At 43.9% G+C, this 144,179-nt stretch overlaps 2 protein-coding genes across 2 annotated transcripts; one reads left to right on the plus strand and one right to left on the minus strand.

Annotated features, from left to right (window-relative positions):
* Positions 1–3,588: 3,588 nt before the first annotated feature.
* Positions 3,589–4,263, minus strand: ASCL1 (achaete-scute family bHLH transcription factor 1). The gene has a single exon (XM_060165903.1). The coding sequence runs from the start codon at positions 4,261–4,263 to the stop codon at positions 3,589–3,591; it is 675 nt and encodes a 224-aa protein (XP_060021886.1).
* A 25,199-nt stretch (positions 4,264–29,462) lies between these two features.
* PAH (phenylalanine hydroxylase) lies at positions 29,463–98,678 on the plus strand. The gene is made up of 13 exons (XM_060164807.1): positions 29,463–29,522; positions 36,905–37,012; positions 50,827–51,010; positions 66,439–66,527; positions 79,653–79,720; positions 84,725–84,921; positions 87,101–87,236; positions 88,297–88,366; positions 91,896–91,952; positions 94,295–94,390; positions 94,918–95,051; positions 96,454–96,569; positions 98,635–98,678. Exons 1-13 carry the CDS (start codon positions 29,463–29,465, stop codon positions 98,676–98,678), a joined length of 1,359 nt encoding a protein of 452 aa, XP_060020790.1.
* The last annotated feature ends 45,501 nt before the right edge of the window (positions 98,679–144,179 follow it).

Here is a 144,179-nt window from a genome sequence, read left to right on the forward strand (position 1 = left end):
TGTCCCAGTAGCTCCAGCACAGCCTCTGATAATACTCGCATTCAACAGTTTTGCGGCCAGCGGCGGGTCTATTTTTTTCTCTCCGGCACTCCCCGCTCCTCCTGGTCCATTTCAGGCGGCTCCAGTCTGAATTCGGCGGTCTCCAGGCCATTTATTTTGAATAGGTAAGATTTCTCAGTCAATAACGTCAAGGCAGTTTTCTTCCCCAGCACCCTCCTCCCCCCAGAAAAGAAAGCGGGAGTTGGGGCTAAGACGGGGGAGAGGCCGCGACTGCTAGCCGCTGGGGTCTACGTTTTGTATTTCGCTGACAGCCCAGGGCCGCTCCAAAGCCCGCCGCGCAGCCAATGGGCTGCGGTGATTTATGGAGCTGACTAATGCTGGCTGAATGCGGCCTGTCAGAGCGCCCTGAATGGCTTCCCTTCGCCGCACAAGCCCCGGCTTTGTGTTGCTAAGCGATTAGAGCAGATGTAATGAGATTTTGCCCTTTCCTAGCTTCGGCAAAATTGTGTGTGTGTTTGTGAATTTTTAGAGTTTGCCTCCGCATTGTGGCAAACAACGGCTAACTTTGCCCCGAGTTTAACGAGACTGGATATCTCCCATTCAGAAGTGAGTAAAAGAACACCTGTCTTCACAAGGAGAAGGGGGGAAACATCCCCTTTGTGGGGACTGAAACATTATCCTAATGCTATATTCATAGCCATAAATGACTTGCTACACTTTCTTTGCGTACCTTATCTGGAAACTTGCAAAGGAGCTAAATTAAAAGAATAAGAAACGCATGGCGGGGGTGGGTGGGGGGAGAGGGGGACCCAGCTCTGGTCCTCCAAATGAGAAGATAAAAAATAAAGCAGGCATCACAAAAGCATCACTTCCCTCAAGTAAGCTCTAAATTGGCCCACTGCTGGCAGAAAGTCCGATTATTTATGGCGATGAGGAATTTACTGATTTTTTTTTCGCCTTAATTACGCTCATCTCTTTGAAAGGGACTGAAGCCTCAATGTGCATTCTATAGAGGGTCATTTAGCAAAATGACATCAGACGCTGTGGCGTGCTCCGCGCATCGCGGCTTTAAAAAATGATTATTCTGTGCCACTAAATGGTATAGATGTACCAACACAGACTAGATTTTTAACTCTGGAAGACGTGCTGGCTCCCTGCTCTTTGTTGGGTTTTGTAAGATGCATTTTGCGCTCGGCTTTCCGCTTGGCTGGAGACACGCTAACTGAATCTGCAAGTAATGCAAGCGGCGAGCGCGGAGCCGGCGAGAGGCGGAGTAGGATTCTGATCACGTCCTTGCTAACTGACAAGAAGCAAGCCAGCCAAAAACCCACCAATTTCTTTTTGAATCTTGGTAATTGGGTACTTTTACACGCAGCTCACGCCATTCGGATAGAGTCACAAGCTTAGATAGGCCAGTGTCTCAAAGCGACCACACATTTCTAAGGCTTTTATTTAAATCTAACTCCGGTAAGAAATTTACATCATACGTGCCCTTTACTTAAAACCAATATGGAAAGTGTGTGCTGTGGGGAAGAGGAGTGGAAAATGCATGCCTGGCAGTGAAGGAAGAACACACCTACCACTGGGAGTGTGGACAGGGCTACCTCCCCCAAGCCCAGCCTCAGACACCACCATCCTTTCTCTCACCCCTAGTGTTCGTTATCTCATCCAGCCCTTCCACAGTTTCACGATGAGAAACTCGGAATGGGGGTAAGGGTTAGAAACTGGGCTGAGGACCCTCTCTTTCCAGTTCACTTTTGGAGGTATTTTTTCAGTGTAAAGTCATGTTATCAAAAGGTGATGTAGCCATTAATCACCACCCATTCTCTAGGTGTCTGTGTACATTTGCAACATGAACGTGGAGAAAAACCATATACGTGTGTGTATATATATATATATATATGTACATTCATCATAGAATCATCTTGGATAGGACTGGTCACAGCACTTATCTTTGTCATTTCTGCCACTTAGCTTGTTTCTTCCCACCTTCTTCTCCCCCGCTCTTTCCCTTTGGCATTTTCATAATAACTTGGGCAGGGGCAGTAGCGTCAAAGAAGACTCAGAGGCAGCTGATTATTTTCATTTGTAAAAAAAGAAAAAGTTTTATTATGAAACTAGTTTGTATAAAACAGGGTTATACATGGGTTTTTTTTTGTAAGTTTGTAATAAAACAGTAAGAAAAAAAAAAAAAGGCAGTGATAGAAATTTCCCAAAAGGCAACCCATCAAAACCAACTGGCTGCCACTTTGCGTTTGGACAGTAGCTGCATAAACTTTGTTCTTCTTGAACAGTATTTAATAACATCATTAATACATTAACAAAGTTTCTATAAAGTAAGACACATTGGTGCTGAAGTACATCTGGTGGCCTTTTGATCTCACCTATGAGGACAGTTCTTTACAAAACCACATAGGGAAAATGGCAGTTGTAAGGTGAACTACACATCTAAAATATGCAGAGGTAATAGCATTACATGTTAAAGTATCAAGATATACACATTTTAAACCATTTGTACAAAACTCTATAAATTTTTCTCTCTCTCTTATGTACAAAAATATCTTAATATATCCCCAAACTGGTTAGGATAGATACAAATAGATTTTTCTTATAATAAAAAAAATTCACAAAAGATTGGAAGCATTCTATGATGAAAAAAGTAGAAAAATGGTGTGAGGGAGTGGAGCTTGGGGAGGGACCCCCCCCCCTCCTGCAGAGGATTGGGGTTTCAAAGAGCATACTTTCACTGCAGACAAATGTCCACAGCTTATCGGGATGGAGGATACAGAGACGAAAGACACCAACCCATTTCTAGAGGGCTAAGAACTGCGCTTTCGGAGGGGGCGGGGAGGTCAGCTCTGCCTGTTAGTGGTGGGTGGGAGTTTCTACAGGGCGTGTGCTGCTCCCTTCCGCCAGGAGCCCGCTGTTTTTGCACACAAGCTGCATTTTGTGCATTGACTCGGGTCCTAGTCACTCTTTCTATCCCCGTGAATGACTGGAGTGCACAGATACTGTTCTGAGCGCATTCCTGTTTTGCGAGAGCCTTGCTTCTCAGGCACGCGGCGCTTAGTTGGCGTAGGGGTTGGTTGCCTGGATTTGTTTGTTTTCTTCTTATTCTCTTCTTCTTCTTCTTTCTTCCTTTTTCTCCCTTTCAACATCGCTGACGAGAAAGCACGAAAGATGCAGGTTGCGCGGTGGCCCTGTAGCATAAAAACGGGAGAGGTTAGTGTGCACTTGGAGGCCAGTAGTGGGAGCAAAAGGAGGTTTGGAGAGAGATCTGTCAGGTAGAGCGCCTCTTTTGACAGGTCTTAGTACTCTGTTCCACGCCTCAGCTCTACTCTCCAGTTTTGGAGACCTGGACAAAGCCACTCTCAGAAGCCAAGGCTGAAACTAACATACCAGGATTTGAAATCGACGGACTTTAACAAAGTCCTTTAAATCAACCCCCCTCCCTCATCTCCGTGGAGACAGTCCCCCTCCTACAGAAGAAAAAGGATGCATGCAAGAAAATCTCCCCCGTTCCCTCCATACTGCAACCTACCTGCTTCCGAAGTCCATTCGCACCAGGGCCTGAGCAGGCCGAGCCCCTCAGAACCAGTTGGTGAAGTCGAGCAGTTCTTGCTCCTCGGGGCTGAGAGGGTCGTAGGAGCCCTCGTCCGACGAGTAGGATGAGACCGGCGACCCGGCCATGGAGTTCATGTCGTTGGAGTAGTTGGGGGAGATGGTGGGCGACAGGACGCCCGCCTGGAAGGCGGCGCTCACCGCGTCGTGCTCGTCCAGCAGCTGCTGCAGCGCGCGGATGTACTCGACGGCGGAGCGCAGCGTCTCCACCTTGCTCATCTTCTTGTTGGCCGCGCCGTTGGGGACGTGCTCCCGAAGGGTGGCGAAGCCCAGGTTGACCAGCTTGACGCGGTTGCGCTCGCGCTCGTTGCGGCGCGCCACGGCGGCCGGCTGCTGCTGCGGCAGGCTGTAGCCGAAGCCGCTGAAGTTGAGCCGGCGTTTGCAGCGCATCAGTTCGGGCGAGGACGAGCGCTGTCGCTTGACTTGCTTGGGCGCTGACTTGTGACCGCCCCCTGAGGGCTGGCCGTCGGCCGCGGGGCTCAGCTGAGGCGCCTGCGGCTGCGGCGGCGGCTGCTGCTGCGCGCTCTGCGCCGCCGCTGCCGCCGCAGCCGCCGCCGCGGCCGTGGCAAAGAAGCAGGCTGCGGGCGGCAGGAAGGGCTGCGGGCCTGCGCCGCCGCTCTCCATCTTGGCAGAGCTCTCCATGCGCAGCGGCCGGCGAGGAGTCGCGGGATCGGAGCGATCCGGGGACGCGAGGTGCGGGGCGCGCGCTGCGGGGACACAGACAGGACCGGGGGGCCACGAACAGAGAGGGAGAGAAGGGGAGAGATGAAGAGGGAGCCCGGGGAGAAGTTACAAAAATACAAAATCCCCGGGAGACTTCTTAGGGTGGGAGCAAGGAAGGTGCAACTGCTTCTCCTCCTCCCCCCTCCCCTCCTCCCTTCGCAGGTTGGCTTCGGGAGCCTCGCGTGGCGCTCGCGTGTGAGGCTGCCGCTAGCGCCTTCTTGTTTAAAAAAAAAAAAAAAAAACCAGCAGAAGAAGCAAAAGTCGGTGGTGAGCGCGCTCTGCTGAGTCTTCTGTTCCTCTCCCCTTAGGGCTGCGCTCTCTTGCGCCGGGTCTCGGTCTCTCCAGCCGCGGCTCGGGCTGTTTGTATTATTTTGTTAACCCCCTTTCTTTCTTATTTCCTTCTTTCACTCGCCCTCCTTGGCCGGCTCCCCGTCGCTGCGCCTTCCACGTTCCCTGGCCAGAAGTGAGAGAGTGCTGGGCGGCTGGAGTGCGGCCGCCTTTTCAATGGGACACCCAGCCCCACGCGCAGCCCTGGCCCCGCCTCGCCCCCCACTCCCCGCTGCTGCAGCGAGCGGCTGCAGCCCCCCCCGCCCCCTCCTCTTACCTCCTCTTCCCACCCCCTCCCTAAACTCCCCCTCCTCCCCTCCCCTCCCCCCGCCCGTCCCCCGAGCCCGTTCCTTGCAAACTCTCCATTCAGCCGGGTTTGTTGTTGCAGTGCGTGCGCCTGGCGCGTGCCGGACTCCCGGCTGAATAAACAGGCGGCGCGCTCAGGGCGGGCGGCAGCCGGGGGTGGTTCTAGAAGGGGGGGTGGGGAGGGGGAGGGCAGCGTCGCCGACGGGCCAATAGCTCTGGAAATTGGGGGTGTATGGGTGGAAAGGTTTGGGGTGAAGTGTCCCGGGATTCTCCTGAGAACTTGGGGAAAATCACAGGGAAGGGTTTGGGCAGAAAATGTGACACGGGGCGGTGTGGAAGTTGGGGGCAGTGAGGCTCCATTTTTTCCTGTTTTCTTCTCCTACCCCACTGTCACTCTCTTGGGGGTTTTCGATGCTCTTGGGAGCGGAAGGAAATTTGCTACTGAAGTTCAGAGAGATGGGGAGGACTCCGTGGGACTGTTAAAGTACTGTTAAGACTTAGGTTCTGGTCCCAGTGCATCCTCTCACTAGCTCCGTGACCTTTAGTAAGTGACATCCACTCTGAGCCTCAGTTTGCTCGTCTGTAACAACAGAAGGTTGGATTAGATGGTCTCTAACGTCCCATCCAGTTGTGAAATCTAGGATATGCCCCCTACAACTGAACAAGTGTGGAGGAGGCCAAGAAGAAGGGAGGTGATCGCTTTGAGGGGTGGTGGTAACCAGAGCTGTAGGGAGACAGGTGTGTATGGCCGGGATACTCTTCCAGGATGACCTAGCTGCCTGTAGCATCACCGCCGCGCCCCATCCCCCCACAAAAAAAAGATTATTTCCGGACCGGCTAAGGGGGTGTATAAAGAGAGGAGCTCTTTGGGGTATTCCCAGGGTGGATCTGAGAAAGGAGATGGGGGGAGGTGATGGAGCTTGGGGGTGGGGGCGGAGCAGCTTCGCTGGTTGTTCGGCGCCGCTGCAGGCATCTCGGCGGCCTTGGCTCAGCCTCCATCCCGCCCCAGGCGTGTGCCCGGCGGGCCGGTGGCAGGCGACTGGGAGCCGAGCCCGGCCGGGCCGCGTGCTGGCGCCGCGAGGGAGGAGGAGGCGCTTGCAGCCGTCGCTCGGCCGCTTGGACGGCGCCCACCCAGGCGCCCTTCCTGGGCCCTCGGCCCTGGCCCTCTCTGGCCAGAGCCTGGTCCAGCTTCGGGGCTCCTTGGGACGCGGCGCTGCGGAGAAAGCGGACGGAGCAAACGGAGCAAACTACCGCTCTGGTGGACGGAGAAGAAGGAGACGGGGGCGCGTCTCAGGTGGCGTCTACACAGCCGGGAAAAAGCAGAGTGTCACCATCTGGTTGATTTGTCCACTAGGAATAGGCAGTTTGGGTTAGAGACCTGGGTACAGGGTTGCTCGTTTTGACTTATCCCAATAATTGCTTCCCATTGAACTTCCCTTTGTGGAGATGGGTCTCTCTCTAAAAGATCGTGTGGGTGACCGGGGAACCGCCTCTGGTATGGGCGAGTGCTGTCGGAACAATAGTGGTGGTGAGGGCAGTGGTGTCGGGGTCCCGAGGTGAATCACATCTCAGCCTCAGTTTCTCCTTTTAAAACAGATGTGTTTAGGAAGCATAGGACTGAATGGGGCCAACAGAGATCAGTTCTGTAAACTTCCCACCCACACGGCCCCCTCCCCTACAGTAGCCTATGGCCTGCTGACCCCAAAGGACCGGGGTGAACTCCGTGGGATTTACACCTCTGGCCTCTCCCCCCGCCCCTCCCCCACCCCAGGAAAGGAGATGAGAGGGCTCCAGGTTACATGTGTCTCCTCTTCCAGGAAGTATAGGAGGCCATGAAGCCTAAACAGAGTCGCATTACCCGCTTTTCAACAGGAGGAAGCCTCAGACCACCTGGCAGGATACCGCTATCAGGCACATTCCGCAACCCGTTTGCCCCAGCTGTGCGCCCCGGGTGCGGGCCGCTAGGAGGCATCCACCCTCCTGAGCAGAATAGGGGCTGGGGTGGGGGGAGCGGGGCGTGCGTGGCGTACGGGGCGGGCCGTCAATATCAACGCATCTAAAGGGCACTATCTTTCACATTAAGCTGTATCCCTTCCAATTCAGACTCTATCCTTCCACACTTTACAAAGGCCCATAATCCTGGCTCTACCACCATTTCGCGTTGTAACCTTAAACAACCGCTAAGGCCCTCGGTTTCCCCATCTGTGCTAGAGCGGCGTCCGCCAGCTCATTTCGAACCGTATCTGCGAGCGGGGGAAATTTGCTGATGGCCGGAACGTGTTCTCAGTATCCTTCTAGGATGCGGGCTCCACGGGTGCACAGAGATGCTCCTTATCAGGGACTTCAAGGCCAGAGCCTACTCCCAGCCACACACACACACACACACACACACACACACACACACACACACACACACACACACACACACACACACACACACACACACACACACACACACACACACACACACACACACACACACACACAGACGCGCGCCATGTAATGGGCGTTCAAAGAGAAGGGCCAACTAGTGAAGCCGCGCATTGTAGCGGCCCTACGCTTTGGCCTCCGCCCAGGAGAAAAGACAGCGGGCGCTGGGATCCTTCCGGCCAAAGCCACGGAACATTTGTCCTTATTCTTCCCGCCCCAGCCCCGAGCCAAAATCCCGTCCTCACCCTCCCCACTCCCACATCCTCAGCCTATTTCCTTACATGCTTTGCAGAACCTCCAGGAACCCAGGCTTTCTCTTCCTCCCACTCAACACAAAGAGTGCTCCCAGCCAGACGCTGTCCTCTCCACCTTCTCCAACCCTAAGGTAGAGCAGTCTAGAATCTTTTCTTAGGGGCTTAGCCTCGGCCCTTGGGGACTGTGCACTATCAAGGGTAGGGTTTTTGGGGGGGGTTTTTTTTTTGTTGTTTGTTTGTTTGTTTGTTTTGTGGTACGCGGGCCTCTCACTGCTGTGGCCTCTCCCATTGCGGAGCACAGGCTCCAGACGCGCAGGCTCAGCGGCCATGGCTCACGGGCCCAGCCGCTCCGCGGCATGTGGGATCTTCCCGGACCGGGGCACGAACCCGCGTCCCCTGCATCGGCAGGCGGACTCTCAACCACTGCGCCACCAGGGAAGCCCTCAGGGGTAGTTTAACATGTTCTTCCACTGAAATTGGCGTTCTGGTTGTTACACCAATTTGGAGCAAAGGACTGAGGCTCAAGGGCCAATTAGAATCCTGCCTCTGATTCTGTGACCTACATTTGACCTCCCCAACACACACTCACACACCTAAGAGAGCTGCCACATACTCTCCCAGGCCCAGGGAACTCCGGACCTTATACTAAGGGATAAAGCAGAGGCTAATTCGGTATCCAGGCTCTGTTACTTCAGAGCTGGGAGTTTGAGCAAAGAGCCGACACTCTGAGTTTCGGTTTCCTCATCCTTACATGCCCATGGTTATAGCACCTACCTCCAATGGTTGTGAGATTTCAAAGAGATGTACGTGGAGCTCTCAGAACTAGGTCAAATGGAAAGGGATTAACAGGAATGGCCTTTTCCAAAACGAGGAGGAAGGCCCTGCTCACACAACCCACCCAGGAAGGGTTTTGTGGGAAGAGGACGCCTGGCTGTCAGCTTCCTGGAACCGCACTGTGCTAATTGCTCCAGCCATTGGAGATCAAATGCCACCCTGTCCCACCGTCCTTTTTGGAATTACTGGGTAATTCCTGTCCTTTTTGAGGAATGGTGGTGATGCTTGCTGGCAAACCGGGGTGATAGAGATAGAAACCAAGTGTTTGTTTGTTTCTTTTAAACACAAACAGTAACAAGTCAGATGGAATACAGACAAGCTTCATGGCTGGCAGAGGGAAAGGGCTTCAGCAGAGCCAGTGGCCCTGCCCTCCAGCTGTCTGTGGCTCCTTTGACACCCAGTGGGCCTGACTCTGAGCAAATTTCCAGGCTTTTCTTGACCAGGACACTCAAGGTCCCATTTATCTAGAAGTGGAGGCAGAAGAAAACAACTCACAAAAGGAGGGTTCCATGCTTTCATTCATACATGGAGTAGTGGCACTCCCTTCGCTTATCTGTCAAGGCCTGCAGGAGAATTAAATCTTTTGTTTTTTGTGAATTCATTTTGCAAATTCTTCCACACGTATCAGGGGTTACCATTCTTGTGATGGGGAGGCAGGACACTCACCCTCTTTGGTGTGTATTACCCATAATATAGATATCCCAGAAAAATGGGGAGGTTCCTCTTTCTCCTCCAGTACAATAAAGGCCTCAGTTTCTGCACCTTCAGACCCCTCTTCTATGTTAGGGGATCCTGAAGCTGGACCATACCTTAGATTAAAACTACATTCAACACCAGGATCTACGTGGGAGATGACTTTCCTAGTGATGCTTAGCAGTCGGCTGCCGGGGAGACCTGCGGTGCTGAGGCCCCGAATCTCCCGCCACTTTCTTTCCACCCGAAGCTGAAGGCCAGGCCACCTTTGCTCACAGGCTACCCTCAGGCTCCGTAACTGTGCACCTTCTCTCTGCGGAAAGGAGATAGGCCTCCTTTCTAAAAGTGCCTTTGGTGCTTTTTCTCTGGAGGGAGGGGAGTTCATACTGAAAGTGAAACTAGGTTTCCCATTGAATGAATCATTTAATACAATTATATTTATAGTGGATCCTGAATAAAAGGCAAAGGGAGGACGAAGATGAACGCAGGCCTCAGAGCCTTGATTTGAACAGGAGATTTTTGCTGCAGCCTTCAATGTTGGTGAGTGTTAAGCCCCATAAACCCGGGGTTCTTTGAGAAAAGTGCGCGTGCAAGGAATTCAGAGCAGACACCCACCTCCAGTAGCTGTAACACAGGGCCTCTGTCCTGGGATGTATGCAGCTCCGAGCCTGTGCTTGACACTGTCTTACCCAGGGGAGATGAGAAGTTCATTACTGTGAGGTCTGCTGTCTCCAATACACCCTTCCCAAGGTAAGTTCGGAAGCGGCGCTGCCCAGCCTGGGTTGAGTCTGACCAGCCTGGGATGGGCTGTTGCAGTCGGGGGCAGAAGTACACAGACCAGAGACCTGGCTGAGCTGCTTGGTCACAGCCGCCAGGCCTGCACCTGCATTAAGGAATCCATGCTCCAAACCAATCTGTTTGCTTTTTCCATACGCCTTACAAAGGGGGGGAAAAAACTGGAAAAAAAAAAAAGCACAAACTATTATTTTCTCGTGGCTTTTTGGTGAAGGAGGGGAGGTCGGGAGGGGGAGGGGGTAATTTGCAGCCAACCTCACAAATCCTTTTGAAGTTCTTCAAATAAGGAGAAATAACGCTGCTAAGTCTTTATTTTTTCTAAAGCCCCATTTACATTATGATTAAATACCTTCCTCGGATAAGCATAAAGAAAGTCGTTAATCTATATAGCTCTCCAAAGAATCAATACATTCGAAACTTTTGTAGGATTTGTTACACCCTATTTTGTTACAGTAGACCAGCTCCTCTCTGTCTAGGCACATGGCTCTCCTTCCCTCCCCCCCTGCTTCCCCACCTCCTCCAAGAAAGGAAATAAAGTAAAGGTCTTTCACGGTAAACAAAACCAGCTGATTCTTCACAGAGAACCCATGAATAGCTGGAGAAGAAAAAAAAAACTTACAATAAATGGTGCATTTTTTCTCTGCTGGGTATAGTATTCAAGGATCAGGGCAGTATTCAAACAGAGGTCCATTTTTTGCTCAGCAAGAGAGTTTAGAAAAGGAGCGTGGGGTCCATTCAGCGCTTTCCCCCCTTCACAATCGCCGGGTTCTATGAAACCTATCTTCCATGCCTTGTCGGAGTGTTTCTGGGGACCAATTAGTGCTTTGTTGCACGGCTTCTTTGCTGAATCTTTGAGCAGCAAGAAAAAGCGCTCTCGACTCTCCCCTTATTTTGACCATTTCAGTCATTACTCAGTGTAATAATTAATATGACAACTGGACGCTCCAGTTTGTATAGAAACACCTCAGCTACAGGAGCGAGCGTGCAGTGGGTGGTAACGAGCCCTCACATCAGCCGGGGAAGCCACACACACAAAAAAGGAATGAATGGCCAGAGAGAAAGAGAAGGAATAAAGATAAAATAGTTGGCAGAACGCAGAGGAACATAAAACAGATGAGAACGGAGAGACGGAGGGGGAAGGGGGGACAATTAGAAAGGGAGGGGGGAAAAAACACCCGATGGAGGTTAACTTATTTTGAAACTGTTTTCTGAATAGGACCCTGGACGTGAGTGGGCCGGCTGTCAGCCCAGCGCATTCCCCAGCCCCCACCCCCGCCCACCCGCGACTTTCTGAACTCTCTTGGAACTCGGTGGGGAGGAGGGTTGGAAGGAGGACTCCTGCAGCCTTTGGGCTGTCCCCTAAGTCCTTCTAAAGAGTGCACCCAACACACCACCCAGCTCCTAGTTTGCCTTCCAGTTTTGCAAAAATCCTGTTCCCCGTCGCTCCAGCTTCGGGTGGCAATAGAGAAGATTGGGCGCGAGTGTAGACGAGAGTTGAGTGCTGCATCAGCTCCCCGCGGGTGAGTTTTGGGGAGAGGGCACTTCTGATACACCCCAACAACTCTGCAAAGCTGTCTCGTGGAGCAGCGCCCCGCGGGGCCCTGGCGGGGAGGGTCTTTCCCGGTAGCGCACAGCCAGACTGCGCGCTGCGCCCCGGGTCCCCGCAAGTGCGCCCCGGGGTGGCGATGCGCCCCGGGCTGGCGACCCGCTCCGTGACGGCATGATAAATAATTAGAGGGTTTAAGCGCGTTAGCCACAGCTCATGCTAATGAGCCAGATAAAGGCTCAGTGTAACCCGAAGTGACAGTTTGCATATAGCAGGGAAGAAAAAAAATCCGTTTATTTTTTCCGTATCTTGATTGCTTCTTCTCAAATGCAGGCGTCCCCAACCCCCTATTCATTCCCCTGATTCCCTCTCCTCACAGCCCCCCACCTCCTGCCACACACACAACACGCACAGTCCACCCCCCTTTTGACCCTTCCTCTGTCACCCAGGCCCTGCCCGGCCGCCTGGTGACATCGCAAAATACCCGGGTGTCCCTATCTGACCAGCCGGGAAAGTTCACTCCCAGCGCGCCCTGGCCAGTCTCAGCCCCCAAGCGGAGATGGTTCGTGTGCCTTTCTTTACAAAATATGGAAGGCACCAAGGCTCGCATGCTGAGGGAAGGACTTTGGGGCTGAGGGTCAGAGGCCTCTGAGAGCTCCGGGGGCCCAGCAGGCCCTTGGGCGCCCTCTGCGCTCACCGGGGCGGGCGAGGGGCGCTGCCTGCTGGGGAGAGGAACGCAGGCGCCGCCCGGGGCCCTAGAGCTGGAGCTCCTGAAACGCTCCTGCCGCCTCCTGAAAACAGGGGCAGTTTGCCGAAGTGACTGAGGTCAGTCGTGTGTCCCCATTGTGTGGCCACGTGTCCTGTGTCCATCATCACCTCCCCAAAGTCCGAGCTCAGCCCGACTCCTTGCGGCGCGGCCGGGGAATGCTCTGGCCTATAAATCAGCCAGCGGCTGAGAGCTGTCTGCACCTCGCTGCAGACCTTGACGCTGGCCCCAGCCGGCCAAGGGGAAAGTTTGCTCGCACCAGGTTAGCAAGAAAGAGGCCGCTGCCAGGGCCCAGCGTCTACTTGGGCAACTGTGGGCCCCCAAAGTGGGACAGTTGAACTCTTTCCTCCCCGCTCCCCCTTCCCTAGACCTAGCATTTGCAGAGTCTTTTGGGGTAGGAGGTGGAGGGAGAGGAAGAGGGTAATTTCTGATACATGGTTATTCGTTGTCGTGAAACCTTAAATAAACAGCAACAAAAACAGAATTAAATGAGTTAATATTTGTAAAACGCTGAGAACCGTGCTGGGCACCGAGTGAACACTGTATATGCATTTCTCAATTAAATATAAGCATACTGAAATACATCACAGGAGGTATGTGCTATTCATCTCAGATGTTAGAAAATATTGCTTGGATCCCCAAATGATCAAGGTTGACATGCTCACTGATTCGTCAAATAACTATTGAATATAATCAGAGATAAATAAGACAATCTGCCTTCAGTCAGCTTCTAGTTTAGTAGACAGAAAAGGAGGAGTATAAGACAAGAAGGTCCATTAAAACACAGTTTAAAAACAATGGAGAGCCCTCTGCCCTCTCCCCTCATGCTCTGTTAGTGTGTACTCTCACCCTCCCTCATCCTCCAGGTTACCCCCAAGTAAATACACGATCTAGGTAAAAAGCGGACTTGTTGATGCAAACACGTCCAACCCCTCTTCCCCCACCAGACGGTCACCCCCAGCTTCTCCTGTATGACAATAATTCATGAGCAGACACTAATAAAGTAAACACACACACGCACACACCCGTTAACACCTGTAGTATCAAGTGCAGTGAAAAGGCTAGCCACTTGAAGTCAGACAGACTCCAGGTTCTGGAACTTTCTATCTCTGTGCCCTTGGGCAAATGGCTTACTCTCTCCTAGACAATTCTCCGTCTAAAAAATAAGGGGACTGAGTAAAATGCTTCCCCTTCAGCTCTGACTACACAGACAATACAGGCACGACCACATGACCCTCTATTGGCAACAGCTTCCCTCTTTGAGCAGACAAACATCTTTTGCTGATCTTTACTGCAAGGACCTTCAGAAGGCACATGACCTCATACTGCTTCATGATGGAGACCAGTCCTTGCTAGTGCCAGGAACATGGTTCCTAGGGGCCAGAGGCTGCATTATGGGGTCAGCATAACTTCAGCCCTGGGGGCCAGAGTAAGAGATGGGCCATTGGCTCATCAGGATTCACATGCAAAGAGAAGAAACTCACCACTCTGGCTAAAGGCGGCTTTGCTTGGGTCACAGGATTCCCTTTGACTTCCTGAGCAGTTTTTGGTTTGGGATTTGGCGGCCATGGAAGCTCGAAGTCCTCCTAGGTGGGTTGTATGAGTCTCCCGCCACCTGCCGGTTATTTCTTGAACTGCAGTGAGGACTGCGTGAAACTCTTGTAATTCCATTCATTGCAAGTTGATTTTACTAGTTCTATCCCATACAATTCAGTTCAAGCACAGAGCACCGTGCTGTCTGTATCACGTCCACACAATACCTACATTAGAAATACATGACGTGCTGTTAAGGTTCAGATTATGAAGCTTCATCCCAGACCCACCAAGTCATAATCTGGCCAGTTGGCCTTTATAACAAGCTATGGAGTAGTCCTTTTGTACACTGAAGATGGAGAACTAGTACTCTAGAGGCATTTCAGGTGATAAGACACAGTCTCCATTATTCAGAGCTATGAAGAATTAATCTCTTCTGATAAAGAAGTTACACTAGTCTCATGAATATACTTTCTTTGGGTTAAGGGGTGTCCTGCTGACTTCTGAAGGGGGTGGAGAGGATTGGTAAGTTATTAAGGGATGATCTTTGATGCTGGCCCCGAAGAATTGGCAAAAATTTGCAGTGGGAAGAAAAGGGCCGTTGGAACAACCTACCGAGCACAGAGCCTCTCGTTTCCTCGACTTTTGAGACTCCAACAAACTTAACCTCCATTCCTCTTTGGCTATGCTGTTTCAAGGCTATATCTTGGGTGTTGTCTGCACTCAGAGAAGCTCCACCTTGGAAATCTTAACTTTCCATCGATTCCTTCTCATCCTCATGCTTTATTATCAAGTATATTCCTAACAAGGAAAGAAATTCAGGTCTTTTTTTAAATTGGGGGGTTGGGGGAGTTGCCCAAGCATATGATATTTCCCCCAGCTTTATTGAAGTATAACTAATTGACAAATTAAAATTGCATACATTTAAGGTGTACAGCTTGATGTTTTGCTGTTCATGTCGCCACAATCAAGTTAATTAACATACTTATCACCTCACATAATTACCATTTTCTTTTTCTTCTTTTCACTGTGTGTGTGTGTGTGTGTGTGCGTGTGCACGCGCATGTGGTGAGCACACATAAGGTCCACCTGCTTAGTAAATTCCACGTATACGATACAGTATTGTTAACTATAGTCACTTTGTTGTGCATTAGATCCCCGGAAAGGAAACTGTTTTGACCAGGGGCTGAAGAAAACTGGGCACTTAGACCACACTCTCAAGGCTTCTGACCTCGAACCTTAAGACTCAGTGACCCAGGGCAGTGAACAGTAGGAGTGTTCCTGAAACACTTCTTACAGGTAGACAAGCAGCGAGAGCTATCCATGAAAATGACTGCAGATGACATAAATGCATCCACTAAATGCAAACTATTCAATAAATGTAACTTCATCTTAACTTCTTCTTAGCTTGATCTCAATGATGTCTGGGCCACTCTGCATGAAAAGTATGATGAAGAGGACATCAGAGTGGAAAGAGACGGCAGTCTTACCTGATTGTGGTTTAACTCTCTTTGGAAAATTTTACAGAAATATATGTCTATATATGAACCATTGCTAGAGTCCCTCCAGGAGCCATGAAGGAGTCTATGTACGTGCAGGACCCTAATGCTTTAGCTTCATAAGCTCCATAATAAATCTGCCTCCAGTGCCTGTGAGTAAATGGTAGACATATATTGAATGACTGAATGAATGATTGAATGGCTGAAGTTAAGCAACAAGAGCATGGAATTTGGACTCAAGATAGCCTGTGTGACTTTGGACAAATCACTTAATTTTTTCCTCATTTTCAAAATGGAAAGAATAATTTGTATCTTACAGATAATGTATGTGAAAATACTCTCTAAATCAAAAAGTAAAATACAAAATAGAAAAATTGCTTTTAGAAACACCACACATAAAGGAAGGTCTAGGTTCTCCACCTTTAACTTAATATCCCAATGAGTTTCAGTTCCACAGGCATCTTTTCAATGGTTAGCCTGGAGAGCCCAACTCAATGGATCTCTTTGGTCTGTCAAGAGCAAACATGGAGCCATCTCTGAGAATGGCACTCTCTCCATCGACTCAGCAGCCTAGGAATCATCTTTGACTTGTTTTTCACCCTCACCCACCATATCTAAATGGATACCTTCTAAGTCCTTATCAAATGCATCCTACTTTCTTCGTCTCTACCATCAGTACCATTCTAGTCCAAGGAACCATGGCCATTTCTCACCAGGACAAATGTAATCACGTCTTAACTGCTCTTGCCCTGCCCCCAACCCCACCTCCACTCTCCACACTTCAGCCAGAGTGATCTCGTGATAATGCAAATCTCAGAGAAACACCGTCTCATTACATACTTCAATGGCTTTGCAACTCTTTCAGCCTAAAGATTAAAAAAAAAAAAAATCTTAAAATGGTCTACAAGACTCTGCATGGTCTGGCTTTCTCTAGCTCTCCAGCTGCATCTTCAACCACGTTCTCCACTGTTTCCACCACATACTTTTGCATATGCTGCTCCTTCTGCCTGGAACTTTCCAGACAGTTCCAGGTTCCTCCCTTCCTCTTTCATCTAGGTATGTTCTACTTCATATTCTGAGATCAAGAAAACCTCCTGGGGAAAGGCTCTTTCAGTATCATGTACATCTCCTTCATGTCCTCTGTTACAGCTGTAAATTTGAATTTATTCCTGTAATTTTATTAAGGTCCACATCCTAAAAAGAACACAAACTCAGGGAGGCAGTTACATCCTTGAATCTAAAACAGTGCCAGTATTGCAGCAAAAGCTTAACATATATTTTTAGGTTGTATGGATGAATCTCACTCACTTCTAGTCCCCCCAGTGTCTCCTCAACCTTAGAGTTCAGCCAGCTTCCCCCTGGTGAGACAGATGCAGAAGAATTAGAAAAAGAATCTATGTCTAAGATCATGCATGTGTTTTACCAAGAAACTGAGCATCCCATCGGTCTGGTAGGCTGTGGGCCTCAGTAGATGTGTTTCCCAAATTTATCACTCAATGAGTAATGACTGCAGCCACCAAGACCCTAGCTTTCAAATGGTCAAACCTACCAAGGCTCTACAGGGAAGAGGGGTCTCTGAGTGGACAGGGGTGTTTATACCACCCTCACCTTCCACAGAGAGCTCTTCTGTCGCTCAAGAGTAAACAGGAAATGATGACGAGTATTTTTCTCAAGACTAACATCACCACCCCAGGTCTTTTGCCTCCTCTCCTACAAGACCACAATATCTCAGATTCCTCATCCATACAACGGGAATATTCAAAATCTCTCTCACTGGCTTATACAATAGAATGAATTAAGTAAGACAACCTTTGCAATATGCCTGATACTGAATAAATATTTAAATGCAGAATAAATATTTGTCCCTTTCTCTTTCCAGAGAGGATGAGATGGAAAGAATAAAGCTGAAGGATAGCTCATTTACGTCTAATTAGAAATCCAACATGGCTTTGGGCAAGTTTTCTAGGCAAGCTACCTTCTTTCTTTGCAAATTTCCTTCCTCATAGACATTTAAATGGAAGAGATAACAACAAAGACAACAAAAAAACCCCTCTCCCAATCCCACAGTCTAAAGAAAACGCCTCTTTCTCATTCTTTTTTGTTGTTTTTGTATTCTTCCTGGCATATTTACACAATGGGGAATACAAAACTATATATTTGACTTTTATTTGTCATGGGTTGAATTGTGTGCATTTTAAGTATGATAAATGTTTATGATTTAAAAAATAACTTGTATGGCTACTATGTGAATGAAGTGTAATTTAATTATTCCCCTGTTGATGAAGTTTTCACTCCCCCCCCAAAGTTTTCTGACCTGAACATTTTTGTACATATTTTTCTACATTTCTGATTAAACTAATATGAATTGTGTACTTAGTATTATGCACCAGACACCATGCTTAGTCCTGGAATTTAGAAAGACTAAGATTTGGTCTCTAGTCTGAGAGTTCTTAATCTAGAAGGAGGAGACAGACAGTGAAAACAAGACAACGAGAGAATTTATGTGTTTAGTTACAGAAGAAAAGTCAAGATGCTATCTGAGTCAAGAAGGGGTGATGGCTCCCACCTGGAGGAAGTGCTTTTTGGAAGAGGCAGTACTTGCGTTGACCAGCTGAGCACCAGCCCTTACCAAGCCCCACTATTGCGGCAGCTTCCCCTGGCTTTGACCTTGGATTTTTCTTAAACCGAATCTTACCCTTATCTGCTTGGATTTGATGCCATAGCTCTACTGACCAGTAGCTGAGCCCGCTCTGCCCCAACGTGTCTTCCATCCCTGACTGATATTGTTGTCCTGCCTCTGAGGCATCTGACTTCGATCCAGTCCTACTTGTGGCTTTGCTGCTGTCACTATTGTTGGTGGGATGGTGGTAAATGTTTAACAACCCACTGACTTCACCCCTGACTTGTAGTGTTTGCTGATTTCCATGGAGTAAACATTCCCACTTTGGCAGATTTCAAGCTATCAATGTACGTATGATGTTGAGAAGAGAGGTGTGGTAGCATATTATTATGTAGTATTTCTACCGTCCAGATAAAATGGGCGTAAATAACCTTAAGAGCATGGATGATAAAATTGAGTAAAGTAATTATGAAATAATTAAATCTTGAGGATTTATAACCTTTGTCTTAAATGCAATTTATTTAATTTTAAGTTTATATAATTTAGTTTATAATCAGGGACGTGTTTAGCAACAGGCTCACAGAACTGAAGAACCAGCTCTCTCACAACTACATGAGCTGGCTTTAGTACCCCACTGGCTATAAATACATGAACTGGTCCTGCCCACCTCTCCAGACTCAGCTCTTCCCTCTCTCCCCTCCCCTCTCTACTTCAGCCACAACTGGCCTCTGTCTGTTCCTCAAAATATTCCCCTGTTCATTGTATTAGAGATTTTGTGCAGATGTTTCCTCCAGTGGGACCCTTCTCCCCTCATATCTTTGCATCTGGAGTGGCGCTGTCTCATAATTCAGTTCTCATTTCAAATATTACCTTGTTGAATAGGTCTTCCTTGTGCATCCGGCTTAAATCAGCCTCTTCAAAACAGTTTATCTCTTTTATAATACCTCTTTTTAAGACTTGATCTCTTCTTGGCCATATCAGTAGTGAGTGTATCTTGTTTTTTTTTGTTGTTGTTGTTCTTTTCCTGTTTACTGGTCATGTCCCCTAATAGAATGTGAAATCAATGAGAGCATGGAATGTCCTGCTCATCACTGTCTAGAACAGTGACCAACACATAGAATATACTCAACAAATATTTATTTAATGAATGAGTGTATGAATGACAACACAGTGACTTCAATCTGATCGCCAAGAAGGATGCTAAAGTAATGGCTCCAGAGTCTTAAGATTTTATATATGTACCTTTAATAAATTTGATCAAGTGCATTTGGTTTACCAACTGATTTTATTATACCCCAAGGAAATGTCTAAGTTCTGCTAAGAATTCCTAGAATAGCCTGCCTTAATTTTTATTTTGATGAAAACCTCTTCATACATTAATTGTTAGTTTGTGTGGGCATTGACTGATAGCAATCTTCAGATTTCTGGGTTGTCTGTGTGGGAAAAGTTAGACTAAAAAGAAGCAGACCATAGAAGTGAGGTTCTGAAGAAGCTCACAGCCAGCTGCCTGTGCAGGGTGCAGGGTGGAAGGGTAGGAATCCTAAATTTTTCCAGCGAGACATTGCATTGTTCTTTAAATTCTGATAAGGAAAGAGTAGTGCTTGGACAGATAAATCCATCTTAAAGAACATCCCCACATCTCTTCTATTGCTGGAAGTAGATTCAGTTGTGAGTGGCAGAAATTTCAAAATTATACATGGGTATAAACAAAGTAGAAATAGAAGTTAATTTTTCTCTTATGTCAATGTCTAAGTCAGCAGTCCAAGGCTGCTGGAGTGATGGTCCATGGTGTCAAGAACCAGGCTCCTTCTATCTTGATCCTTCTCTATTTTTGCTCTGAAAATCATGGCCCCCATTCCCACTTTTACCTCATAATCCAATATGGCTCCTCGAACTCCAGTCAGCATTTCTACATTCTGACCCGCAAAAAGGAGAAAAGAGAAGGAGAAGGGCAGCTTCCTTTAGGAACAATTCTTAGATGTTGCACAGACCACTTCTCTTTGCATTTCCTTGGTCAAATGTTAGACCTGTAATTACATCTAGCTGCAAGGAAGCCTGGGAAATGCTTTTATTTTGGGAGGCCTTGGGGCTGGCTAGCTAACATTCAGAGCTTCTATTTCCTGAGAGAGAAGGAAAGAAAATGGGGCAGCTCGCCACATATGCCACATCTTTGTTTCTTCTGCATCAAGTGGGTTGAGCAGTTCCCAAATATCAGTGTAACTACTAGGCCATGCCAAACTTCCAGAAATTGGCCAGTAAGGAAACAACAAGCCCAAATGAATTTAGGCAGTAAATTGCTCGGAGCAAAACAGGCAACATGTTTCAGGGTTACACTGGCTCCCCTTGTCCCTCAAGTCCATGGGTGTCAAAGCAGAGTGAATCTGGGCGGGTGCTGAGCACACACTGGATCTGTATCACAGCTGAGGAATACTGAGCTTAGGAAACTCTGGTCTTATTTAAGGGTTGATGGCAACTTTCCCATCCTCCTCTCCAAAGAGAGGCATTCTCTTTACCCTGGAACAACAAAAATCTTCTCTGGGGAGGGGAGAAAGATTTTATTATGATAGAATTTCTTCAGGGATGGAGAGGTTCTCTATCTATCTATTATGCTGATCAGGAAACAAATCTGCCCTTTGACCCAGAGGGAGATACTATCTCCCACTTCCAAGGCTGTTTGCTGTGCAAATACCCTTGGAAAGGTAGTCCAAGACATGCAGAAATGCTGGGGAAATTACCTCCCAACATTCTCCTTTTCTAAATTCTACATAAATGCATGGCCCTAGTTACACACTTAAAGGAACATCTGAATTTGTTTGAGACCCATAGGCTCTGCTACTACTCTAATGGTATGTTAAATGTCATGGTTTTGTGGTTGTTGTTTTGGAGTCTGAGACTCTTACAGGACACTCTAAGAGATGGTGAGGCCCATTTTGCAACCTTCAACTCATCACTCACTTTAAGGATTTATAAGAGGAGTCTAAGAGACCAACACAAACGATCGGAATAGAGAATTTTATTAGAGAGAGATTTGTTAGTGTGCTGTGAAATTTTTTCTTCCCATTGATAAGTGTGCTGTCACATTTCTCCTTTCTTTCCAGACATCTTTCCTCTTCATCTTATACCAAGTTAGGGTGGTTAAAAAGAACGTAACAGAGAGCTTGGCCTTTGTTCTCTGGAATTTGGGGGATGTAGGGACTATGCCTAACTCATGTATAAAGGCAAGAAGCTCTCTAGCTTATTTGAATATTGAACATGGATGGATGGCCACAGTGAGAGCAAGCTAGATTCCACCATTGACAGGACGAAGGTATGTTTTACTTGAACTAGGCTGCATGGTGAGATGACCCCAAAGAGACAATTTATTGTGGGCTGAACCTCTCTAAGTCAGAAGCTATCACCCAGACCACAGAGCCATGTTTAAAGTCCCCCAATGGGAAATCTTCATGCTAAACACAAAACTCCCCATTAAAGAAATGATCATAATTTGGACATCTTTTGTGTGTGTGCCAAGAACAACAATACCAGATTATAACTATAGATGCTTCCATGGAGAACAGGTATCATCCACAGTGCAGTGTAACTGGGGCTGGGGGCAGGGTTTTGGGATAAAGCCCAAGCCTCTGTGCTGCCTGATGATTTAAAATGTAAAGGGCAGGGGTATAACTCAAGGTATAAATAGTTCACAGAAAAGTAAATAGAAACCATGCTCAAAAGAAAAGATATTTTAATTAAAACCATAATGAGTTTCTTTTTCCTCCAGATTGTCAAGGATTTTAAAATTTGTTAAGTGCAGAAGAGGCCTCATGGCTGGCCTAAAGGCCACATGTCTGGGTATCTAACATTTGTTCTGCTCCCACAGCAATAAATTCATAAACATTCTTGGCTTACGCAGTTCATGTTAGCGTGAAGAGATTGATAAGTGGGAAGTTGGTTCTAGATTTTGTGCTGTAGCGTCTTCATAAGCTTATGCAATGTATGGATGAGGTTAATGAGTTCTGTTTTTTTTTTCTCTTTTTAAAAGTTTTTATTATGGAAATTGACAAAAAATACAATAAAAGTGAGATAATAAAATAATTACCTATCACCTAGCTTCAGTAATTATCAATATTTTGTCATTCAATGAGTTCTGTTTGATCCAGGCAAGGCTCTGTCCAGACGTGTTTTAGTCTCATGGTCATCAGGTTGGTGTGAAGGCGAGTGCCAAGCTTCCATGAGGTCTGATATGTCTCTCATTCACTCAGATATTACCATCCACGTGTGTGTACTCACTTGTGAGGGCTATAGCCCTGCTTCTCCCTAGATAATGTTGATAACCTTTTTGCTGTGAATTCTGACTCAGCTGATTTGTTTGATCTACTCAAGTGATGTCTGGTCTTTCTGTGTATCTGAACCTACTTGTCAAGATTTGTCAATACTGAGGTAAGCAACCTCATATTAGGTTGGAAAATTATAGGAAATAGACACTCTCACATTTTTCTGGTAGCATATAAATTGGTAGAACCCATATGGATTGGGAAACTACACATAATGATTTGCCTGGGATAGTTCCAATTTATATCTGCTGTGTCAGTGTAATTATCACTAGCACTCCTTTCACTATCAAAAAATTCCAGTTTGGATGATAAATTATATGGTTACCCTCTGGAGGATAATTAATAATTTTTAATATCTATTGAAATGATAAATGTCCCACTCCTTTGACCCAGAAATTCTACCTAGAGTCTTTTTTTCATACAGACATATTCTAACTTATGTGTAAAATGATACATATACAAAGTTATTCATCACAGCATTATTTGTAATGGCAAAAGATTGGAAACTACAATAATGTTCATTAACAGAGTACCAATTAAATTATGATAATTCATAGAAAGAAGTACAATGGAGCGATTAAAAAAGAATGAGGAAGGTATACGTAGTAAACAGGTGATTTCAAGACATATTATTAAGTTAAAAGTTCAAAATGACAAGATATCATGTATATTGTGGTACTATTTGAAAGGAGGAGAAAGAATACATGTACACACACAAATACAAACACATATCTGCTTAAAAGTCTCTGGAAGAAAATAATAACATTGGCTGTCTTTGGGGAAGAGAATCAGGTGCCTGAAGGATATGGGAGTGTGACAGAATTTTCACTATTTATGCTTTTACTTTTGGATTTTTGATCCACAGGAGTGTTTAACTCTTCAAACACAAATAATGAAATTAAAAATCATACCTCAATGGAAAAAATAAATAACAGAGATAACCAGTATCTTAGTCAGTTTTGGTCTGCTATAATAAATATACCATACATAGACTGGGTGGATAAAACAGCAAATTTTTTTTTTCCTTACTGTTTTGGAGGCTGGGAAGTCCAAGATCAAGCTGCCGGCAGATCTACTGTTTGGTGAGAGCCCCCTTCCTTGTTTCCAGATAGGCATCTTCTCATTATATTACACATAGTGAAGAACAGAGAGAGAAGAAACAAACTCTCTCATGTCTTTTCTTATAAGGGCACTAATCCCACTCATGAGGGCTCTACCTTTATGACCTAATTATCTCCCAAAGTCTTCAGTTCCAAATACCACCACATTGAGGATTAAGCTTCAACATATAAATTTTGGGGGGACACAAATATTTCAGGTCATAACAATCAGCAAAGAAAAACAAATAGGATAACTTCTTAATCATAAGAAGAAAATTTGATCTATTCTTCTATAGAAAGGTTCAAAAGGAAGAAATGAAATAAAAAGTGCAGGAAATAGAAAATATGAAATAAAATAGCAGAAGTAGGTCCTACCATAAAAGTTGTTATAATAAATGTAAATGGGTTAAACTTTCTAATAAAAAGATGGAATTATCAGATTAGATTAAAACACAAGATATGTATGTATACATACATACTTATAATCTATGTGTAAACGTTTGAATGTATGGTTTGTGTTCTACATCATTTTTGTCTGATTTATTAACTTCTGAAATGAGTATGTTAAAATATCTATATCTATCTCTCTACCTATATCCGAGAAATAAAGAATACCTATTCTTTGCTAGCATGCCCAAACATTTACAAAACTTGACCACATGTGCTTGGCCACCAAGAAAGCTTCAATAAACTCCAAAAAATCACAATCATAAAGACTGGGCTCTTTAACCATGATGTAATTCAGTTAAAAATTAAGAAATGAAAGTTAAAAATATCTCAAGTACCTTGAATTAAATAGTAGATTACTAATAACCCTTGGATTATTGAGAAAATTATATTCAAAATTTAGAACCAAACAATCGTAAAATACACTGACTGTATCAAATTAATGAGACACAGCCAAAGCAGTACTTAGAAACATTTCATTTTAAATGCATTTATCAGGAAAAAAAGAAGAAAAAAACAAATAAGTGTTCAACTCAAGAAGTTGGGAAAAGAACAACAAAACAAGCTCAAACAAAGGCATAATAAAGAAAAGTGGGGAGAAACAATGAAATAAATGACAACACAAAAAATAAAGAGGAGCAGTCTTATGTAATGCTGACTCACATTGGACAAATATCTGGCAGGATAAGAGAAGATTCAAATAAACAAAATACAAAATGAAACAGGAAAAATAAAGGTAGACACAATAGAACTTCACAAAATAAGAAAAGAATGTTTTGAACAATAATATGTTAGTTTTGTTGAGACCCTGACAGACTGAATTAATTTCTGAAAAAAATATAAAATGAGAAGAAACAGAAAACATAAACATGCCAATAATAGTTAAATAAGTTGAACTATAGTCCATTACTTTTCCTGCCTCCCAAACTTTCAGGTCCAGTATATTTACAAGAGGTCCTACCCTACCAAATCTTCATGAAACAAATAATTTCTATCTTATAGGTTGTTCCAGAAATTATAAAAACAGGGAAAGTTGTACAACTCCTCGTGTAGGGCTACAGTAATCTTGATGTCAAAATAGGGTGATGATGGTACAAGTAATAAAATTGCAGTTTCATTTCACTAATAAACAGAGACGGGAAAATCTCACATAAAACATAAGATAACCATATCTAATAGTGTAATAAAAATTAATATATCATAATTAAGGAAGGTTTATCCTAGTTTGTAAGAAGAGTTTAACATCTAAAAAAATCTACCAATGTGATTCATCACATTAATAGACTAAAAGGAATACGTCACATAATTTTCTCAGCAGATGTAGAAAAAGCATTTGCTAAATTCATTGCTTTATGATAAAAATAAGGCTCAGCACACAGGGGGCAGAGAGGGGTTCATAAACCTGATGATAGTTATAACATCAAAAACATACATTTAGCATAATATTGATGGAGAAACTTTGGCTGCATTCATAACAAATTGGGACCTAGCACGTATGTCTACTCTTGACTGCTCCTGTTTAACACAAGTGTCCCTAGATTAGCCAATACATTCAGAGTTAAAGCAATTAATGTCTCAGCTGAAATATGGAAGAATAAGTGTGCATTAATAGACAAATAAACTTTGGGAAAAAATACAGTCAAGAAGGGACACTTGACAACCAGATATTAAGATATACTACCAAACCATATTGTAATAATAAATGCAGTATGATATGGGCGCAAGAGGAGACATAATGCAATAAACCAATGGAATAAAATTAAGCTTTAGAGAAAGACTCAGGTATAAATGGCAATTTCATCTCAACTCAGAAAATTCTGACCTAAAAATTGGGGAAAAGTATTTGCCCATGTTATTAAAAAACTGACTCATGATATGGAGGGAGAAGAAAAAACAACTGGGTGATTACCATATCCCCTATACAAGAGATACAGAAAGATTAAAGATCTGACTGTGAAAGAGAAAACTCTAAGGATGACAGAAGAAAGAAGAGAATATCTTAGCAACTTAGGGATGAGGAAGGACTTCTTAAAAAGACCCCAATAGCACAAACCACAACATTATTTTAAGATGGATTTTTATTACATCTGAATTATATTTTTTCTCAAGGAAAGACATCAGCTGACAGTTAACTGAGAGTGATAGATTGGGAGATGGTATCTTTGTGACTTGAGAAAGGCACGAGGGTAATATCTAGACCATACAAATTATTCCTGCAAATCAAGACAAAAACCAGGAAACCCAACAGAAAAATAGGCAAAGTATTTGATAATGAACTATTGAAAGTATGGGAAATCTTATGTGGCATGGTGTAGAAAGAGGTACTCAAACTCATTCGTTAGAGGAGGGATGCAAATTAAAAACAGCAAGAACATACCTTTTCTCACTGAGTAGACTGGCAAAGAATCAGACACTTGGAAAAAGCCAAATACTGAGGATACCCAGCAACAGGAACTCTTTTGCCCTACTTGTGGGAGTGTGGACTAGTACAAGCTGTTCAAAGGGGCAGTCTGGCAGTACTTTGTGAAATTAAGAACGCACGTTCCCCCTGATTCAGGACCCTACCCTTCTATCCCAGAAAAATTCTCACACAGGTATATAAGCGGACAAGGATGAGGTTGCTTACTGCAGTATTGTTTGGGGTGGTGGAAAATTAGAGATAGCCTAGGTGTCCATCACTGGGGAATGGAGAAATCAAATGTGGTGGATACACACGGTGGAATACTCTACTCCAGTTAAAAGTACAAAGAACCAGTACATTCAGCAGCATGGCTACATCCTAAGAACATAGCTGAAAGAAAAAAGTTAGAAACCATGCAATCTATAGTACATGTATATACCATAGTAAATCTATACTACGACATCACTCATATCCATGAAAAATACGTACACACTCCAATATTTCCCTGCATTTAACAAATCCATGGCTAAATATTAAAACATGTTAAGGATGTGGCCTCTGGGGTAAGGGAATGGGAGTGGGGAATGAAGATAAAAGAGAATGAATAAATAAAACAAGAGAGGGGCCTTGGAAGCTTTGATTTTTGGCCATGAACTCAGAGGTTATGATTAACTTACTTCTCTACCTGTGAGGTTAAATGAAAAGCGATTGATAACATGCAGTGATTGGGAAATCTTCAACTTCCAAATCAATGAAGGTCAGCCCTAAGTTTACCGGGTACACAACTGCACATCTTGCGACATGGTGCCCACCCCTTTCTGGCCATTCACAATATCTCAGTGGTCTATAGGCTGAATTCTTGAATGTTCCTTCTACATCAATTTTCTTAGGACTCAGCACTGCCCTTTTTCATACAGCAACACATTATATTCCATCCCAATTAAAATGATAGTTTGAAAATCATCTACAAAATTCATGTCACCATCAATCTCATCTTAAGTGAGTTTTTATCTTATTTCATGGATACGGTTTTCCTTTTTGCCAGAATAATTTTTAAAAGAAGCTATTAAGTGATTTTCTCTGAAGTAGCAGACAACTAGTTGCGCTCTCCTCCCAACACAGATCCGGGGCATTTTTATGTGAGAGGAAATTAAGAATTCCATTTTTAGTAGGTGTGAAAAGAAAAGAGAAGTATGCTATTATTTTGTTGTCCTGAAAGTCAGTGTTGGTCTTATTTTAAAAAGGGAAGGAAGAGTATTTATGAGCCAGTCTCTTGGAATTGGGTGAAATGTAGTTTGACTTTGAACTACTTATCTAAACTTTCTGTGTCTCAGTTTCCTTATTTATAAAGTGGGGGTGCACGGTTCAAGTTTATGAGGGAAGAAATGAAATCATGCACGGGGAGAGCTTGGCAGTGTCTAACATACAATGTGCATGTAAGTAAGTAGCTGTTACTGCTGTTTTCATTCATTGCATGCCTGTTATATGGCAATACAACAGGCGCTGTCACATTCATTGCTCTCCTTAGTATGCCAGCAACATCAAGGGATGACGTGATGTTTGCAAGGCAATCCTAGGGTGCAGTAAAACTCTTCATTTCATGTCTACCACACTAGAAAACCACTGGAGTCAGATAAAGGATACCGATTCTCCTGAGGGTGGAAGTCAAGGTCTTGCCCTTCCATGTTCAAAAACACTGATCTTCCAACTTACCGTAGAGAATATTAATCACACACCCAAGGACTTCTTTTGGACAGAAATTACACTTAACGTATATCTGTCTTCTTAGCAGTCAGTAGAAAGCCTGGCACATCATACAGGCTCAAAGAATCCTAAACAGCAACCCTTAAAGCCCCATTTTAAAGACAAAGAAACTGAGGCATGGACTTGACCAAAGTTAATCAGTGGTGGAATCAGGAGTTCATCTGTTTGTTTTGAATCCTGAATCTGAGATTTTTTTTCTCTTTTGGAAGGTGCTTGGTCATTCCGTCAAAGGATTATGGGAGGGGAGGGGGCGGATTTCTAGCAACCTCTATTATTGGCTTGTTTTCTCTTAGCCCATTGCCCTCTCCTGGCTAAATATTAGGCAGGCACTCAAGGTCTTGATGCCCTTGATTTTTTCACATCCTTTCTGAACTTCTGACTCTGCGGTGCTCTTTTATACTTTGTTTTGCCTGGTGGCAATGAATGCCTCGTCTCAGTTCCTGGGTCTGAAAAAACGGAGGTGAATGACATTTTCCTGCCTACTAGCCCATCTCCCTATTTTATTTTCTTCAGAAGGCTTAGCTCTGCCTAAACTTATTTATTTGTTTGTTTTCTGTCTCCCTCCCAGAATGGCAGCACGGGTGTGGGCAGGAGGCAGGGTCCTCCACTTAAGTCACTGCTGTATCCCCAGTACCACCTGGCATGCAACAGAGGGGTCCGCAGTAAGCATTTGTTGTTGCATACTTTTAAGCAATAACTTCTAGTTATGGAGTGTTTAACTATATGGCATGAACTGTACTAAGTGTTAAATGCATCACCTCATTCTTTCTCTTATCCACATTCTTAAAACATCCTGGCAAGACTGAGCTTGCGTCCTCTTCTGGGTGCTCCCAGCAGTGATGTAAACAGCTCCGGGACACATGGCTGCATTTCAACCCAGGTCGTTTATCTTATTATTCTCTTTGCTCCTTAGCCACTCTGCCCAGCGTTCACAACATCACCTATATGTGATGTTCTGAAGTCAGAGCACAAAAAAGGCAGTTTCCTTAGTGGTAACATAGAAAGGAATCCCCCCTCCCCCATCTCAGTTAAGATCTTGGCTCTGTTTCTTATAAAGGTTATCATCCGGCTGTCACAGGTTTACACCAATCGCAGAGAACCCGTGCCCAGGCTTCTGAGAGTCCCAGAAGTGCCAAACCTGTCTAATCGCCAGGGCACATTTGGCCCTGCGTTCTCTTGTTGGCCTTCCTCCATCCAAGGCGGGCAAGCCAAGTCCGTACTCCCGTCACCAGCCACACCCTCCCCGGCCCGCTCCCCCTGCCCCTCCCCTCCGAGCGGTCCAGGCGGGGGTGACCCGGAGCTCGCCGCGTCAGGACAACGCCCACCGGGGGCGTGACTGTGGCGGGTAAGCGCGGCAGGCGACACCTTGGAATCTCTCCTCCCTAACGCCAGGTTAAAAACCTCAGCACCACGTGCTGTTTGCACTGTTTGCAAACCCGCCTGCGACTGAAGCCCCAGAGCTCCGGAGACCGCACGCGCTGGGAGCTAGCATGTCAGCCGTGGTCCTGCAGAACGGAGGCTCGGTCAGGAAACTCAGCGACTTTGGACAGGTGAGCCAGGGCGGGCCTTGGCTGCGCAGGGAGGGGAGTTTGGCCCCCGGTGGAAAGAGGTCTGAGGAGTGTTGGGTTTTCCTACTCCCATGAGCTCACCAGGAAGGCTGAATTCATTTGAAGATGATGAAAATGTCTAGGAAGTTGACAGATAACACGTGCTCAACAAATGTTTCCCAGTGAGAGGACATCTGTCCTGTGTGGCTTTCAGGGAAAGAGCACGGCTTGAGGAGTCAGGGAGCTGGCTTCCGGAGCTGCCACCAACTAGTCGCCTGTCTTTGGACAAATCACTGCCTGTATCTTCTGTAAACTGGTCCTTGACGATCTGGAGTGGCAGTTGGGGTCCATGCAGATCTGCTCTTCTTTGATGTTTATAACTGTTCTCAGCCAGGTATCAAAATGGCAAAATTATGAGAAATTGTAGCTTTTTTTCACCTTTGGGAGAAAATGGGGTATGAAGACGTCTCACACTTACTCAGACCTGAGGAAGAAGAAAATTAAAAAGAGGGGAAAATGCACAAGAGTTAGCCTTGGACTTGGAATGTAAGAGAGCCCTAAATGTGGCAGGGATAATGTCCAGGGTGTATTCCGTTCGCTAGAACTTTTGCCTTTCCCTTGAGGTGAACAACTGCAGAATACACTCTTTAATCGACTGATCACACTCCCAGATTCTGGGGTTCAGACTTAAAGCCCAGCACTGGGAGATAACGTGGGTCTAAGGCATCTGTCAACTGTAGGATTAGTGAGAACAATCTAGAGAACAGGGAGCCTGGACAGCAGAGGATGATTGATGTTTTAGTATAACTAGAGACTGCAGAACTTTGGACTAACTTTTTTTGAGTCCTGAAAGAAAGACTTCCTTTGAAAATGGTACGTAGGGCTTGGGAGACAGAACTTCGTGTTGAAGAGGGAAGGCATGGGCGTCAGATCCCAGAACAGATGCCAGCTTTGCCATCGTTTAGCTTCTGTGCTGCTGGCCGTGGGGCCCCCGTGACTATGGCGGGAGGTTAGGGGCAGCGATCTGGTTAGGGAGCTCTGGGGACTAAAGTTTTATTTGTAGAGCACTTAGAAGATGGAGAACCACAAATTGTCACTGTCGATGACTGGGGGTAAAGAGGAGGGTTTAGAGAGTGCTCTGTAACACCCGTGTGTTGAAAGCAAGGGATTTAACTTTGCAGATCCTCAGATCTATTCATATGAAACATTGGAATAAAAATATGCACATTATAGAGTTAGTATGAGAATCAAGTGAAATAATGTCTATAAAGGTCTTAGCACACTTCCTGGAGCATAGGAAAATGCCAGGGGTGTCTAGCCAGAAATGATTTGTTTGTTCAACAAAATGCATCAGAACGTTGGCAGGAGGAACACACACTGAGTCAAGCACAGTGGCTGGTGGAGCTTTGCAGTGGTAAGATGCCAGACCTGGAGTTAGGAGTTGTGGGCTCTCATGTTTGGTTTACTGAAGCTATGTACTGGGAAGTCACCTAATCGGGCTGGAGAGGCTCAGTCTGGTATCTGTAAAATTGGGGGGGGGGTGCGGATTTTGAACTAGAATAGTCTTCAGGACTCCTTCCAGCTCGGACAATCTGCAAAAAAGACACATTTATGAACAGAACACACTAGATGTAATCCTGACATAAGGCTGGTCTCCACCTGCGAGCACAACAATCCTGCGAAAGATGTTCAGCTCATTCATCCACTCAACAAAGACTTACTGAGCACCTACTCTGAGCCAGGCACAGTAGAACCTCTGCCCTGATGAAAATTACATTCTTGTGGAGGAGACAGACAGTAAAAAAAAATTCACCAAATGAACATATACTTTCATGTAGAGATAAGTGCTGTAAAGAACATAGAACAGGGTGATGGATTAAAAGATTAAGGGAACTTAGAAATCACAGCTCTGAGTGGCACAAAGCCAGGGTTCAAAACCAGATGTGACTCCAACACCCTGTGCACTCCTCCACCACACTGCTTCCTCCTGTAGATAAATTCTGGAATACAGAGGCAGAGTATGTCCAAGGCAGGATGTCTGCATCTTGTTTTTGGGTGTCTTACACTGTAGATGTGTGTATGTATAATCACACATGTGAATACACACCTCCTCCCATGACCCCAAAAAGCACTACAATTGAAAGTCAGTGCTGCTGGAATATCCTTGCTGCAGATTAATTGCTGGTAATTGTGAAAACTGCTCTTTTCCAAAGATAACAGAATGTATTTATTAGACACACCCAAAGAGAATGTATTTCTGTTAAGGGTATTGCTCGGTGATCAAAATCCTTTCCTTCTTGGTTGCTAGTAAAGTTTTTTCTCCCTGCCCTCTCCCTTCTTTTCTAGTTTCGGAGCTACTTTTCTCTACCTTTATGCGTCCTGAGTGTACATGTCTTTCTAAGTCAACTCATATGTCTATTGGAAACAAATAAAGTATAGATTATGAGCCATTATAAACACGTTCTGGAAGAGGTTTGTCCAAGATCTCATGCTGATCTGCATAACAATGCTGGAATCGGAATCCACTCAAGGCCACACCATTTCACAAAATTCCATGGGCTTCCTTTCCCTCAAGCTTTGAAAAGGGGAGCTATTGTCCCAGTTGGATCACTGGGGGGTGGATTAAGGATTTTGGAGTTGTTGGACCTGGGTTCACATGCAGACTCTGCCGCTCGTTAGCTGAGTGTCCTTGGACAAGCCACTTAATCTCGCTGAGTGTATTCCTTCATTTTCAAAATAACAGCACCCATCTCATGGGGCGATTGTGAGGACTGAATAAGCTATTATATGTAAACTGTTTTTTCTGCCAGTGCTAGTTTCTACCAATGGTGATGTTTATTAACTGTAAAAAGTACCAGATATGGCTCTGGGCACATGGTGGGTACTCAGTCGTGGCCGGCTCTACCTTCAATATTAATAACAATAAAGAGTAGAGCCTTACGGTAAATGTGAATTTGCAGACACAGATGAGAAAAGTCATAATTAAAAAAAATAGGCTATATATTTATCAGTGGTTTCAAAATCTTGCATGGTTAAGAGTCCTCTGCGATGCTTTTGAAAATGCAGATTCTAAGATCCTACACCAAATATTCTGATTTGGTAGGTTTGGGTGGGACCCAGGAATCTGCATTCAAACAAGGAATCACGAGGTAATTTTGGAGTGGAGACCCAAGGAACACCCACTTAGAAACCCTGATCTAGAAAGTATATGGGGAGAATGACGAAAGTGATAGGGGACAGATGTGGGTAAGGTATAGGCTGTTAGGAGTGGTATTGAGTAAACTTCTGGTGTTTGGACCAGAGTACAGCCCTTACTATGCAAGAAACAGAGCCTTTAATGTGGACATTGTGTCTATAGCAGAGGGAATTCTATAGAATGAATGACATTTAGGAGCCTGAGTTCTTTTTTTGTTAATTAATTAATTTTATTGAAGTATAGTTGATTCACAATGCTGTGCTAGTTCCTGCCGCACAGCAAAGTGATTCAGCCATACATATACATATATGTTCTTTCCCATTATGGTTTATTACAGGATACTGAATATAGTTCCCTGTGCTACACAGTAAGACATTGTTTATCCATCCCATATATAATAGTTTGCATCTTCCAATCCCAAACTCTCAATCCATCCCTCCCCCACCCCCCTCTCCCCCTTGGCAACCACAAGTCTGTTCTCTATGTCTGTGAGTCTATTTCTATTTCTTGGAAGTTCATTTATGTCATATTTTAGATTCCACATATAAGTGATATCGTATGGTATTTGTCTTTTTCTGTCTGACTTACTTCACTTAGTATGATAATCTCTAGATCCATCCATGTTGCTGCAAATGGCATTATTTCATTCTTTTCATGGCTGTGTAGTATTCCATTGTATATATGTATACCACATCTTTTTTTTTTCTCCCTCATAACACTTCTTTTTTATTTCACTTTTTATTTTACATGGGAGTATAGTTGATTAACAATGTTGTGTTAGTTTCAGGTGTACAACAAAGTGATTCAGTTATACATATACAAGTATCTATTCTTTTTCAAATTCTTTTCCTAATTAGGTTGTTACAGAGTATTGAGCAGAGTTCCCTGTGCTATACTGTAGGTCCTTGCTGGTTATCCATTTTAAATACAGCAGTGTGTACACGTCAATCCCAAACTCCCTAGCTATCCCTTCCCCTCACCCTTCTCCCACTGGCAACCATAAGTTCATTCTCTAAGTCTGTGAGTCTGAAATAAGTTCTTTTTTTTTTAGATTCCACATATAAGTGATATCATATGATATTTCTCTTTCTCTGTCTGAATTTCTTCACTTAATATGACACTCTCTAGCTCCCATCCATGTTGCTGCAAATGGCATTATTTCATTCTTTTTAATGGCTGAGTAGTATTCCATTGTATATATGTACCACATCTTCTTATCCATTCATCTGTTGATGCACATTTAGGTTGTTTCCATGTCTTGGCTATTGTGAATAGTGCTGCTGTGAACATTGGCATGCATGTATCTTTTCGAATTAGAGTTTTGTCTGGATATATGCCCAGGAGTGGGACTGCTGGATCATATGGTAATTCTATTTTTAATTTTTTGAGGAAACTCCATACTGTTTTCCATAGCAGGAGCCTGAGTTCTTAATCTGCCACCCACTGCCTGTGTGATGATCTCAGGTGGCCCATAGTCTCCCCATCTGAAAAATGAGAGTGTGGAACTAGACGAACTCTTAAGACAAGTCCACCTCTTTGAGTCAATTATCAAGTCCCATGTGGGTATCAGAGGCCAAATGGAACAAACAGATCAAGGAGGGATTGTTCACCTTGGCTGACGAGTACGTAGGTTTTCTGAGAGAAGTGAGACCCAAGAGGGCTTTTGAGGAAGGATGATGTATTTGGAAGGGGGAGAGGGAGGGATGCAGTGCATTTACTCTGATGAGGAGTTGAAAGGGCAAGGAGGAACCAGTTTTCTGGAGGGGAGGTTCCTGTGGGTGAAGCTCAGGAGGTGGGGTACTAAGGGGACTTTTGAATATCACAAAGAGGTCTTGTATCCTGTTGGCCACGGGGAGCCCCTAAAGAATACTGAGTAGAATAAGGACGCGAGCAAAATTCTGCTAGCAGGGCTCAATCACTGCAGATCACTAAAAGCTGGGTGATTGTGGTGGCAGTGGGAACCAAAGAAGGACCTGACCCCGAGAATTATTTCTGGAGAAGGTCAGACTGGACTTGGTGATTGGCTGGACACACACAGGAGTGGGAAAGTGGTGGATGACAGAGTTTCAAGCATGGTGCGTTCATGTCTGAATGGCCCCAGTCATAGGTGACACCATTGAGGTGTGTCAGAAATAGGCTCCCTTTCTTGGAGGCCAACAGGAGAGGAGAATGTTGCCAAGTGAATTAGAAATGGAAATCTTTTGTCATTTCAAGGAAACTGGAAAGAACTGAGGGCTCAGTGTCATCTCCTAGGAAGAAGACTGACATCAGAGACTGCTCTGCGTGTCTCTGGCAGGGTTTACTAGAGACGGAAGGTAGAGCAGAGCCTGCAGGAAGCTGTGATTCATGGACAGCATGCTGGGATCCAGTGGCATGGGTTCCACTGCTAACCGTGCAACTCTGGACAAGTTACTTAACTTCTCTAAACCTTCATTTTGTCATCAATAAAAGGGGCACTTGGAAAGTAGTAAAACCTACTTTCTAGATTGTTATCAAAATTAAATGAGATAGGACTTCCCTGGTGGCGCAGTGGTTGAGAGTCCGCCTGCCGATGCAGGGGACACGGGTTCGTGCCCCGGTCTGGGAGGATCCCACATGCCGCAGAGCGGCTGGGCCCGTGAGCCATGGCCGCTGAGCCTGCACGTCCGGAGCCTGTGCTCCACAACGGGAGAGGCCACAGCAGTAAGAGGCCCGCGTACCGCAAAAAAAAAAAAAAAAAAATTAAATGAGATAACCCAAATCAAGTGCTTTTTATAATATCTGGGACATTATAGGGGCTTTTAATGTACGGTAGATTAAAATAATTTTTAGAAAGATAATATCATGGTCCATATAAGGATATATAGCAGTTCAGTTTTGCAATTCATTTAAGGCTTCCTCTAATCACACTTGCTGATAATTCTGGTTCTTCCCCTGCACCTCTGTTTCAGGTGAGGTTCTGGGAGAATCTGAATTAAAAGAATTTCATCCTGAGGGTCATCCGTGTTCATACAGGGCTTATGATGCCAAGTCACTGAGACCCTGCCCAGCACAGCCTTCTCATGGAGATGATGTAACAGCCATTCCACTAATTTCATTAACTTGCTTACAAGAGAGTAACTGTTCTGCATGGGTTGTTTTTCTTTCCCCCAGTTTTAGGTATATGCTGTTTATTTGAAAGCACACATGGAACTCTATGTATTATTGTAAAACTTAATTTAACACTTAACTTTAAAATTTTAAAAGATTTTGGCAAACCCTTTCTGGAATGGTAACCCTAGTCCCACCTTAATTTGCTGTCACATGCACGTAGAAAGTTGCTAGATCCTTGACATTCTTTGCCGTTTTAAGGCCTCCATCTTCCAATAAGTTATATATGTGCTCTTATGTACTTAGTGACTCTTTTTCAACAATTGGTGTCCTAGACCCCAGCATCTGGGAACAAGTTTAATGTTCCCATGACATCTTTGCCAAAGGCCAAGAAATCATTCGTGGGTATTCTTAATATTTCCATCATTTTTACATATTTCTCTTAATATTATATTTAAACTATTTTATCTTTTTCATCATCTGAATACTGTTTTGACAGGGCTTGTCATGACTACAGATTAGCCTGCTTTCACACGTGAGGAAGTTAAGAAGCCTAAGCTATCCCAAAGTGTTCTGGTTGGTAAATGGAAGAGAGAGGATTCCAACCCATGTCTTTGGACTCAAAAGCCTGTGTGTGTTCTATTTTTAGTATTTTCCACCCTGTATTTCTCAATGTTTTCCTGGGACAATTATTGTACCATATTATACCACCTCTAAGATCTTTTTTAATTTATCTCGTATGTGTATGTATATTTGAACTTCTGATGAATGGGGCATCCTCTCATTCATCTTTGTTTCTCTCAGAGCCCTAATTTTACCTAGCACTTGGTAGTTGCTCATTAAAAAGGCAGTGAATCTATAGTGTAACTGGTGACATTTGTGAATAATTAGAGCTTTCTAAAGTTGAAGTCTGATCTAAGAGCACCACTGAACATTTTACTTCCCTTGATTTACTTCTTTTCCGCCACACATATACTTCTGTAGAGAATATATGTAGCCCATTGCATTCCAAAACTTAACCAGAAGAGGAAGTTCATGCTCGCCTCTTCCTTGGAGGCTTCACAGGAATGAATTGCTGAGCTGTGAAAAACATTTTACCCAAATGCATTTAATCCTGTAGGAAACAAGCTACATTGAAGACAACTCCAATCAAAACAGTGCCATATCACTGATCTTCTCACTCAAAGAAGAAGTTGGTGCGCTGGCCAAAGTCTTACGTTTATTTGAGGTAAGTGTTTTATTCATTTCCGCCTTGAATAATGGCATAGCAGACTTCTGTGTTATCTTCTAGTTTGATGTAGCGAAAAGGACATAGGATCTGGAATTGGAAGACTTGATTCTCAGCTTAGGCTCATACGTGACCCAACTGTGTGAACTTAGTTAAGTCTTTCATCCTCTCTGAGCTAAGGCTTCTCCATTTCATAATTAGGATCATTCACAATCACTGGCTGCGCACCAGGAAGCCAGTGTTGGACTCACTCTTCTTTCATCAAACTTTCCTTGAATTAATTACAGTCAAGCCTTCATGTTTGTGAGTCCTACATCCCTTGGATTCAACCAAAATTTCGATCTGGGTTTGGCTGAATCCGCAGGTATGCAGCCCATTGGTAGGGAGGGCAGACTGTATTCATTGTACCATGATTACCATCTTCTATAAGGGTCTTGAGCATCCGAGGATTTTGGTACCCATGGGGTCCTGGAACTGTTTCTGCATGGATACAGAAGGACACCTGTGCTATCCTCTCAGTGTTCCCGAAGCACTCTTTAACTTTTAACTGCAGCACTTATTTGCCTTGTGAAATGTATTCTGTTTGACCCCAGGATAGTTTCTTCAGGCAAGGAGCCTTGTGTGAGTCATCTTTGTGTCAGACTCAGTTTTTTTTTGTTTTTCTTTTAACATCTTTATTAGAGTATAATTGCTTTACAGTGTTGTGTTAGTTTCTGCTGTATAACAAAGTGAATCAGATATATGCATAGGTATATCCCCATATCCCCTCCCTCTAGAGCCTCCCTCCCACCTTCCTTATCCCCCCCACCAGGTGGTCGCAAAGCACTGAGCTGATCTCTCTGTGCCATGCGGCTGCTTCCCACTAGCTATCTATTTTACATTTGGTAGTGTATATATGTCCATGCCACTCTCTCACTTCATCCCAGCTTACCCTTCCCCCTCCCCGTGTCCTCAAGTCCATTCTCTACGTCTGTGTCTTTATTCCTGTCCTGCCCCTAGGTTCATCAGAACCTTTTCTCTCTTTTTTTAGATTCCATATGTGTTAGCATACGGTATTTGTTTTTCTCTTTCTGACTTACTTCACTCTGTATGACAGACTCTAGGTCCATCCACCTCACTACAAATAACTCAGTTTCATTTCTTTTTACGGCTGAGTAACATTCCGTTGTGTATATGTGCCACATCTTCTTTATCCATTCATCTGTTGATGGACACTTAGGTTGCTTCCACGTCCTGACTATTGTAAATAGTGCTGAAATGAACATTGTGGTACATGACTCTTTTTGAATTATGGTTTTCTCAGGGTATATGCCCAGTAGTGGGATTGCTGGCAGACTCAGTTTCAATATACATATTAAATGTTCAATTAAGAGTGAAATTTAATTTAAATATGAGCAAAGGAAATTAGACTTTTCAAAAACACTTTCAGGGGCTTCCATGGTGGCTCAGTGGTTAAGAATCCACCCGCCAATGCAGGGGACATGGGTTCGAGCCCTGGTCTGGGAAGATGCCACATGCCGCAGAGCAGCTAAAGCCATGTGCCACAACTGCTGAGCCTGCGCTCTAGAGCCCACGAGCCACAACTACTGAAGCCCGCACACCTAGAGCCCGTGCTCCGCAGCAAGAGAAGCCACCGCAATGAGAAGTCCGCGCACCACAACGAAGAGTAGCCCCTGCTCGCCACAACTAGAGAAAGCCTGTGTGCAGCAATAAAGATCCAATGCAGCCAAAATTAATTTTAACAAGAAGGTCTTTAAAAACAAACAAACAAAAAACAACACTTTTGCCCTGGATTTTAAGAAGGAATATTTTTGAAGCAAGTAATTTTTTACCCCTAGTACTTTAATTAAATTCTACCTGGTGACTGCATACATAAATAGATGGAGAAGAGACCAATCTCCCAGGCAGAGGAATGCCAAATAATTTAAGTAGATCCTCTGGAGTCAGAGAAGGAGAGCATAGCTCCCCACTCCTTAGGTCTGGGCCATAGAGAGTGACTTGATGAAATGGCCTTTTACCTCTGTGGCCTTCCTCCCCCAAACCCATAACCCCAGTCTAACCATGAGGAAAACATCAGGCAAACTCCAGTTAAGGGACAGAATACAAAATACTTGACCAGTACTCTTCAAAACTGTCGAGGTCATCAAAAACAAGAAGTGTCTGAGAAGTTGTCACAGTGAAAAGGAACCTAAAGGGATATGACAGCTAAACATAATGTAGTCTCCTGAGTGGGATTGTAGAGCAGAAAAAGGACATGAGATATAAACTGAAGAAATTCCAATAAAGTATGGTCTTTCGTTTATGATAAGGTATCAACGTTGGTTCATTAATTGTAACACTTGTTCCATACTAATACAAGACATTAATATTCGGGGAAACCGGATATAGAGTATATGGGAATTCTCTGTACTATCCTCTCAATTTTTTCTGTAAATATAAAATTGATCTAAAAAATAGTCTATAAGAAATTAAACTTGGATATCCAAAAGGAGGAAGAAAACGTCTGCCTGAATGAGAGCAAGAAATGAGTGTACAAAAGAGAGAGAGAGTGCTGTCTGAATGACAAGCTGGTTGTAAGAAAGAATATATCCGTAAAACATAGGAATGTCACATTCTAGTCTTTGTGTTATACGGTTCATCAGCATTTTCCTCTTAAGAGGTCAGGCCGTAGTCAGGGTTAATAAATTAAGTAATAGTAAATTAACAGGATGCTTTCAACCTAATAAATAAGCCACAAGTAACTAAATTATGAGGATGAATGCACCCAAGGAGCATGGACTGTATGTGGGATGGTTGAATCCCAGAGTTCATTGACCTTGACCGGTTGTTTAACATGTGCGCCTTTGTTTATTCATCTATAAAGTAGGGCTAATGAACCATACCTCCCTGGGGCCATGAGGTTTTATGCGCTATGTGAGATGCATGGTATGACTGAGCCCACAGATGATGCTCATACGATATCTATTCCTTTACTCTTTTCACGTGTGTTCTATGAAACCTATCAGAAATCTTTGAGAACATGTGAAGAGGAGAAAGATGACTAGAGACAGTCAAAAGCCTTGATTTAAAAACATTTTTCCCAAAAAAGTAAAAAAAAAACACCCCCAAACTTAGAATGAATTACTTAGTATATTTTGTGAACATTTATAGCAAATGGCAATGACCAAGAGTCAGGGCAGCGCCATTAAAGAAAAGCAGAGTAACTTAGTAGAACCAAGGGATTATGGTGGCCACAGTGTGTTTGTGTACTCATGTCTTTCATGGTATCTGAACGAGATGGAGAAGTAAGCGTTAGATAAAATTACAGACAAACCCTTTAAACTGTGTAGTTGACACTAAACTTCTAGACCATATAAAATGAAATCAAAGGTAATAAATGGCAAAAAAAAGAAAGAAAAAGAAACAGGAAAAATCTAAACTACACTTTTGGACAGTGTTTTCTAAGCAATATTCTGTTGAATGCCACAAGTTAGTAGATGTTTTACTAGAGAGTTACAAGGGTAAATATGGCTGAAAAATTCTGCGTCTAGATTTTGGAGAGCCATCATGCCTGTGAAAATATTAAAGACCATGGAATGCCCTGCAGAGTGGAAACCTTTTCAATGCTATCTTACTCAGAATTTCCCAGACATTTTTGGTCATGGAACCTTGTTCAAGAAAGACCTATTACCATTTTGCAGGCACTAGTGTTCCACTGAACTTATGCTATTTTAGAGTTAGGTGCTCCAGACTATCAGTTATAACCTAGGTTTGGGACCCTGAGGAGTAGAACAGCATTGGGATTAGGACTATGTTGTCTGGAACAAAACTGTTTCGGTTGAAAAACCAGTTGTGCCACCTGTGAGCCGGGTCACCTTAGGAAAGTTATTTATCCTCCTGGTGGCTTAGTTTCCTCATTTTTCAAATGAAGGTAATAATAAGCTTGCTTTATAGGGCTGTTGTGAAAATTAAATGAATTCATGCATGCAAAGTACTTATTAAAGTATCTGGCACATAGTAAGAGCTCAATAAATGTTTGCTCTCATTATTTCTATGCACCCTAATTTTGGAGAGTCATGGAGCATCAGAGACTCTTAAATTCTTAGCTCTATGAGAAATAGTTAAAGGATTAACGGGGGCTTCCCTGGTGGCGCAGTGGTTGAGAGTCCGCCTGCCGATGCAGGGGACACGGGTTCATGCCCCGGTCCGGGAAGATCCCACGTGCCGCGGAGCGGCTGGGCCCGTGAGCCATGGCCGCTGAGCCTGCGCGTCCGGAGCCTGTGCTCCACAACGGGAGAGGCCACAACAGTGAGAGGCCCGCGTACCGCAAAAAAAAAAAAAAAAAAAAGGATTAATGGGACTTCCCTGGTTGTCCAGTGGGTAAGACGCCGCACTCCCAATGCAGGGGGCCCAAGTTTGATCCCTGGTCAGGGAACGAGATCCTGCATGCATGCCGCAACTAAGAAGCCCGCATGCCTCAGGTAAGACCTGGTGCAGCCAAAATAAATAAATAATAAATAAATTATTTAATTAATAATTTTTTTTAAAAAAAGAATTAAGTTTAATTGGCTTGAAGAGGGAAGATGGGGTGAGGAAACAATAGGTTCATTCAAATATTTGAAGGGCCATTGTAGAAGAAGAATATTAGTTATTTTTTATTACTTCAGTGGCAAAGCTTAGAAATTATAGGAAGCATATTTCAAATCACCTGAAGGAAACATCTCTACTATAGAAGGGTGCTGGAAGCCATTGATTTCAAGCATTATTACTATCAAAACAGCTAAAAAAAGGCAGGGCAGAATCAAAGCAAAAATTATGGTCTAAGTAAACTTACCTTTCCTTAATAAAGACAGAAGATAAAAATCTATTCCAAGGATTCCCTGGTTGTCTAGTGGTTAGGATATTGGGCTTTCACTGCCTTGGCCCCGGTTCAATCCCTGGTGGGGGAACTGAGATCCCACAAGCTACACAGCATGGCCAAGATAAAAAAAAAATACATTCCAGCTCCTCCAAGATTGGCAATGGAGGAGAGACATTCCATATGGGAGAATCACCTGCTCCCTGTGAGTCCCTTGCTAAGTACTCCTGCAGTCACCTCCATGCTTAATGAGCACTGCTGTCTTTTCCTTAGATGATTAACACCAAAGTCATCATCCCATTGAGGGATGATGTTGCCTGCCATTGGGCTTGTGGTCTACTAGACTTCAGCTAGTAGCAACATCAGAATGCAACACAATAGGCTTGATTATTATAATGAACATACAGATGTATAGTGTTTACATGTATTGGGTGGGTGGTAGGGACAGTGAAGCAGATGGTTTAGTGAATTGGGGCCAAACGATGAGAAACATACCCAACCCTCTATCTGCCAACCCACAAACATCCCACTGTCCTCAGCAGATTCATCTCTCAATTCTCTGCATTTTCCGTACCTCTCTATATTTTTAGCCTCTACGTGCTCACATCCCGCGCCTTCTTAGAACAGGAGTCTCCTGAGAGCCTTTACTGCGAGTGGCTTAGTGATGGGCTATAAAATTAGAAGCAGCCTCCTGGGGGAAGTTGCAAAGAAGAGGTCTCCCTTCCTCTGCCAGCACTCCGCTAATCGTTTTACCGTGAATTCACCAGGGGAGGGAACAAGCAAACAGGCAGATATACAGAGATCTAAAGTATCAGTACATGGGTGTGTTCAGTTGTCATCATTTAATTGATGGAGACACACAGGTCCAGACTAAGCAAGCTGCCCAAGACTAGACACTTAGAGGTAAAAACTGCTTCCAAGTTCACCTTCCATTTTTGTGGTAGATTGGTCTTGTGAAAACAAATCTATATATTTGTTTATAGTCTAAATGTGACATATCCAGTCTATGTTTGTCGCATTCACTTTCTATGTGTGACCTCTGCCCAGATGACCCACGCCTTCCCCTCATCTGATTAGTCAATGAGCTCTTATTTTCTCATTTATGCATTCAATTAACGTACTTTGAATATCGGCTGGGTTTGTTTGTTTATTTGTTTGTTTTTATTGGAGTATACCTGCTTTACAATGTTGTGTTTCCACTGTACAGCAAAGTGAATCAGCTATGCATATACATATAATCCCCTCTTTTTTGGATTTCCTTCCCACTTAGGTCAGCACAGAGCATCGAGTAGAGTTCCCTGTGCTATACAGTAGGTTCTCATTAGTTATCTCTTTTATACATAGTATCAATAGTATATATATGTCAGTCCCAATCTCCCAATTCATCCTACCCCTGTTTCCCCCCTGGGTGGCCATACATTTGTTCTCAACATCCGTGTCTCTATCTCTGCTTTGCAAATAAGATCATCGATACCATTTTTCTAGGTTCCACACATATGCGTAAATATACAGTATTTGTCTTCCTCTTTCTGACTTACTTCACTCTGTATGACAGTCTCTAGGTATCGGCTGTTGTCAGACCGTATATTGGTGCTGAGGAGACTGCGAAGAGCCAGGCAGTCAGTCTCTACCCCTTTAGAACGTGGAGGAGCTCAAGTTTCCATGAGCTTTCTTAACCCAGGCTTAGGGCAAAATTGGCCAGGGGAGGTTTCTTGCAGATACAATGTTTAAGCTGAAACCTAGAGGGTTGGCTACGGGAGAGGAAGGGGGGACGTACATTCCAGAATGAAGAAACAGATGAGTTGAGAGAATAAACAAGTGGCCAGGTCACAGAATCCTCAAATCCCCTTACCATCTACCAACCTCAGTGTTCCTGGAGATAGAGGTGGGATCGCAGAGGGGACATTCGGTCAGGTACAAGATGTTTATTACTCTAAAGTTTGGACTTTAAGGTCCTGCTTGTGACCCCTGCGTCTGGTGAGCAGGACAGAATCAAGAGTGAATCACAAGGGTTGCTTTTGCCCCTTTGGCCTTAAGTCCAGAGCAGTTATGGCAGTAAAATGTTTACAGGGAACATTCCATCTTTAATCAAAATAAGAAGAGCCTTGAGTTCCACTGGGGGGAAGAAAGTTTTTATAACCCAGATGACTTTTTCATCTTATTTAACCCCCCAAATATAGATAATGATATAAAGAACGCCCATGTAACTCACTCCCTGCTTAAGAAATACATCATTACAGAAATGACTACAGTCCCTGGGTATCTCTTCCCCATGCACGTCCCTCCTCAGAGGTAGCTGTTAATCTGAATTTGACACATACTATTCCCATGCATCTTTTTTTTTTTTTTTTTTTTCCGGTACGCGGGCCTCTCACTGTTGTGGCCCCTCCCGTTGTGGAGCACAGGCCCTGGACGCGCTGGCTCAGCGGCCATGGCTTACGGGCCCAGCCACTCAGCGGCATGCGGGATCTTCCCGGACCGGGGCACGAACCCGTGTCCCCTGCATCGGCAGGCGGACTCTTGACCACTGTGCCACCAGGGAAGCCCCCCATGCATCTTTTTCGACTTTGTGATACAGAGATATCCATTAAGATATACGGCATGGTTTGGCAAGTTTTGTTTTATTTTTTTGAGGTATAGTTGATTTACAATGTGTTAATTTCTGGTGTACAGCAAAGTGATTCATTTATATATATAAAAAAATATACAAATGAATAAAAATATATATATATTTCTTATTCTTTTCCATTATGGTTTATCACAGGATATTGTATATAGTTCCCTGTGCTATACAGTAGGACCTTGTTGTTTATCCTGCAAGCTTTTAATCTTCATAAAATTGGAATCATATTGTAACCATCCCTCTGCAGTTTTCTTTTTGGGGAGAAGGTGGGGAACATTGTTTTGATATTTGCACATATATTCTTGCTCATTTTCCCATATCTTCCATCGTGTGACCGTATTTCCTGTTGGTGGACATATAGCCTCCTCCCATTATTTGTCCATGCAAATGATGCTACCCTAAACATTTTGTGTAGGTTTGATGATCTAGCTACTGAATAGAAGAATCTCAAATGGAAAACTGACACTGTTTTCAGCTGCTGACCTGTTCAAAGCTGGGCATATTTGAGAAACAGCAACACAGAGCTGACTTTCTAAACTTTCATCATGAGGTTAGATCCCACGCCATGGAAATGTAGACAGAGTGCTGTGGTCCATTGATGGTACATGACTTGTGATTGCACATCAGTAGCCTGGACTGAAACAGGCCACGGGGCCATTTTGATTTTCTCCCTCCAGTGGCAAGAAAAGGGAGAAAGGGGAACTTGGGACAAGAAAGCTCGTTTCTCTAAAGCCTTGAAAAGAGCCTGGATTAAGCTGCTAGCCCGGCTCTTCCCCAGGAAGGGGTTCCCTCCGAGTTGGACACAATCCCGACCACATGGAAGGGAGGGTGGGGGAAGAAATAACCTAACAAAGAGGGACAAGACTGAGGGAAGAAAAGACCAAGAGATTACAACAGAGACCCTTCCAGGAGAAGCAAGAGTGGGATCCCAAAAGATGGTCTCCAGGGCGTGAATCCTTCTGAAAGTTCAGCTGGAACCTGCCCAAGAACTCTCCTCCACGGTAGAGTGGGAGATGATCTTGAGCTCCCTCTAGAATTTAATTGTGCTTCTTCTGCTTTCCTGTTCAGCCCAGTGGGTTTAATTTTCAGACTCCTGGTCAGCTAGGGCTGTTGCTGGCCCTCTCGTGAGCAGAGATCAGTAAAAATATACAGGAAGCCCTGCCTGTACTTCCGTGAGACTTATCTTTGTAGTTATCATTTCTCACCCCAAATGCTGACGTAGTCCCCACACTGTTTCTGCCTTTGTCCCACAACAGTCCGTTCTTCTTCTTCTTCTTCTTCTTTTTTTTTTTTTTTGACTGTGCCATGCGGCTTCTGGGATCTTAGTTCTCTGACCAGGGATCGAACCCATGACCCCTGCAGTGGAAGCGCAGAGTCCTAACCACTGGACCGCCAGGGAAGTCCCCAGTCTATTCTTAAAATAGCTGCCAGACTGCTCCTTTGAAAACATGAGTCAAAGGATGTCTCTCTCTCTCTGCCCTATTACCTCTCATAGTTTCTTAATATCACTCCAAGTGAAAATTAAAGTTAAGATAACGGCCGATAGGTCATTCTTGGTTACTCCTCTGCCTCATGTCCTATTGCCTCCTGCCCCGTGCTCACTCTGCCCCTGTCACGCTGGCCTCGTTGATGGTCCTCAGTCATATTGCACAATGTCTGACCCCAGGACCGTTGCACCTGCTGTTCCCTCATGTCCTACTCCCTCATTGACCTCAGGTCTATGCTTACATGTCACCTGTTTATTGTTTGAGGACTTCCTGACCCCATTGTTTAAATGGCACTTGCATTGAACCCCTGGAATATTCTGTCCCTCTTTCCTGTTTATTTCTGTCTGTTCCATCTGAAGGCAGTATATTTTATTTATTTATCATAGTCATTGTTTGTCTCTTCCTTCAAGAATGTAAGCTCCAGGAGGGTGGGGATTTTTCCTGCTTTTTTGTTTTTGTTTTGTTTGTTTTTCTTTTTCTTTGTTTTTGCCACGCCATGCGTCATGTGGGATCTTAGTTCCCCGACCAGGGATCGAACTCTCACCCCCTGCATTGGGAGCATGGAGTCTTAACCACTGGGCCACCAGGGAAGTCCCCAGGTTTTTCCGGGTTTGTTCGCTGTTGTAGCCCAGCACCTAGGACAGTGTTTGGCACAAGGAAGGTGTTGGATCGGCTGAGTTATGAAAGCCTTCTGTCCGTTTGCTTGAGACCAATGACGTGGGACATCGTTTGTGACTGTCTTTGATGTTGCCCCCAGAAAGCTCTGAAACAGGCCAGGACATAATTTCATTTGCACTTATGCCAAGGCAACAGCATGTAGGGGGTCCAAGAAGCTCCCCCTTTCCAGTCTAGTCTCATCTAACAATATGCTCAGCACTTCCTTCTCCTTTCTAAAACATGCTCTCAAGGAAAAAGCTGAGAAAAGTTTAAGGTAAAGCAAATATGAAAGGGTAAAATGACTCATCAGCTTAATGTGTTTCAATTCCCAGGGAAATGTGTCTCTACACCAGGTTGAGAAAGGTAGTGTATAATGAGTTCTTACTGAGTATCTGTGAGCGAAGCCACAATTGTGCTAGGTACTTTCCCTCTTTTTAATTCTTATTAAGCTGCCAGGTAATATTATGATTTTTATTTTAAACACAGACAAACAAAAGTTGAGAATGGCCAACTAGAGTATCCAAAGGTAGTGAGTAGCAGAACAGAATTTGAACTCAGATTAGTTCCAAAGCTCACATGCTTTTCGCTGTACCATTCTTCTTTCCTCGAGGAATGAAACGGAGGAGGAGAGGAAGGGGCCCTAAGCTGGAGGTCAAGAAAAGGTCCAGAAGCATGAATCTGTTTTCCACAATTCATCATATTCATTCTGTGTATCTATAGCTTTATCCACTTGTGACGAATCCCCTTTTAGAAAGATTTCCTCTTGGATGGGAGCAGAAGCGGGTTTCTGGTCAATCCTTGTTCAAATAGACTGTTCATTCCACTTTGCTTTTCTCTGGTCCCCACACTGTCTGTTCAAGAGTCCTGAGTAATCAAGTTGTTGCTCAGCCATCTTGTACACAGAAATTAAGTACTGGACAAATTGTGAAATTGTCTTTGGAATGTCTAACTCTAAACCTTTCTTGCCTCTGCTAAGATGTCCACGTGTATTAACACAAAGAATTCTTTCTTTATCCCTCCCCCAAGATGTGGTGAGTGTGTAGGGGTCAATTTTTAACCTGCATAGAGCTCTTGTTTAAAAATAAAAATTCATTTACTAAAAGGGAACTAAGATCATAATCAGGTTTGGAGGTTAGTTTCTAAATCCTCTCTTAGCAACCAAAGTTATTGGTATCTATCTAAGGATCCACACTGCTAAACTGGAAAAACTCCACTAAGGAAATTGCATGCCAAGCTAGAGAGTTAATTGTTAACAAATTGATTCAAATGGGAAAGAAGTCGTTTAAAAAATTTGGCTGGATATTCTTAGCCAGAAATTTCACTCACATTTAAAAGATATAATTTAATTTTCATTATATGCGTAATATTATAAGACATTTGGCAAATAACTAGAAGATACACATAATCTCGTCATAACTCATCATGATGCATTTCATTCTAGCCTTTTTTTCCTTGACCTGGGCATAATTTTTTAAAACATATTTTAATGATCACATATCTATATCCATCGTATTTTCCCAAGTGGCTGTCATTATAACCATTTAAGAGACAAAGTTAAATTTTCATTATAAAAGTAATAAATGTTGTTTTTAGAAAAGTTGAACTGTGATAAAAAAGAAAATAGAAAGGAGACAAAAATCACCCCTAGGCCCATCATCTAGAGACTATCACTCATATCTTGGAGTGCTTACTGGCGCTGTATTTTATGCATGTTGTTGTCGGTTCCTTTCTAATAGTTGCATAATCTCCACTGAATGATTACACTGCAGTCCACCTAACCATTCCCCTATTATGGGAATTTAGTCAGCTTACAAATTTAGGTAAAAGTTTTTCCCCATAAGTTAGGTCTCCACAATTATAAAGACTGAGTCACGGGGCACACATTGTCTTATGGCTATCCCCAAAGTGCGAGTCTTCTCTCCGGAAGTGCTGTCACATCGGGAGCGGTGGGGTATGGGTGGGGAACATTATCAGCCTGTAGTCTGCCTGCCAGCCTTTTTTTCACTCTGCATCCTTTCTCACCTCCTACGCCACCCGCCCTCCCACACTGTCTCGCAGATAACCATGCCGAAGGTGTGTGCACTCCTGGCTCTTGGCTTTGCTGTTTTCTCTGCTCTACACAAGGCAGAAATTGGTTATCTCTTCGTTTGAAGTTTCAACTTAGGTAAATAGCGGGCGGAGCGTAACCATTCTCTATCATCATGAGCCAAGAAGGATGACACTGCTCTTGGCTGCGTTTAGGAAGTCACCTCTGTTTGCATAAAAAGCTTTGGAGCAACCGCTATCTCTCTGGCCTTCTCTCCTCCACATACTCTCTCTCTAGTCGGGACGCCCACATTGGGTTACCTGGTCAGGGGGTGTGTTCTCTGCAGCTGGTGCCCATAAATAATAGCTCCATCATGTACCCCTGAAAATCATGAGGAAGAAAGAGCAGGAAGGGTGCCTGCGTAGGAATGCTTTTTACTGTGTTTACTATACCCAGAGGTTTCATTTGTGGGGGGGGGTTTGGCATAATAGCAATAACAATGATAAAAGCTGATATTTGAGGGATGCTCACCGTTACCTCTGGCAGGAAAGGCTGTGTGGTTAGAAGACCAATGTCTGAGATTAGAGGAAAAGGGCCTCCCTCTCCAGCCACTTTTAACAAAGCATCTTTATCTCTGATTTCATTTTTTTACATGTTCCTTAACCTCTTCAGAGGTTTGTTGGGAAGGTCACAGAAAATAATTCTAAACTGTAAAGTGATATTCAAATGCAAAAAGGTATCGTTATTGTAATTACCCCTGTGCTCTTCAACCATATGCCACTAACCATCAAGAAAAAAGATACGCTTCTTGAACTACAAGGTCGATGAATTTCATTTCTTTGAAATTATAGAGTTATTCAAGTTAAACATTTTTTTCTGGGTACATTTTATCCATTTCAATGTTTGGGCCAACCCCCCCTTTTTTTTATTTTAATAAAGTAAAGAGGCTTCGTTTTCTTCACAAAGAACCGTACTGTCAATGAAATCAGACTTTTGAATAAGTAGCAGATGAGTACCACACATTCAAATTTGAGGACCAATTTAAGTAAATAGTTCTTCTTAAATGACAAACCCCATAATAACTAAAGTACCACCAGCTAAAGACATTGACGTTGAGACATTTTATTAAGTGAGCATTATTTTTGTGCCATTTAATGAATGCCTGTACATGAGCCTTCCCTTCTCAATGAGGCCTCGTGTGTCCGCTCTATTAAATACTGTAATCTCCCTCATTCCATCCCAGGACTGCCCGTTCCCTTCATCCTGCTCTGCTTGGTATTTTTTCCTTAGCCTTTATCATTATAATCATTATAAAATAATACACAAATCGGTTATCTTTTATGTTTGTTGTTTGTCTCTTCACAACTTGAATGGAAGCTTTATAAAGGAAAATATCTTTGTCTGTTTTGTCCACTGATATATCCCAACCACCTTGCAGAGTGATCAGTACCTAGTAGGTACTACATACACCTTTGTGGCATAACTTGAATGAAAAGTAATTATATAAGAATATGAATGATATTATACTGGATAATTTTAACTGAGCATTTACTAAGTACCTGGCAAGGTGCTTGTATCATCTCATCCAATGTTTCCAACAAATTTATGAAGCGGGTACCATAGTACCACCAAATTACAGGTGGAGAAACTGACGGTTAGAAATGTGAAAGTACATTTTATAAGGTCTCGTAGCCAATATAATTAAGAACTTTGATTTAAACCCAAGAAGCCTGACTCCTGTGGACTCTATTCAAGCAGAACAATGTTGCTTGTATTTATTGATTTATTTATTGAGGTACTATTACTGAGATTCTGTGAGATGTCATTCAGGAAAGGAGGTTTTCCTGTGTAAATATTTTTGGCAACCACTGACCCAATGAAATCTTACGTTTGCAACTCTAAGCCCTGAGCAGATTTCCACGTGATTAAATTCTGTGGCATTTGAACTGTCTCCCCCACCTCTTGTGATTAGTTATTTGGTTTTGCAGAAGAAAAGGTAAACAACTTTTGCAGTGTTGAAGACTTTCTTCTATTCTTATATTTAAAAAACAAAAGACAAAAAAAAAGAACTACTCTTCCTCATCTCTTCTCCTTTCATTGTGTTTTGCTCTGGTTTTGAGTGTTTGGTCTGTGTCAATTCCAGTGACTGCCCCCTTCACATACTCCCTTACACCTGTTTTCTAGGAGAATGATATAAACCTGACCCACATTGAATCAAGACCTTCACGTTTAAAGAAAGATGAGTATGAATTTTTCACCTATCTGGATAAACGCAGCATGCCCGCTCTGGCAAACATCATCAGAATCTTGAGGCATGAAATTGGGGCCACTGTGCACGAGCTTTCCCGGGATAAGAAGAAAGACACAGGTAAGAGACAGCAATGTTGCAACACAGATGACCCTACATTCTCATCATAAAATAATGGCAAAAATAATCTCTACTGGGCTTGCCTGGTGGCGCAGTGGTTGAGAGTCCGCCTGCCGATGCAGGGGACACGGGTTCGTGCCCCGGTCCGGGAAGATCCCACATGCTGCGGAGCGGCTGGGCCCGTGAGCCGTGGCCGCTGAGCCTGCGCGTCTGGAACCTGTGCTCCGCAACGGGAGAGGCCACAACAGTGAGAGGCCCGCGTACTGCAATAATAATAATAATAATAATAATCTCTACCCTGGAAGACCAGGATTAAGTGAGAGGATATAGGTTAGGGACTCAGACGAGTACCTGGCATATTTAGACATTTAATAAATGTTCTTTTCCCCCTTCCTCAAGATACCTGTTTCTTATATTAGTTGTCTTCTGCTGCAATTTTCATATATTTTTCATTCGTGGATTATTTTGCTGTCAATTTCGTAATTTCTAGAGGTAGGATGATTAGGGTATCCAGGGTGCTTTCTATATAAAGATAATTTCGAGACAAATTCTTTAGTTACCTCCATTTCATCTCATAGCCTCTCCCCAAGTCCTTCTCATGACATGTCAATTCTGGAGCTGGAACTCCTTGGCTCTGTTCTTAGGTCTTTCACTGTCTCTCTGTCTCTTCCACTAGATTACAAGCTCCTGGTGGGCAGGGAGAGTCTCTTACCTATGTTAATATCCTCAGAGTTTAGTACAGTGCTTAATACACAGCTCTCAGCAAATGCTTGTGAGTGATGGCTAAAGAGAGCAGTTGTCATGACTTGTTCTGCCCCCTTATTTACTTACTGAAATTGCTACTGAGTCCAGACTTGTTCTGCTCGGGTCATGTCAGGCCAATAAATCAGGAGACCAGTTGTTAGGGCAAGGAGTAACGACTTTATTCAGAAAGCCCTCAGACTGAGATGATAGCAGACTAGTGTCTCAAAGAACCATCTTACCTTATCAAAGAATTCAGGGCTTCTTTGAAACTAAAAAGGCGAAAGAGTTTGTTTGTTGCAAACTTCTTGGTGCCAGAATCCTTTGTTCTTGCAGGTGTCCACATAGGTCAGGTCATGATATTCCTATAAACCTCCAACAAAACAAATACTATTCTCTGTTCTGCAACTAGTTATCCCTGTATGCGTGAACTCTTAAAGGTCAGAGCCCTGAGAATAGGCTATCCTGTATATTTCAGGCTATAGGCAACATTCTTTTACAAAACGTGCAAAGCCATCATGACTAAGCACAAGCAACAGAGTACAAAGGTTAAAGTAAAAGAAACAGCTCTAATATGGAGTCAGATTTGTTCTTCCCTATGACAAAATGTAATTGATGTGCCCTGGAGGGGAGTAGGGCGGTAGAGCGAAGGAATTAGGAGTATGGGCTTGGGGTTGGACAGGCTTCAGTTCAAGTCCTACTTTTTCCACTTATTTGTTTGTTGCAAACTTCTTGGTGCCGGAATCCTTTGTTCTTGCAGGTGTCCACATAGGTCAGGTCATGATATTCCTATAAACCTCCAACAAAACAAATACTATTCTCTGTTCTGCAACTAGTTGACAAGTTGACAAGTCTCTTTAACTGCTCTGACCTCAGTTTTTCATAGGGCTTTTGTGAGGACTAAATGAGATCTTCCATAGTCTGTGCTTAGAACAGTGCCCAGCTGGATAAATGAGAGTATGTGATGTTGTTAAATTGGTGAGCCATGCTAATACATTATTATTAACTAAAGGCTATACATTAGGGATCATGCTTTGTATTGTGTAGTTCTGTTGGTTTTGGTAAATGCATAATGTCATGTATCCACCATTACACCTCATGCAGAATGGCTGCAATGCCCGAAAAGTGCCCTGTTCTCCCCCTGTTCATCCCTCCCTCCTTATCCCCTCCCCCTGGCAACCACTCATCTTTTTGTCTCCATGATTTTGACTTTTCCAGAATGTCATGCATTATGAATATGGAATCATAGAGAATATATCCTTTTTAGGCTGTTTTATTTTTACATTTAGCAAGGTTCCTCCATGCCTTTTTGTGACTCGATAGCTCATTCTTTGTAATTACCGAATAATGTTCCATTGTATAGATGTACCACATCTTGTTTATCCATGGGTAAGGCTGTTAAACATTCATGTGCAGGTTTTTCTGTGGATGTAAGTTTCCGACTCATTTAAGTAAATACTTAGAAGTGTGATTGCTGAGATGAACTACTTTTTTCCCATATAATCAAAAACTTTTTTCTACTGTAAAATCAAAAGCTTTTTTTTTGCCCAAACATTGATGACTAGCTCAAGAGGATTTCAGGCTCTGTACCTGAAAATAGTATGTTAATAGGCAGAGATGCTTTACAATGAGACAAGACCCACCTCTTCGCATAGGCCACTGAAACATTTTCCAAAAGACACCTCCGAGGCCATCCTAGGAGACCTCCTCTCTTCCTGCTCGTGTCCTCCTGTGGCTGTAACCAAGACAAGGAAGTCCATCCTGGGCTTCTGCCTTGGCCAAGGATGCACAGCGATGCACAGGGTCTCTGGTCACTGGGGGCGCGTACTTGGAATTCCTCCTCAGAATAACCCTATCTGCCTTCCTTCCTCTTCCACCTCCCAAGTGAGCTGCTGCCCTGATGACAACGACTTCTCTTGCTTTTCCGGCCACCTGCTCCCAACAGGGGCCACAGGCCCTCAGGGCAAAGGGCCTGCTGAATCGTGGGTCAGGCTCTGCCTCTGCTCAGAGCAGGTAGAGGCCAGGCCAGCTGGGGCCCTGGGGTAGGAAATCAAAGCATCTGACAGGCAGGCAGGCAGCCCCCTGGGGAGGCAGGGGATGCACAGAGATCAGCTGAAGGGCTGGCAGCCTGAACGGGAGGCTCAGAAATAGGATGTGGAGGAACAGTTAGGAGCGCAGACTCCGGAACCAGGATACACACTTGGTGTGACTTTGGGCAAATTACTGATCACCACAGTCTATCACTGTATCAGATGGGAGTACGAGTCTCTGCCTCACAGGATTAATGAAATAACACCAGTGGAGCATTGAGAACAGCACTGAGCATGTTTAAGGGCTTAACAGAAGTTCTCTATTCTTAGCATTATCATCCTTGTTATTATAAATTATGACCTGAGCATGGGAGCCATGAAAAGCCAGCCTGTACACAGCTACGTTTTCGGAGATTCTGGGAACTAGAAAATAACCTCACAGGTCAGGCGGCCCAACAGACTCCTTAATTTTTCATCATAAAACGTGGAGGCCGTGACTTGCCTTAAGGCACAGAGTGAATTCTGTGCAGCTGTGGGCAAGCGGATGTCTAACACTGCTCTGTACCTGGCACCGTGCTTGGAGCTGGAAGGAGAGAGAGTCAGCACGGCCCGTCCCTCGTGAGCTCATAGGCTGGCGAGGATGACAGGACAGCCAGGTGAATACAGAAGAGGGGCGGGTGCTGTGATGGAGACACGGCTGGTGGAATTGGGCCTCTTCTCCACTTTGGACTCTGAGGACCCAGCAAGTGTGAAAGTGAAGAAGCCAACGTTCTGACACAGAGGCACCACGTCATCAGTGTTGGGCTCGTCAGAGGTGGAACGTGGCACAGGTTTGATTCCCTGGTGGGGCTCAAAGTGGCAGGGCGTTGATGTTTAACGTTGGATTGATACTTCACCTAGTGAGGAAAAAACTGCTCAGACTGACCCTTTAAAACAACACGTGTTTCTCGACCCTTATTGCTTTGGATGGTTGTGCACTCTGTCCCATATTGGCTGCCACTCCCTGACACGGTTTCCTGACCTTCATGTCCACGTAACGGACCGGCTGATCTCCATGCAGTGATGCTGAAACAGCCCAGTTTTGCACCTGCTGAGAGACACGGGCCCTTTGGGTGTCTGGGGTAGTTTTTGTGAACTGGAATCTGGGCCCAGAAACAGACCTTTTTAGGGGAAACAACCATCCCTTTGCAGAGTTGTTCTTTCCGTCCAACTCCGCGGGAGGATGATTAGAAGAAGAAAGGCATCATCATAGATCCGAACCTTTGATTCTTTCACTTGACAAAATGCCCTTTCTATTGAGGGGCTCAGATCTCAGGGGCGAGTCTGACAGCAGGTTGAAGGGGAGAGATCTGAACCCCTCAAATCAATTAGGCTAAACCACTTTCCATTCTAGTTTTCAAACCGTTCAAAAGGCCGTGTGGGCGCTAGAAAATGAAAGTTTTCAGTTTCTTAATTGCTAAAGTTCCCCACCCAAAACAGCTTAAGGGAAGGCTAATTACGGTGACATGTTAAAGAAACCCCAACCTTCTAAAATGCCTCCTAGAGAAGCTGATGGGAGTTTAATAGGATTTTAATCCAGAGAGTCTTTTGAATACTTGAGGTCTATTCTCCGGCTACCCTCTCTCCTGATGACCTCAAATCCTTCTTCAACCCAACATGAAAGAGCATTAATATCTTCCATCGATCAATCTACTAATCCTTTTACATTTCCCTTTGAGTCTTCTGCATGACATTACATTGAGCGGGGGGAATGGAAAATTCCTACATGGAGGCAGATTGCAGCCAGGAGCAGCAGATGGACAAAATGACTTGGCTAGACAGAGGTGTAGGATCATCACCTTTTGAGAAATTTATCCGTTTGGCGTTATTTTCCAAGAGCAGTTGGCCATTGAGTAGATTTCGTTCATGCTGTGGTGGTGATTGTAAGGGTCTTGCTGTGGCAACAAAGGGAGTCCAGACTGCCAGGACAACTGTGATTTTCTGTGGGGAGTAGAAAGGCTATTTATTTATTTATTCATCTCTCTATCTACTACCTATATCTAGCCTAGGGGCCTTTATGATTTTATTTGTCTTCTTATTTGGATTAATTCCTGAAGCAATGATTTAAGTGGAGAAGACAAAGATTTAATTGTGAGACGACAAAGTAACATCATTATATTTATTCCTTCCCTCATATATGCCCCTCTCCCCTCCCAGCCCTCTTGAGTGTTTCCCTTTTCTGCTTCAACATTGCTGCCGTGAAAGGCAGTGCCACGATAAGGCTGCAGTTTCAGATCCATCGTGGGAGGAGGAAGGATAGGGTTCCTCGGAGGAGTCTGCAAAGCCCCTGGGATTTTGGGCAAAATGGTACATGTGCACCTGCGTGCATATTTTTTAGGAGAGAAGATTTTCAATAGGGTCATTGTTCCCAAAGAGTTGAGACCCTGTAGAGAGAAGCTGCTTAGGGCAGGAGGGGGTCCAGATGGTCGGGGGTTTTCCCCATTTCCGTCACCTGTGCCTGCTTTTCCTCTCTCTCTCCCTCTGCTCCTCTGTTCTGTTTCCATCATCTTTCCTTTGTCCCCCTCCTCACTTCCAAACCTCCTCCCATGCGTTTCATTCAGCCCCAAGTGTGCCTCAGGGCTGTAGATGTTCATGGCCCTGGGCCTGCAGGAGACCGAGGGTCGGCATGTTTGCAAAGACACGCAGGAATGATTGACAGCCTTTTCCAGCCTACCGGGCTGCTTCCAGCCTGCGTTGATGCTGCCGCAAGTCCTCTGGCAGCTGAGGATGGGACTTTCGTTTCCACTCTGCTTCATCGGGACAGGCAGACTCGCAGCTGAGAGGATAAGCCCAGTGAGGGGAAGGTGGCATCAGCCCTGCAACTGGAAGCCGGTCCAGGGCTTGCTGCTTCGCAATCTGTCAGAGGCAGCTCTGTTCGCTGGCAAGGGAAGATCCCGAGTAAATGCTGTGTTTGTAGCCAGTCTGTTTGCCAGGTCGCCTGGCTTCAAGCTGAGGAAGATCATAAGGTTGTAAGCAGGCTTTCATTCTAACAGGAATTCCTTATTTGCATGCCAAATCCAAACGATTTTCCCCTTCGGTTGTCTCATGGAAGCTTTGCCACAGTCAACTCAGATAGCTAGGGCAACAGATAACATGATTCTCATTCTCAACATTAGGAAGTGAGACAGTGGTACACTTGCACCGTGGTGTGGATTTTGGAGTCTTCACTTTTCCAGTTCAGTTCCAGGGCTGTAGCTGTTTTGGTCAAGTTACTCGCCCTCTGTAGGCCTAGCTTTTCTCGTCTGTAAAATGAAGATATCTGTGTACCAGTGCGGCTGTGGGGATTCTGTGATACACTTTGCACAATGTGCCTGGCATGAAGGATCCATGCAAAATGGCCAGTAAACTTGTCCCTGAGTCTTTTCTAAGGATACCCGGGAATCTTACGGTTGAGGCAAAGCCAGAATCCCCAAACTCCCGATCTTTGGTAAAGAAAGGCCACCATGGTGTGCTTTTTGGATTGTGAAAATTACAAAGAATTAGACTGAGAACTCCTTTTCTGTCTGTGACAGGTGTGTTCCCTCGACTGAAGGGGTAATACAGGAATATGAAATGATTTTAACTGAATGTCAAGTTGCCATTCATGCTGGATTGAGGGAGTATCATAGCAAGTCAAAAAGAGCAATTAGTTTAGAGTCGAGAGGCAGGATTTGAATTCCTGTTCTGTACACTGCCAGCTAGGTTTGAATCCCATCTGACTCCCTAGCAGCTGGGAGACCTCTTTACCTCTCCTTCCTCATCTGTGAATAGACCTAAGACCCACTTGGCCACTTTCTGGGGCTCATGGGGTCTTCGTGCAAGACACTCTGCGTGTTAGGGTGTTTGATGGATTGAGTTGAACTTGCTTGAGTCGAACAGGCCCTTGATATTGTTCCTTCTTAAGCCTCAATAAGGGGGGAGCTTTATGATCTATAACCTCAGCCTAATGTCAGACTATTTGCCACCACCAGATCCATCGGGTGGACACACTGACCAGGCTAATAACACAGAGGGAGTTGGTGGCAGTCACCCCCTCACTGGGGCCAGCCTCACCTCGCAGCCAGGGAGATAACTTCCTCTTTGGGATGATGTGAGGGGCCCCGGGAATGGTATCTCATTCCCGAAGCTGACTTCCTGTGAACATGGTTTGGACATTATCCACTTGGCTGTGTGTTATATCGGAAACAGCCCTGGTCTAGGAAACAGCTTCACATTCAGATTTCCTGCTTTTTCCCTCCCTCCTTCCCTTTGCCCCCCTCCCTTTTTTCCTTCTCTTCTTCCTTACCACCCTGACAACATCCGTTACCAAAAGCAGTAACCTCTTTCTTGTTTTCATCCTCTTTGAAATATTTGTAGCCTTTGACCCTGTCTTCCCCCTGGAATTCTCTTTTTCCTTAGCATTTTATGAATTACGTGGCTCTTACTTATTAAAATCCTGACGATTGGGGTTTTCTTCCTTTTTCTCTTACTATTCCTTCTCAAAAACCAGAGTCTGCTTTACCACCTTCTTCTCTTTCATTCCCATTTATGCCCTAATTCGGTTGATCATTCATTCATGCAACGCATATTTATCGAGCGTCCATTCAGTGGCAGCCACACGGAGGGATGCAGTACGGAAAACAGCACACGTGGTGCCTTGACTCACATGTCTTATGGTGTAGGAGGTAGTTGCTGTTTGGCCATGTCTATGCAGGGACAGGGAAGTGGGCGTGTGTCAGGAGCACCTAGGAGATACACTGAAGTCATTCTTGGGCATGGTGGGGAGAGGGGGAGCAGGGCCAACGAGGGGCTCCTGGAGGGGGACAGACATATGGAAAAGGCTTTAGATGCATTCTGTTTGATCCAATGGAGGTTGTCTGTAACTCCAGCTGTAAGTAGCCAGTAGTCAGATCTCAGGGCAACGTGAGCGCTCAGAAAACAGAATTCAGTATTTGGGAATATGGTGGACAACCTGCCAATAGGCACGTTTATAAGATAAGTGACATCTTAAAAAGGCTATGAGGAGGATAGCTCCAGGTTAGCTTGGTGATTGGAATAAATGCCCTTTTCTTTATTCATTATTTCCCTTGTATCTTTCACTCATTCCATCCATTTATTCATTTCCACTCCATTTCACTCTTTACTTCCTGCTAGGTTCCTTTTATTCATCTGGTTCTCATTCTCATTTTGACATGTGGACGGAGAGATCAAAGGCTTTGCCTGGGCTGTCAGTGATAAAAGTGGGCCCTGCCCTACCACGCCTCGGCTCCATCCAGGAGGCAGGGACCAGCTTGGCTCCCTCGGCCAGCGTTTGGGTCACCTGTTCTCGCCAAGACCTTCCTGAAGGGCGTTCCCTCTTCAAAAAAGAAAATAGAAACTCCTTAAAAGAGAAAACTAACCCCCTCAGACGTCTTCATCTGTTGTGATCAGCACAGCAAAGGCTTCTCTGCCCAGCTGGAGGCCATCGGAGGCTTCGGAGGGGACATCCAGGAGCCTGGGAAGAAGGGGTGCAAAACACCCTTCTATTCTGGGCCTAGGAAGCCGAGGATTTATGGCTCTCCCTGAGACAGCCTGGAGACAGAAGTCTGGGGCAAGCCTGGGTGCCTTGTTGGCGACACCCTGGGGCTGGTGGAGGGAGGGGGTTAGATAGGACCCAGGCTGCACCTTGAACTGCTATAAATCTAATGGGCCAGTTCTGACCCGCTGGCCGGGAAGCAGGCTCCAGCCAGGCCTGGGGGCTGCGGAAGGCTTTTGCTCCGGAGCACCCCTGAGCCAGCCGCCCCTCGGCGCCCAGGCTGAGCAGTTGACCCCGACTTAATGAGACCACGATGTGGGTGTCCAGGGCCAGCTCTCCCTCGGGCTGCTTCCCTTGGAGTCAAATCAATATTTATTAATGATCCGCACCCCGCCCCCACCCCGGATGTTTCTTTCCTCACAGAGGGCCTCTGTTGCACCAGCCTGCCCAAGCCATTCATTAACTGCGGAGCCCCGCAGCCCGCCAGCCCGTGGAGGGGCTCACAGGGGCCAGCCCACCGCGGATGTATTTGCAAAGGTCATTAATGAGCTAATCTGATTTAACTTTTCAAAACAGAGGCCTGGGTCGCTGGGGTCAGTCTGGATTCCCGGCTTTGTGAGTGAGACTGGGTGGGAGGGGAAGGGCCTGTGAGTGTCACTGAAGAAGAGAAAGGAAATGTGAAGGTGTCTTTGAGGAACCAAGGACTTAAGTGTTAAATAGTTACCTCCCCTAAAGCCAGGGGGGCTTGGGATGGAAGGTGGTGAGGACCCGAGGATGTCCTAGGGATTTTCTTCAAGCCCCTCTAAATTCCTGTGTTAGTTTGTCATCTCCTTCCCCTCAAACAGAAATCTAAAGTCAAGGGCCGCTCACCTGCACCTTATTCTAAACCAGCCTAGCACAGCTCAGCGCACAAGTTCAGCGCACAAGCTACAGAGTTCGGATTCCCGCCCAGCCGGTGCTGTGATCTTGAACAAGTCGTTTCATCTCTCTGAGCCTCAGTTTGCTCATCAGTAAAGCGGAAATAATCGTGTCCACCCCCCTAGGGTTACTCTGAGAATTGAAACAGACAATGGAAGTAAATCGCTTAGCGCAGCATCTGATGTATGGGAAGCTCACAAAAAATGTAACTTTAAAGGAAAAATAGGTAACTGTGACTTTGGGGCTGGGGAAATTAGAAGAGCCCAGGTGTCGAGGATGGAGACACAGGTATGAGCCCTGCCCCTGCCACCAGTGGCCTGCGGAACCTTACTTAACCAGACAAGTGTCCCTGGGACTCTTTTTTGAGAGGTTCAAGTGTAATGATGACACAGGTCTACCTACTGGGTGTCAGTGGCTTCTCATCCTAACCGAAGAGTAGGTGAGCGCGTGGCTGCCGCGCCTGTTTCACGGATGAGAAGCCAGAAACTCAGAAATCAAGGAACTTTCTCTGTGGGAGGGATGGGTAGGAAAGCTGAAACTTGAACGCAGACCTACCGGCTTCCAGTCAGTTCTCTGCAGTCTCCTGCCTTTAGCACTTGCCGTCCGCACCCTGTTTTGCTTCCCAGCTGTGCTCAGCTGGGCCTCTTCCCCAGGCAGTGAGCCACGGCAGGACCTTGGTCCCCCCTGACCCCCCAACACCCAGAACTTGCCTCTCCTGGGTCTCATTTCCTTAAGCCCTGCTCGTCCCTGCTCCCCAGGCTGACAGCTGGTGAACTACTTCTCTTAATCGTCAAGCCCAGCCTAGGTCCTCTTTTCTACTGCAGAGGCTGTACCCAACGGCGGCCTCCGGGAGACAACACCTTAACCTCACATGAGGTCTGGGGAGGGGATGGGGGAACCGATTCAAAGGTAGGACTGGGCTGCTGCCTGGAGAAAGTGTGTAGCAGGCCCATCCCCCCTTATTACCTGGCTTTCTCTAATGATAATAATGATCATGATAGTGATAATAATACCAAATACTCATAATGTGAGTATCTGTGCCAAGCACTGTCCTAGTCCTAGCTCATTTAATCCTCACACACTCGGAAGTACATACTCTTATTATAGCCGTTTTACAGATAGGAACCTGGGGAACAAAGGGGTTAAGTAATTTGCACAAAGTCTCAATGTCTCAAAGTAGCCCAGGTGAGATTTGGACCCAGGCAGTCTGGCTCCAGAGTCTGTGTGACTATAGCCACAAAGCTTTGCCACTTCTCTAGCCTGCTCTGTGCTGGGCCTTTTCTGGATGATCATGGGGCCCAGAAGCCACTGAAGGCCCCTGGACTTGGATGAGCACCCCATGGCCTCGCAGTGCCCCCTCCCCTGGGGGTCCCTGACAGTCTCCCTGACTAGGTCCTGGGGCTTGCTAAGCTGCTTCGACCTTTGCCTTCTCTTTGTCAAGACTTGAATCCTTTGAGTCTTTGCAGCCCTCTCAAGTTCTCTGATATTATTTTCCACCAAGAGGTCTGAACCAAGCCATGTGGCCCAACTACAAAGTGTTTTCCCTTTGGAGGAGAGAAGAAAAAAAAAAAAAGGTCAGCCAAAGCTGAAAATATGCTGCTCTGCTGCCCTCTGGCGTTCAGTTGGGAGCCGGCCAGCTTGGTTCACCCAGCTGTGAACCAAGGCGGGGACAACAAGGCTTCTCTCCGGAGTAGAGCCCTGTTTCTTGGGTGAGAGAAAGGGAAATGGTGGGGGCCATGCATTCTGGATGCTGAAGAATGCAGTGGCTCTACTTCCAGAAACAAGCGAGGCCGACACATTAATTGACTGGAAGTATCAATATATTTTCATGTGTCCCCTGGCCAGCCTCAGCCCTCCATAGTTGGAATATGAAACCCAAAAGGGACTGCAGCTGCTAGTGAATCCCCCAGCTCGAATTTTATACAGGGGGAAACTGAGGCCCAAAATCAGGAATCCTGGTAACATCAGAGCCAGATTGAAAAGGAGCTTGTAACTCCAGTCTCCCTTCTTTCCTCCTCTTCCCCTCCTCCTTTTCCTTCTTCATCATCATCATTAAACTTTTTCCCATCCTAATTGTAAACACCGATTGAGCACTTACTGTGTGGGCCGGTCGCTCTGCTAAGATGTGTCTCATTTCCTATAGCATTTAATGCATGCAATGATGGCAATAATAGGGAATGACAGTTTTAATCCATTTTGTGGCTAAAGAAACTAAGGCTCTGAGCGATAAAATGCGCACTCAGTTACACAACAGAGTAAGTGGTTGACTTCCTGGCCTTGCGGAAAGACTTTCTACTCTGCTCCCTGCACTATATTAATGGCAGAGTAAAAAGAAAAAAAAAAATCCCTGGAGCTTGCAGCTGAATAATACTAGTACAGACGTACCTCTTCTGTTGTGCTTTGCTTTACTGTGCTTAACAGATTCTGTGTTTCTTACAAATGGAAGGTTTGTGGCCGCCCTGTGTCAAGCAAGTCTATTGGTGCTATTTTCCCAACAGCATTGGCTCACTTCCTGCCTCTGCGTCCCAATTTGGTAACTCACACAATAGTTCAAACTTTTTCATGATTATATTTGTTATGGTGTTCGGAGATCAGTGATCTCTGCTATCACTGCTACGACTCACTGAAGGCTCAGATGATGCTTAGCATTTTTTAGCAATAACGTATTTTTTATTTAAGGTATGTACATTGTTTTTTCATACATAATACTGTTGTACACTTAATAGACTACAGTATAATGTAAACATAACTCTTATATGTACTGGGAAACCACAAAATTCGCGTGACTCACTTTATGGTGCTATTCTCTTTACTGCGGTGATCTGGAACCGAACCCACAATATTTCCAACGTGAGTCTGTATTTACTATGTACCAGACACTGTTCTCAACAAATCACACATATTAACTCTTTTAAACTTATGTTGTTTCTATAAAGTATACTTTATTATCCCCACTTTACTTATGGGAAGACTGAGGCACAAAGAGGAATAATCTGTCCTGGATGCCACAGAGGGTAAATATAGAGACAGCATTCAAGCCTAGGCTGTGTGGCTCTGTTATCCAGGCCCTTAACCATGACCAGTCTGTGTCTCCCTGAGGCAAATAGGGAACCAGATCTGGGACAGATCTAGGAACAGGCTCTGGCTATCACAGTCCCCTTGAGCCATGGCAAGGTCGTGTCATGCCTCTAGGACCCTCACCCTGGGGTCTGGAACCACAGGATGTTATATAAAATAGTATCCCCATCTCCTTGCACTGCTTTGTTCTTCTTCAGGAACTTCCCGGCATTGTTATATATTTAAATTTGTTTATCGTTTATTCCTTGTCACCCTCACTAGAATATAAGCACCACAGGCATGAAGACTGCACTGTATTCACCTCTCAACGTCCAGTGCCTGGTAGTAGGGGATGCTCAGTACATAATCATGGAAACGCCTTTGGCAGGGCTAACGGCCACCCCCCCCCAAGTCAGAAAGGGGTGCAGCAGGAAAGGGCTGGGGGCAGCTCTTATTGCCAGAATTATGGATAATTTTTAGGCAAAAGAGAGACTATGAACGAGTGGGGATGGGCTGCCTTGGAAGTGAGGTAACAGGGCGACAACATGCTAGAGAACCAGGAAGGGTCTTGGAGGAAATCCCGAGTCCTGGCTGACTGCAATAGGATGTCCTTCCTCAAGCCCTTCCAAACTCGGGTAAGGAATAGACCCCATTTTCAGTGCTGACAACAGAGGTCCATTGTGCAAAGGAAGGCACTGGATTCAAGGAGAAAGAGAAGCTTGAGGAGAATTCAGGTGACAAAGTGGGAAGTCAGGTCCCATGCTAAGTGAGCAGAACATGGTGTTGAGTCATCCCAGACTCCAAACTCTAGCCTTTGGGACCGCAGAGGTCCGTGAAGAGACTTACCCTCCCTGTTCCTCAGTTTCCTCTTCTGTAAAATGGGGATACTAATAACTCCTACCTCATGGGCCTGTTAGGAGAATTGGGTGAGGTACGGTATGTAAAGTGTTTAGGACAGTGCCTGGCACGCAGCAAGAGCTATATAAACATTAGCTGGAATTACTACGTCTGTTCCCATTATTACTATCATAGGGAGCTCACCTTGAGAAGTGGGCTGGTTTTAGGGGCGTGGAAGCCTTCAGGTGGGAAACTGTAAAGACAATCAGGGCGTCAGGCTCCCGCCCTCACAACCACTGTGCGCCCCACCCCCATACCTGGCAGGACAGATTTTGCGATCCAGAGCTGAGACCACAGAGTCATCCAAGCCCGAGTTCCAATCCTGAATCCACTGTTTCCTAGCAGTGTGTGTATTTGGGTTTGTCACTTAACCTCTCTGTATCTCAGTTTTCTCATTTATAATATGGGGAGACCAGCAGTACCCACCAATAGTACAAATACTAAGTAAAGTATTTAGAATGATACTCAGTGTTAGTTTTTATTACTAACATAGGAATTAGAAAGCTTAGCATCTCAGATCTATGGAAACGAGGCTCTAAATGGACCGTCATTACTGCTATTCAGATAAGCATCTTCTTTTGGTGGAATGCAGCTGATTCCCGTCTGATGCCATGGAAGACAGTTCCCCACTCTGGCCACTAGATGGCACGCATGTTCTTTCCTGCCCCACCCGAGCAGGGCCAGAATCAGAAATAACGTGCAAGAGAAGGAAAGCTACCTTTTTGTGGGCCACTCGGCTGCACCCTTTGCCGGCATTCTCATTTACATCCCGCAACAATCCCCAGATTAAAGGAGATATTTCACCAAAAATGCTAAGCATAGAGGCTGGCACGTGGTAAGGTCTCAAAAAATGTTTGGGATGCTTTCTATTGCTGTTGCTGCCATTCTCCTTTTCACGGAGTTGGGACTGAGACATAGAGAAGATGAATAGGCAGCTGGGGCCTAGATTCTAAGCCAGACCTAACTGGCTGTAGGTTCAGCATCTTTTCCCCTAAACTTTCCTCCCTCCTTTCCCTCCATGCACCTAGAACTACAGTGCACTCCTGCCTGGTTCCTGACTGCTTGGAACTTACAGTTCAAAATGTCCTCGTCTGTTCATTCTTAGGATGACTCCACTCCCAGTGTGTCTTCTTTCTTGAAGGCCACATACATTTAGGAGCTACCACCTGCGCTTCGCCCTGGGGTCCCTCTGCAGGACCCAGTCACTGTGGGTCACACAACGCAGACCCCATCTTCTCTCCCACTATGCTGCTGCTTCAGAACAAGCCCACAGATTTTTAGGTGCTGCAAGCCATCGTCAAACTGCCGGACTGCATTCATTCTATGTCACCAGTGGCTTTCAAATTGGCTTTGGCATCAAACGGTTTTGCTGGGGTCCCTGGGGGCCCTTTTGGGAGGGAGACTCATGATAGGAAGATGGGGTCAAGAGAAGAGAGCTCACAGGCTCATCTGTGCTTACAGTAGAACAGCTCTGTTTTACCTAATTTATATTCCGGAATATGCCTGAAACACATATTACATGAAATATTCTGCTGCTACAGTAAACCTTCAAAAACCACTCCACTATGCCACGATAGGTGGAAAGGAGACGAATTTTGAGATAATTCAGAGAAAATTTCCAGGAAAGAGAGTATGTTTAGGAATGTGTTTTCAAATTAGTTTCCAAGGTGCTAAGTGAAATAAATCAGACAGAAAAAAAAAGTTAAATACCGCATGGCATCACATCTAGGTGGAATCTTCAAAAAGAAAAAAGGTAAACTCATAGAAACAGAGAGTAGATAACTGGTTGCCAGGGGCTTAAGGGTCGGGAAATAGGGAGAGGTTGGTCAAAGGGTACAAACTTTCAGCTATAAGATGACTAAGGTCTGAGGATCTAAGGTAAAACATAATGACTATAGTCGATAACACTATTGCATCAATGAAATTTGCAAAGAGAGTAGAATCCTCCCCCCACAAAAGATAAATATATGAGGTGATGCATGTGAATGGGGAGAATCCTCTCACCATGTATATGTCTATCAAATCCCCATGGTGTATGCTTAAAATACCTTCAATTTTTGTTGATTATACTTCAGTAAAGTTGAATAAGCAAATAAGTAAATAAAATTAGTTTCCAAGGAAAATAAGATTTGACTTTCGGGGGTTATCTGGGACCCCACTTGCCACCACCGTGGACTTTCATTGGAGCTGGTCCCAAGCTTCTGATGTCGGTGAGGCCTTTGGCCGTGTCCTGCCAATCTGCTGCTCAGGACTTTGCCCTTTCTGTGTTGCAGTGCCCTGGTTCCCAAGAACCATTCAAGAGCTCGACAGATTTGCCAATCAGATTCTCAGCTATGGAGCGGAACTGGATGCAGACCACCCCGTGAGTCCATGGCCCCTCTGATGAGATTCTGTTAGTACCTCCCCTGCCGCACCAGACGCCCCGCCCTTCCTTTGGAGCCATGTGTCTTTGTTTGCTTGTACCACAAACATTTATTGAGTGCCTACTTAGACATCTTCAGCAACATCGTTGTCATGGTTACTATTGTTGAAGCAAATACAGATCATTATCTACATCCAGAAACTATTGTTTATGTATCATATATGTATGTAAGTGATGTGTACACACACACACACACACACAAGCACACACACATATGTAAATTATCTTTATTTCTGACTTGGTCCAACTCCAGAGGTTTAAATCAAGCGTTCGGGAAACACTGAACTACTAACAACTCTGCCAGGTACAGTGGAGCTGTAGGGAGTGGTGACACTGGAAGTGGATTTCAAAGCCTGAGAACAAGATGCTAGTCCAATAAGGAACTGGGAGGCTTTAGGAGCTGAGGGTACAGCATATGCAAAGGCTCAGCGTTCTGAAAGTATCCGGAATATTTGGGGAATGGCTGGCTGGCGTGTTAGGTGTGAGCGTTTGAGAGTGTCAGATTATGAGCCTGGGCAGTGGGTTGTGGTCAGAATTTAAAAGATCTGATGTATCTGACAGAGAACTCGGACTGTGTCCCGTGTCCTTTAATATTTCTAAGGGAAGGACCGGGGTCAGGGATCTTAATCATTCCCCTTTTCTAGGGCGGAGGGTTCCAGGGAGGAGCAGCCCGTGGGTGAGAAATGCCACCATCATGTTGATGGTCTTTTATTCTCTGCCCAGGCAAATGGTCCCTCAATCTTTAAATGACGTGGAAGCTGTTTTCCTTCACAAAAGCGATGGTTACTGTAACTTACTGGGAGCCTCTGCATTTCATCAGGACTCTGTTTTCTTCTTCCATTTATGTGGTCTTTACAGTTGAGCAGGTTGTGAACTTGCTCTTCACAAGGGCTCTTTTCAGTAAGCAAAACAGACGTTCCCATTTTACAGACAGATTCATTAAGGCCCAACATGAGTAAATAACTTTTCTAAGGTCCCATGCTGAACTTTGGATTCTTTGACTCTTACCTCAGTGCTCACGGTGCCTGAGGACAAACGTCTAGCCAGCGACAGAAATTCAGGCCTCTTCACAGAGACAAAGAGCAAGCTATTTCGGGGGTAGGCTGGCCTCTTAAAATATGAACAGTTGTTGTTCCAATTCAAATCTTAAACCCCTTAGCGTGGACTCGAAAATACAGAAAAGCATGAGGAAGGGAATGAAGACCATCCATAATCTCTTCTTTTATCTTATTTATTTTTTATTTCTCTTTTTTCTCTTGGTACTATTCTGCATTTTTTTACACTGAGAAGGTGTTTTATAAACAGAAGCAAAGGTGAATTCCCCCCCTGCTCCTAGGCTTCAGAACAGAAAAAACAAAAATCACCTATTACACTGTCCAAAAATAATCGATATTTTATTTATTTAGACAGACATGAACATATACGTGTTAAATGCAGTGCCACACTTACTAACCAGCCCCCAACAGCGAGCTCGTAGGAGGTTTTCAGTCTTTCACTGTTACGATGATTTGGCAGTGAATCTTCCTGCCTGTGTGTGTGAACTCCCAGAGCTTCTTTGATTCTTACTTGTGAAGTTACTTAATCTAAGGATAGAAATTGGATTTCAGGCTCCCCACCTTTATTTAATTAATTAATTAATTTATTTATTTATTATTGGAGTATAATTGCTTTACAATGGTGTCTTAGTTTCTGCTTTATAACAAAGTGAATCAGTTATACATATACATATGTTCCCATATCGCTTCCCTCTTGTGTCTCCCTCCCTCCCACCCTCCCTATCCCACCCCTCTAGGTGGTCACAAAGCACAGAGCTGATCTCCCTGTGCTATGCGGTGGCTTCCCACTAGCTATCTATTTTACGTTTGGTAGCGTATATATGTCCATGCCACTCTCTCTCTTTGTCACAGCTTACCCTTCCGCCTCCTCGTGTCCTCAAGTCCATTCTCTAGTAGGTCTGTGTCTTTATTCCCGTCTTACCCCTAGGTTCTTCATGACATTTTTTTTCCCTTAAATTCCATATATATGTGTTAGCATACGGTATTTGTCTTTCTCTTTCTGACTTACTTCACTCTGTATGACAGACTCTAGGTCTATCCACCTTATTACAAATAGCTCAATTTCGTTTCTTTTTATGGCTGAGTAATATTCCATTGTATACATGTGCCACATCTTCTTTATCCATTCATCCGATGATGGACACTTAGGTTGTTTCCATCTCCGGGCTATTGTAAATAGAGCTGCAATGAACATTTTGGTACATGACTCTTTTTGAATTATGGTTTTCTCAGGGTATATGCCCAGTAGTGGGATTGCTGGGTCATATGGTAGTTCTATTTGTAGTTTTTTAAGGAACCTCCATACTGTTCTCCACAGTGGCTGTATCAATTTACATTCCCACCAACAGTGCAAGAGGGTTCCCTTTTCTCCACACCCTCTCCAGCATTTATTGTTTGTAGATTTTTTGATGATGGCCATTCTGACTGGTGTGAGATGATATCTCATTGTAGTTTTGATTTGCATTTCTCTAATAATTAATGATGTTGAGCATTCTTCCATGTGTTTGTTGGCAGTCTGCCTATCTTCGTTGGAGAAATGTCTATTTAGGTCTTCTGCCCATTTTTGGATTGGGTTGTTTGTTTTTTTGATATCGAGCTGCATGAGCTGCTTGTAAATTTTGGAGATAAACCCTTTGTCAGTTGCTTCATTTGCAAATATTTTCTCCCATTCTGAGGGCTGTCTTTTGGTCTTGTTTATGGTTTCCTTTGCTGTTCAAAAGCTTTGAAGTGTCATTAGGTCCCATTTGTTTATTTTTGTTTTTATTTCCATTTCTCTAGGAGGTGGGTCAAAAAGGATCTGGCTGTGATTTATGTCATAGAGTGTTCTGCCTATGTTTTCCTCTAAGAGTTTGATAGTTTCCTCTCCTGCAAAAACTAGAGGTAAAGTCGGAACATTTGGATGCCGGTCCCATCTTCCTGGGTAGGATGCAACCCAGTCCCATGGGGCCCTGGGGATGGCCAGTGTCGTACAAGGAGAAGCTTTACATCCCCTTTGATGAGTCAGTGTCGGGCCGTTCTGCCCTGGGAGCAAAGCATCTCCAAAAATACTGTTTCTAAGAAAAGCTGGCCACCCTTGACCCCGTACCTGGTATGGGCCCTGTCGGGTGTTTTCTCCTCTTCCCCAGCTGCCTCCTCCTTCCCTGTCTCATGTCCCATCTGTTGGTCACGTGCCTGGCTCACAGGGAACAGTGGGGGAAGAGGCCAGTCCTCAGATATGGCCTGTTCCCTCTCTTTATCCTCATGTCTCCTCAGAGGCAGTCGGGGCTGGACTTAAAACTCCCCTGGAATTCATTGTCTTTACAGATCCAGCCCATGTCTTTGGGTCCCTGGCCTCTCCATGTCATGCATTTTATCATAAAACTATAATTTATCAGGTACACAGTCCCCCTGACGAGGAGGCCAGGCTCTCTCTGTTCCTTCCTGTGGCTTCTCATCAGATCCCGGGAACTCACGGGCCAATGTCAAGAGTAAACCCTCCAGGGTGCTTCCCTGCAGCCTCTGGGCCTCACAGGGCTTGGCCCCGCCGTGAGGAGTGGCTGGGGTGTCCTCCCCGAAAGAACCCTCCGTTCCTTGTGTTCCCCTGGTGTTCAGGATGACCTCCCCCTGACCCCCTGCCCTGGCAGCGTGCACTGACATTGGACCCAGCAACTCACTTCAGGGCCTCCAAAACAGCCACTTGGGGAAACGAGACCAAGGAAGATTATTCCTGAAAGGCAGGGTAAAGGGCATTTGCCTTTCAGCTTGCTCGTGAAGCGGGACCGTGAAATGGGGTAGCTGACCTTCTTTCTTCTGCCAGCAGTCTCCCGCCTTCTCTCCTTCCCTTCTTCCTTCCACAAACATTTATTAAGCGAATGACATTCACAGCTAGCATTTCTTACACGTGGACTGTATGTCAGGCACTGTGCTAAATGTTTTACCCACATTTTCAAAATTTAAATGTTATAACCATCCTGGGAGGATTGTATTTTCTCATTTTCAGAGGAGAAATCTCAGATGAAGAGGGCTGTGTGGTCTCACGTGTATGTGAACTGTGTCCCAAGCCGCGTAGAGGAAAGGGGGTGGAAATGATTCATAAGACATGGTTCCTGCCCTCCAGGGGCCTTCAGTCTCGGGGTAGAGCAGGGAGGGGTGCCCACTCTTCCCAAGGGATGCCGGAGGGGACTGGGATACAGCTTGGCAGGCGGAATTCAAGTGGGTCTGTGGGATTCCCATTTCTAAAACGGACTCTCCTTTCTCTGACCATCTCCCAGCCTCTGTGCTCCTGTTCCTGTCATTTCCTTTCTCTGGGACACTTTCCTTATCCTCTCACTTCTTTCCCTGCTGGCAAACCTCTCTTCATCTTTTAAGGCCCAACTCATATATCTAGGTTTCCGTAAAGCCTTCCCCCTACTTCTTTCCCCAGGCCAAGCTTTTCACACTGATGCTGCAGAAATGTGTGCACTGTGTTTTATACTTTGAACACAGAGCATCAGATCAAAATAAATTCACTACCTCATAGGACTTCTACAAGGGTCATGAGCATGATTCTCAAATTGTAGTCTTTAAAAAGAAATTCATGATCAAAGGGAGAAAGGCTGTATCCTAGAACCTCATTTTAAGCATTTACAAGTCCCATTATCTCATTAGAGGCTTTGGAAAATCCTGTAAAAATGACACCCATTCAACCAATGCCCCTTAAGTTTATTTACCCATGGAACCCCTTTTTCATGGAATACTATGCAATATTATCTTAAATGGTAAGTGTTCCATGGAACACAGCTTGGGTGATATTTGGTTAAATCATAACACACAAAGTACATGATTAAACACCAGGTTTAATGAGTCAGACAGCATACAGTATCCGTTCTAAGTTCACTATCAGTTCTAACGTTCAGTCCAGTTGGGGGACTGGCATGGTTAGGGAGGACTTTGGGAAAGAGGGAGATCTGAGGTGAGCCCTCTAGTAACAAGGTCAATAGGGCCAACTGTTTATCAAACAACCCCCAAATCTCTATGGATTAACCCAATAAAAGTTCATTTCCAGTGTTGGTCAATAGGGAAATTGCTTCATGCAGTCTTGACAGAGACCAAGTCTCCTTCCATCTAATGGCAGAACTCTCATCCGGGTCCTGGAAGCTGTCTCCATTCTCCCAGGCATGGGAGAAGAAAGTAAAAATTATGCCTGGGAGGTTTTTATGATCCAGGTGACTCACTTAGCTTCACTCGAATTCCACCGACTGCAGCTCAGTCACAGGGCTGCTACTTCCTGCAAAGGAGGCTGGGAACAGTGGTTTAGCAATGTTCTCTGAAAGTAAGGGGTCTCAGATCTTGGGGAGCACAAGGAACCTCTGCCACACAGACCCAAACCCCAGAGCTCCCTCCTCCAGTTTCCCTGGCACCTGCTGAAGATCTGCACAAGGGGAGGCTTTCTGGTGGAGAAAATACTAGCTAATACAACTGCTTTTCTGGGTCTCTTTCTACTTCTTGATCTAAATCTCTCAAACTGCTTTTCAATCTTTCAAGGCATGGATATTGATTTTCCCTACTCTCCAGAAAGAGCCTCGCTCATCCCCAAGAGCAGGTCTTTCCAGTACGTCTCTCCTTCCCTCTTCCTTTGCCCATCCATCCTTCTCCACCCGAGAGCCCTGTTAAAGTCTGTTCTAAGGATTAGTCAGCTAGCTGAGTCATCAAAGACTTCCTTTAAAAAAAAATTATTTATTTATTTGGCTGCGCTTAGTCTTAGCTGTGGCACAAGGGCTCTTAGTTGAGGCATGCATGCGGGATCTAGTTCCCTGACCAGGTATTGAACCCAGGCCCCCTGCATTGGGAGCATGGAGTCTTAACCGCTGGACCAGTGGGGAAGTCCCTCATCAAAGACTTCTTGCACTTCTACTAAGCTGGTCTGTCAAAAGCATAATTTTTAAAGAGATACAGGTAGATAGTGAACATCTGTCTAAAATCCATTGACCTGGTTAGTAAGGGAAACAAGATGACAAGGATGGTGCAAAGGAAGATACAAGAGACCAAAGCATGTATATGGTCATTGAAAAGTAGGACGCCAGAATGAGACTGAAAAGGTGAATACACATGATTAATGTCCTATAAAACAATAAGCCATCACCATGAGTGTTTTCTATTGGAAAGAAGTCATTTGCAACTTGATCACAAAATAAATGTTTTGCAACTTACCAATCTTCTATAAGTCAACATCTAACTTTGAAGAGTTTGGGCCTTACTAAGTAGTCAATTGCACATCAAACAAATATACCTGCCCCTAGAGCATACAGTGAGCCTGTTAGCCAGTGATCTAATAGGACTTTGAAAAGGCACACAGTAATTTTTTTTGCCTAAGTTTTGCGTAATTTTTCTTAACAGCTCCTACTCAGGAGTATGCTAAGTACGCTTTGCCCTGAAAATCCAGTGATAAGTAAGATAAACAGATTCCTGAGTTTAGTAATTATTAACAAATATAATGATTGAAAGGAGAAACACTCAGTTTGCCGAGGGAACTTATTGTAGAGGGAAACTAATAAACTTCAGGACAATCAAGGTAGGTTCCTAAAAGCTGAAACCAAGTTGGAAAGACCAAGTAGTAGCTTGTTAGTCTGAGAGAGTGTGAAAGAGTGTTCCAATCAGAGGGAACAGCATGTGTGAAGGCCTTAACATGGGAGAAAGCATAGTGTGTTCAAAGAATTCAAATAAGACTGATTTGGATAAATTTGGAGACGTAGTATACAGGCAATTGTAGTTGGAAACATAGGCAGGGCCAGATCACGTACAACCTTGTGCACAATGTTAAGGATTTTGGACTTTATCCTAAAAGTGGTAAGAAGCCAATGAAAGTTTGTAGAGCAGAGAGAGACCCTACCAGGTTGGTATGTTGTAAGTCTCCTTGGGCTGAAGTGAGGGAGGGGGTTATGAGGAACAGACAAAGAAAGGCCACTTGGAAAGTATTTGTAGTAGTCCAGGAGAGAAATGATGGGGGCCTGAATCAAAGTGTAGCAGTGAGGGCTTCCCTGGTGGCGCAGTGGTTGAGAGTCCACCTGCCGATGCAAGGGACACGGGTTCATGCCCCGGTCCGGGAAGATCCCACATGCCGCGGAGCGGCTGGGCCTGTGAGCCATGGTCACTGAGCCTGCGCGTCCGGAGACTGTGCTCTGCAACGGGAGAGGCTGCGAAGGTGAGAGGCCTGCGTGCCGCAAAAAAAATAAAAATTAAAAAAAAAAGTGTAGCAGTGAGATTAAAGTAAAAAGGATAAACTCAAGATATTTGAAAGGAAAAATGGACAAAAATTATCAAATGTGAAGAGGAGAGAGGTAAAACAATTCCCAGATTACTGACTTGGGAAGTCAGGTATCAGAATCTTTTCCAGGACAGTCTTCTTGGCCTTATTGGTGGTGACCATGGCCAGCCATGCAGAGTGGGCAAGAGGAGGGGTTGTGGTCAGCGCCGTCCTTGTCTATTGACTTGCAAGTCTTTGGTGAGTGTCTATGGCGTGGCGATGGCAGGTACTTAAAAAATACGACTTAGAACTTCTTGTCTCCTGTGTACCATCCTTCCTCCAGTTGGTGTGGGACTGATAGAATGCAGAAAGACTCTCACTATTGCCCTAGATGCAAAATAAATCGCAAGGTAAGAATTCGGCAGATGCTCTTTTAAAAGCCCAGGGATGGGTGACGGGACTGAGTGAGCCATTCCAGAGTACATCCTTTTCATATTCTGAGCCAGACTTCTCAGCTTGTGGATTTCCCACCATTGTGCACAAATGCATCATTTTTTCACTGTCTCCTTTGTACTCGGAATTTTACTTGATACCCTGCTTACATTACCTAATCTAATCCACCCGACACTGCGAGGTAACTACCGTTACTAGTTTCATTTTACTGATGAAGAAACTAGGGCTCTGAGAGGTGAACTAACCATCAGGCCACGCTCCTAGGGATTGAATGAGCGAGTAATCCAACCCAGCGTGTTCAACTTCAGTAGTCTAAAGATGGCATTTCTGAGGTTTAATCTCCGCCATGATATCAAGAAATGATAAAGATCTCAGTCTAGAAGAATACTCACTCGGAAGACTTTTCCATATGGTTACTGTCTCCCCAAAATCCCCGCTGAAGCAAAAGCACAGACTTCGACACCACAAGTAACACAAATGCTGAGATTAAGGAAAGTGATTGCATGTGGACCGCAGGTGATGTTACCACTTCGCACCCTGTAGAATTCTCTCCCCTTTCTCCCATCCATTTCTCCTCTCTTCCCCCTCCCCCTCCCCACTCCTTCACCAGCAATATATTTTCCTGTCAAAACATACTTGGTTACATGCAGTGCGACCAAAATTGCTGCTATTAGCTTAATTGAGACAGGATGATTAGTCATCACCAACTGTAGCTTAATTCAGAGTGTATTCCACATGTCTGCGGAGGCCCGTGGTCACCTGGCAGCCCAGAGGATGCAAGACCCAGTCCCTGAGAGATGGACCCCAGACTTTCGCTGCTAACTGAGAGAGCAAAAGTCTGTGCCGCCTAGTTGGCAGGGTCCTTTCACAGGCTGATAATGAACTTCTTAGAAACTTGAGCTGGCAAAGGACCATGGTTAGAAACCTTCCCATATAGAAAATCTTTGTATTATATTATATTTGGATGTGTTGATGTAGCTCAATGTATGAATCTGCTGTCACCTCCCATAATAATCTGAGATGGATTTTTAATATTATTTTACTTTTCTTCTAATTATAAAAGGAGTAGGGATAAATTAGGAGGTTGGGATTAACATCTACACACTACTATATATTGAATAGATAACCAACAAGGACCTACTGGGTAGCACAGGGAACTATAATCAATACTTTGTCATAACCTATAAGGGAAAAGACTGAAAAAGTTATATATGTATATGTATGTATAACAACCACTGTGCTGTATACCTGAAACTAACATGATATTATAAATCAATTATACTTCAAATAAATAAATAAATAAAGTGAAACAAAATAAACTCAAACTGTAAAAAGGAAAAAAAAATCCACACTCACAGTAGAAAAATTCAAAAGCCTAAACAGTACAGAAGAATAAAACAGTTCCCATTTTCATACCTTTTGTTGGATTTGGTTGTATTTATTCCATCATTTCATTTTTATGCTATTTATATAATCCCTCTGACACAGTTGATACCTACTGGATATATAATTTTATATTAAGCTTTTTTTTTTCACTGATGGAAAAGTCTTTAAACTGCCTAGACAAAGTACTTTGAAGATTAAGATAAATGGGAAGAGAAATTGCAATGGGCATCCCATTCTGGAGACAGTATAATGAAGTGGAAATCCACTGGGTAAGGGAATTCTTCACTTGTCTCCCTGGTTACCCATCTCAGCCCTCAAACCTCAACTTTCCACCTGGCTAGGACCAGAAAACCCAAGTGGAGGTACAGGTTCTGCAGTTTAGGGACCCTGGGCAATTGGCTCTACGGGCTTCACTTTCTTCATGTCTAGATCAAAATACAAATACAGATATTCTCCAAGGCACCTCACAAGCGCAAAAGTCTATGCTTTGTACTTAGGGGCTAGAGAAGGCCATGACTGTTAAATAAGACTTGTAGGTGAGGATGACTGTAAAGGTCAAGCATTAATGATTGACAAACATTAACGTTATATTCTGAGTCCTAAGTATGGAGATGTGTTCTTCATTTAGCCCAGTAGACAGGTTCCTAAAAGGGTGTGTTAGAGCTGCTTGGAAATCAAAGGACAGTGCCCAATCTTCTTACTATATCATCCCACAGCAACTTACCTTCACCCAGTAGAACTGGGCCCAGCACAGTTTTAAGTTTTCAGATCCCTAAGCTTTTCTGTTTATTCAAAACCATTCAGTGCTTAAGAGAAAACACTATAGTTATACTTTGTAATGACCATGTCCTGGAATCTTTTCTAAATTGAATAATCACTTAATTTATCTGGGATTTAGTTTTAGAACAAAAAAACGAAACAGTATGGTAATTTTACTTTACTTTTCCAGTGTGAAACGTTTAGATTTCTCTGTTTCTCAAAATATATCCTGGGAAATAAAATAGGGAACTCCTTTCTTCCCTCCCTCCCTCCCTTTGTTTATCCCTCCCTCCCCCTTATGCTTTTCTTCCTTTCCTCTTTCAGCAAGTGTTTGTAGTTCTTTCTGTATGACAGACTCTATGCCATGGATTGTCAGGTGAAATTACATTATATACATGAACCCCTGGGTTTTTGGAATTATTGGTAGAGCTGGATTTTAAAAAAACAAAAAAATAACCAACCAACCAATCAAACAAACAAAAAAAACAATATCTGAAAGTCAGGGAGTAGTTATGCTTTAAAAAAAGTCTTTACATATTACTCTCCGCGACATTAGCCTTTGTTTTTGATTCACTAATGTCTTGGTTTGGAGGGATGGTGGGACAGAGAAATTTCAAGCTAAAGTGATGGACGGCATGGTTTATTGGTAAATGCTTGGAGGGAACAAAGCAAATTTCTCCAGTGGTGACACCAGTGTCTTGTCTTACTAAAACTCAGATCACAATCAATTTTGGGGGGAAAATGACCTTTTTTCTAGCTTTATTGAAATATAATTGACACAACATCGTGTAAGCTTGATGCTGATTTAATACATGTATATATTGTGAAATGATTACCATAATAAGGTCAGTTAACAACTCTATCACTTCTCATAATTACCATTTTTTTCCTGTGGTGAAAACATTTAAGATTTACTCTCTTAGCAATTTTCAAGTATATAAAACACTATTGTTAACTATAATTGTCGTGCTGTACATTAGATCCAGAACTTATTCATCTTGTAACTGGAGGTTTGACCCCTTAACCAACATCTCCCTGTTTATCCCACTCTCCATCCTCTGGCAACCACCAGTCTACTCTCTGTCTATGAATTTGGCTTTTTTGGATTCCACATATAAGTGAGATCATACAGTATTTGTCTTTCTCTGTCTGACTTATTTCACTTAGTAAAATGTCCTCAAGTTCCATCCGTGTTGTCAGAAGGTTTCCCTTCTTTTTTATGGATGAATAATATCCCATTATTTGTATATACCACGTTTTCTTTATCCATTTATCTGTCAGTGAACACTTAGGTTGTTTATTATGTCTTGACTATTTGAATGAGGCTTCAATAACATAGAGGTGCAGACATCTCTCCGAGGAAGTGATTTTATTTCCTTTGGATATATACCTAGAAGTGATATTGCCGGAACATATGGTAGTTCTATTTTCAATTTTTTGAGGAACCTCCGTATTGTTTCCCAAAGTAGCTGTACCAGTTTACATACCCACCAATAGTGCACAAAGGTTTCCTTTTCTCCACATTCTTGCCAACACTTATCTCTCGTCTTTTTGATAATAGGTATTCTAACAAGTATGAGATGATAGCTCATTGTGATTTTGATTTGCAATTTACTGATGATTAGTGATGTTGAGCATCTCTTCATGTACCTGTTGGCCATTTGTATGTCTCCTCTGCCAATTTCTAAATCAGATTATTTGATTTTTTTTCTATTGAGTTGTATGAGTTCCTTATATACTTTGGATATTAACTCCTTATCTGATGTATGGTTTGCAAATATTTTCTTCCATTTTATAGGTTGCCTTTTCATTTTGTTAGTTGTTTCTTTTGTTGTGCAGAAACTTTTTTGTTTGATGTAGTCCCACTTATTTACTTTTGTTTTTGTTGCTTGTGCTTTTGGTGTCATATCCAAAAATTCATTCCCTAGACCAATGTCAAGGAGCAATCTAGAGAAAGAAGAACAAAGCTGGAGGAATCACATGTCCTGATTTCAAACTATATTACAAAGCTATAGTAATCAAAACAGCATGGTACTGGCATAAAAGCAGACAGACTAATAGAACAGGATCAAGAGCCTAGATATGAACTCATGCACATACAGTCAACTAATATTTGACAAGGGAGCCAAGAATACTCAATGGGGAAAAGAATAGTCTCTTCAGTAAATGATGTTGGGAAAACTGGATATTAACATGCAAAAGAATGAAATTAGACCCCTATCTTACACCACTCACAAAAAATGAATTTGAAATGCATTAAAGACTTAAATGTAAGACCTGAAACAATAAAACTCTAAGAAGAAAATATAAGGAAAATGTCCTTTTAACCAATTGGGATCATGTCCATCTCAGGGATGTGACCTCCCCCCACACCCCCAACACTGAAAGACACACTTGGCCTCTTTTCACTCAGAAGTGTGGTGCTTGCAAATTGCTGAGGAAAGGCTGCCTGCAGCTCAGCCTCAGAGGAGAAATTATTATCATCCTTTCTATGTACTGAGGCAGAATCTCAGTGAGTTGAGCCCCTGCCAAGTTGTAAAGGTTGACATTTACTGAAGTGAAGTGAAAAGAGCAAGAACTGGGTGATTCAAATCCTGGCTTCAACTTCACCGGACTGCACTTCTCTGAGCCAGTGTGTATTCTGGAAAGAAAGGGATAACCATACTGGTCTACCTTACACATTTGTTGTGAGAGTTATAAATAAAATAAGTTCGTAGCACGCGTAGACTAGTACATAATAGACACTCAATAAATGGCATTTTTTTCTAAATTGCAATAGCAGTAAGCATGTACTTGTTTGTCTCTCAAGAAGTCAGGAGGCAATGCTAGACACATGCCATTGGTCAGGAATTTAGCAGCTATTGTATATCTTCTTCATAGACACTCATCCTAATAACTCTGCCGAGTTTAGCAAGTTTACAAGTTAGAATGCTGTAGATCAGATATCTTTAAAACCTGGACACTGTTTGCACTTTGGAATCCCAAGGCAGAGGCTCACACTGAGTTGAAAGCATTGCTAGTAATGCGTCACTCACGATATTTAGTGGGAGAACTTACCCTCAGTTTAACTGAGACTTTATTTTCAGAGTATAATCAGGGGAAGGAGAGATGCACTCTCAGAGCTCAAGGACCCCCACTCAAAACATGCATAGATATGCCAGGTCTCTCCCACGAAAGCCTGGAGAAATCAAGTATCTCCTTTCTTCCTAGGGCTTTAAAGATCCTGTGTACCGAGCAAGACGGAAGGAATTTGCTGACATTGCCTACAACTATCGACAGTAAGTCTGCTCTTCAGGGTGGGAGGTGGAGCAGGGGGTGGGGGGCGTGCCGGCCTCTCCCTCGCCCAAAGGGAAACTACCGGTGTAGAGAATCTCCCCTGTGTGTGTATGTATATGTGTGTGTGTGTGTGTGTGTGTGTGTTTAAACCCTCCCTTGAATAACACACATTTTAAAAAATGGACCGCAACACAAAACAAAATTACCCTCTGTGCCAGGGCCCAGCTCTCTCCCAGGCTTTGTTGTGTAATTACGCAGGGATGTCTGAAGTAATTATAAAAGGCCTCAGTCCTGAGTAAAATAGCCTCTGGTATTCTCCACATTGAACGGGAAGCTGGCAAAAGAGAATCTTTTACATTCAAGAGGGAGTTGGCTGCTTTACTGAAATAGTGAAGCATTGGAGGTTTCAGGAGAGCCAAGCCTCAGGGTTCGACTTTCATCTGATCTGACCCAGATGTGAAGGGCAATTTTAGGATGAGTTTATTTTTTTCTATCTGGGGTTCTGTGCTCCTCCTCTACCAGATTTCAGTCAAAGGAAAATGCAAATGTCAAATATGTTATTTGGGAAGAGAACCACATTGCTATTTTGAGTCCTCAGAAACTATAGAAACGCTCCCATGAGAAACTCAGTGTTTTGGGACCTGAGCTCCCTTCCTGAGTTAAGAGTGTGAGAAAAGACATGCCCAAGAAGAAAGGAACAGGTTGTTCAGAACACTGAGGTGATGGTATTTTAGCAGCTTTGCTAGAATATGAGGGAGATAAAGGAGATGCTAGGGCTCTGTATACTGAATAAAAGCCTACCTTCCAAAGGGAAAGACTTCCAGAGAAAATGAGAAAATTCCTTTCTCTGAATGAGTCCTGGTAGTAGAAAGATCCAGAACAGTGCAGGCCTTGTTCATATCTAGACCCAGCTGGGCCTTGGCTTGTGGCAAGCAGGAATCACAGAACATGGTACCTCTCTCCCCTGTCCCCACCGTGACCCCAGCATGGACAGGTAGACACCATCAAATCAGGTACAGACAAGAGTCCTTCTTGAGATAGTCAGTAATAATAGGTCATATTTACCATCTCCTTGCTATGTCTGGGGCTTTGCTAAATGCTTAGTTTACATTATTTCATTTAGTTTTAATAATAACTCCCCATTTTTCAGGTGGGAAAACTAAAGCTTAAAAAAGATTAAGTAACTTGCCAAAGTTATAGAACTAGTAGGTGGCATAGTCTGGTTTTGAACGCAGGCTTGTTTAACTGCAAAGTTGTTCTCAACCACTTCCCTGAGTGTCTGGGGATCTCTGAGTCAGGAGACTACACTTCTCCACATAATCCAGGAGCTGCTTATGAGATACATTCACTCCTTCTTGGCTGTTGGGATTTGAAGGGAAAACCTCAAATCCACCTCCTTTCCATAAAAATGTTACACCTGATGAAGAAGTATGGAATTGGTTGAATGCCTTATGATTCTGGATGGTCATCGGATAAGTTAAACTGGTTTTTGAAAACTATTCATAGATGGCTGGTACTCAGAGGAATACCAGAGATCTTCCAGTCAATTTTCTACCTTGTATAGATGAATCCCAAATGGTTAAGTGATGTACTCAAGGTCATATATCTCATTAGGGACTGAACTTGTCCTCCAATTCAAAGCCTATTTCCAGCCTCATCTCAGCATCTCTTTTGAACTTTTGATGCTATTTACTACCCCTTCCTTCTTTGCAATTGTCTTTTATCTCGGTATCTGGTACAATCGATTCTCATTCTTTCAAGATTACTCGCTTAAATTTATTTGAGACCCCCAAACTCGGGGCACTTTCACACTCATTCCCAGACATGCACAGAGCAGGGAAAAATGTGAGTCCCCTGCCACATTTGTTGAATTTTTGTTCTTTTTGTCGGTAATTTTGCTGTTTAAAATGGCGCTCCAGCGTAGTGCTGAAGTGCTGGCTAGTGTTCCTAAGTACAGGACGGTTCTGACGTGCTTAATGGGGAGAATGTGTTAGATACGCTTCCTTCAGGCCTGAGATGTTGTAGTACTGTTGGCTGTGAGTTCAGTGTGAATCTATCAACAAATACGTTAACCAAGGTGTCTTTAACCAGAAGCACACACAAGACAAGGGATTATCAGTTGTGTTCTGCATTTCCCGCAGGAGCTATGGTTCAGTACTCACTCAGAGTTCATGGTGACTTTATGGAACAGAACTGCCGCCAATAAGGAGAATCAGCTCTACTCTGCTCTCTGCTGGTTTCCCTCCTTCCTCTTTGAGGCTTCTTCTCAGTCTCCTCTGGCCTCCTCCTCCCACCCCAGAAACTGTCATGCCTTTCAGGACTCAGCTTTGACCCTCTTCCTTGGGCTCTGCCACCCTCCATGCCAACAGCCCCGCATTCTGGTCTCTAGCGCCTTCCCAGTCATCCTACCACATGGGGCTCAAACTCCTGCCCCTTGAGTCCTAGAATCACAGGATCAGTTGATACAATGTGTTTACTGTGTTTGAGGACCCATGCCAAGAGCAAGACAAACAGACTCTGTGTCTTCTGGGGGATCATTGAGAAAGACAGACAATAACAAAAAGAACAATAAATGCAATAGGTATGACTAAAGTCAAAACGCAAGTGTCATGAGGCCACATAATTAGGAACTTTAATGTAGACCAGGGGAATTGGTTAGAGGAAGTGATATTTAGACTGAGAATTGAAGATTGAGTAGGAGTTTATCAGCTGAAGAGAACGAGGATAGTGGATGAGAGGGCAGGTCTGGTTAGAAACAGGGCTTTTGTTTTATTAGTAGATGTATCAGTATATATTTAGGGCCAGAGCTGAATTACTGGAGACAGTAAGGAAAATTAAAATTTTATGTAAGAATACGCTAAATGGACTATAGGGATTTATATCTTTCAGCTGCAAGTCAACTCAAACAAAAAGGAGGCTTTTCTTGGCTCCTATAAGTGAAAAGTTTAAGGGAAGTAGTTGAGGCACAGGTGGGTCTGGGACTCAGCGTCTCATTCTCTCTCCCTTCCCCTGACTCTGGTGTCCTCTGTAGTGTCCTTGCTCAGAGGCACTGGCCTCATGTCTCTTGGAGGTGGACCCCAGCACTGCCAGGCTGACACCACAACCCAACCAGAGATTCTGTCTCTTTTCAACACAATCAACAAAAGTTCTCTCATTGAGTCTCATTGGCTCTCATCAGGACATGGGCCCATCTCTCAGCCAGTCACTGTGGCCAGGGAAATGACACACTCTAATTGACTGGGCCTGGTCACATGCCCACCTCTGAAGGTAGGAGTGGTGGAGTCTCCTCTTACCTGAACCTGCAGACTGAGATGGGAGAAGGGTGCTTTACTGGAAGAATGGGAATGGATATTGAACCCCTGGCACGGTAAATGTCAACCAGAGGGACAGCTCGGTGCCTAGGACGTTACTAACTCTTGAAAATTTGTTGCAGAAATAGCAGATACCTTTCTTTCTAAATGAGAATCCATTATCATGATAATTACCAACTATCCAATGGTATTATTGTCAGCACCAGTGTTACGTACTTTATACATAACATTTCTTTTTAATTTAAAATTTTTTTTTATTTTTTACATCTTTATTGTATACATAGCATTTCAGTTAACTCTCTTCCATACCCTCCAAAGAGTTAGTTGGCATTAGCCCACCTAATGGCTATGCAGACTAGGCTCAAAGAGGTTTACTAAATTGCTTGAGGCCATTCAGCTAGGCAATGGCGGAGCGAAGCAGTGAACCCATCTCTGTCAGTTTCCGAAGCCTTTTCTTTCCCTGCATCGGCGCTTAGCCCCGAAACAATGGGGCATCCATAGGCAGGGGCTTTCCTGATGTTCTTTTCAGTCCCTACGCCATTACAGAACCCTCTGGGCTTGTCTTGCTTTCGATACTGAAGCAACAGTCTGTCTTTTTCCCCTAATCCCTGCCCATGTTTCCGTGGAACATAATGATGACTTTGCTTTAATGTCCTTGGAAGAGCGACAGCTCTGCAAGGGCAGGAGGGACCTAGTTTGGAGCCTGAAGATGATCCATAATTCTAAGGTAAACAGTCTCGCCTTGTCCCAGACACCGTGTACCCTGTTAGGAAACAGGCCTGTAGCCCAGAGAACAGTCACGGGTCTTTGAAGTCAGGCTTTGTTTGGTTTTCATTTGTTTTCGCTGTTCAGAACACAGCTCACTCTTAGATGGTTTTCGAAAGGACCTATCGAACTAATGACTCTCAAATTATAGTGTGTCACCTGGGAGCTTATTGGAATCCAGATGCCCGGGCCCTCCCCTTCCCCACAGGTTCCGGATCTGAGGGGCAGGTCCAACATACATACTTTAATAAGCTCCCCGTACTTTTGTTATGTCATAGCGGAAGATGCTAGGTAAGCAGATCTTGCATCTAACATGCATTTAAGTACCTTTATAACTTCCTAGGGGCAGAAATATCAAATCCAGCAAGTACATGCCCATTAAACAAGGGATCTCAAACTCATGGTACACATATTAAATCCACTTTAGCCAACAGGTAGAATTGCTTTAGTTTGCTTGAACTTGGATGCCTTTGTTTAGAAAGAGGATGTATTCTTCACTTGACTCAGCCCCCGCCCTCCTATTATCTATACCTGCTACTTCACACATTTATATTACAGGCTCCTATTATCTATATCTGCTACTTCACACATTTATATTACAGGCTCCCGAAGGTAAGTGAATTTCCATACTGGGTAAAGAATATGAGATAGGAGAGCAGAAAAGCCACGTGGTTTCCCAAAGTGAGAGGAAATCCTTGGTGCAGTGGATGAGGTGAGAGCTTGTATCCTTGCTTAACCAAGTCACATGAATGTTTGCTATATCAAGAACTGGAATTTTCCTCTTTCAAATCACTTATGAAATATGAAATCCGCTGTGGTCGGGGGCGGCAGCTCACAGACTCTGAACCTGTCTCCCTCTGCTACGGCTCCTTCATCCTCTACTCTTGCACCTGCCATGCAGCAGACAAATATTTCATGTCTGTATCCTAGTGGGCAGCCCATCCCTCGAGTGGAATACACGGAGGAAGAAAAGAAAACATGGGGGATAGTGTTCAGGACCCTGAAGTCCTTGTACAAAACCCATGCTTGCTACGAGCACAACCACATTTTCCCACTTCTGGAAAAGTACTGTGGCTTCCGCGAAGATAACATCCCCCAGCTCGAAGAGGTTTCTCAGTTTCTGCAGAGTAAGTCCACATCAGGGTCAAAAGGTCGGTGTGGGGAGGATGGGGAGGGGAAGAAAAGTAAATGGAGGTGAGTGTGTTCATGCTGATGCAGGCAGGTTGCTTGTCCCAGGAAAACCGGGATTGCACAGGCTCCGGATGCGCAGGCTCAGCGGCCATGGCTCACGGGCCCAGCCGCTCTGCAGCACGTGGGATCTTCCCGGACCGGGGCACGAACCCATGTCCCCTGCATCGGCAGGTGGACTCTCAACCACTGCACCACCAGGGAAGCCCTCTGAAAGGATTTTTTAACACTCAAAGCCCAAGGTGCCTCGTCTGGGTTCTTCCTGCAGCTCCTGCTACTTTAACGAGCTGGCTGCAGTGTGCGTTTGTGTAAGAAAATGAGATTTGTGCCGAGATACCTGAGCTCTAGGTCTATGCATCTGGTATCTGGAAACTTGCTTTGATCCTCTCTAGTTGGGAGAAACTACCTCAGTTTAGTCATCTGTCAAATGGAGACTGTCAGCCTTTTAGCCTTTCTCCTAGGGAAATTGTGAGAATGAAATAAGATCTTGAATGTGAAAGCATAGTGTTACCTAGTGTTACGGCAGGTGCTCATTGAATTTGGGCTTCGTTGGAATCTGAGTAACTCAGTGGGTAAATTCGTGATCGGGTTGACCTGCCCATCATTTCCAGGGGAGATAAGTGTTCTCCTTTCTGCCAGGTGGTGTTGACTCAGCAAAATCAAAATAAACAGACAAAACATATTAAATGCCTATTATGTGCCAGGTAAAATGAGGGAAAGTGGGGATACAGATCACAGGGTTATAGAAAGAGTTTTCCGTGCCTCTGAACTATGCAGAGATGCTATGGCCAGCTCTGGGGCAAAAAGCCAGGGAAGCTACGTGGCAGGGAGGGAAGTGGTAACTAGGATAGATTGGGAGAGGGGGCGGCTAGAGGACCTTTTGAATCCCTTCCATTTAGAGTCTTTACTTCTCAGATAAAGAGAGGAGCAGGGGCCCAAGCAGAATGAACTTCAGCCTGAGGGTCTAAGGCACGTAATCGGAGGGACAAAGGGGTCTTAAAGACATTCTTTGACTAATTACACACGTTGCTATGGCCAATAACAAGAAGAATACAGCAGTAATACTAGCAGCTGGGAAGATATAGAGTAGCAATTAAGGAAACAGACTCTGAAGCCAGACTGCCGGTAGCTGTGACCTTGGGCAGGAGCCTTAACCTCTGTATGCCTCAGCTTCCCCATCTATAAAGTGGAAATAATAAAAGCATCTACCTCCTAGAGTTAGGATGAGGATTAATTCGTATATCTAAAGTGCTTAGAACTGTGTCTGACATGTGGTAGGTATTATATAGTGTTAGCTATTATTACCATGATCACTGTCATTACTATTCTCCTTCCAGGTTTGGAACAAATTGAGAGACAGATATAGGAACCAGAGAGATGGGTGATCAAAATGTCAGCTGTATTACTGATAGAAGCTACTTAGAGAATGTGGTATAGAGGTGCAGGCAAAATGGATTTCCTAATATTTCACCCCTGGATTAGGTAAACTTACTCGCCAATTCATTGGTGCAGTGTGTAGTCCATTGCCTGGCCAAGAGCAGACCAGAATGAGCTCCTGTGTGGATCGTGAAGAGAGAAAGGGCAGAGAGGGTTACATTGAGAATATTCATTTCCTCCTCTCAAATCCTTCAATCAGAGAAGTCACTGTTCCTCATGGGGTGTCCTGTGTGAAGCACATATAGAAAAGCTAGAAGTGTTCCTTTCATATTCTTCCATCTTGGGAAGTAGAGTGGGAATTCCCCACTCTGGAAACATGAGAAGTAGGGAATAAGCATTCCACCCTAACAAACAATAATGAAAGCTAAATTTATTGGATGTTTCCAATGTGCTAGGCTCTAAGTATTTTATATTTATTAGCTCTTCTGATTCTCAGACTAACCCTAAGAAGTATCTACCCCCATTTTGCAGATGAGAAAACTGAGGCTCAGAGAAGTGAAACTCCTTGACTCAAATCACCCAGCTAGAAAGTACTGGGGTATAGATTTGAAGCCAAGTCTGCTTGGCATCGACACCCATGCTCCTGGACAGTTGAGTGTACTGGTTCCCTCCCTAAAGGTCTTCAGGCCCTTTTGGCTCCCTGTGATGGGCTTTCAGTTTTCTTTCTCCTTTGCTTCCCAGCTTGTACTGGCTTCCGCCTCCGACCTGTGGCTGGCCTGCTTTCCTCTCGGGATTTCTTGGGTGGCCTGGCCTTTCGAGTCTTCCACTGCACTCAGTACATCAGACATGGGTCCAAGCCCATGTATACGCCTGAACCGTGAGTATCGTCCTTCTGCTATCGGTGGCCAGCCACAGTGAGTGCCATCTCTCCCCGCTCCAGGTACACTGTGGGCTAGTCCGTGGGACCAGTTGCCTGGATGACGACAGTACGACAAGGGAAACTCATCTCTTCTGGGGATTTTCTCTGTCCGAATAGATTGTACTGATTGGAGATTTAGGTATCTTGTGACTCAAAGGTTCAGATCTCCTCCGAATGAGAGAATGAGAGCTCACATTCAAATTCCAAAGAGACGGTAGAAGTCAGAGCTGTGGAGTGCCCAAGGGGAACAGGAACAAGTGACGGCCAGGCTGTCTCAACACCTCCTCATTCCTGAACCACACCTAGATGATTCTAGTCTCTCTTTGCCTAGATTGTGTCTTGGCTGGAGGTAGTGAATGACTGGCCACCATGCTTTGAGCCATCTTCTTAGTCAAATAGAACTTAAGCAATTGATATGAAAAGTCAGCAGGATGCCCCAAATGATCTTTCCCAGCCTGCAAAGTTCATTACTATAAACCAGAAAAGACCTGTTCCTAATAAACCTGGTGCCGAAAGTGCTAAATAAATGTTAAGTTTTCTTCTCTGACCAACGGCTGCCCTCTCCAGAATAAGAGAGGACTCTATTATTTTTATTACTATTATTATTTAGTTCCCATGAGGAATAACTAACTGAGCATATTGTATCTGCCCAGGGATGTCAACACCAACGAGAAGACTTGGGATGGGAAGTGGTTGTGATCCGCAGCTCGCGCAGGCGTATGGGAGGATGCTCACAGGAATATTGCCTCTTTTGTTCTGCATCCCACTGGGCGTACACTGAAGACCCCCTGGCTGCCGTGCCCTGCCCTGTCCCTTACTTTTCTTTCCCCTTCGCCCTTTTCTCTTGTACCTTGTCTCAACTGATAGCAAGCTTTACACACCACTTATTCTTCGGAATGAGTTTGTAAGACTGAATGAGTTGCTTCCTTTCTTCCACCCATTCCTCACATAGAAAGACTGAGTCTGTTATGGCTTATAACCCTCCTCCCCTCCAAGCTCTGTGCTTTCTGTTTTTCAGTGACATCTGCCATGAGCTGTTGGGACATGTACCCTTGTTTTCAGATCGCAGCTTTGCCCAGTTTTCGCAGGTGAGGAACTGATCTCTCTAGCCTTCTACTTACAGGGGTGAGACCTGGACTGCTCAAGATAAATTGAATCCATGCAGGGGCCTTCATGTCCTCTGCAAGGGTAGAAACCAGGTACAGTTCTGTGATCCCATCACAGATGGGTATGTGGTCCCATGGAGCTGGCCAATTGCCAATCCCAGGGACCACAGCATGGAATTGGTGACTCAGTCATCCTCTGAATTGTGTGTTATTGACTTAGCTAATCTCACTTGTCCTACCAGGTGTAGTTTAAGAGCCTTTTCATCCGTGAAAACCTCCCTGATCCCTGTACAGAAGTAACCTTACCATCTTCCAAGTTCTCCGGGCATTTTTTTCCCGTCCTCTTTAGGGCCTTTGCCACTTTCTACCCTGTCAGGCAGTCAGTTTTGTATATGCTTTCATTAAGTAAGATGCCATTTGACAAGGATCCAATGCCCATAGCCTGACTCATAGCTGACAAAAAACAAAGAGCCAGTTGCCTCGTCACCATCATCAAAGCAGCAGGCTAGGCTTTGATTCATCTAGCGCAGTGGTGAGTAGGCCCGAAAATGCGTTTTGGATGAGTGAAAGGATCCCAGTAAGTCTCTCCTGGCACCAAGAGGCGGCCCCAAACCATGACTGGGTAACTGCGATCATGGGAGAGTTGAACGGTGCTGCTGGGGGGCACGTTGCCAGCCCACCCTGTGCCTGGGTCACAGAGACGTGGATCAATAAAAGCCCTCCCTGACAGTTTTCTTCCTCACAAGGAAGAATAAGGATCAAACGGAATGACCCATGAGCAAGGGCTGGGCCACGTGTGTGTGAATTTCACAAGCATTTCCCCTCAGTAGAAAGGAATAACCATTTGCACTCTTGAATGAAGAGGCTGCCACTGAGTAGCTGAAACAAACTAACAAACAGCAGAATTAACTGCTTGCTAACCAAGGGAAAACTGTGCTTGTTAGACACAGCCTCTCGAAACAAAGACAATGATTGCTTTGATGTGGGTTTGGGGGGATTGTGAAGTTCAGAGATTGTTGGACTTTTAGAAGTGGGAGTGTTTAGAAATTAGGTGAACTTTAACCATGGAAGCGTCACCATGGGACTTTCAGCTGACTTTCAGAAGTGCGGTTTCTGCTGCTAAGATGTCATTGATTGCTTGGGATAGCTTTCAAACCAGGATTTGTTAACATGGCCAAAGGAAGATCAGTTTTTTCCTCAGGGAATAGGAACTTTTAATTCTCATCACCAGAGGTTATTCTGCCCAATCAGAGGCCAAGTGGCCATTCTCCCCAAGCCGGTTCCATTTTGGGGACTCCCCACAGATGACAGGACAATTACCTGAGTCAGCAGACAGAAGCTACTGGGTCATCAGTGTTCACGGTTCCAACTTTGACCTGGACTGTTCCAAGGCAGGGAGTCCTTTTGAGTTCCCTGAGCATATTCCTTTTTGATCTAAAAGCAGGACACTGGAGTGCAAGATGGAGTGGGGATGAAGCACTTTGGGGCCCTTGTATTAGGCAAGATCTGGGCTCACAAAGAATGATGACTATGAGAACAGGGCACTCTCTCAACCTTGCATTTGTCTATGACTTCTGTTCGATTCAGGACTGTGGCATGTCTGAGCTGGGTGGATGGAACACAGATGGGAAAGGGGCAGGAGAATGGAGCCAGGCTAAGTCAGTGTCTGAATTTGATTCACTCTAAATCAGACAGCATTTTCTTTGCATGTAATGGGCTTGACCAGGGAGGGATACAGAGATGAAGACCATGTACCCTCTTGCATCCAAGGGGGCCCGGTCCTTGGTCCTTCTCTCTGTCTGCTTTAAGTACCATCCAATCTCATGGCTTTAGGTACCATTTCCACTCTGATGATGAACACATTTATATATCTAGCCCAGACTTCAGTCCCAAAACTGAGACTTACACATCCAGTCATCTACTCAATATCTCTGCTTGGATGTCTGATGGACATCTCTATTCATCCTGTCCAAAATGCTATTCCTGATCTTACCACTCAAACCTTCTCCACCCACAGCTCTTCCTGTATTAGTTCATGGCAACTCCATCCTTCCAGTCACTCAAACCTAAAGCATTATTGACTCCTCTCGGACATACCCCACAATCAATCTTGCATAAAATTCTGTGTTTGACCTCCAAAATATGTAGAATCTGACCATTGCCCATCACGTCCACTGCTACCAATTTCATCTCAGCCCTATCGCTTCTCATGCTGGTGACTGCAGTAGCCTCCTAACTGGTCTTTATGCCTCTACACTTGACCCCCTACAGTCAACTCTCACACAGCAGTCAGAGTGAATCTTTGACGGCACAAATCAGATCTTGCCACCCTTCTGTTCAAAACCCTGCCTTGGCTCCCCATGTTGTAGAGAGGAGAATTCTAAGCCCTAAAACGGCCAAGGAATTCCTACATGATTGAGCTGCAGATCCCTCTTTGCTGTCACCTGCCACCCCTACCCCTTACTCTGCTCTAGCCACAGTGGTCCTTCCCCGTTGTTTGAACCAACCGGCATTGCCCCTCCTTCACGAGCTTTTCCACGGCTGTACACTTGGCCTGCACAGTTCTCTTCCCTCAAATATCAGCAATGCCAACAACCTCTCTTCCATCAAGTCTTTGCTCAGGTATCGCCTTCCCAATGATGCTCACCCTGGAAGCTTATTTAAAATCCCAGCCTCCCCACCCCACCCCCGCTTTCCTGGTGCTCCGGGTCCCCCCTTGTCCCTTCCTCCTTTTGTTTCTTCTTTCCAAAGAACTTACCACCTTGTAACATACCTATGTATATGCTTATTATTTCTGTCTTTCGCTATCCACTTAGACACTATTTACAAGGTCAAGGATCTTTACCATTGAGTACACTGCCTGCCACATAGGAGGCATTTGATAAATATTTTTGGAATGAATAAATGCATATAGTAGGAAAGAAACATATATATTTGTATATATACGGTATGTCTGATACAAGGTAGGCCGGAGCAAATGCTGTGAAAGAGACAGAGACCACTAGGGGATCCTGGATTTGGAGCTGTGATGAGAGGTGGTCCATGACATCTCAGACTCTCCAGCTATGTATATACCTGGACAGATGTCAAGCACTTCTCTGCAAGTCTCCTGTGGTGTCTTCAGGGTACATGATTAAGTCTCATCTAGTGCTCCAGGAATGTTCCGCTTGAACTATGGAAGAATAATCAGGACATGAAACGTTAGATGCCACCTATCGCCTGACCTTGAGCAGGTCGTCTCCCTTCTCTGGGCCTCCGTTTTCTCTTTTGCAAAGTGAATACAAAGGACCAAGTGATGGATAAAGGCTTCCCCCATTCTAGAGATCTGTGATTTTATGAAATGTGGTCAAGGAAGATTTGACAGAACAATGAGAGTCTATCTGGGCCCTTCTGAAGGCATCTAGCCACCCATCCCTTTCCTGTGGTCAAGTACGAGGTCGGACCCGAGGGTAGAGGTTGAAGATAGGCAGACCCCAGCCATGCCAGTGACTTTGTTTCTCCACAATTACAGGAAATCGGCCTCGCCTCTCTGGGTGCCCCCGATGAGTACATTGAGAAACTCGCAACAGTAAGTTCTCTCTCTTCCTGGTGGATGGTGTCAGGGCCTCAGGTCTTTGAAGCTTTGCTCCTTCCCTGAAAGCCAGGTCATTTGCGGAAAAAAATCAGAATGCCCTGGGTTACGTTTGCACGAGCGACATTTCACATTTTGACTTCTTAATGGTTCGATTGTGAAATCAACTGTATGCAGACATTTAATTTTAAACAGTGTCTTGAAAACACCAACAGGCTATAATGATAGTCCTTGAGAACCCCCTTAAGTGGGTGGGAAGCTGGATTCACAGCTTTAAAGAGGGAATATTTACTCTCTGCCTTTACACTGGAGCCAGCGTTAAGATCTTTCCTTTCTCAGACACCAGGTAGAAAAGGGGGTGCGCTTTCCCCTTCTAACTGAACACTTCCTTCCCCAGTGGATGTGACGGCTCATCCACTGAAGCCATGGAGGCAGTGACTCTGCACAGCAGGCCTTTCCTTCCTACAGACCCCTTTCCAACTTGCGTGCAACCCTCCCCAGCCTCTAAGCCACATTTCTTATGATGTGCTCAGCTGGGAAGATGAGAAATAAAACTTTATAATGGAATTAGGGACCGCAGATGAATGCAAATATATCATGAAGATGTATCAGTTTAGAAGTTTACGAATTCAGTTTATCAGAAGGCCCAAAACTCCGATCCTTCCTCACTGACCAGCTGCTCTGAGACCCTGGGCAAGTGGCTTTTGCTTCCTCATCTCTAAAAATAGACACAATCGTTTATACTCTGCCCATCTCAAAAGTTTATCATGATCATCTTGAGGGTCTGAAGAGTTAAACTTGTGTGAATGTGAGTTTTTAAATGCCAGATGCTGTAGTGATACAAAAAGCAACTTTCAAAGAAAACTGCAGCGCTTGATAGAATCTCTCACTTGTAAGAAAAAAAGAAACTCAAATGCAGAGCATCATGTTACTTGCTGTAACAATGATAAAAGTACTCATTACCAACATAGCTTCTCAAAAAAAAATCTTATTATTGATATACTGAGCTGGAAACAGTCTTGGGCTCCTTGCTCTGCCCTTGAGATGCTGTGCCACTGTATGCATGTAGCTTGACCTCTCTGGGCTAAAGACTTCTCATCTGTATGTGCGGAGGTCAGACTAAGTTCTGACAGCCTTCACAGGTTTAGCATTCTCTAGTGCAATCAACGGACTTAACTAGAAACCCACAGCTAATTCTCCAAGACTGTGACAATCTCTAGCACTAACTGGGCCTTGGCTTTCTCTTGGCCCTATTCAGTAGGGTGATGCCAGACTTCCAGGCCCTTATTGCCCAGGCCATTTATCTAGGGCGCGTTGCACTGGGAGCTATTGAAAGAAAAGGATTTGGTTTTTGGGGAGGATAAGTGCAGTGACTGACAGGGTTTTAACACAGATTGTTGGATGGTGGGGATATTAAATAATTACCTCCGAACTGAGAAGGAACTTGGAGGCCAAAAAAGGAAGCAGGAAACTCCATAAAATGCAATGGTGAAGTTTATTGTGGGTAACTTACACACAGGCAGGGCCAGGAGGACAACAGCCCAAAGGCATTTGCAGCCTCACTCTGCGCCACGAGAAGGGTACAGGGGGATTTAAAGGGACCAAAACTAAAGATAGAATCTGACTACTAAGGGAGAAGCATGTCCGCTCCGTCAGGAGCCAGGGTTTCTTCATCCCCTCAGGAGGTCTCATGACCATTATTCCTTGTGAGCCATTAACCGTCTGCGTCAGCAAAATTTTTCATATCAGGTGAAGTTTTCTATCAGGCAAGGGTAAAAGTAGACGAGAACTGTCTGGTGCATTCCTTGTGAATAGGCTAAAGCTCAGCCTTGCAGAAAGGGGAGGGGTTAGGACCGCAGGCTTAGATGGAGCTGACAGAATGGAGTCAGTGTGGTTCAGCCGCACAGATGATAAGATGCCCCCTCACTGATTCTATCATGACCCAATCCCCTACCTCCCCCGTGGAGCCTGATGGGATTGTCTGGTAACTCCAACCAACTTAGGGGAGCATCTCACTCTAGTTGATGCCATGGAGAAGGCAAAAGGGGCAGAGGAGTTCCTGTCACAGAGAGAGTTGCTTGCTGGGAGTATCCTCTGGGGGCTTCCTCGGTACTCCTCCACTGCATCCCATCCCATCTTGCATTCAGCCAACTCTTGATTCAACAGGTGACTGGATAGGGTAAGACATAGGACAGACACAAAACCATGAGCCCAGGTCATGCTGATTCAGAGAACAGACCTGCACAAACTCCCAGCTGGGCAGTCCTGTCCTTGGCCCTGGGTCATCTGCTGCCTTTCCCTTCCTCGAGGTAGGCTCTCAACTTGATGTTCCATTTCAGATTTACTGGTTTACTGTGGAGTTTGGGCTCTGCAAGGAAGGAGACTCCATAAAGGCATATGGTGCTGGGCTCCTGTCGTCCTTTGGTGAATTACAGGTATGACCCTAACAGAAACCAAGGATGGATCTGAAAGTGGTGGGTGCAACAGACCATCCTTTTTCTCTTTGTGCTGTTGAAACCCATTTGTATTCACTTTGAAATTCAACCTGGGGTTTCTCCTCAAGTGATTGATCTCTTAGCGGCTATGATTTGGTCACGACTGTGGGTGTTAGAGGTAGTACACAGGTCTCCAGTGCAGAGGGGCCTCCTGAGCCCAAGGTTGGACTGTACATTGGGATATATGCAAACACATGCCGGAAAATGTGGTTGGCCCCCACGTTGTCTATTGATCACCTTACTTGAAAATGGTTGGGGTAAAATACTCCTTTCTATCTTGACCGCTGGCTTTAGATGAGCTATAAAGGTTAGCTAGTATATGCCTAATAATTTAGTTGAATGCATGTGGGCTGGGGTGTGGAAGGAATCAGGATGAGATGGGAGGGGATGCACCAGTGGCCTCTGGGATGCGGCAGGGACCCCCAGCCCTGATTTAACCAGGAAAACTTTCCATCTGGGACCTGCAGTATTGCTTGTCAGGCAAGCCGAAGCTCCTTCCTCTGGAACTGGAGAAGACCGCTCTCCAGCAGTACACAATCACAGAGTTCCAGCCCCTGTATTACGTGGCTGAGAGTTTTAATGATGCCAAGGAGAAAGTGAGGTGAGGTGACGACCAAGGTGGGTCAACGGCTCTTGGGACCCTCCTGATTTGTCCTGTTGCCCCTGATCTGTGGGTGGCCTGGAGAGTGGACGCCAATGACTACAGCAAGGGCATGCATCAGACCACGTTGTCTCCCAGCCTCCCCACCTTTGTGTCTTTCTACTCTCTGTTGAGAGAAGTTCTTTCCTTCATGGGACCCTATTTCACAGCTTATTGGCTGAACTGTGCCGAGCCCTGCAGACAAGGCTGCCAGCCGATCCTTGCTCATTGCCAACCCCCAGTCCACACCTGAACTCTCCTATGTACAGGGCGGCCACAGAGGTACCCACACCGAGCAGCGCTAGAAGTCTTCTAACCTGGAGAAGTCCCTGTTGCTTCATTCTCCCAGATACTTGCATAACTTGCCCCCTCCCCTCCTTCCAATCTTCACCGGCATTTAACCTTCTCTGTGTGTCTTTCTCTAACCACCTTATTTACAGTCACGACCCAGCCCTTTCCCACCAGCACTCCTTATCCCCTTCTGTGATTTATTTTTCTCCTTAGGACTTTTTTTTTTTTTTTTTTTTGGCGGTACGCGGGCCTCTCACTGTTGTGGCCTCTCCCGTTGCGGAGCACAGGCTCCGGACGCGCAGGCCCAGTGGCCACGACTCACATGCCCAGCCGCTCCGCAGCATGTGGGATCTTCCCGGACCGGGGCACGAACCTGTGTCCCCTGCATCAGCAGGCGGACTCTCAACCACTGCGCCACCTGGGAAGCCCCCTCCTTAGCACTTATTAATGTCTAAACTCTTGTATGATTTAAGGTCCACGAGGATAGGGATTTTGGTCCTTTCTGTTTCCTGCTCTTTCCCTGACCCTAGCACAGCGCCTGACACATAGTAGGCCCTCAGTAAGGAATTAGCGAATATGCCAGTCTCAGAGCCAGCTCAGCAAGAGGCTGAGGGAGTGGTACCAGGACTCTAAGACTCTCAGGCCTCCGCGACGATGGCCCTGCCATCAACCTGCATGAGCCACTCTGCTCCCAGCAGGAGGCAGGCCAGGCAGAGGGTCTACCAGCACAGGGCAACCATGATGCCATTTTTTACCACTTGTTTTATACCTTATCAGTGATGGATAATAAGCATGAGGTGTATAGGCCTCTGGGATCCTGTGAAGCTGGGCATGTCAGCTTTCAATGCACTGGGCTTAGGTGAGCAAAGGCAAAATGCTAGCCCACAAATGCGCTGGCTTCCCAAGAGGACCTCACTAAAGTTCCATTTCACTTCTCAGCCTGGTTCTAAAGCCCCTGTTCTAGTGAGGTTTCAGTGCTACCAAGAGCCAAGTGAAATGCAACGGAAAAACCTTTTAAAATTATTTTTCCCCAAATGGCACCCTTCACTTAGATCTATGGGTTTGGTTTCAGGAACTTTGCTGCTATAATCCCACGGCCCTTCTCAGTTCGTTATGACCCATACGCCCAGAGGATTGAGGTCTTGGACAATACCCAGCAGCTTACGATTTTGGCTGACTCCATCAATAGTAAGTAATTTACACCCTTTGAGGCCATTCTCCCATAACTAGAGGATTGTGTCTTCTTACCTTCACCATAGGAACGATAAGAGATGTATTAAGTCTTTAATTAAGAAGAAAAGCATCTCCAGGGAAGCCACTGATTTACTGAAAGAGAAAAACTTGGCAAAAAGCCCAGCATTGCCTTGCGTGTCCTTTCTCCTTTGACCTTCCTAGATTCCACCCCACCTCCTACCATCACACCACTTTTCCACTCTGGCTTGTCGCTGCCACGTCCTTCTTTCTCCTTTGCATCTTCACCCCTTTCTCTCTAAGTGTCCACTGGACCTTGCTCTGCCTGGAATACCAACCCCTAAGGAATAGGTTCTATCTACTTTACCAACCATAGAGTAGCTCATCTATTGACTTTTATTCTTCCTGGATGATGAGGATGTTATCATAGTTGCTCTTAAAAAATCACAGTGTTATTTGTTCATTGCCCGATTTTTTTCTAGCCTTCAGACTCCCCTCCAGCAACACCCATCATGCTTTCCCCTGGGCCCTGGCCTTCGCCCATACAGTTCTTGTTTAAAATAGTCTCCCTACCACTCTCATTTAGCGGTCCCAACCCCAGTTCATCTTTTAATCGTTCATAGATATCTCTTCTGATAGGAAGACTGGTTTGGGTGTCCCTCCTACATCTTGGCATTCCCACAGATCCCTCTCTCAGAGCATTTATCATTATATTTTTTTTATAATTTGGTAATTGTTTACTTGTCTCCCCAACTAGACCTGAGCAGAGAACCATGGTCAGGTTTGCTGTCAAACCCCTAGCAGTTAGCCCTATTCCTAAAAATCATATTAGGTACTCAAGAGCTATTGAATAAATGGCTAAAACCACCAAAGGATCAAGCCTAAAGGAAGGAGCTCTAGGCCAAGTGGAGGTTTCTATCTCAAACAATGCTAATGAAGGCCAAAAGGGCGGGTGGGCTTGAAGTATCCCTCTCATACCCCTCTATGTTGCCTGAGGCCACTTCTAAGACGTAGAGCTAGCCCATTATAGTCATTCCTCCTTAGGTATGGCCCCCTGCAATCAGCCATCTTGAAAAAGCCCAAGGCTGATTCTCCCCCATAGACACCGTTTGGACACTCGGCTGGAACAGATCTGCTCACCAAAGAGGCCAGCCAAGGGCTCTGGAGGCTGGGGTGTGAGATAGAAGGGTCAGGCCGTAGCTGTTTTCTCTCTCTCTCTCATTTCCCCCGAGGAAGTAAAAATAACTCCATAGACTATTGTTTATAAGGAAATTTTTTAAATCACAGAACAACAAATTTAGGAACTGAAGGGTCCTTAGAGCTATGTGACCTAATATAAGGCCCCATCACCGCTCTGTACTTTCCTCAGGATCTAGGAAGGAGGAAGGCTGATGTGTCTCCAAGGCCCCTTCCACTTCTGTGAAGAGTCTATGTCCCTGTGGCCCCTTGGCATGTGAGAACATGTCATGAATGGAAGCAACTCCATCGTACCCTCCTTAGTCCAGTGGTCTGGCAATCTAGGCTGACTTACCTGCTTGGACCATGCCTTCTCAAACCTCGTGTCCCTTAGAATCACTTGGAGAGCTAGAAATCATTTGGAGAGCTAGTTAGAAATTAATAGTCCTGAGTCATATCCCCAGACTAAATTCACTGAATGCGTGATATGACTCAGGAGTTTGTATTTGTAATAAGACCCCAGGTGATTCCGACACAGTGGGTTTGTGTGGCTTAGGTTCTGTGGCTTAGCTCCTTGCAAGCATCTGTGGTTGGTCATGTAAAAGAGAAACAGAACAGCTAGTGATTTCCCGGGGAGAAAACGAGTAACTCCTTCCCTGAGAAACAGCCTATGGAAAAGGGAAACTAATTACATTAATAGCTCTAGTGCCTCCTACAACTTGGAATCGCCTGTAACAGCCCAAATCCTAGGACGCCAGCTCCTTGAAGGTTGTGGTGGTACCTAGTATAGCCACACACCCCACTGATCCCCTAGTGTTTTACACACTGTGGACACTTGAAGGGTGTTTGTTCATGGTATGAGTGGCTCCTTTGTTTTTCTTTGTAGGTGAAGTTGGAATCCTTTGCAGTGCCCTCCAGAAATTAAAGTGAAGCCATGCACTGAACCTGATCTGTCAACTTGAGAATCTGTTGATGGAAATCCAACTACTTCTTTCATTTCATCTGAAAAAGTCTGAAAAGCAAACCTTAATTCAAGATAACAGCCTTGAATCCTTTCTAGAACAAGATGGAGGGTCAACAAATAAATCAAAATAATCTGAAATGACAGCATGTTAATACATACCCCAAAGCATAATGGTAGATCTTTTGGGGTCATCTTTGATTTAGAGATGATAATCCCATACTCTCAGTTGAGTTAAAAATCAATAACCTGTCACATTTCATCAGAGTTAATGAAAATTCGGGACCTGCTTCATTCAACCTTCCTAAATACTTTTGTTATTTGCTCTAGAGAATTCCTAAAGGAGTATATATCACTCGTTGTGAAACACAAGTCTGTCAGAATTGAATTAATACCTTTATTGGAGTATAATTGCTTTACAATGTTGTGTTAATTGCTGCTGTATAACAAAGTGAATCAGCTATACATATACTTATATCCCCATATCCCCTCCCTCTTGTGCCTCCCTCCCACCCTCCCTATCCCACCCCTCTAGGTGGTCACAAAGCATCGAGCTGATCTCCCTGTGCTATGCAGCTGCTCCCCACTAGCTATCTATTTTACATTTGGTAGTGTATATATGTCCATGCCACTCTCTCACTTCGTCCCAGCTTCCCTTTCCCCTTCCCCATATCCTCAAGTCCATTCTCTATGTCTGCGTCTTTATTCCTGTTGCAAAGGTCATTTTCTATTTCAGGGAACTATGATTCTAATTACTGCTTTGTTATTTTGCCTGTGGAGATTTTCTTTAATTCAGGAGCCTATTAAAATAGTTATAAATATTAAAGTTCAAAATGTAAAATCAAAACATTTCTGTATGCTTTATTGTAATCATAAATGCTGCCGTGGAGAGTAGCAGAACTCCCCACCTAACTCCTGCAACGTGCAGTGTCATTCTCCAGTTGATTGTCAAGTCTGCTTTTGGAGACATTTTGAAGACCCTTAAGATGCAATAGATGTTAATTAAAAGCCTGGCTGGTAGATATTCAGTAAATATTCATTGAATGAATAGAGGAATGCATTATTAAACATCAAATCTTCAACAGATGTGAGAATTTTAATTATGTTTTAAAAAACTTTAAGGGTTACACAATTTTGTAGTTTCAAATATTTCTTGGAATGAAATAGTCCTCTCACTGCCCTTAGAAATATATTATCTGGATAAACTTGTGCTGAAAGAATGATCAGATTCCCAGATTTCCAACCCATCACAGGGGCTCATTGTGATAATCCAAGTCAGGTCAACAGATTTTTACTTTCATTGGTTGTGCATTTTACACGAACACATGAATATGAGAAACAGTGGGGAGAGTGACAATGGCTTAAAAGCTTTGCTTTAAATTTTCACACCACTCTACTGTATTATTTGGGAAATAAAGGATTTTTGTAGTACTTCTTCAAGTGTGATTCTCAGACCAGTTGTATCATCATCAACAGTAAATCCTAGGTGCCATCCCAGCTTACCCAAATAGAATATCTGGGGATGGGACACAGAGACCTGTGTTTTTAAGTACCCCAAGCGATTCTTTTATGCTCAGTCAAATCTACTGGGTACATCAAGTTTGAGAAAACCTGACTTCTGGTGGTCAGTTCTGCCACTTGCCAATTAGGTCACCTTGCATAAGTCACGTCCCCTCTTTGGACCTCAGTTTAACTCTAACAATGAGGCGTTAAACTGGATGACTCAAGATCCCGTCCAGCCTTGAAATACATTTCACATGCTAACATGTGTCTTTAAACAACTGTCCCTAATGTATTAATAGGGTGTAATAATACCTGCCTAAGTATGCCAGCAGGGTGGAAAGAGCAATTTGGTCTGAATGTGTCTGAGGTTTCATTGCTTTGAAGCTGGGATTTTCTTGTCTGTATGTATTTCCTCATGCCTTTGAAGAACCCATTGACAAGCACTGATTCTAAAAGCGGAAGTGGGCTTTTTCTCTGGTGTTCCTTTAGTGCCCAAATACTCTGCAAAGGGACTATTTTGATAAATGTTTCTTTACATTAAATGCAAATTAGAAAATTTCTTGACTCTGGAACTGAAATATTGTATAGTATTTTAGACTGGAAATTTTATTTTATAGTGATTTTTAGTCCTACTGAAGATAATTTAGTGTGTTCTAAGTCAAAGCTTAGGTTTAGGTTGTAATTTTGGCAGGAAGAAATTACACACTGAATGGAAGATATAATCTCTGAAATTTTCATGTGTTACTCGGTACTTTTTATCTGGATATAAAAGCTATAGCGATGGAATTCAATATATTTCCATGTGTTAGTATTACTATCTATGTAATATATAATAAGCGAGCAGTTTTAAAAGAAACAATGTTTTACTGACAGCTAATCTTGGTGTGTCCAAACAAAAGGAATATATGGAAGAATATTAAAACTGCATAGCATTAGTGTTCAATGAGTTTTTGAAAGGAGGAAACTAAATTTTAATTCTAGATTTCTAAGTTATATCATTTAGTTGTGCTTCGAAGAATCCACCACTAAAGTATCAGCTTCATAAATACAACAGCGTTGATTATCTTCTTCACCTCTGAAAGCCTCAGCATGTAGCACATGGTAGGTGCTCAAAATCTTTTAAAAAATTTTCTGAGTTGAATCACAGGGAGTGTAGTGAAGATTGTCTCTCACAAATAAACTATTTTGCAAGAAAAAATTGATAAACAACTAAACTTGCAATTTTCCCTTTCAAAAGCTATTGAAAGTTTTGCATCTTAGTCTAAGCTATGATTTTTTTGTAAAGAAAGATATTATCCCTTGTATAGGCTAGGTTATGGCTAGATAGTTTGTATTTATACTGCTTCAACAACTGACATATGGTAGTGCTTAATAAATGTCAATTAATAAAGGGGACAAAATTGCATCAGTGAAACTTCTTAGTTATCCACAGTGGGGCTGAAATGGTCAGAAAGCAATGAGTGACTTGCCTAATAATTGCAAAAAAAGCGCAGAGGAGACAAAAGAAGAAAGCTTAGTAAAAAATGAACTTTTCAAAAGATAAAGAAAGAAATGTGATCAAACCTTTCTCTTCTCAACGGAGTCTGCACCTCCACACACAGTCACTGCTTTTTAATAGCTTTCCCGTTCAGTTTCAAAAACCATAAACAGTAGTAGGCTTGATACATGCTATAAATGAACCTAGTAGTTTCTGTGCCTTGAATTTCCTCCTCATTTGTAATCTTGCAACTTCGCTAGCTTCAAGGCACAATTTACCTTCTCACCTGTAGTAAGCACAGTTCCTTTAAAGCGGGGGTCCCCAACCCCGGCCGAGGACCGATACTCGGCCTGTTAGGAACCGGGCCGCACAGCAGGAAGTGAGTGGCAGGCGAGCCAGCGAAGCTTCATCTGCCGCCCCGCATTGCTCTCCATCACTTGCATTACCGCCTGAACCCTCCTCCCTCCCCACCCCGCTCCCCGCCCCCATCCGTGGAAAAATTGTCTTCCACGAAGCTGGTCCCGGTGCCAAAAAGTTTGGGGACCGCTGCTTTAAAGAATAAGCTCAGAGTGATAAGCAATTGCGGAGAAGATGGATTCTAGCCCTCCAGGGTATATACAACTCTCCTCTATAACATTATTCATAATTGTTCAGGGTACTCTTTAACAATATTTGTTTTGTATATTTCTTGCACATTGTTTCTTTTATGACAACAATCTCTAAATAATAGAACATTTATGAAAAATAAAGAGACAAGAAGATGTGCTTCTCTGAGAGATGGACTTAAGTCTTCCAGAAGAAGGAGATGATACTGCAGGAAGCATAATACCCGCTCATTTTCAGGTTTGTCGAAATGGATGAAAGGTGAATGGTGATTCGCTTGAACTGCAGTCTGTATTTTTCCTCAGATCATTCTTAGGAGGTGGGTGATGCCCAATGAGAGTAAGTGGATCCGTCTCTTTCATGGAGGTTATTAAAATTAGTGCATACTTTGGATGTCTATGGTTTATTCTTCCCAGAAGCAAATTAAGGAATATCTATTAAAGAAGAAATACACTTAGTCTTCTCTGAGGCCTCTTTATTCCTAAAGGTTCTCAAAGAAATGTCAGCTGCATCCTGTCCTTTTCTGCAATGACATTTCAAATGGAGAGAGTGCTGGCAAAAGGCTGATTTCCACTATTCCTTGTGAGTTGGCAGGGGAGAGTGGAGTTTGGACTTCGAAAGAAGTGATCAGGAATGTATATTCCTTTGTGTTTTTGAGTTTCTCCCTTATGCCTGTGCTTTCAAAATTGCAGCCCTTGGGTTTCTTTGAAAAGTCACTCATCCTATCACACACACACACACACACACACACACACACACACACACACACACACACACACCCATTCCTTTGACCTCTAAGAGATTTTATAAGAGATGAGTTGGGGCTGAGTTAAGGTCTCTGCCAACGAAGGCACAGAGAACATATTTGAAGGAGAACATGTTTTAAATCTGTTTCTTAGAGAGCCTCCAGCCATTGGCACCACCCAGAAGTAGAGAATCAGCCTGGGACAACAGCATTACTTGCAAAGGGTAACTGTTGGCCTAGGAAGGCTTTCAATCTCCTCCAGTGTCCAAATACTCCTCACGCCGCCAGCCCTAAAGCTGTGGAGCCCAATGAGCTCTGTTTCTTTGGCCTAACAAAAAATCAAATTTCCAGCAGAAACGAACACACCATTGTAAAGCAATTATACTCCAGTAAAGATGCTTTAAAAAAAAGAAATAGATGATTTTTGCAGAACTATATTTATGGACAAGAATTTTGCCCCTTAAACAGAATAAAAATTAACTATCTAAAATTGGCAAAAAAAAAAAAATCAAATTTCCGAGTGAGGAAGGAGGAAACAGAACCTTTCCCAAACTTTCCATTCCCAGAATGTCCTGGCGCAAGGGAGAAAAAATCGCTTCCCAGCGCAAAGGGCAGGCTGGGATTATAAAAGAGTGGTTTTATGACAGTGAAGTACCAGGTAAGAGAGCTAGAACGTGCCTGAGGCTGGAGAGGAGAGAGAGGAACAGACTATCCGCGCCTCCCTAAGCCGCGTTTCTCAGCACCGCGGACAGTACCCACACCCAGCGTGGAAATTACTGGCCTGGAAGAGGATGGAAAAGCCCGAAGTCTATCCTTTTACTGAGCAAAAGTAAGGAGGGGGTAAAGAGTCTAGAAGGAGTAAGTACAAAGATCAAGAGGCATGACTCTGATGGTAGTCTTCCTCATTACAGACTCTGAATAAATTTTGGCTGAATATTGGAAAGGCAAAGTGGACAAGTGTGATGCGGTCCCCTCGGTGACAACGTCCAGTGTTTTGCACTTTATACAAATGAAAGTTGGGTATCGTGTTTTCGTTAGCGGTGCACTCCCACGTGATACTATTTGAGATCGGAAGATGTAGCATCTTTCAGTAGCACTTCTCTGGCGACCCCAATTCAAGTGCCAGTTTTTCCATCAAGTTGAACCTACTTGGACAGACTCTTAATCTCCCTGCGTCTCAATTTCCTCCTCTGTAAAATGGGGAAGAGAAATGCCTACCTTATAAGATTGTCACAAAAATCAAATAACATATTTTGTTTATAGATGCCTCTCAACCACTTTCAGTAACATTCTAACAATTTAAAATGTTTATTATGCTGGCATAAAGCACAAATGAACTCCCATAAGAACTGGTTATTATTATTATGGTTGTTTGGGTCCAGCAAAATGATCCCAATTGACCCCATCATTCCAAAGAGATGGATGATTGTGGGGGTGCCCTACATAAAGACTCTTTGGCTTACACTTGAGAAAGGAGTTTGACTAAAGCAGAATTTAAACCTTTCAACACAATCCAGCTGTACATACTATATACATGAAAGCTGTGAGCAATAAAATAATGAAATGTGCATCAACTTGAAGCTAAAACTATATCTTGAAAAAGATAACGTTGGAGATTGAGATGGAAATTTCCTGTTTAAAGCTCGCAATAGACCTTCACTCCTTTAATCCCATTTCTGACATTCCCACACCTTTGTGCGTTCTCTTTTTCCTTCTGGACCTATGGCATTACCAGCACTCTTTTAAACCATGACCTCCAAAAGGCCAGCATTCACTCTGCTGCTAATGCCACTCTTTTCTGCCGGGAATATCATGTTGTGCTCATTCTGTGACATGGTTAACATAAACGAAATTGTCTTGAAAATCATCGTTCTCTAGATATGTTGTTTTACTGAGGAACCAACACAAGAAAACCTACCTTCACTTTGCTGCCCAATTTTAAGGTCGCCTTGGGACATGGGAGTTGGCAGGCTTTTTGTCTTTCCAGGGGCAGGAAGTAGAGACCAATTTTTAAAATAAAAGTAGTTGGTACTATGGTCAAGCCATCTCCCGCTCTGAACATTTTGCTCCAAAGCAGACCCAAGAAACAGCCAATGTAGAGGGCCAAATGGAAATAACAGTTCTTGCAAAATAGAAGAGAATGAATTAGTCCCTCAAAGATGCGGACGTTGTAAGAAAGCATCCTCATAAAAGGATCCTAGAATAAATGTCTCCAAAATCTGCCATCGGCTGTATACTTTGACAGAGGGAAGAGAGAATCAACCAATATACAAAGCTTTAAAACGCAATTTATTACACTTTTCGGGTTTTATTCAACATTTATTTGCCTGTCTACTTCCTGCTCAGCCCGGGACCAGGCGCATTAAAATGATTACTGCGAGGACAACGCGGAAGTCGGTTTAGCTGGTATGTTTCCACCTTTGCACCACCCCATTTCCAAACCTCCTTTTCTCTTCCCTCCCAGGAGCTCGCCGAACTAAAAGGGAGCACTTCCCGTGTTTTAGTCCTGGCTCAGATTCAGCTCGGATGGAACCGAAACACACGCTCCATTTCTAAGGGGTTCAAACCTCACCGATCCGAAGATCTAGTTTCTATTTGGTGAAATTAAAGTTGCATCCCCCGACACACAGACCAGGGCCGTGGGTTTTAAGCCATCCCAGACTCATTCCACCCTGCAGCTTCCAGGACCAGGTTGGCGGCTTGGGGATGGCGAGTAAAGCAGGAAACGAGCACGTGGCTACGCAGCCCTCACCTTCCGCTTTTCCGCCTGCACCGAGAGGCAGGGCAGGTAAGGGTGCCCGAGGCGGAATTGCTTCGAGGAGGAAGCAGGGTGAGAGGGTGGGAAGCGTCCACATCGTTTTAGTTCACAAGGGGAGATAGCACTGAGGGGGGAAGTGAAAAGAAACTTTCCGATCCGCCCTGGCAATTGACACACGGTTGGGAGGGTGCGGAAACGCGGCACGCAGACTTCAATTAGGCCGCCTGCAAGCGGGTTAATTAAAACCATTTCCGGTACCACAGCCCCGGACTCCATCCGTTTTAGCGGAAGATGGGCAGGCTGCTGTTGGCCTTAAGTATCCGCGCGTTGAAGTCGGGCAGCACCACGGAGAGCTGCCGCCTCCAGGTCCCTCTGTCCTCCCAGCCCGGGGCAGTCTCCAGTTCCACCCGGGAGGACTGTGGCTCCGGAATTGGCCCTCTCTTGCTCTGCTCTCCCCACCACCGCCGGTGACTTCTGGGAGCCTGGAGTCCCGCCTTGAGCTAAGTGCCCTATGAAGGGTCAGAACCAGAGAGCCAAGAAGGGGCGCCCCATGAGTACCGAGGTCTGCAGCGCTGGGAGCCCAGCTTCCGCGCCCGAGAGGCAGCACCCAGGGAGATGACAGAGGGGAAAAGGCGGCCGCAGGACCCAGGAGACGACAGGGCGAAGGTGACCTTGCTTCCCCCCCCCCACCGAGGGCGGCTGCCTTGTCAAAGGCTGCCCAAGTCATCAAGGTACCCCTTCCCTTCAAAGTGAGGGAAGGGAGAGAGATGTTCTGGAAGCCTCTCTGTGCAGTGGAGCTGAGATTTCCCAGGACGCTGAGCTTTCCCAGGTAAGCTCAGTCCCTCCATTTTCCCCTCCACACCCCATCCCTCTTAACACGGCTATTTGTGGGGTGGGGTGGCCAGGTGTGGAATTCCCTCACCTGTATTAGTCTTTCGTCCCAGTGTCCCCATTTCGCCAACCACTGGGTGATTGCCTCATGCCCACCTCCTCTCTTTCCAGATCCCGCGATCCCCAGGTCCTGTAGAAAGAACTGAGAGGGAGGCCTGGTTACCAGGGCCCAGCTGGGGGTTGAGGTCTGGGGGTGCTTGCCTTTTGTTGGAAGGTGGGAAGAGAACGTGAGATCCTTCTGCTTCCGACTGGCCTTCTCTGCTGGCTTCCATTCTAAGTGTAGAGGCAGAGCTCAAGGAGAAAAAGGCTTCCTGTTCATCCAAGACTGAAGAAGCTTTCCACAGATATAACCTTTGTTCAAGGAGCTGCAGCTTTCTTTGTGTATGTGGGGTCGGTGGGTGGCAGGAAGCACGGGAAGCATATTTCAGATCAACTGAGCAGCATCTTCTAAGGTTTTGATCTCTGCGAACCCCAAAAGTACTCAGGGCTGGCCCAGGGGACAGTGGTCAGGGTGGAAGGCTGGACCTATGACCAGGTTGAGGGGGGCGGAGAGAGACAAGGGAGGAGGGAGGAGGGAAGATGCCCACTGGATTTTCTTGCCGGTTGGGTGTCAGAATGGGAATGCAGACACACTCTTGCCTTTAGGGATTTATAATTTAAATTATTGCTACTGGTTGTGGGCATCTAAACTAGAATCAGAAGCAGGAAGTATTTGTGGAAGGGAGTCTAGGACTCTGAAAAGAAAATATTCAGTTAAGCTTTATCTGGGTGGTTCAAGGGGGGTGGAAATCCCAACCATCTGACACCTTCAGGCAAGTGCTAAATGCTCTAAAAAAACCATGAATTGGGCAATGTAAAAAAACACACCAAGGTGATTTCTGTAGCGCTTTTTGTATTAATAAATATTTTGAAGCAAGCCAAATGTCCATCGATAACAGGTTGTTTAGATAAACTATAATCTATATACTGGAGCACTGTGCAGGGGCTCAAAATAAAATGAGGTAAATCTGTAAATACTGACTATCAGGGAAGTCTAGGAGATACGGTTAAGTGAAAAAAAAAGCATGATCACATTTTCATTTTTTTAAAAAAAGGCTGTCAATGGTGTACATGTATGTACTTAGTTTATAGGTATATTTTTACGATCACAGAGGAAAAAACAAAGACTCGTGAGCCCCAGAATGTTGACAGTGGTTACTTCTGAGGCTGGGATAGGGGGTCAGAGACTGCTCTCATTCTTCACCTTATATAGTGGTTTTAAGAAAAGAAAAAGATGGTGCAATTAGAGACAAAATTTCAACTCTTTCGGTTGATTTTATTTTCTTTATTTCAATATTTTCTGTAGAAACAAATACCACTGAAATGAGAAAAAACAAGTACACGAAGATGTCAATTACTGATACAGCTCTCCCTTTTAGTCCTTGGAAACAAGGATCCGCTGTCTAGAATCCAAACCTGCTCCTGAGGCTAAGGGTGCTTTGTCCCAGCTGGAAATTTACATGAATATGACATTTCTAAGTTCAGTGTCAGCCTATTTTTTTTTTTTTTTTGCGGTACACGGGCCTCTCACTGTTGTGGCCTCTCCCGTCGCAGAGCACGGGCTCCGGACACGCAGGCCCAGCGGCCATGGCTCACGGACCCAGCCGCTCCGCGGCATGTGGGATCTTCCCGGACGGGGGCACGAACCCGCGTCCCCTGCATCGGCAGGCGGACTTTCAACCACTGCGCCACCACGGAAGCCCCCAGCCTATCTATTGATGCCTTAAAACAAGAGCTCAGAAATACACAAGTTTGCCCAGAGGCATATCATTGTATTTCCTTGTTCATACTTTCTGAATCAAAACTGAGTAGAGATACCATTTCCTTGGATTGGCTATACTCACTAACTTTGTCTCTTTTTAAAGGTAGTTCCTGGAATTGCCAAGGGCCACAGCCTACTCAAAACTTTGTTCTTGTAAATCTTTCCGACTAAGAAGACAGCACAACATAGTGATTAAGCAAGGGAGTCAAGTCAGTTTGAAACTTGGGTTTTCCCATTCACTGAATATACGGCCTCAAGCAAATTATTACCACCTTGTGCTTCTGTTTCCTCATCAGTAAGATGGGAATACAGCAGGAAATGCCTCATGGGTAAACCTCTAAAGAGTTTCGGAGAGTGCTAAGTGGCAGCGTTAATTATCAGTGACGCTGCCTAGAAAAATGCTAATCAAGGGGCAATAGAAAACTGTTGGCAGCAACTTGGATTTTTTTTTTTTTTTCTGGATAAAAATACCCAGCATAACCAAGAGGGATGGAGCTAGAGAAATGGGAATTGATTAAGGAGCCTGAAGCTGCAGTCTGCCTACTTAGATGCAATAAGATAATGGGTTTTAGAGTCAGACCCACTGGATTCAACTCCTGGCTTTACCATTTACCAGCTATTTACATACGAGCAATTACGTTACCTCTCTGTACCTTTCGTTAATTACAAAATGACAACAATAATAGTGCCCACTTTGTACAGTGGCTGTGATCATTGAGGCTAATCATTAAGAAGTGTTAGCTACTATGTTTCTCTTGCCCTCTAAAATCAAAATTGCTTAGACACTCTCAGTGATCCACCCATATCCCTGTGCCCTATCCACTTCAGTGCAGGAAGGCTGACTCCCAGCTGCCAGCTCCTGCATTTCTTTTCCTGAAAGTTTTAACTGGATTCTAAGGCACTTTGCCTGCCCTATGGTAGAACAAAAATGCCTAGAAATTAATAACCCTCCATCAGTCTTCTACCAATGACCAATAAGAGTTGGTAGAGGATTTTTTTAAATGTATATATACACTGGCTCTCAGAGTGTCTTCAGTGAGGTTAAGCTCAGTCGCCCACAGTAAGAGCTGCTCGATAACACTCCCTTTAATGATTGCCTTTCCTTCCCCATCTCTCTTTCCTAATTTTCTATCTTTAGTTCCTAAATAAACTATTTGCACTAGAATCCTTTTCTCGGGTTCTTCTTCTGGGAGAACCCAAAGTAAGAGAGGAATATAGTGTTTCAGTGATGACTATGGTGGTGCTATGTGATGCTCATATGAGCTTCTATATTTTCTTCCACAATCGCCATCCTTAAACCTTGTTCTATGACGTAATTGCTCTCGCTTTACTCAGATGTCTTCATTTCTCTTTCTTAAATTTGCTTGGATTCCAGGGAAAATATAAGCTCTCGACAACCGCCACCATCTGGCAACCAAGCATGGACACAGTTTGGACCACTGTCACCCTGTTTGTCTGAAATTCATTCCAGAGCTTACAGTTTACACTCTCCAGAGTTCTAAAATGGGACTCCATGCAGGCTTCTCATCTGCACTGAGAATAAATACAATTATCGTCCCTGGCATGCAGGAATCTGTCATGTAGGCAGACCCCTACCTTTCCTAATAATAAGGCTGGAAATGTGAACGTGGATTTAGGCCAATGTGTATGTACCGCACAAACGCTAACCCCAGACGTACAGATAAAGGGAAATTGAACTCTCTTGTTCATGAGTACCTGGGAAGGAAAAAATTCCACATAGTAGAGTTGGTAGCCTGTAGTCAGACAGGCTGAGATTTCATCCTGGCTCTTTCACAACCAACTGTGTAACCTTGAGAAATTTATTTAATCTTGCTAAACTTTGGTTTTCCTCATTTGCAAATTGAGGATAATCTTACATACATAGCTCACAGGGTTTTTTTAAGCAATTAAATATGCTAATACATATTAAGTACTTAACACAATGGCATATGGTGTCTAAGAAAAGTTAGCCCTCGTTTTAACTATTAATAATAATAACAACAACATCTTGTAGAGGAACCATAAAGGACCGTATAGTATACAATACATTTACAGAATCTGGACATGGGAAGGAGACCATAGACATCCTGCAGCACAGCATTCCTCTGAGATAAAGGGAGGTAACACTCTACAGCACACATATTTGGCTTCAGCAAGCAAATGTTGTCATTTGTTCAGCACGTGTTAGATATGATTGTTGGTGCTGGTGTTGCTGTTGGAACTACAGGCGAAAGGTAGAGCTAGTTGATGGAAGGCATTAAGGCTACAGGCCAGTGCAGAGCCTATTCATTTTCATCCAGCAAGTAGCCATAAGTAACACCTAGCACCAGCTGAAAAAAGGAGACCATCTCTCTTCTCCAGGCCAAGAATGTGGGCAGGGACCTAGCTACCTTGGAAGGGGAGGCAGGGCTCCCTGGGTGCAGTTTGCCAGAGGGAAGAGTGGGTTTCATTAGTGTGGCACTGAGATGGAAGTACATAGGAACAGAGAAGGAGCATGGCTTCTGCCTCGACACACTTAGACCGGGTAGAAATCTTGATTGGCCGGTTGATCATTTCCCAGGATAGAATGAGTACCCATAATACGCAGGTCCCATTGCTGCTGGTGGAACACACACTGGCATCTGCCCTAGTAATTTCTGCCCCTTATCTCCAAAGGCCCACATTTGAGGCCCTATTCAGAGTGAACTGCTGGAATTCTTTCAGAAATTTTAACCCAAATAGAGCTGCACTGCCTTATGGCCTATCTTATCACAGTATTGCTTTCTAAAGAAACATCATACTGGTGGTAAAGAAGCACTGTTGAGCAATTTAATTCCTTACTGGAATCTTTGGAAAGGGCATCTAAAGGAAACTGCTTCTTTCCTTACAACAAAATACCCTGATACTCCACAAACTTCTCTCCTTTCTCTCTCCTGTACTTAATATCTCTCAAACACACACCCCGTGAAACTTTTCTTTCTCTCTCTCTCGTATTTACCTTCCTATCTCCTTCCAAATTTCTGGCTCTAAAGATAACGTAGTATCATGGTTCAAAGCATAATCTCTGGAATCAGACTTTGAACCCTAGCACTGCCATTGTTTGTTTGTGGCCTTGGACAAGTTGCCTAATAACATTATTTGACATATATTGACTTTTACCTTGTGCCAGGCAGGTTTTAAGTAACTTGCCCAAGGTGACTTAGCTAGTTAGTGACAAAGACAGGACTTGAGCTCAGGTGGCTTGACTCCAAAGCCCATACTATTTGAGGCTATACTACTCTTCTATGCTATGCCTCAGTTTTTCATCTTTAAAATGGGGATAGGGCTTCCCTGGTGGCGCAGTGGTTGAGAGTCCGCCTGCCGATGCAGGGGACACGGGTTCGTGCCCCGGTCCGGGAAGATCCCACATGCCGTGGAGCGGCCGGGCCCGTGAGCCATGGCTGCTGAGCCTGCGCGTCCGGAGCCTGTGCTCTGCAACGGGAGAGGCCACAACAGTGAGAGGCCCATGTACCGCATGGCAGGGAAGGCAATGTACTTGTGAGTGGTAAAGCTGTAAATACATTAATCTTCTCAACTGAAGTTCAGAGAAGCTAAGTTACTTTCCTAGTACTGTAGTCCCATTAGTAAATTGCTAAAGCGGACTAGATTTAACTTTAACTCTATACTGCTTCTAGACTAGGCGTTCAAACCCATACTCAGCCATCTTCTAATGATGTGATATTGAGCATGTTTCTCCACCTCCCTGGGCTTCAGTTTCCTCATCTTTAAATTAAGGATGATAAAACCAGTCCTGTCCACCTCACAAAGCCAGGGTAAGAATAAAACTCAGATATGACAATGCAACTTGTAGACCTTCAAACGGCAAGGGAATGTAAGTTTAGGTACCAGTGGAGCCTTCTAGAAGCTGTGGCACACAGTAGGGAAATGAACAAAGTTTGGTGGACATACCAGACACCCTAAAATTACCCAAGGATGCCATAGATGGCCATTCAGTCTACTGGGAGATCTATCAAGAAGACCTACTGAGGAGCGGACAGGGGAGGGCTGCCAAGGTACCTGAGGTCAGAGGTATAGGAGAATCAGAGAGCTGCCCCTGCTTCACGTTTGAGGATGGGAAGAGAATCTCCGTTTTACGGAAACAACAGAGTACTTCAAAGAGGTTACTTATGGAGAAGAAAGAAGCTTCAACAGTTGAGCTCATGGAGAACCCAGTCACCTATACATCCAATCTTCCCTCGTCCCCTGTCCTAACAGAATCACTAGGATTGCCTCCCCTTAGGGACCAGGTTGCCTCAGTCAGTTGTTCAAAAAATATTTGTTAACGCCTATTATGTGCCAGGACATTATTCCAAACAATGCAAACCACTTTCCTGCTTTTGTGACGTCTGCATCCTGATATATGGGTAAGGAGGCAGGAGGGGAGACATAAAATAAAGAATGCAATTATTGGGTTGGCCAAAAAATTCGTTCAAGGTTTTCCGTACCGTCTTATGGAAAAAACCTGAACGAACCTTTTGGCCAACCCAATATTTTGTGTGATAAGGGCTATGAAGAAAATAAACATCTGATTGTTCATTAAAATAATTTCTGATGATAGATCACTCTATACTTTTGGCAAATAATCTGAAGGTGTTCAGATAATCGAGGGACATTACTATAATAAACCTTATATTCTCATTTGCCTACTTACATCAATAAGGTTTCTCAGTATCTACAACTATAAAATTTTTTAAAACACACAAATAGAATCAATACTGGTTCCTGACTCATTCTAGCAAAAAGTAAACTAGCTCTATATGAACTAATGGAGGTAGAAAAAAAACCCTCATTTATCTAATTAATAAATGCATTTCCAATTCAAGTGAACTTTTGTAGATTTTAACTATTTATAAATTGTGTATTAATAATATTTGTACATTTTACTCAATCCAAAAGAAATATTTTAACACTTAGGATCTTATAGTTGCTGGAGATTTTTTAAAAAACATACTTACTTTTAATTTATATTCATATTTTTATTGCAAAGATCAATAAAATGCTTTAAGAAATGAAGTATACTGCATTAGGATAAAATTCTGCATGCAATATGGAATGGAAATACGACTTTTTTAAAAACAGAAAGATACACATTTTCTAACTATGAGCAAAGTGTTTATTCACATATTCTGAATGGATTATGATGAGTACCAAATTGCAGTGGAATTCAGATTTCATTAGATACCTACAGAAGTATGGTCTACAGTTTTATTTTAAATGTCAATATTTTAATACACCAGGAATTATATTCTTTGCAACATATGATAAAATAATAACTTCAAAATATATAAGGGGGGGCTTTCCCGGTGGCACAGTGGTTGAGAGTCCGCCTGCCGATGCAGGGGACGTGGGTTCGTGCCCCGGTCTGGGAAGATCCCACGTGCCACGGAGCGGCTGAGCCCGTGAGCCATGGCCGCTGAGCCTGTGCGTCCGGAGCCTGTGCTCCACAACGGGAGAGGCCACGGCAGTGAAAGACCCGCGTACCGCCAAAAAAAAAAATATATATATATATATATATAAAATATATATATATAAAATATATATATATATATAAATATACCCAATCCAGTAATATATATATATATAAATATATATATATAAAATATATATATATAAAAAATATATATATATAAAATATATATATATATATATGGGGTATATGGTTTTAAAGAATTCTTTTAGGGATTGTGTGAGATAAAAGTTTGAATAAAGACTGTGTGTGTTATCTGCAGGCTGCCTTATATTTAGCGGCCCCTAGAGGGAGTCCCTTCCCAGTTCCACTTGAGGACCGCTTAGAAGGGTAGAGAACTCTTACTTGCATTGATTGTTCCATAAATTATTAGAAACACCCTGGATGGAAAATTCACTGGGAGGGAAAGGCTGCATAGTGGAAACAGCACTAGATCTAATGTGAGTCTTGAGTCTTCTCGTAACTAGCTCTTTGGCTCCCTGAACCATAGTTTCCCCGTTTGAAATATGGGCATAAAACCTACTGTCCCTCATCCACAGTGTGCTGGGATATAGTGATAAAGAACACAGACCCCAGGATCTGACTGCCTGAGTTCAAATCCAGCTTGGCCGCTTACCAGCTGGGTGACTTGAAGTATGTATTTCATACCTCTGTGCCTTCTGTCTGTCATTTAAAAGCATAATCCTAAAAAGCATAATAGGATCAACAATAGTACCTACCAAATAGAGTTGCTGTGATGATTAACCAAATTAATATTAATTAATATTTATATTTATATTAATATTAATTAATATTTATAGATAGAGTGCTTTGAATAACCCTGGCACATGGCTATTATTAGTACATATTACCTTAGTTATTACTATTATTATAATCATTCCCATGTTTACTGACATGTAAAATCAAATGGGCCCTATGGCTGCTACACAAATAAAAGAAATACTTAATAAACTATATTGGTTGTGGTGCTTTCAGCAGCAAATTACAAAGCAAAACTGGCTAAAACTGGCTTAACCTATAAGAGGATTTATAATTTCCCATAACAGTAAGTCCACAGATGTGACAGTTGGGGCTCCAGTGACATTACTTTGGCTTTGCCCTATGAGTGTGTTTTGTCTTTACAATGACATCCCTCATGCTCACGGGATGGTTACTGAAAGAAGCTGAAGACCTTGTTCTTCCCTTCTGCCATGGTCTGAATGTTTGTGTCCCCCCAAAATTCGTATGTTGAAGCCCTCACCCCCAGAGATGATAGTATGAGGAGATGGGGCCCGTGGGAGGTGCTTGGGTCATGAGGGTGGAGCCCTCATGAATGGGATTAGTGTCCCTATAAGATACCCCACAGAAATCCACCTCGCCTTCCACTATGTGAGGAAACAGCTAGAAAATGCCAGCTATGACCCAGAAAGAGGGCTTGCACAGAACCCTCTCACTAGAACTCTAGCGCCTTGATCTCAGACTTCCCAGCCTCCAGAACTGTGAAAAATACACTTCTCTTGTTTATAAGCTACCCAATCTGTGGTGTTTTCTTACAGCAGCCTGGACAGAATAAGAAACACCTCCCATCTGATTGGCCTACATAAGATAGGTGCCCATCTCTGGATCGAAAACATTTGTTAAGGGAGTACCATGCACTGACTGCCTCAATCCTGGTTGTCTGAACTGATCGCTGGCAAATGGGATACTGTGGCTAGATTAGACTAATCAGAATCCAGCCCCTGAAACTGGAGATGTGACTCACGTGATGTCTTAGTCAGGGTCCCAGCAGGAAGCAGATGACATATTAAAACTAGGTAAGTGAGGAAAATTTAATAAAGTGACTGTTGATGAAGTTGTGGGCAAAGTTGAAGGAACTCAGCAAGGGACGGTGCAGTGCCCAGGGGCTAGCAACTACAAAGGGCCACTACTGCCCCTCAGCCTGAGGAGTAGGGAGCTCTTATTAGAGCGTACACACAGAGAATGGGATGGAGAGGGCTGAGCAAGAGGATCTTTGTCTGTTTATAAAGGAATGCTGTCTACCTGCAACTACTTAGCCACGGATGAAGCCAACAGAATAAATACCCCAACCTTACTCGTCTTCCAGTTGCTGAAAGCCACAGTGCCAGGACCCATTAATGCCACCAATGCATGCCCATCACCAGGTCAGGCACCCAGGCCCTAGGTCAGAGTGGAGAAGGATAAAATGCGGTTGGAGGAGCAATTGGAATAGTGAGCACGAAGGAATACTGAGCACACTCAGACTGCTCAAGGGAGGGGAATGATACCCAAACAAAACCATGTCCTGGTAGGAAAGAAGAAAGGAAATGCTGGATAGAGAACTAACAGGATTCACCAGAAGTACCCTTGTTCGGAATAACATTGTTCTGGGGACTTCCTTGGTGGTCCAGCGGTTAAGACTTCGCCTTTCAATGCAGGGGGTGCAGGTTCAATTCCTGGTTGGGGAGCTAAGATTCCACATGCCTCATGGCCAAAAAACCAAAACATAAAACAGAAGCAGTATTGTAACAAATTCAATAAAGACGTTAAAAATGGTCCATATCAAAAAAAAAAATCTTAAGAAAATAACATTGTTTTCTTTCTTTTTCAAATATAGATTATCTAAAATTACAAACATCTCTTATTTGTAAGTAAAATGTATCCCCAAGGGAGCTGCACAAGAAGATAACAAAAGACGGAGCTGCCACTACTTGATGAGGGATACAGGAAAGGGGGATGTACTGACCTTTCAAAGAAAAGTGAAGAAATCCATTCCCACCAGGGATTGCAAAGAGAAGTGGCTGTTCCCTTGATAAAGCCAAAGAGGGCAAGCCTAATGAGGCCTAAGCCAGTTACATGGTGTAATTTACTGAATGGGGTTGGCTGCCTTGCAATGTTTCAAAGCAATTTTTTTGTAATACATGATTAGTAGGAAAGGATTTGGATGTTGCCATTTTCCAAAGAAAACTTGACTACACTTAGTAATACAGAAAAATATTCTCCTTGGAAATTCTCATGTTTCTAGGCAAAGCGGTATCGTAAGTCAGAATTTACACAACGTATTATTGCCTAATGTATGAGGAGTAATTCGGAACTAAATGTCAAGACAGACCATCCCTAAGGGACTCCAAGAGTAAGTGGTAACATCAAGTGCCCATCAAGGGCAAGGAGAGTCGACACCAGTGGTTCTCAACACTAACTGCCCATTCAAACGACTTGGGGAGCTTTCATTGTTTTCTACACCCAGACTCTTCCCTAGAGCAATTAAATAAGAATCTTTCAGTGAGGTCCAGGAACTGGTACTTTTTGAAAAGCTCTCTGAGTGATTATACTTATATCTCTGGTAGAGGCGGCATGCCCAAATCAATCAGATCACTTGCTTTGCTGGTTAATTCATCAGTTCAATCCAAATAGCTATCCTGGAATGTGGTTGTGCCATGCTGTGTCTTGCAGCCAGGTATTAAGGCCTTATAATATAAGGGTTGGGACCGGAGGCTCTGAGATCAGGCTGCCTGGGTCAAATTCTGAGTCCACTCATGGGCTTATGTGACTTTGGGAAAGTCATGTAACACTTTTGAACCTTAGTTTCATAATCTGTGAAATAGGGGAGGGGCAATGGTAGGAATTACAACATAGACTGTTTTGAGGATTAACTTAGAAATAACTTCATGTTTATGAAGGTTTTAGTGCAGTGCCCGGCACAGAGTGTCTCTCATTAAATGCAAACTATTATTAATGTGTCTAGATTGAAGCCAACTGGATGTCTCAGAAGTATCCCCACATTCTGCCCAATTGGCTTTCTAGAGTTCTCTATGGAATGAGCTTGGGAAGGTGGGGATGTTAAAATAGTTGACCCTTCCAACTCAAAGTCTAAGGGTCTATGAGTTGCTTTGGGGGGTCACTTTGCATGAAAGGCAAGGACGTTAACAATTAACAAGTAGAAAATGACTATTATTCCAGCCAATGGTAGTCACTATTTATTTAATGTGCCAGGCACCATGTTAGGCACTTTACATCTTTTCTCACTTAATCCTCACAAGAATCCTACAAAAATAGAAAGTATCCCCCATTTTGCTGTTGAGGATCCTTTGGCCCAGAGAGGGTGAGTAACTTTCCCAAGATTATCTAGCTACGAATCTACTGAATTAGGATTTGAACTCAGGTCTTTCTGGCTTTGTAGCTCATCCTTTGTCAACTGGGCCATGCTGCCTCTCTTGAATGACACTCCTCAACACTAGGACTGCAGTAATTTCTTCTTCTAGAATGAATGGAACCATGTCCCAAGGATAGAGCTTTCTCAACTAGTCTCTTCCTTTCTAGGATAACACAGATCTGGAGTACAGAAGCTAAGAGCATACATTAAGGCTTTGGGCTACAGAGAGTAAGTCAACCACCCAGGCAGTGTTCCTGGGTCCAGAGCTTTTCCTGGAAGGAGAATTCTTTTCCTCACAGAAATATTTTTTATCTTGTAGGATGAGCCAGCACGTAGTGGTGCTCCGTGGAGAAGAAGGGGCAGTGTCTGCTGGTGGTGTTCTGCCGAAGACCCACTCACATGGCATTCAGCAGTGGAGGGTGATTAGTGGGTGGATTAGCTGCTCGCAGCCCATCTCTAAGATGTGAATATGAATCAATGCATAACCACTGAGAACCTGCTACTTACCTACCACTGGGCAGGGCTCCAAGCCATTGTGATCCCACTTTCCCCCGCCCCAAGTATAGACACTTGGCAACACCTACATTTTTCCTAATTTTGAAAAGTGCTTGTGTGAAAGCTAACATTTTAAATCACATTTACATATTTTTAAATAACCTCACTGCAAAGACAAAATAATAATAATAGCCTAGTTTTATTGAGAGTTTTTATGTGCCAAGCTTTACATGTATTATTAACCCATTGAAGGGTTAATAATTATCGGGTTAATTAACCCAATGCCCTGTGAGGTACTGATCCAGTCTTTCAGGTGATGAGACTGTAGCCCAGAGAGGTTAAGTAATTGCCTGGTGGATTCTGTGGTAGGTCTCTGGTATCTATCAGGTCCCAGCAGGAAACAGAAGAGATACTCAAACTGGGTAAATGGGGAAGAGTTTAATATTGGGACTAGATACACTAGATAGTGTGGGTAAGGTATAAGGAAATTGAAAAAGGTTAGGCAGTACCTTGGCCCTAGGCATAAAAGGAAAGACATCTGCCATGACCTTGAGTGGGGAGAGGTAGCCAGGCCTCATGGCCCAGCATGGAGGGAGCTGGGAGAACAAATACCCCCAATTACTCTCCTCCCGCCTACCTCCCTCCAGTCTCCTGCAGTGCTTTCCATCAGCTGAACCCAAATGGAAGTCAGAAGACAAGAGATCCTTGATTCAGTCCATCCAGGTTGACTTCCCTGGGGCACAAGACAGGATGGAGATTAGAGAATGGATCTGGAGGAGAAAACAGAAAATACTGAGTGCACATGTGATCTCAGTTTGGATAATTAACTCTTCTCTTTCTAGAATTTGAGATTGGAAACACACAGAAACTGTCCTTAAAAAGGAATACTGTTCATGGTTCATGACAGAATGTCCGTGAATTTCTGCTGCTGAAGAATCTTGAGTTTTCTGCTTCCATTCCTTCTACACATTGGCTGCTCAGCGATCCAGGATGTTTCTGACAAGTCTCTTATTTCTGCCTAACCCAGTCAAAGTCATTTAGTGTGGCTTGTAACAAAAGGTCCCTAATGAAACAATGCCCAAGTTTTCTCCCGGTCATCCTAGCCCTCTCTAGTGTTGGCATTTAGATCACTGCATTTATGTCTATATTCCCAACTGTGCTCAAGAGAAGAACTTAATGTAGGGGGCTTCCCTGGTGGCGCAGTGGTTGAGAGTTCGCCTGCTGATGCAGGGGGCACGGGTTCATGCCCCGGTCCGGGAAGATCCCACATGCCGCGGAGCGGCTGGGCCTGTGAGCCATGGCTGCTGAGCCTGCGCGTCCGGAGCCTGTGCTCCACAACGGGAGAGGCCACAACAGTGAGAGGCCCGCGTACCACAAAAAAAAAAAAAAAAAAAAGAAAGAAAAAAGAACTTATGTGGAAGAAGAGGAGGAAGAGGGAGGAGGGGGAAAAGGAGGAGAAAGAGAACAAGAATGATTTTAAGAACTTGGAAAGTAGGAACTTCTTCGATGTGCTCCTGTTGAGAACCACTGGTCCCGTCACCCACTTTCTCATATAGCTCTTTCAGGAAAAACTTAATCACAGGGTTGTAAGTTTTTAGAGCTCGCTCTTCTGGTTAGCTGAATTTGCTAGTTAACTGTTCAGCACCTTTGAATTTTAATTCTAGTTGATACCTTTGTTTAAATGCTATTAGCTTACTTCCCTTCATTAGTGTGTAGTGAATCATCCCAGAGAAAAAGATTCCAAGCCACATTATCTGACATTTTATATAGATCTGGAGCAGTTGCTTAACATCCCTACAGAGCAGATTGGAGAGACACAACTCAGTTGGATTTTCTGCCCCTCGTTGAGAGAAATCAACCAGGCAATCATTTATTCTGCAAACATTTGTTGATCACCTGTGTTGCGCCTGCCTGGAGTGTTCCAATCAGGGCATATAAAAATGAAAACAATATCTTTTCATGGGAGGAGTCTTACAGCCTTAGCCCTTTAGTGTTCCCTCTGCCTGGTAATATCTATTTTACTCTCAGTATTTTAACAAAGAACTCTTTTTCAAATTATTTTAAGATATGTCTTATAAAAAAAACATTTGTTTGTGTGTTTCACTTTCACTGCACCAGTGGAGAGCTTGGCTTTCAACTCCAAGTTTCTGGCCAAGACCTTTCTGTCCACCTGGGGGCAGCATATCCTTACATAGAAAAGCACCTTGAAGGAAACGACTGGCTTTCTGAGCTCCTGGCTTTCAAACACAAGCCTTTCAAGAAGTGTTTCCCAAATGACTGACCCAATAAATATTCACTCTGAAGAATTATCTTTGAAGAAAGGGTTCCATAGTCAAAGAAGTTTAGGTAACTCTGGTTTAAGTGACGTTAAAAGGTGTCTTCCCTGCAAGACCTCTCAGAAACTTTAAAATACTTTTGTGGTACAAAGTCAACACCAGGGCATGTTCACATTGTGCCTGGCACTGTGCGAAGTGCTTTACTTACACTGATATATTTAATCCTCACAGCCATCCTGTGATCAGGCACTAATACAATTCTCCATTTTACAAATGAAGAAACAGAGGGACAGAGCTCCTAAGTGGTAGCTGAGTTTCAAACACAGGCCATCTAGCTACAGAACTTGCATATTTGACCATTACACTATAGTGTTTGCAATGTGAGACTCCAAGAGGAAGAATTTAATAGTCACTGTTTCCTACATGTATTTGGCTTTGGAACTCTTTTCTTCCTGCTGGTCAACATAGAGGACTGGTGTTTCACAGAACACGCTGTGAGAAATGCTTCCATGATGTGATGACAAATGCCATCCCTCTTTAAAATTTAATCTAAATATAAATCCACGGGCCCAGTATGTAACTGAATGGTTACCATTCAGTTGAATTCTGATTTGATGGGAAGGCTCCTGTCATGTTAATCTCTATTCTCAAAGCTAATGTCACTAAACCAAGATTAAAGTATGTATTTAAAGTATATCAAATACCAGTCAGAATTGAATTTTCTTGGGAAGAAAAATACAAAATAGAGAGGTGAAACTAGAAAGCCACAGGCACAGAAGCTAAACAGAGTGTGGAATGTTCTGGGAAAATGAGGAAATGCTCACCTCTTCATGGGAATCCAAAACTAAGACTGAGATTCTAACTAATGTTGGAGAATTAGAGCTGGAATAAGAGTGGCACCTCTGACCAACACAGGCCATTTTAGAACAAAGTTAAAACATCTGTAAAACAAAAAATGTCGCTCGCCATCCAGTTATACAAGTATCAAATCATTAGCCACTGCAGTCATTGACCAATAGTTCACCCTGAAAGGAATTCAGGACAAAAAACAGGATGAGGCACCCTGTGCTTTGGAAAAACAGGTCCCTTAGAGAGTTGATGTATATCTCAGGAAGAATTTTAGTGAACCCAGATTCTTGCATCTTCCATAGAAACGCTCTAAAATCATTAACTGAGATATCTATACCTTGTGACTAGCAGTAATATTTTACCGAGATTCATGCTTTACTACATGTATTCCCTAGTCAAAAATCATATATAGACTGACTTCTCCTCTACCTGTTGGGGGCAGTTCCCTCAGAGCTATTGAGAAGCTGCTTTTCAGGCTATAGTCCTCAGTAATATCCCTAAATAAAACCAAAACCCACAGCTCTTACATTGTGCGTTTTCCTTTCAGTGGACAGCTTTTGATGAGCACGAAGGGACCAGAGCAGACTTCTTTCCTTCTTCTGGACGCTATGAGGATCCAAAGCCATACTACCGCTAAGGGCCCCTTATGCCCATCTGCCTCCTTGGCAAGTCCAGACGACTCAGTAAGTCTCTCTTGTTCTCAGATCTCCCGTTTTGGTTGACGATCCTGAGTTTTATTCTGTGGTGGATAAAGAGGTACTTGACGTAGTTGAAGGACACCGAGAAAGTCTTTGGTCATTTATAGGCAGTTATTATTTTAATAAAAATGCCTCTCTTCTAGAAGATTCATAGAAAGGACTTTTTGACAAGTACAGGTTTCTGATAACTTTCAGATCATACCACTGAACTGGATAAGAAATTACAGAGTTATAATGAAAACTCTGATGGCTTCATAAAACTGTTATCAGAAGATCAACAAGAATTACTTAGGTAAGGCTGAACGATAATTTTATGACTTTTTGCCTAAAATATTACTGGCTTTTCATCTTTGTTTTCCAGATATAAGGAAACATTTCCCCTTAAACTAATTATAGCTTACACCAATTTGGTAAATTATACTTTTGTAAACAGAACTGAAACCTTTATCTTTTTCTCTCTACCTGATCCTTCCAGAATTGGAAACTCTTAGTGAGCACTCTTATTTTCATGGTAATATGGTTATTTGCATAAGTTCAATAAGAATCTGTTCTTCTTAGACATAATTGGGAACATTGGTTATGTCACCGTGGCTTTGATTGGAATGATATATTTGAGAATATACACAAAATCAAATATGACCAGACAGCTTCCAAGAACTAAGGTGGACTTTATGGAGCCATAAAGCCCCTTGGAAAAATGACCTGATACCTTGCTCACAGGGTTCCCAGCATCCTTACAAGGTGGATAAAGGAAGTCATTTCCTGGCAAATGCAAGAACCTCAAAATATTTTGGGGACCTCAAGAAGAGGGGAATGCACCCAAATCTGTAGGTACTGCAGGTAAAATCTGATGTCAAGTATTTGGCGTGGCTTTCTTTGCCTTGAGAGACCTTTTAAAGTTCAATCTGAGATTCCTTATGAAAAGTTCCAGGAAAGCCAATTTAAAAGAGCCTATGATCAATTACACTTATATAAATAGTCAAACCAAGTTTATGGAAACCAGGCATATTTTGTGGAAAAAATTGTCTTAATTCAGCTCTATTTGATAAAAATGAGGGTTAATTTTAGAGAAAAAAATGTTTCAGTGGATATTAAGTTCTAGTGTTGTTAATTGACTTTGCATTTTGGTGTTTACTGCCTAAACTCACTTCCTAGGTGGCTCCTGGTAACTATGTTGCATTATTGTAAAGCTTAATTGAATTAGGAAAAACACATTCTAAGCTTGTTTTTGAAGCTTATCTATCTTTTATTTAAGGTAATTTATCTTTGGATGAAGATTAGATGCCCTATGACCTGCAACCAGGAGATTATGTGTATTGGAAAAGACATCATTTAAAGGACTCCCTCCAGCCTAGATGGAAGGGCCCTTATCATGTACTCTTAACTAGCTCATGTGCAGCGGAAAAAAAAAAAAAAAAACAGAAGGAAATTGGCTCTTGGATTCATATTTCTCACATTAGAGGGGACCCAGCACTGGACTGGTCTATAGAGAGGACTGCTGACCTCAAATTCACCTTAAAATAATGCTCAAACAGAGCATTTTCTATGAGATATGAGAGATATTTTCTATGAGAGGTATTTTCTATGAGAGATATTTTCTATCATGGGCACGACCCTATGCAGAGCATAAAAATTAATCCAATTGTTGGGTTTATGGTCAATTATCTACATCTAGTACTTCTGGTTTACCTTGGTGGATTTCTCCTCTCCAAGGCTCTGATTACATGGTTCTTAGAAAATTAGTTTCGAAGAAAGAAGTTATAGTTCTATTCAGGACACTATTGATATCATTAGATGAGATGCCCTCTTTTAGCGAGTCAATCATACTTGCTATGACTCTGGCCATAAATATGAATTTTCTTTAAAAGTTACTCAAGCTAAATCAGAGCGATGAGCTAAGTTTCAGTCAAAAATCATAACCACCCATTTATTATGAGGGACTCTCCCTCAGTTATGGGATGGATACATACAGGCTACAGTCATTTAAGTTTAAAGACCCTCCTTATGTTAGAGCAATTAGATCATACTAAGAGTAATCAGCCTAATAACACTGGGAAATTGGGCTAGATCCCTTATAACAATTCCAGTATATCATTACCCTTAAAAATAGCGGTGGGTACGGAACAGACTGGATCAGACGACCGGGGATATACTTGGCTGCATCTAATGGAAATCCTTGGCTTAAATTCTTACTTATGACCTAATTTACGCTACTAACTATGTTATATACTATATTCTGCCTATTTTATAAGATTGTTGTTTCTTGTATTACCTAATGCATAACTGAGTCTCTGACAAAAATAATGATGACTAAGAGACTCAAAATGGTTGGCCAAATATATAGTTCCATATAAGATTAAAATTATTGTAATAGTGTAACTCTAGATGTGGGAAGAAGCAACAAGGGAGAATCATTTCCTGGACCGTAACAGACTGGTAAGGCCGGTGGCCCAGAGACTCTTATGGCTACCATTAACAAGTTCCAGTCCTGTCATAGCAGATTGAGTGGCCTATCAAAGAAATCCTCACCTGACTTAGGAATTAGCCTTCACAGCACTGTGAGACAAATTGGTCATGAAATGCTTCCCACACCTTGGTCGAATTTATGACCAAAAGGGAGGACTGTAAAATAAAGAATGTTGCCCATCATCCTGTTCTACAAAGATTAAGTCATTAGCCACTGCAGTTCCAGAACGACAATACACCCTGAAAGGAATTCAGGACAAAAAACAGGGTGAGGCACTCTGTGATCTGTAAGAATAGGCCCCTTAGATGAATAGATGTATATCTCGTGAAGAATTTTAATGAACTCAGATTCTTGCATCTTCCCACACATACAAACACTCTAAAGTCATTAACTGAGACACCTTTGTGACTAGCAGTAATCTTTTACCCACATGTGTGCTTGCCTGCATATACTCCCAAGCTAAAAAGCATATATATACTGGTTTCTTCCCCCTACCTCTTGGGGCAGTCTCCTCAGAGCTACTCAGAGAGTGTTTCCCAGGCTATAGTCCTCAGTAAGGTTCCTGAATGAAACCCAAACCCACAACCCTTACGTTGTGTGTTTTTCTATCAGTCAACACATCTAAGGGATAGTCTATCAGATAAGACTGGTAGTTACTTTAAGCAGTATTTTCTAAACCTTAGTCATTTATATACATACTAACTTCATGATTTTTTTCCTATCAGGATACCACTATTACTATTTATCCAGTATTTTCCATAAATTGTCTTATACTTTTATATAAATTAATTTTTTAAAAAGCTCATTACCTGAGAATTCATGGTTTTGAAGGAATAATTATCTTTTTCTAATATGTAAATTTAAAACTGAAGAAATAATTGTGTTCCATCTAAAGTGATCTGTGTACCATTATTTTGGAAATGCTTTTCTAAAGGATAAAATCATTCCACTGCTGTGAAAAAAGAAAAAGGTAGAATTGAGACTGAGTTTTAAAAGGCTAAAATATATTTGAAGAATAAGACTGTTGGTGAGAGATGATATATATATATATATATATATATATATATCTACTTTGAGGTGCAATTTAAAATTCCTTTCTAAGGTTGTTCTAAAAATATTATCTATTCTTTTGCTTGTATTTTAATACTGTGTTTGAATAAACAGATTACCTACTTTCATAAACAGATTATCTTTTTCTTAGTTCTAATCACAGCAATGAAAATATCAAATATACTTGAAATAAACTGTCAAACCAAAAGAATGTTTATTATATGGGATATTTTATTTATGAAAACCTATATTGCAGCTTTGTGTTAATATTCAATATCAGCTTCATGGCAATTTTGAATTTTTGAAAACTCATCTTTTGCTTCTAACAAGTACAATATATATTAATATAGTACAAAGTTCACTTTACCAAACAGCATTTCATCTATCCATAGATTAATCATGGCACCAAACACTTTTCCATACTGTATTTGACACAGAAATTGAGATACAGATAATTAAATCTGTTCCAACAACATAAACCAGAAGATTATTTGATAAAAACAAGAGACAGGGACTTCCCTGGTGGTCCAGTGGTTAAGACTTCACCTTCCAATGCAGGGAGTGAGGGCTCAATCCCTGGTCGTGGAGCTAAGATCCCACATGCCTTGCCACCAAAGAACCAAACATAAAACAGAAGCAATATTGTAACAAATTCAAAAAAGACTTAAAAAAAGAAAAAGAGACAGGGCTTCCCTGGTGGCGCAGTGGTTGAGAGTCCGGCTGCTGATGCAGGGGACACGGGTTCATGCCCTGGTCCTGGAAGATCCCACATGCCGTGGAGCGGCTGGGCCCATGAGCCGTGGCCGCTGAGCCTGCGCGTCCGGAGCCTGTGCTCCGCAATGGGAGAGGCCACAACAGTGAGGGGACCGCGTATCGCAAAAAAAAAAAAAAAGAGACATTTCCTTATAGCAATACTATACAATAGAACTTTCTAGGATGATGGGGAAAGTTTGACATCTGCATGTGTAACAAGTAGCTACTGAATTGGAATTGGCATAATGTGATGTAGCCCATGCCCAAGGCATGAGCAATGATAGTCATATACAATCATTGCTCATGATGACCAAAATTAACCTGCATAACCAATAAATGTTTCATTATTTCTGTCCAGACCCCAGATTTATAGAACCAATGCTAACTTAATTTACCCAGAGTCACATACCTGTCTCTTGTGGTAATGTTATTTTCAGACTTTCTAGTAGGCATAAATTCTATTTATTTTCTTTATTGCCACTTGGTAGTACTATAAAAATTGTAAAAGCAACTTGAGTTCATTCATTTGATAACTATTTATTGCAAGCTTATTCTTGGCAAGATCCTGGAGATGCAGTACTAGACAAGATAGAAATGGTTCCTGCCTTCATGAAACTTAGACTCTAGCTGGATGAGGCTTGGTGGTATCATTAAGGTTCATCAATGAGAAAACAACCTTGTGAAAGCATTGTCCAGATTGTTCAGAAACTAAGGTGTCCAGAACTCAGACGTGTATGCTTAACTCTGGTACCCTTGTGGGAGGAAACTAATCTAAACCAGAAAGTGAGAATCTATTTACAAAATGTGTTTTATCTTTTTCCCTACTTTTCAAGTGATGATGCCTTTCCAAGGGTTAATTATACACCCCAGAAGATTTCAACTTGGTGAACCCCATTTCTTTCTTTTCTTTTTTCCTCCCTCCCTTTCTTTCTTTCTTTCTTTCTTTCTTTCTTTCTTTCTTTCTTTCTTTCTTTCTTTCTTTCTTTCTTTCTTTCTTTCTTTCTTTTCTTTCTTCCTTCCTTCCTTCCTTCCTTCTTTCTTCCTTCCTTCCTTCCGTCCTTTCTTCTTTCTGTCTTTCTTTCTTTCTTTCCTTCTTTCTTTATTCCTCTTTCTTTCCTTCCTTCTTTCTTCATTTATTCATACATATTGACTTTATACTCTGTGAGGAAAGTTTCTAAAATTATCGTGAATGTATTTTTTGTATAACGTTTTGATGGCTCCACCATGCAGGATTAGAGAATTTATTGCTCTATATGTCAGTTGCCTTGGCATTTTGAGGCAAGTGAATAGAGAGGTTAAGGCTTGGATCTAGCCAAACATGTACTCTGTATCACAAATGGATAATCTTAAATGATAGAATAGAGCCAACTGTCTACCTCAGATATACTAGTCAATTTGATGGGCAAGACCTATGCTTCATAGGCAGGGAAGTTACAATTTATAAAATAATAAGAGTTGGGGCTGGAAAGCCATCTTAAAATCTTTCTCCTGAAAGATAATATGCAAAAATCCCAGGGCTAAGTAGACAATACGAACACTTGTAAACGGACGGTGGCGGTGCGTAAGACCCCTGAGGCTAAACTGCTTGTATTCCTATCAAGCTAGCTCCTGGCTAGATTTGTTGCCTGTTAAAATCCATTAGCCAAACAAAATTAGGGGTGTTTCGTATAGTAGGTGCTACTAAAGGCATACCTAGGACCTAAGATTTTTTTAGAGCCTATAAACATGTTTGAGACCTAAAAAAAAAGTTTTGACTCCAAAACTTACAAAGTGTAACATACCAACCAATCAACTGCAATTCAACTATTTTGTAGCTAATTTAAATTATATTTAATTTGGGATATGGATTATGGTTTATTTTAACATGCTTGATAGATTTGACGGGCCTAAAAGAGTAAGAATACCCAGAACTCCAGAAAAAATGACAATACCAAACTTTCCTCTTTGTCATCTTGAGTCACCAAGTTGCTAGTTTGCAAGCCCTGAATTATGTGCTGGTTGTCCAGATAAGAATGTCATATCTAGGGAGATCAAGTGAATTGGACAAGTTCCCATAGCTACACAGAGGCATGTCCCCAACTAGAACTTTCATCTCTGAGTCCTGCATGAGGGCTTTTGCACCCAGTGTCATCTACATCCGATTCATCGGGATACGTGTTAAAATGCATATTCATAGGCTCTACTGAATTAGAACCTCTAGGGTTCAAACCCAGGAATCTGCATTTTGTCCCACACAAAATGTATCATTTTACATTTCCAGGGACAGAGCTATTTAACTCGTCAGCTCTGGTCAGTTCATTGAGCCAATTTGTTTCCAGTGAGTTGATGAATTGTATTCAGTTGACTTGCTGGTATAACGTGGACACGAAAGTCTAAAAGTTGGGTTTTTTTTTTCTTTTAAATGGCCCTAAAATGGAGAAACAATAATGCTTAGATTTTTTCTTCAACTGTGACATTGGATCAAGTATTTCAAAGCTCTCTTGGAAGAAGAGCCTTGGACCTGCTGGTAAAAATACCAGGGGACAACTGTCATGGAGGGGAATTGTGGGCCAAGATGAAAATGCTGAAAGGTTCAGGGATAAGCCACTCACCCTTTTGGCTTCTGCCTTTTTGACTTTTTTTTCCTAAATACATTAGTTCAAACTGGTGAATGTACAAATGTATGGAATGTTCCAAATACGTAAGTACCAGGTACTGTCCTAGGTGCTGAGGAATCCATGATGACCAAGACAGACACAGTCCTTGACTTAAATTTGCTTACAGTCTAGCTCAGAACAAGGTAAACAAGAATTTAATCCCATTTCTGCCAGTAATAAGCTGTGTGACCTTGGGTAGGCTACTTCACCTTTCTGGATTTCCATTTTCTTATTTTAACCTCTAGCTCAGCATAGCCCCCATAGGAAGCACCAATGGCCTTAGAGAGTGGTGGGCTACCATCTACACTGACATTTCATTGCTGCTTGTGCCTCTCTCTGTCTTCCTACCAGTCAATTTTTGTTTAATTCAGAGCTAGACCATGCCAGACCAGTGAAATGGCTGTCTTCTCCACACGACCCCACCCAGGGACCCCTGGGGCCAGTTACATCAACCTTTTCTCGAAATTTTCTCTCTAAATTAATTCATATGTGCTCTGGCTATGTGAGAGAGTCACATCCATTACCTCATGGGTGTGATGGCTCCAGCAAAGCCCCCAGGGAGCTGTGCAGCCCACTGCAACCTCCTCCAAGGGCTTTCCCTCTGCTGTGCCATCAGTCCCTGAAAAGAAAAAAAATGACCCCAGAGTCCACTGATCCACCTCTAAAACAGCCCCAGGGCTAGAACTGTGGTGGCTGACTGGTGGCAAGAGGGAGGTAGGATGCCACCACAGAAAAGAAACAGTGACCTTTGTGGATATTAAGGGAAAATATGCATTCTTCCAATTACAAGGCTAATCGAGTCTGGCAAATTCTGATGGGGGCATTTTTATGGACATGTGAGGTTAATCTGGGCTTCCCCATTTCTGAGTTAGTCCAGAATACACACTCTGGGTTATGTACTGGGAGTAATAGGAACACATAATAGCTGTTGATTTAACCAGTATATGTTGAGCAACCATTATGTGCTTAGTATCATTGTGGGCATTGGGGATACAACGACGAACAAAGCAGTCTTTGCCTTCACGGTACATGCATTCTAGTTCAGGGTGACAGAAAATAAAACCAAACTGATTAACAAAAAGCTATATATTGATATGACATAATTTCAGGTAATGATAAGTGCTATGAAGAAAAGGGAAGCAGGGCAGGGGATAGGAAATAAAGGAGAGGTGGCGGTGTTGGGGGGAGGAAAGACTTCTTGACTGAGGCAACGTTTGAGCAGAAACTTAAATGAAGGTAGGGGATGATCTAGAGGCAGATATCTGAGGAAAGAACATCTCACACAAAGGAAGGAACATAACGAAATACCTGGCAGAGGCTGCTGTGTATGTTACACACATTATAAATATTTGCTGAATTAGTTCATACAGTACGTGACAGGTATTTCTACCAAACTTTGAGAAAACTGAGGTTCAGAGAGGTTAAATGATGTACCCCGAGCCACACAGCAAGTTAAGTGACAGAGCTGTAAGGTGGCTCTACCTCAGTGCTGTCCCTTCCTATGTCTAATTGTTCCTGGGATTAATCATCCCTAAACTTCCCCTGAATCCCCCCACATAAGGCACACCACCCTAAGTTTCTACCAGCTCTGAGTTCTGGAATTTGATGCAAATCCCTAGAGACAGAGCTTGGTATTAATACCTGACTCCCATAAAAGGTTAGATAAAGAGCCCCTGAGAAACCACCTGCAGGCTGTGCCCAAAGATGTTTGGGCCTGAAAGCTTCTGGAGGCATTGATGGAATTTGTCCTCATGGTACTGTGGGAGGTCAGCCTCTCCCAGGCACTTAGTTAGGCTGCTGCCGCCATTTCTTTCTTTCCGGGGAGAAATGGATGTCTGGGGGAGATGTCAGTTACACCCTCCCTGACTAAGGAAATGTGCAGAATGGAAAGACAGCCATTACCCCAGGCTGGCCATTGCGCCCTTAGCAACAACAACCATGTACACACTCACACACAAACACTGCACCAAAACAAGCAAAGGTCACTCTCTCTGGTCACTTCCAAGAATGATCTCAATTTTTCATAAAACAATGTTTATAAATTAGATGGAATTCCGGAGCAGTCCGGGAATAGAAATAACCATTTTATGAGGTTTACTGCCACTACATTATTGCTTTTTTGCCCTGAATGAGCAAAATAGTGTGCAGCCCGCCTCTTCCAGAGCCAAGCAAAGACCTTTTACAAAGGATCCAGCCAAGCAAGTCTGAATGGGGAGGTATCCTTGGTTCTAGTAGGGGCTTCCATTTACAGCCTTTTGACCAGAAGCACCTTGAAGTCAGGGGCTGTGCTCTATTCATTTTTCCATTCCAGCACCAAGCACAGTCCCTAGTACAACATAAGTATCTAAGAAATGATTTTGATTGTTGAATGAGTGAATATGTAACTGAATCAATGAATGAAAGAACAAATGAATAATTTGATCCCCAGGGCTAGTGCCAAAGAAAATGAAGATACTCAACAAGACTACAAACACTTTTGAGCCCTTGTTACATGTCCAAGCTTTATTTGTGATGACACTGAAGAAGTAGCCCATGTTCTTCAACCTGCTTCCTGCTCTCACTGGCTTTTCCTTGGTCCCTCAGGGCTTCCATGCTGCTTGCCGTAACTCTTGACACAAGACAAGACAAGACAAGAGTCAATCCTAACTCCAGAATATACTTTCCCTCTCTACCTGTAAAAATGTCCACTGTCTCAGTCCCCTGGATGTAACTGGCTGGCGTATTGATGAACTAAATGCCTTAGCTGAGTTCCCTCAGAAGCAGAGCTTGAGGCAAGGATTCGAGTGCATACGGTTTATTTGGGAAGAGAAGCTGGAAGAAAAGACAGCCAATGAAGGGTGCATTATTAAGCCAGTTACCTTTATGGAAAAATGGACTTTAGTCCTATGTGAGAACTATGGAAAATGGCACAGGAAATATGTCACCTTACTACAAGTTATTCCACCTGGAAGCAAGAGAGTGTGGTATTTGTTCACCATCTTGTTGGTTGCTGGCTGAGAGGTGTTAATTCTCTGGCGCTTCCAGGCTTCCTTGCACGTGAGCAGATTGGCCTTCCTTGGCTTTGGAGAAAGCACTCAGACAAAGCAATGCTGATGTCTATAGTTGGAAGTAACTGGAGCACAGTGAAGTGGTAAAGCTGAAGGAATGTGGGTGGGCCACGGACCGCACTGGCCACCCTAACTCTTAAAGGGAGAAATGGCTGATCACATCCACCACAAATACCCTCCTAGAGGCACCCAGCTTTCTAAAGAATAGCTTGAGTGGGATAATGTCTTAACACAAACGGATGCCTCTCTTATTCAGGCTGGAAGATGAGAGAGGGAGTTGGGATTTGGTGTGGAAGGGGGCAAATGAGCCTCCACTTAGATACGGCAGATGCACCAGCTTTTCCTGGACTTCTGGGTGAGGTGAGCTCAACTTTTGTAAAAGAGTTATAATGCAGCCAGTATTCTTTACAGGAGAGAGGTCAACCAGAAATTAAGTAGCCTCTATCAAACCTGTGCATGGAAGCAGTACCTGGATGCCTTTCAGCTACTGGAGAAATTCTGTGGCTACTCAGAGGACCACATCCCTGAGCTGTAGGACGAATCTAGGTTCTTAAAAGTCAAGCTTCCCTTCTTTTCTCCTCCTTCCTTGATCACAAACCTATGAAAGAGGACTCACAGTTTCATGGAGTTTTACTGACATTAAAACCAGAAGGAAACTGAGAAGTCCTCTTCTCCAAACCTGTCATCTGACAGCCTGGAAGCTGAGGCCCAGAGTGTGGAAGTCACTTGCCCAGCATCACACAGTGGTGAGTGAGAGGCTCGTTTTACCAGGCAGAGTCCAGCCAAGAAATGAAAATCGCTTGATGTTTGTCAAGCAAAAAGGGATTTAACACAGGGCAGTAAATACTTTCAAAACCATTGGAAAGGCTAATGGGGCAAGAGTCAGGAGGATCGTCACTAGCTTTTAAGCTGTGCTTCCAACAGCCATAGAACTTTGGAAGCTGTCCAGAGCTTGGAAACCAGTTCCTTCCACAGACCTGAGGCACATAAATGTCAGGAGACCACTGCAAACCCTCCCGTGCTTAGCATCACATGCTGATCCTTCCAGAAGAAAATGATGGCTTCCATCTCTCTTCCACCTTCCACATCTGCCAGTCCATCTGGCCGGCGGACTGTAAATCATACGTAGCACTGTGGTGAGCTCCTGTTTGCAGGTATATGTGCAAACCTAGGTGGTAGAGGGAACACCTGCTCAGTGGTGTATGCTTTTCTCAAAGAGCAAGTGAGGAAGAGAGGTGGGAAAGAGGGCCACCAACGGCTGGAATTCTGTGCCTGGTCCCACCCTTGGCAGCAGACCCTGACACAGGAGTACTTCCAATGTCATTCAGTCCATCAAGTTCATTGTCTTTTTTTTTCTGCCTCCCCCATGTATGTCAGTCTCTAATGCTCTATTATGGGTGCGAAGTGACAAATCTTAGGGGAAAACGGGGGTTCCTCGGGACCTGTAGTGGCTACAAGTGGAACAACTTGATATGGGAATCCAGAAAACCTCCCTTGGTGGAGTCTGCAGGTGTGCATCAGAACTGTTTTTAGCACTTCGTTGGTGCGTAGGAATTTGGAGTGACGTGGCTTGTTGATATTCATAAATTTAGGGTAATTTGGCTGGGGTTATGCCTCTTACACTGATTTGATACATGGCTTTAGACAAGTTACCTCAGGGTCCTCAGCTCTAGGGGGAATGTTGTTGGGCTACATTGTCTGTGTCCCCAGTCCTGACATCCTAGTATCGTGACATCAAAGCATCTTAATTGTAAGGTTGCAACATTGTCCTGAACCCCAAAGTATGGCGGTTTCACAACAATCTGGAGCTTTCTATCTTAAGGGGAAAAGTTCTGTCTAGACAATTCCCGCCCGATCCTCTCTCCCTTAACCAGAGTTAGAACTGACTCTGTGAGGCCAATGGGGTCACTACAGTGTTTGGTTCGCAAACAAGTGTGTAAATTATAGTACACAGTATAATTGTGAGCTATCCATTAGAAACCACTCCAGGGCTCTGAATCCTGTGTTCAGAGCAGCCCTTGTGCCAAACTTTGAGACGAGGCTTTTGGGAGGACAAGATTCTCACTTCTTTTTAAGCATCTCGTGACTTCCTCTTACCCTGTTTTAAAGTCTTCTGGAGGCATCACATGTTCCTAATCTCTTTCTCACTAATCCACACTTATCAAGTGTCACTTCTTCCAAGGTTCTTGCTCTCTGTTCTGAGATGAAGGTGGCATTATCAGATCACTAAATCCCTGTTAACTGATTACTGCATTAATGTGTGATCTCATCTAATTTATGAAATATCAGAATCAATTTCAAATGTGGTGATCAGGGTGGATTTATTATTAGTACTATTGTTGTTATTATTACCAAACAACGATACTATTATTGAGCAATAGTAATAATTACTAATGATGATGATGATGATGATAGCACTTAACCTCTGCAGAGAGTCTTGGGGTCTTCAAATTCTTTTATTAGTTATTTTCAAAGGAGGGAACTAAGACTCAGATCAGTTAAGAGATTCACCCAAGATCACCCAACTGATCGGCTGTAGAGCTGGAAATAAAACCTAAGTCTCTTGGCTTCCAGTTCATGCTCTTTTAACTCCATATATCACTGCTGGGAAGAAAAGCTTACAGAAGTTCCTGAGTAAAGCTGAATGAGGAAGACGGATGAACTGAGTAAAAGGACTGAGGCCACAGTGGGTGCCTATGTGGCATTAGACAGACTTGCAGTCTTTCATACCAAAATACCCATCGTGGTTCACAGGATGGTCTGATTTCTGAGTTTTAGAGGGAAACACTCATTTCTAAATCCATCAGTCAGGTTTCCTGCTTAGGAAGCAGTCAGGGCCACCATCTCTGTGTGGGTTGGACACTGCACAACCCCAGGTGGTACCATTCCCACGATTAGGCACTGTAGATGTCTGTATTCATCATGAAAGCTTTCTGGAAGATGACAGTAAAATGTCTTGTTCTAAAAAATCAGTGCATTCTGACAATTTTCTGAGAGCTGGAAGTGGGGTTTTTTGAGGAAGGGAAATTTTTTTTTTTAAATCTCATTCACTCAAAGCTGGATAGGTGAGTGCTTATCATGTACACAGTCTACGGTCCAGAAGGATGGAAGATATGGAAAAGAAATGTGCCTTTCATTTGTGTCCTTATTGATTTACTCATAGTCCATTCATTCATGCATTATGCATTCATTTAAAAACTAGACTTGGGAGGATAGCCTGTGCTGGACACTGTGCCTGACACTGGGATGCTTAAGACCAAGTTCCTTGCTCTTGGGGAACTCAGCCTAATGGAGACTCAGACAGGTACCCAAAACACCCTATAGTCGTGGAGTGTTTTACGGAAACCCAGAGGCAGGAAATGTAACCTAGCCTCACGTGGGAACAGACAGGGTGGGGAGAGTCAGTGAAAGTCACTTTCCTACCCAGGCGGCCTGAGGGTGTTCCAGGTGGAAGGAACAGTGTGTGTGAGTCCCTGCAGGTAATAGGCTGTGTCCTCAACACCTGACATGTATTAGCTCATATAACCTCAGAACAACCGTAGCAGGCAAGCACTCTTATTATTCTCATTTAACAAATAAGGAAAGAAAGGCACAGAGGGATTAAGTAACTTGCTCAGGGTTACACAGCTGATAAAGAACAGACCTAGCATTTGAACCCAGAGAATTCCGCTACAGAGTTCACACTCGAGAGGGACACCATGGGGGTTTTAGGAGAACCCAGTTTGGCAATTGTTCAGGGCTGGGGTTGAAGGTGGTGAGACACGAGGCTGGAGAAGTCCGTGGATATGAGTTAAGGGGACCCTTCGTGACTCGGGTGGTCTGACTCAGGGCTGGTTGTAAGAACACGAGCCTTATCTTTCTTTAGCTCCAGCTGGTGACTCCACCTTTTCTTGTGGCTGCTTCCCAGAATCCACAGCCCAGTCTCCCAAGGGGCATATACCTAACAAACTGTGAGGACCCCAGGAAATTACTCATCTTCCCATTCTATGTCTGTACTGACTCCAGAGACATTTCCCAGAAGTTGCTTTGTCAATTTTTAAACTAAATTTCCATCTCTTGTTTTGTTGCTATGAAGCTCTTTTCCCCTAAATGTTGAGTGATGGGAAAAGGTGACCCAGAAACTAAATTTCAGTTATTTGAGGGCTCTGGTTTAGATTGATTCCAGCTAATTGTGAGTTTACTCTATTGGGTTATTTTATGATTTAAGTTCCAAAAAAGCTGGAAGGAATGCATAAATTTCAAAAAATCTGTTACTTGCTCTCTCAGAACTTTTGGTCTATTTGGTCAGAGTCGAAATTTATCCTTGAGAGATTATTAGAGAAAAATCAAATTAAAATTTAGCTGAAAAACAACTTACTCTGTACCTGTTATAATAGTCCATTAAAATCACTATGCAAGTTCTTGGCGAGGTTCATAGGCTTTGATCAAATGAACAGAGAGCACTTTTTTTTGGCTCTAACCCGGGTTCAACAATTGTTCAACCATCAGATACAAATACTCAAATATTAAAACACCAGATCATTGCACAGGTACAATGAGCTACAAAACATTTTAGCAAACACTAGAGTACTCCCATGCAAAACGTAGCAAAAAGATCTTAAGAAAATGTCCCTCTGAAAACCAGTCCAGAGTGGGTATTTTGCTGTTGATCATGGAAAGCAAAGAGCTATCCCTTTGGTCCATTTGCTGTTTGGGTTAGCAGCCCATATGGTGAAAAGGGTACCGGCCTGGGAGTCAGGGGAGTGGGGAGAAGAACTCAATACTAAACCCAATTCTACCATTACCCAACCCTGAAGAGTCCCTTTACTTTGGGAACATCAGTTTCTTATCTAAAATGGATTGAACTCTATGATCTCTTGTTTCAATGGGGAAACAAGACCAAAGCTTTGATATTGATATAGATAGGCAAGCCTCAAGTAATCTTACATTAAATTTAATCAGGGCTCCACAAACTTTTTTTGTAAAGGACCAGGTGATAAATATTTTAGGCTTTGCAGACGCAATATTGTGATTTGTAAGAAATACATATATATTTGGTCTTCATCCACAGTTACTGGCTCACAGGTCCCAAAACCGTTGGAATTTCCTAAGCTATAAGAATAATGGGAGCATCTTTTGTTATGATGTTTGGTCTCCTGTCCTCAGCTCCTGAAAATGTTTCAGAGCCATAAAGGTAACACAGGTGTCTTGTTATTCATAACTAGCCCCTTTCCACCACAACTGGGTTTATGTTAATGAAGATGACTTTGGCCAAGTACCTAAAGATGGAGGCTGGTTGCCAAGGGAACCAACCTGAATAAAGGGTTGGAATTTTCAGTCCCACCCCTTGATTTCTGGGGGGAGAAGAGGAACTGGAGGTTGGACCTAAGGCAAATGAATTAATCAATCATGCCTACGTAATGAAGCCTCCATAAAAACCCAAAAAGGAGGGGGCTTGGAGAACTTCCGTGTTCCACCATGCGGGGCCCTAAGCTCCACGAGGACAGAAGGTCCTTTGTTCGGGATGTTGCCCTATGTATCTCTGCATCTGGCTGTTGACTCATATCTTTTAATATCCTTCATAATAAGTTGGTAATCTAGTGAATAAACAGGTTTCCTGAGTTCTGTGAGCCGTTCTAGCAAATTAATCGAACCAAGGAGGGTGTCATGGGAATCTCTGATCTATAGCCTTCGGTCAAAAGTACAGGTAATAACGTGGACTTGCAAGTGGCCTCCTGAGTTGGAGGGGGTTGTTGGACCCTCCAACTTGTAACCTGGGCTTATGTTTGGTGTCTAAAGTGGAGGGCAGTCTTGTGGGACTGAACCCTTTACCTGTGGAATCTGATTCTATATCCAGGGGGACACTGTCGGACCTGAGTTGAATTCTCAGACGCCCTGCTGGTGTCTGAGAATTGCTTGTTGGTGTGGGGAAGCCTACACGTGCACACACACACACACACACACACACACACACACACACACACACGTTAGGATTGGGCCCAGGACCCTAACTTAGCGGGCCATAGTATTTGTGTCACAACTACTCAACTCTAATGCTTCAAGAAAGCAAACGTAGACAGTACACAAGCGAATGGGCGTGGCTGTGTCCCAGTGAGACTCCATTTACTAAAACAGGCAACAGGCAGGACTCCAGTTTACAGCACGATGGAGAGGATGGCTGTAGGGATATGACTGGGATAGGGGAGGCCCAGAGCCGTGCTCCAGGCCCAGCGTGCAAAGGCCACCAAAGCTGCCCAGCCCATTCCACCTGCGAGGGACCAGAGAACAGACTTGGGGTGCGTCTCCCTCCGGGATGGGGATGAAAGAGTTAAAGAGGCAGGGGCAGACACAATTGTTTCTTTCTAGGGAAACTATTCGGACTTGGGGCTTTGCTCTGTCACACAGCTGGAAGTCATTACTGCTGAAGTTTTTTAAGTGAAAAAGTTTTATTTAGGCCCTCGTGAAGGTTTACTTAGGCCAAGGGTGAACTCTGTGCTCACATCGCTGCCGTCCCCGGCCAAGGGCTTTGGTCAGTCCTGCCTTTGAGCCATATTCTTGAGCCTTCCTTGCCCTCCTGCTGACCTCTTGCCACCTGGCCTCGTCCCTCTCTCCTCCTAGCCTCTTTCATAAACTATCAGTCCACATAGATCTTCTCTGGCAAGTGGGACCAGCCTTTGCCAGCAATACGGAGAATCGCATAACTCCGCAATGGGAACGGTCACCTTCTTGTTAGCTGATGTCCAAAACTGCCAATGTTTTTGATTAACTCAAGAATCTCTCACCTGGAGCCTTGGGTACAGACACAGTGGGTGGGGTTCACAGACCATCGAAAGTCAGGTCAACACACATAGGGAAAATCAAGTGGAAAAAGTAGACTCTTTTTCCTTCTTTCAGATTGATTTAAATAAAGGAGACAAAGGGGTGGTTTGCCTAGTGTGAATGACGGTAAGCCTCTTAGTGAACTAAAACCCAGCGAGCAAATGCCCTTAGTTAACTAGACACCTTTGGTTCTTTGTCTTTTTTTCTTTACTTTTAGGCTAAAGAAATAAGGGTAAGGAAGCAGCTGGTGGCAGGGCTTGATAAGAAGTGTTTGCAGCTACCCTCCTAGTATCACTGCGTCTGGGATCCCGTCTACACACCCAACTTGGCAACAGTTGGGTAGAATGGTTATAGTTTAAGTTCAGAGTAACCCTCTTTGGCACTGCAGGCTCAGAATCATCACAATTCAATGGCATTTTCCATCCTGTGTGTCACCAAAACAAGGGGGGGGCCCTCAGACTCCTAATAGGAACATCTGTAAGACTGGCAGAGAGGGCGTCTCTGGTGAACCTCCTAGCTCATCAGAAGATTGCTAAGAGGAGCAGCCCTTTCTCCAAGCACTAGGGTTCAAGAGCTACTAACTTTAGGTAACGGTGGGTAACCCTGGGCAGGTCAGCTGTCCTTTCAGAAATTCAGTGGCAGAGCTACGTGTGGCTGGGATAGAAACAGTGCACAGAGGATCGAGAGGCAAAGATTTGGGTCTGAGCCCTCACCCCATAAATTCAGCATTCAGTATGCAAAGTTGGAATAAGCCAACCAAAATATTCCAGAGTCAGGAAGGAGATAATAAGAGCAGTCATGTAAGTGATGACGAACATCTGCTGAGTCCTTACAACGTGCCAGGAACTGTGCTAAGCGCTTTCCAAGCATTAGGTGAAGCAGATGCAGCTGCTCCCATTTTCCAGAGAGAAACTGAGGCTCAGAGAGAAAAAATGGCATACGAAGTGGCACATGGTTACCACACGGTACAGTCAGGACGCTGACTAAGGGCTAGCTGGTTGCCAAGCCCATGTCCCTATCTCCATGCTCTGGGTGGACAGGAGAAAGGGCCCCCGAATTAGATGTGGAACCTGGATTCTAGACAGAGCTCTATCACTCAGTAGCTGGGTAAACACTTCCTCCTCCCCGGGCCTCCAGATCCACCTTTACAGAGGGGCTGTACTGGTGAATCTGGGAGTGTCCCAGTGGCCTGGGATTCTGTGTCAGAGGTGCAGCTCATTCTCTTCTCTATGTACAACCAAACAGGCTTTTAGCTGCAACCCACTGAGGACTGCTGTCAGGTCAGGGCTTCCTTGCCAGCCTCACTTTTCGGTCATCAGACAACCCTAGTTCTCAGTACACTCTCTGAACCATAAGTGCCAAGGATGCTCCCCCTGCCCCTGCCTGCTGTGTGATGTGCACCCTTCCAGGGCTGAGCCCCCAAGGCTGTTCTGTGAACACTCCTAGGAAGGGCCACCACCTTACAGGGGCACCAGGCAGGGCTGTGATTCAGGATAGACCCAGGGTGGAGATGGAGGGGTTGACAATATATTTAAATAGTCTGGGCTTCCCTGGTGACACAGTGGTTGAGAGTCCGCCTGCCAATGCAGGGGACACGGGTTCATGCCCCGGTCTGGGAAGATCCCACATGCCACGGAGCGGCTGGGCCCGTGAGCCATGGCCGCTGAGACTGCACGTCCGGAGCCTGTGCTCCGCAACAGGAGAGGCCACAACAGTGAGAGGCCCACGTACTGCAAAAAAAAAAAAAAAAAAAATTTAAATAGTCTGAACAGCTACTATAAGCTTCCTACATGATCCCTTGTGATCCAACCACTCTCCTGGTGCCCCAGAACATTCTGGAAGCCAGCCACTGGAGAGTTAATACCTGGCCCAGTGACCTGATCCAGTCTACCACTGATGCCAAAACTAATGGGTGGATGCCACCAGAGCAGTTGTTGAATATTTTGAATATCATCCCTGGCCCCAAGCATGGGCAGAGCAAGGGGTACTCTCTGGGAAACTTTTCCAAGGATATCAGAAAAGCTCCTTTCTCCATCCACTTGCTAATGCTTAAAACCAGACAAAACTTTTACTGCAATTAGAAAAGATTCCTACAATTTATTCATTTATTCCTTCATCATTGCTATTGTCTGAATGTTTGTGTTCCCCCAAAATTCATGTGTTGAAATCCAAACCCTCAAGTTGATGGCTTTAGAGGATGGGCCCTTTGGGAGGTGATTAGGTCATGAAGGCAGAGTCCTCAAGAATAGGATTAGTGCCCTTATTAAAGAAGGTCCTTCTACTTACATGAGAAGATGAGAAGGTGCCACCGATGAAGCAGAAAGCAGGGCTTCATCAGACACAGAATCTGCCGGCACCTTGATCTTGAACTTCCCAGCCTCTAGAACTGTAAGAAATAAATTTCTGTTGTTTACAGGTCACTGAGTCTATGGTATTCTGTTATAGCAACCTGAACAAACAAAGACAATTCAATATCTGAGACACTCCTATTATGTGCCAGGTACCTGATTAGGCTCTGAACAAACAGCAGAATACAAGGAAGAGAGAGAGAGAAAGAGAAGGAGAGGGAGAAAAAGAAAGACAGATATAGACAGAGAGACAGAGAGAGACTGGAACTTGTCACTTATGATTGAACATGCAAGCACTTGAGCAATGTTCAAGATTCATTTATTCAGCAACAATTATCAGCCCTAACAATGCAGCAGGCTGTGTTCTAGGTGCAGGGAAACCGCAGGGAATGAGACCAGGACCCTCCATGCCTGGAGTTTCCTTTCACATGGAGAGAGACAAACAATAAACATGAACCACTTGTACTGATAATACAGTAACTGAAGAGAGTGAAGGAAGAACAGCGAGGGGACCTGACGTTCAGGCTGTCCAGGGATGGCTGTTTTATTATGATAAAGATGATTTTGTATCCACCTTCAGTATTTCAGCTACTATTTAGTAACAAACTATTAACTGCTAGTACCTATAACGTGACCGTATCAGTCCAGGGAAATGTGTCACAGCAGTTCGTAGCCTGTGAGTAGTAGTACAAACTATTCATAGCCTTCCCAGTTATCTTGAGACACGATGCAAAGCTTTCAATAATAAATTGTGTCTGTTAACTTTCTAAGATTCATGAGGAGTTGGTGAGTGCCTGAATTTCTGATGCCTCTGAATCATCGTTTTGAACCATAGTTGTTATTAATTATATCAATTGCACTGAACACTGAAAGTACAGAAAAGACTGAGCCGAAAGGATGTTTGACCCCAGATACTCTTTGTAAGTAGTCCTTTCTCCTTATGAAATTATTTGTATCACTTGCTTTTCTTATCACTTCATTTTTTTTTAAGTAGGACAGAAAGTGTCTGTCTAATGGAAGGGTCTTGTTACTTTGGTTCTACTTAATCAGTCTTGTTACTTTGGTTCTACTTAACTGTTGTGGCCTCTCCCGTTGCGGAGCACAGGCTCCGGATGCGCAGGCTCAGCGGCCATGGCTCACGGGCCCAGCCGCTCTGCGGCATGTGGGATCTTCCCGGACCAGGGCACGAACCCACATCCCCTGCATCAGCAGGGGATGTGGCGGACTCTCAACCACTGTGCCACCAGGGAAGCCCTTGTTCCAAAATTTGAGGTGAACTTCCTCTACTTTTCTGATGAAGTCCGGTCAGGACTATTGCTCAAAATCTGGCGAGCCGTAGAATGAGCCTGCTTTAAAACTGTTGAAAATCCCAGGGTCAGCTCCAGAAGATGTTGGGCAGAGAATCCCATTGTCATCTTTGAGTTTCAATATTGAGAACGCTCACTTCAGTGCCCCTTAATTTTAGCTTTCATAACATTGGCACTACCAAAGGGTCCCCATCTCAGTTGATAATCCTAGTTTTTTTTGCTTCTCTCTGGTTATCATGCCCTGGCTTGAGAGGGGAGCTTGAGGAAGAGGGGTAGCTTGGTGCTCCTGACTATGAACTTGATTTGATCCATATCCGTTAAAGAGAAACTTTAAGTGTCAGGGCTTCCAAAGCAGATTTCCTGTTCAAACAGCATTGGCTGCCATGTCTTTAGACAGCCTGATGGGTAGAGCATAGTGGAACTCATTAAATGTCTGGGACTGTGCTGGATTCTTCTCTTTCATAAATGTTCCTTGGCTACAGGTAAAGAACACTACAAAGCAAGGCAAGGTCTATGAGAACTAATTTTAAGCCGACAGACTTCCTGCGTCCTAAAAAACCTTTGATTTTGGCTGTCTGTAGGAAATGGAGATTTCCTTACAAGACTGTCAAACTTGGGATGGATATTCTCTTTCTTGACAGCTACGTACTTTGAGCCACTGGGAAAGTGTACTTGCTCACTCAGATGGATACAATATTCTATTTTTGCATTGTGCAGAGACATGATCTATAACCCAACTGGGAATGTATTTTTTAAAATTACCTGTTTCCTTTTATAAATATTGGAACATTCAATAAATAGTTTTTGAATACCAAATCTATGCCAGCACTAATTCTAGACCAAAAGTTCTCAAACATTTTGGTCTCAGGATCCCCTTACACTCTTAAAAAATTTTGAAGACCCCAAAGAGCTTTTGTTTATGTGGGTAGTATCTATCAATATTTATCAATTTCTAAATTAAGACTAAGAAATTTTAAAAATTGATTGAAGTCAATAATTCCATTACATATTAACAAAAATAACATTGATAAATTTTATAAAAGAGCTCTATTTTTCAAAACAATAAAATAACTAGTGAGAAAAGTGAAATTGTTTCAAAGGGAACCCTCTTGCACTGTTGGTGGGAATGTAAATTCATACAGCCACTATGGAGAACAGTATGGAGGTTCCTTAAAAAACTAAAAAGAGAGCTACCATATGACCCAGCAATCCCACTGCTAGGCATATATCTGGAGAAAACCATAATTCAAAAAGATACGTGCACCCCTATGTTCACAGCAGCACTATTTACAATAGCCAAGGCATGGATGCAACCTAAACACTCATCAACAGACAAATGGATAAAGAAGATGTG

The sequence above is a fragment of the Lagenorhynchus albirostris genome, chromosome 11 (assembly GCF_949774975.1).
Source record: "Lagenorhynchus albirostris chromosome 11, mLagAlb1.1, whole genome shotgun sequence".
Lineage (NCBI taxonomy): Eukaryota > Metazoa > Chordata > Mammalia > Artiodactyla > Delphinidae > Lagenorhynchus > Lagenorhynchus albirostris.

What these genes read in the sequence shown, in the direction of transcription:
- ASCL1 (XM_060165903.1), bottom strand. Translation starts at nt 4,263, where the DNA reads ATGGAGAGCTCTGCCAAGATGGAGAGCGGCGGCGCAGGCCCGCAGCCC.
- PAH (XM_060164807.1), top strand. Translation starts at nt 29,463, where the DNA reads ATGTCAGCCGTGGTCCTGCAGAACGGAGGCTCGGTCAGGAAACTCAGC. An exon ending in CGTCCTTTGGTGAATTACAG is followed by an intron (nt 94,391 to 94,917) that starts GTATGACCCTAA and finishes TGGGACCTGCAG; the next exon opens with TATTGCTTGTCAGGCAAGCC. An exon ending in TTTGGCTGACTCCATCAATA is followed by an intron (nt 96,570 to 98,634) that starts GTAAGTAATTTA and finishes TTTTCTTTGTAG; the next exon opens with GTGAAGTTGGAATCCTTTGC.